Source organism: Harpia harpyja, chromosome 10 (genome assembly GCF_026419915.1).
Source record: "Harpia harpyja isolate bHarHar1 chromosome 10, bHarHar1 primary haplotype, whole genome shotgun sequence".
In the NCBI taxonomy this organism is placed as follows: Eukaryota; Metazoa; Chordata; class Aves; order Accipitriformes; family Accipitridae; genus Harpia; species Harpia harpyja.
The window spans coordinates 25,155,319-25,290,437 of record NC_068949.1 but is presented as its reverse complement, the minus strand read 5'-3'; the positions used below and the strand labels follow the sequence as shown (position 1 = coordinate 25,290,437).

The 135,119-nt window shown below is 41.0% G+C and overlaps 6 protein-coding genes across 16 annotated transcripts; 3 read left to right on the top strand and 3 right to left on the bottom strand.

The window, feature by feature from the left end:
- Positions 1-10,501: 10,501 nt before the first annotated feature.
- On the bottom strand, positions 10,502-19,242 carry NPY4R2 (neuropeptide Y receptor Y4-2). Its single transcript, XM_052799431.1, has 2 exons — positions 19,067-19,242; positions 10,502-12,246 (listed from the first exon to the last, which is right to left on the bottom strand). The coding sequence occupies exon 2, from the start codon at positions 12,127-12,129 to the stop codon at positions 10,996-10,998; it is 1,134 nt and encodes a 377-aa protein (XP_052655391.1). The 5' UTR covers positions 12,130-12,246; positions 19,067-19,242; the 3' UTR covers positions 10,502-10,995.
- Positions 19,243-32,268: 13,026 nt separating this feature from the next.
- On the top strand, positions 32,269-32,637 carry ELOB (elongin B). The gene has a single exon (XM_052798459.1). It carries the CDS (start codon positions 32,269-32,271, stop codon positions 32,635-32,637), a length of 369 nt encoding a protein of 122 aa, XP_052654419.1.
- A 6,203-nt stretch (positions 32,638-38,840) lies between these two features.
- LOC128146751 (beta-microseminoprotein-like) lies at positions 38,841-41,532 on the bottom strand. Its single transcript, XM_052798458.1, has 4 exons — positions 41,524-41,532; positions 41,042-41,189; positions 39,676-39,781; positions 38,841-38,970 (listed from the first exon to the last, which is right to left on the bottom strand). Exons 1-4 carry the CDS (start codon positions 41,530-41,532, stop codon positions 38,841-38,843), a joined length of 393 nt encoding a protein of 130 aa, XP_052654418.1.
- A 9,962-nt stretch (positions 41,533-51,494) lies between these two features.
- Positions 51,495-56,616, bottom strand: LOC128147482 (beta-microseminoprotein-like). Its single transcript, XM_052800091.1, has 4 exons — positions 56,505-56,616; positions 53,377-53,476; positions 52,740-52,842; positions 51,495-51,858 (listed from the first exon to the last, which is right to left on the bottom strand). The coding sequence occupies exons 1-4, from the start codon at positions 56,505-56,507 to the stop codon at positions 51,729-51,731; spliced, it is 336 nt and encodes a 111-aa protein (XP_052656051.1). The 5' UTR covers positions 56,508-56,616; the 3' UTR covers positions 51,495-51,728.
- Positions 56,617-65,844: 9,228 nt separating this feature from the next.
- On the top strand, positions 65,845-104,168 carry LOC128147370 (WASH complex subunit 2A-like). 6 transcript variants are annotated; one of them, XM_052799867.1, is made up of 31 exons: positions 65,845-65,940; positions 66,019-66,132; positions 66,638-66,802; positions 68,449-68,514; positions 69,173-69,346; positions 70,023-70,116; positions 71,112-71,170; positions 71,980-72,027; positions 73,379-73,483; positions 74,016-74,103; positions 75,338-75,406; positions 75,782-75,894; positions 78,049-78,118; positions 78,928-78,984; positions 81,035-81,196; positions 81,820-81,953; positions 83,420-83,512; positions 84,022-84,126; positions 85,500-85,616; positions 87,095-87,258; positions 87,712-87,823; positions 88,754-88,939; positions 90,009-90,191; positions 92,548-92,676; positions 92,894-92,989; positions 94,062-94,181; positions 95,813-95,875; positions 96,552-96,764; positions 99,100-99,705; positions 100,302-100,476; positions 103,684-104,168. In XM_052799867.1, the coding sequence occupies exons 1-31, from the start codon at positions 65,896-65,898 to the stop codon at positions 103,818-103,820; spliced, it is 4,062 nt and encodes a 1,353-aa protein (XP_052655827.1). In that variant the 5' UTR covers positions 65,845-65,895; the 3' UTR covers positions 103,821-104,168. The 6 variants fall into 6 exon arrangements, with proteins under 6 accessions (XP_052655827.1, XP_052655828.1, XP_052655829.1 ...); XM_052799868.1 differs by lacking the exon at positions 71,980-72,027; XM_052799869.1 differs by lacking the exon at positions 78,928-78,984.
- ZFAND4 (zinc finger AN1-type containing 4) lies at positions 103,825-129,605 on the top strand. 6 transcript variants are annotated; one of them, XM_052799875.1, is made up of 10 exons: positions 106,727-106,920; positions 107,928-108,230; positions 115,529-115,604; positions 115,700-115,767; positions 116,899-117,085; positions 121,287-121,434; positions 122,243-123,424; positions 124,064-124,118; positions 126,482-126,599; positions 128,696-129,605. In XM_052799875.1, exons 2-10 carry the CDS (start codon positions 108,047-108,049, stop codon positions 128,829-128,831), a joined length of 2,154 nt encoding a protein of 717 aa, XP_052655835.1. In that variant the 5' UTR covers positions 106,727-106,920; positions 107,928-108,046; the 3' UTR covers positions 128,832-129,605. The 6 variants fall into 6 exon arrangements, with proteins under 6 accessions (XP_052655838.1, XP_052655835.1, XP_052655836.1 ...); XM_052799876.1 differs by lacking the exon at positions 106,727-106,920 and adding an exon at positions 106,946-107,126 and having other exon boundaries at positions 126,485-126,599; XM_052799873.1 differs by lacking the exon at positions 106,727-106,920 and adding an exon at positions 106,946-107,126.
- The last annotated feature ends 5,514 nt before the right edge of the window (positions 129,606-135,119 follow it).

The following is a 135,119-nucleotide window of genomic DNA, read 5'->3' as shown; positions in this document are numbered from 1 at the left end:
TAACCTTTGTGTTAGAAGCTTCCATAAAACGCACTTTTGGGTGCACTTGTGATCATTTGCAGCAATTGTAAATACTGCAGTGATTCTGCTATGAGCAGTCAAAATATTTCATCTAAATTACATGCTAAGTACCTTCTGCCTTATCATAACATTGTCTGCATTGTCACTACGGTGCAGAATTTTTCATTTCCTGCTCTGAAAGACTGTTTAGTTCTACTGAACATTGTTAAACAAATGTAGCATTTCACCGAAGAGCTGGTTGTGTTTCTATTCTGGATAAAGTGGTTCCTGTAAATAAGGCTTGCAAAACACTTTCTGTCTGAACAAAACTATGGGCCAGTTTTTATTACATGCTATTATTATAATTATAGGATCTTCTGCTTAATCAGGATGTGCTTAATTAGGATAGCCATTTAATTGGGACATGTCCCAAGGAACCAATTTAGCTTAATGTTATTAATACTATCTAATCAGGCCAGCTTAGGGAAAAATTTGCTTTTAAAAAATAAGACCCCAGCAGAGGAAAAGATAAGCTGACGTTTTGCTGATCTGATGCATCCAGTCCATTCCCCAAAGGTTCAGATTGCAGCACTGCTCAAGCAACCTCAGGGATGATCTCCTTAAAGTAAGAGAAGACAAGCACGATCCTTCTCCTTGTGAAAGTACCAGACATGACCTTCACTCCTGCTGTTGGCTGCCCTGCCCTTACACCAGAATACCCTGGCAAATGAGACCTGCGAACTTCATATAGTACCCAACAGGAAAAGCCTCTGACAAAAACAAATGGCAAAGTGAAAAATACCACCACATTTTAATCATGAAGGTATTTGCGAGGATATGAAATAAAGCAACAAGTAACAGGCCTTAAAAGGAGAGTTGTTCAAACAGAGATTCCCAATGAAACTGTTTATCATTGAGCTTTTGTTCATATTTTAGTAAAAAAAATCTATTTGTTCTATTTTGGGTTTTGAAGTAAATGTCACTGCGGTTATATGTTCAGCATTGCCCAATGAGATACCACCACCAAACAAAAGCTGCTGTTGTAAGGAGACATAGAATCAGGCAAGTTAGGCCTAAATTTCAATAAGAAGTTCAAAGGCACTACCTTCTGTGATTAAACTTAAGACTCCATCTTGGCCTGTGAGCTAACATGACCCCAGATGGCAATATGAGCCTGCAGCTGAACTAGGGCTGAATTTGCAATTTCAAATACAGGTGAGAAACTTGGACTGAAAGGGAAACAAAGTAGGGGACAGATTTCCAGTTGATGTAAATCAGTGACATCTCATCACAATGTGATGAAGACTGAGGCTTAAGACAGTGAGATGAAGCAGTGATACATTTGCTTGTGCAAGGTGGCAGCAAAGTAACAAGATGGCTCGGAGAGGTTGTAGAATTTCCATCCACGGAGATACTCAAAACCCATCTGGACATGGTCCTGGGTAACTTACTTATGGTGACCCTGCTTGAGCTCAGGGGTTGGACAAGATGACCTCAAGAGGTCCCTTCCAACATCAGCTGCTCTGTGATTCTGTGAAGGTTCTGAACATACTCCCCTCGGTATGGGTAAAGAACAAATTCAGAGACTGAGGGTTTAGTTAGGCACAATGTTGACTTTGGTGGTGAAGCTGGCTTAAGAAATCCCAGTCCCAAATATTCCCCCTCTGCTTTTTTCCATGCTGTAAGGTCATTGTCTCTTTACTTGTGGCTATATAACTATTTATAGGGCCACAGCATTAACTGTATCAATGACAAGACAAGTTTTAAAATGTTTTCTTTTTTTTAGAATGTTTATTTTTTTTAGTGTTATTTTTAAATGCATGTCGGTTCAGCTATCCAGTTCCCAGCTCTGCTGGGATGTACTGTCACAGCACATGTGATGATGAACAAGTGGATGGGGAGAAAGCTGGGAAGAGACCAGCACAATGCCTGGATCCAAAATATTGTATAATTGCACACTGACTTAAGCTGTCTCTTGCTGAAAGCAGGAATATGTGTTCTCTGATGTTAATTAATTAAAAAAATCAGGCCTCTGTCTTCAGCTGACTGTACCTCTTGGGTACTCTTCTTATGGGGATAGGCAGAACATACAAAACCAGGTATGCTTTCTTTAGATGGAGTTGGAGGTCTAATAGTTAACCAAATAAGAATCAAAATTGCATGAAAGTATATCCAGCAAGTTCTGCACAGGTACATGTTCCTCAGGGGCTGGATGGCTCATTAGTGCTACAGAGCCTGCAAGACATGAACTCATTCAAACTAAGTTAATTATAAAATCAAGTGACTCCCCAAGAAGAATTGTTCTAATTGTGTGACTGCCCATCCTTATACAGGTCACCTTGTGCAGCTCCATCTCCTTTTCAGTGCTCTTACTCCCTGAGTCTATTCTGGATTGAAGATGCTAGTTGCTGCAGTTTTCAGAGATTCAGGTATGGTTAAGGTGGAAGTGGATTATTGATTAGTGTGCTGGTGTAGGACTGGGTTAACACTTGCTTATGTACAAACTCCCTATATGACTTAGGCATGTCACCTTGGAGCTGAATTTACTATTAGGTTTAGATGGAGCTTAGGCACTTATATTCCAGAATGGGATCCTCAAAGCTCTTCCTAACCTTAGACCTCTGCTTTATGCCGCTTCCCTGGTCCACCTGAAATCCTGCTGTGGCCATGTCCAGAATCGCCTTGGTCTTGTCACCACCAATAAGCCGTTCACCTTCCTAGTTCCTGCTGCTCCATTAGATGTGCATCAGGGGCTTGGGCAAGGCAATGCCCTTACCCTACACTCTTGTATGACTGCTGAGTATAGGCAGTGCATGCAAGACCCTTTTTCACTTCCCTGCACAGCTTCTGCAGTAGCAGAGCGCTGTATTTGTAGCACAGGTAGGTAAGCAAAATTATCTACCTGTGTCTTCAGGGCTCTGAAAAGAGAAAGGTAAGGTGTAAACCTATTTAATTTGTTGGTGTATTCTGTTCCCAGGAGTTAATTATCTGCACATCATTGCTGTTTCATGTGGCAAAGAGCAGGTGCTCTGTGACTGTGTGTCTGCAGCCCTGAATGTGTGTGTGTATCCATGCATGTGCTTGTGGCATGTAGGAAAACATCCAGTGGTGTCCAAGTCGGTGTGCTCCTGCAGCTGGAAATTGAGTTCTCTGAGCTGCCTACACTTTATTTCTGTGTACCATGATGGCACTGGAAGGCCTGGAACTCATAGGAAATGCTGCTGGTAGTTAATCACAATTAATGCATGTTAACAGAGGATGCAACATAGATATTCTTTCCCAACAGGGCAGTGATTCGTAAACCTCCATTAAAACACTTGACAGTGTTTTCCTGAATAGATATTATAAATGCTATTTTAAAAAAGTTTGATAATTAATAGACGTTCCTGGAAACTAGTACTACTTATTGGCCTCATACCTCTTATAAATTTGTATTTAGCTATTAAAGGAAATATTAAACATAATTTGCCTTTATTATACAATGGGAGATTGCCACTGATAAGCACGCTTAAAATAAGCATCACAGTGATTATTTTCAATCCCTAACTGTAATAACAGGCTATGGAGACAAAATGAATGCAGCCAGTCCAGCTGATGGCTGAATCATAGCAACAGCATCAGTTGATTTGTTTCCAGGTCTAAAAAAACTAATAAAGACTTTACGTAATCTCCTAGATACAAGAGGATTAAGGTTAATGTCTTAAATTTGTTCCTTATGCTCAAATATTCTCTCTGTATGCACAGAAGCCTGCTACTACCTCTTTCCTGTAGATTGTATTTGTAAAATGATACTGAGTTAAGCTGACTGAAATGAAGGCACATTCCTTGTTATACTTAAGAGAAACTATTAGCTGTTCTGTACTGCACCAAATCATACTATTTACTTACAGTCCAGTCACAATAGTGCGTTCATGGGTGCTTTACAGTTTATCATTATTGTACAGTTTCTTGTGTTCTTTCTAGTGAAGCTGATGTGTTAACCTAGGAAGTACTGCATAGTAGGAAGTCTAAAATCAAGCTACTTCTATTTCTGACAATTTCAAGTAAACAAATTTTTTTTTACTGCATTCAACCTGTTTGCAGAATGAGGGACTGGTTTTTGTTGTTGTTGTTGCTTGGAAATTGTCAAAATACAGTGGATTTTCTTAATGAATTATTTTTAAAACATATAGTGTACACTTGTTCCATGGCCCAGATCCTGAGAAATTGTATGGGTTTGTGACTCATCTTTTATATATATATATATATTTTTAATCCTGGAATGCTTTGCACATTGTTGTTCTAACTGATTGTGGTTTGTGGAAAAGTGATCAGTGAAAATGTTTTGAAGCATAAAGCCTCGTATTGTCCTCACTTAAAGTTCAACCTTTGCAAATCTGGAATGTAATATATTCATTTTGCAGTGCAAAGAATTGAGCATGTCGTGGATCAGGGTTTTGTTTGCAAATATATTGCCTGTTGCTCTGAGTACAGGTAGAACACTTCCTTTTGTTTCATCCAAGTAATTCTCTGCTTCCTTCCCACAAATAGTAAGGTGCTCCTTATTTAGGAGCTCTCTGCACTGCTGTCTGTAAGCAACTCATCCAGACACAGAATGCAACCAAACTGCCATGAAGCTTTCCCTTGCAATGCATGGGGAATATATTCATCCTATTAAGACCCATGTTTTGTAGACTATTTCTGAGGGAGAGGAACTGTATTAGTTTGTAGGTTTAATAGCAGACCTTTCGGTCTGGTAGTGAAGATTAGCTTGCTTGGTGTGAAGTTGTGCATGCCTCTGTGTGTTGTCATGTGCCATGTGGGACTTCTGTGGTGGCTTGTGGAAATGTGGGTTGTTATGAAATGACACTTCACAATTTGCAACAGTATAGCTGTATTTCAGTGTTGAGTACACACTGAATTTTAAACGGAACTGGTGTCGCTAGATGTTTTCATCAGCTTTAAAAATCTTAACCACAGTGCCAGCCAGTTTCTGCTATCTTTGAATCCTGTGAGCCCTCCCAAAACATAGTCCCAGGGGGTACATCATGCTCCTGAAGCAGCCTGTGTATTTGCCATTAGTTTAAACAAAACTCCCTGCTTGACTGTACTATTCCTGTGAGTTTAATGTATGTGCTGAAGAGACCAGAACTTTCCAGTATTTTTCAGCTGTCTCTCTGCTGTGAATGCAGTGTGTTTCAGAAAGTGGTTATGCTGGTCTTTAGGACATCAGGAACTCTTCTACAATCTGCCTTGAAATTCAAGGAATATATGGTATATGTAATTAGTCTTAGTCATTAAGTCAGCCTATCAACTAGATGAATTAATGCTCTTTACTACAGGCATAGCACAGGACAAGTGCATTCTACATGCAGTCATGTTGTAATAAAATGGAATCAAGGCAAATACTTATGAATGATGAAGTAGTATTTGCCTACTAGCTGCCAACAGGGAGACTTTGTATTCCTATAGTCTGGATGAGGGACACAGTAATTCACGAGCTAAAATTATTATATTCAAAGCACAGAAACTTTTACCTGGGACTTCAGGGACAAAACTTAGCCCTATTTTTAAAAGTTAAAGTGCAAGTTTCATGTTCTGTATGTTGTCATAGCTTTTGACTGACAAAGTCTTTCTGCTGCCAGAGGTTTCATCTTGAGCCTAACAAAATTAGGCTGTATTTGCATTTGTGATATTCTACAAAAAATACTTATTATTATGTCACCATGTTTAACATAACCCATTGTATTTTGCCAATAGGTAGACAAAATGTGCAGTGCTGTATTTGCCATGTACCGTAACTAAATTTTTTTTTAGTATTATGGCTGGTAATCTGTATTATCGTTGCTGTTGAACAAAGTATTTTCTATCATATGGGGTGAATACTATAGCACTGTTTAATTGAGCATTATTTATAAATGGGTGATAGGTCTCATCAATTTAAGTTCTAAAAAAAAAAACCAAACTCTGGAATTAAATTTCCTCTCAGGCTTCCATCATATAATCTCTGTGCTGCTACTGGGCTTCATGTTTACTAAGCATTTATTGGAAGGACAACAAAACAACTCCGACTTAGGCCTAATGAGCGTTGTCTGGCAGGAAAAGGCATTATACGAAAGTATACTCAGGCTTATTCTACTTTGAACTCAGGAAGTCATAAGAAGTGACTTTGTAAAGCAAACTGAGAAAGTGAGGGAAGATCATAAAAGCTATGTGGATGTTGATGCTCATAAAATGTAAACCCAGATTACCCATGGAGCTAAGCAACAACAATTTCTAATTAAATCAATACTGGCCTGAAAATCAGGCCAGTATTTAACAAATTAGAAATTTGAAGACAATGGCCTGTAAAAGAATTCTCAGGTGATCTTGCGAGAAGACACACAGGTCAAAGTAAAAGAATCCTATAAGGGGCCCTTAGGATGTGATGTCTTAATTTACAATAAGCTTTCTTACACTGTCATGCTTCATATGTGTGTGTACACTGCATTTGCAAATAGCAAACCTATGGTGCAGACCGTGACTAACTGCTGTCATAACATCATTACCAACTGCTTTTGATCACATCACACTTATGACATACAACAACATGCCAGGCAGGTAGCAGTCACTCCTATTGCACTCTTTGCTTGTGTGTGTAAATGTAATAAACATAACCTGGTTATAGCACAACATATGTTATCTCTAGCACCTTGGTTTACTTTCTTTTGAGGCAGGTAACCCAGGTCAGAGAAATTTGCCAATTCTTTTAACCCAGTCAAAGCATTTCTGAGGTTCAATAAAGTTTTGATAAATGTCCCACATCGGTTTTCATCTCAACAGTCTCGGGTTACTTTCTGCTTGGGGTTCTGGTCAGGGTTCAGGACAGTATGCTGTGTAGGATGCAGTTTCCTGTGCAATCTGGGAAGTCTGTGGAGATGAGCTGAGTCCTGCATTGGAATATTGCAATGTCCCATGCTGAATTTTTGATACTTAGCCTGTCCTCTCCTCCTCAGTTGGCTGTGCTGCACCATTGTCTGTCCTTAGGAATAATGCATCAAGCTATTAATCCTTCATGTATCAATGCCTCTTATCATACAGTATAACTTGTTTTCTCTTGATAAACACTAGTTGAGAACTAAATCTTATGTACTTTATACTATGAATAGTATTATGCCATTTTACAGAAGCAGGCACAGAAAAGTGAAGTAATACAGACAATATTTTATTTGTTGTTATTAGACTCCCCATAGTGTGCCACTTATATCACAGTAATAAGTTGTTTTCTTGCTCTGAAGACCTTACTATCTTCTTACAGCATGTCACAAAAGGCAGGATTATAAAAAGCTTTTTAAAAAAAAAAGAAAGCAGGGTAAGGTCTTAGGATTGTATGAACTCATGATGTGCACAACTCCTGCATATTTCCCCAACATTGCTTTTGTAACTCAGTAGCAGAACTTTGTAAAGAATGTACTCAGAAGCATCACTGTATACAATGAAGACAAAAATGCTTGAGCCTTCCTAGATATCAACCATATTTATAATTTACAAATGGATAAGATGTATGTAAGCTATTTCTGTTCTGTTACCCTCTGCTGGGACCAAAGAGACATAGGCCCCCTTGGTTGCATTAAAGGCTCAAAGCAACAAATAAAATGCCTCTTTCAACCATGCAAGCATAATTGCATCCAGTCTTGTGCCTTTGCCTTCAAAGGGAACAGGGAAGAGCTGCTAGAGCAGTTCTTAAAAACTAGCAGCATAACATCCTCTACTGCGTTTGTGCATAGCTGCATAAGTCTTGATGGCCACACAGAATGAAGAAGTGGTGATAAAGGCACCTTTCCTGTTACAGCTATTTGTGCCAGCAGGATGACTAGTGTGTAAATAAAGATGGGACTTACACATGGCATAACTATTTAGTCCTTTGGAACTTAGATATATATTTTTTTTTCTGGGTTTACTCTAAATTTTATTTCATTAGCTAGGGAATGTTAGACCTTGAAAAACATGTACCTCAGGATGGTGTGTAAGTAGATGGATAGGCAGCAGCTGGTTGGGAATTTTCAGGATCTGCATTTTTGCAGTTAGATGTATGGGTGCATTTTGGTGTCTTTTAGTGTTTAAATCTTTTAGTTTATCCAGTCCGAAGTCTGTTAGCAATAAACAGTACTTGACTCCAAACTTGACACTTCCCTTAATCACTAGAGGAAGATACATCTGTTTGTGTCTGTCTGGGTTACTGTAAAGTTGGAGCTGCTTGCTTTACGTATTTACTTGTGATCACGGATACAAATGGCCACATGAATTACAGTTAAACAGAGTCAGACCCTGCTGATTTTTCTACCCTTTGCAGGAAGAACTGGGACCTGATGCACAAAGCAAATGCCTAGCTCTAGTGGCAGGTCTCTAACATGTTGTAAGTGCTCTATCAAAAAGTTTTCACTTAGAACTAGTGACAAAGACACGTTCACGGAAGTACAAATTCTGAAGGTAATTGTGTTTCCATTTAGGACACTGCTGCTTGAAAACTTGTATACTTAAGATCATAAATCAGTATCTATGTTCATATTTAGCAGAGTGTTCTTACGATAGCTTGACACACATCTTAGTTAATGAAATATTGGAATTATAACAAGTGCAGGAAACAGGCAGAATTACTCAAGGCTAATTGGGTGAACTTGATCCTAAATACAAAATCACTACAAAGTTTAAGCAGTATTTTAAGCCCTCAAATAATACAGCTCAGTTTTGATATAAATCAAGCTGATGAGGAGGAGTTACTCTGGTTTGTACTACTCAGCATTGTATGGTTGCATCGGCTCTGGTTTCAGCTACAGTAGCAAATTTCAAGCTGCATATAAGATAAAGTGAGAGTTGTCTTGTTCTGTGTTTCTAATAGACTCAATGTCCAGTCTAAAAATGACATTGCATACAAACAAATCAAGAGAAACAACTTCTCATCATACTGTGGCAAGTAACAAAGAAAATAAGAAAGCAGAAGTCCATTTGAAAGAAGCAAAAATGCCTTGCCAGATAATTGAGGAAGATATAAAAGGTAGTTGCATGTGAGCTATCTTACTGAGATATACAGGTTCTGCCCAGAATTAGAAGGGTGGCTGCATCAAAACAGCTTCTGCTTTAAGTCTCTGCACATAAGAATTCAAGTCCAAACTTGGAGATTTGCCACAGATTTCTGTATACCCAGCTCATGGCAAGGGATTAACTCCCGTTTCTGCCACCTGAGGATATGATCTCGTACTTATTGATAGCTCTTGCTACCTTATAAAGTGAAGTTTTGCTCTTGTCTTCAGATACTCTGTCCGACATCCATATTGCCTGTCAGACCCCACCGTATGGGAAGAACTTTTTCCTCCCTTAACTATTTACCAATTTGTCTAATCAGATAGCTTCCAGCTAAGAGATTTCTCGCTGTCTGCATAACTATACATTGGCTATCTTCAACTCAATGCAAACCCATTGACTACAATGAGTAACAACTGCTTATCATAGCAAAATTCAGGTTGGAAATTACCTCAGGTGGTCACCTAGTCCAGTCTTCTGCTAAGGGTAGTTTAACAGCTCAGGACAGAATATGCTTCCATATTTCTTCAGCATTGACCTGGTTGGTCTCCTTTTTACACTTGCTGCCTTTTTTTTAATCCGTTCCTCAGTATGGGCTTCTTGGGCATACCTACTTCTTGGTTTCTCAGTAGTCACTGAGCAATGTCTCTGGCTCCAGAGGTTAAAATGAGTTTGTGGTTGGTAGGTTTTGTGGACAAAGACTAAAAATACCACAGATGTGAAAAAGCATGACCCTCACTTTAGCAGAACAATTGACAGTACTGCCTATTTACATGTAGCTTGGCTTCAACCTGACCCAGATTCCACTTGTGTATTTTCATTGACCTTCTACTGATTAGCTGGAATTTCAGCTCCATCTCTGTTGCTGATGCCAGCGGGTGGGACTGGTACCTGACATCTGGTTTTATTTTAATAGGAAACTGAAAGCCTCCATGCATATGCTTATTTCTTTGGGAGCGTACCCACTCTGAAAAGACACGGTTTCTACAAACAAGTTTTCATGCTCGTTTGGACCTCCTGAATGAGATACTTTGCAATTAAAGTACCAAGGAGCTGCTGAAGCAGAAGTGACATCTTGCCACCACGACCTGGAACAACTCCAGTAATCCAGCCACTTTGTATTGTCATCGCATGCAGTTTTAGCATTGCGGAGCTTTGTAACTGGCAGCAGCAGGAATTGCAAAGTCAACCAGACTAATTTCCATGTAGATCTACAACTATTTTTCATTTGCTTAAAAATAGTGCTCAGCGTCATCTCAATGTTTTAAGAGTGTAATCCATTGAGTAACATTTTCATTTGCTGCCATCCCTCAATAAGTAAATTCTTTACATACCAGGGTCATTGTTCTGTGTCCTTACTTGCAGAAGCAATGGTTAGTCCCAAGCTTACATGACAGAGAGAGAAGTTTCATACAAACATCCAGTTGTTTGATGTGAACTAGATCTGCTGAAAGATTGCTGTTACCTAATGGGCTGTGGAAGTTGTAAAGCACAAAAAATTATGTATTTACATATCTCTGTTCCACTGGTGTGTCAGCTGTGCATAAAAATCCTACTAATACTGAGAAACTGAGAGAGTCTTCTCTGATGCAACTTTTGGTAGCCTGCAGTGCTGAAACTGGAAGTCTGGGTTTCAACCGCAGCCATGGTAGAGATGTGAACTTAGCTGATGAACCCTGTGTCAGTCTATGTGCAGCCACAGCTTAGTTACTGATCTGTTAGAGCAGCCACTTATACATCAGCCCAGTCTCCTCAATGTCTGTATCATCTCAATGACATGAACAACTTGTGTACCATACGAGCTATTATATACATTTACGACCTTCTTTTGCCTGTTCTTCCAAAAATCAGGCAGTAATGGGTTCCTGTTCACATCCCAGCTATAGCATCACTAGTTGCTTTTTATACCTATAGGTGTGTGGTGTCAGTGCACCCCTCTGAAATGTCTTCTACTAGCTAGATAGAATTATGTCTGCAGTTCAACATCAGTGAGCCCTTGGAAATTTCAGTCTGCATGGTGGATAAAGGCAAATGATCATATTCTTCCATCGATGCAGTTACTGAATTATGCTGGCAACTCAGAATCAGTGACTTCACTTCTTTTTTGAAGTTGCTATTTAGGAAACCATAGATAACAGGGTTGACACAGGTGGAAGCCATAGCTACCAGGTGGCACAATGAGAAGATCAAATTGTGGTGGCAAGGCGAAATGATTTTGTAATTCCAGTCCACGATGGTGTTGAAAACATGCAATGGTAGCCAGCAAACAGCAAAAGCAGCAACCATGGATGCTAACAAAATATTTATCCTTCTCAGCTGAACTGCTCGGTTGCTATATTCACTCTTCTCAAACATGTCCTTTCTCTTCTGTAGACGTAAGTAGATACGCAGGTAGCAAAGTATAATGAAGAACAGCGGGATGCAATATTGCAAGAGCAGTAAAGTGGTAGTGTAGATAAGTCTGTGTTGCTCAGAAGGCCACGAGTCGATGCATATGGCCTTGTCAGTGGAAAAATTCATGATGTGTGAGAGCTGCTTATACAAATCATTAGACAAGATGGATGTGGTCAAAAAGGGCAGGGACATGAGACATGCTAAAGTCCAAATTACTCCAATTCCTAGATAGGCTTGGGAGATACTTGGCCTCCAACCAGTCGGGTTTATGATGAGCTGGTGTCTTTCCAGAGCAATAAGGACAAGGGAAAGAATTGACACTGTCACAGATGTGCACTGAGTGAAAGAGGTCATTTTGCACATGACTTCCCCAAACATCCAGTAGTCCATCATGGTGTAAACAACGGTGAAAGGCAGACAGACAACACACATAAACAAGTCTGAAATTATTAAGTTGGAAATTAGGATGTTGGTGACGTTGGACTTTTCCTTCTGCCTGGCAATGACAGCAATCAGACAGATGTTTCCCACAATGCCTAGGACAGTCTCCAAGCTGTAAGAGGTGGCTAGAAAGACAGTAAGGTCAGTGATGTTCCTGCACTGATTAGAAATGTGCATGGGGAAGCTTCGGTTTGAGCTCCAGTTCTTACTATTCAGGAAAGGAAAACCATCATTAACAGCCCTTGTCTTATTCATCCTGAACCCCAAAATATTTATCCAAAAAGGTAGTAGTCAAACAGAATCTGGGTCTTCTGGAGCCAGCCTAAAAGAGGTTTTATCTGTTCTCTTTGGCTGTGGAAGATCTGGGGATTTCTGCAAAGGAAATGAAAAAAGATTGCTTAGTTATGCTACAAGAAATCAGACAAAAGGGTAGCAGGGGAGACAGGGAAGCAAACGCCAGGGATTCTGTGTATGTTCTGCAGCTCTCTTTTATATAGTTTATTAGATCATAAAATGGAACACTTTGCTAAACTGTGGTATGGAAATCTGTGCAACTCTATTGAATTATGACTGTGTTTATTCATTGTGAGGTTGTCCCATGGATTTAAGAACATCCTAACTTCATCATTTAACTATCTGTTCAGTATCTGAACATCACTAATGCAGTAGAGTGGTGGTTCAAGAAAGCTGCATCAAAACACACTTGGGGGTAAAAATTGTGTGTAATTCTGGTTTTGCAAAGTCCTGTTTGAAAACTGAGCAGAAGACACGTTGTGGGGCTGCATTTACCTTCAGTTGAGTTAAACATCAATGTGAAAATTAAGGCATATTAGGTGCATAAAGCCAAGACTAAAATATCTTATGTGAGTTGCATTTGTGATTGCAGTTGGAACCCACATTTGCTTGAGACAATCACCATGCAAAAATTCAGGCTCATGTCCTCAGGAAGAATAATGTGGGACAATTTTGAAAAAGTCTAAAATAATTCAAAATCATTTCAACATTTTTCAGCTTCTACACAGCTGTGATAGGTCATGGGAACTGCAGTCCAAATTTCCTGCTTCCCCATTCTGGATGAACTCCAGTGCCCATGAAGCACTGATGTCTCCCTCTGGGTAGCTAATGCAGCCATCACAGGGTTTATCAGAAATATAGCCCAGTCTCCTGATTTTGGCTTTAAGATGGGGTGATTTTGACAACGTCTATTAATTCCTTTTGAAAAGCTTCTTATTGATTCTCCCTCAGCATAATTTTGCTTTTTTTAACCAAGAGAATTCAAGTGTTGTAATAGCATGTGCTATCTCCTGGATACTGTTCCTGCATAGTCAGATGGGTCTGCTTCTTAACCACTGCTGCAAGCCCTGAGCTGGGATTTTCAATGGGGTCTCAGGGAGCTGAACCCACAGAGTTAATTGAGGCTGCACACTTTTGGAAGTCTCAGCCATAGGACTGCCTGGACTCTACCAGATGGCTCCTGGGAGGCTGTTACGATCTGTCATAGCAGAGCCTGCTTGATAATCCTGACCCTGGAGTCCAAATCCTCTATGTCCAGGAATCAAATTAAAAAAATCTGACTCTGCTGGGAGTTCTCCTCAGGCCAGAGGCAGTTGCATGCTGTACAAAGGCTTGTAACATGAAACGTAAATAAATACTCAGGGAATGACACTTTTTACCCATTGCATGACCCTTTCCTCAGCAATAAAATGCCACTCAAACAAGTTTGTGGGGTTGTGAAAAATTTCTAAGCTTCAAAAAACAAGTGGTCAACATACGAACACATACGTGAAACGGTATAGAGAGCTTATCGTTTTGTTTGAGTACCATTTACTGCTGAGCAACTGCATGCATAAAGGTAACCAGTACTGTACAAAAAAGTGCTCACCATCCTACAATTTTTTGTTTGCCTTGTCTTTCTCTTTATGAATTGTGTTGTATGCTTCTAGAGATGTTGCCTCTCAGGAACTAACGAAAGCAATAGCATACAGTAATTAAAAAGATGTTTTGGGATCATTGTTCTGCTTGATCAGAAAAAATTAGTGCAGTCAATTCTTTTGTTGCTTTGCTAGACCTGTTGATTTACCTATCTGTATCTATCTGTCATCTATCTGTATCTATCTGTCTGAGACAGTCAAGACAGTTACACGAGTAAAATATAGTAATCTTTTCTTCCTCTTTTTCTTTCATTTCCTCAGTAGTTTAAATCTTAATTAAAGAGGGCAAAGGAAATTTTCCTAATTGTGGATGTAGGTATGACTCTTTCTGTCCACTCACTTTTATGTTGTTACTCAACCCATGTGAACAGATGGATTTATTTTCTGGAACTAAAAGAAGAGGCAATGATGATGTATGGATTGCATGGTTACATATGGGGAGGGTATGGTGGTCTGTTTCAGTGTGAAAATGGCTATAGAATGAAAAACCATCAATCACCCCCTTAGCTTTTAATGACTCCTGGCCAGTGGAGATGCTGCAAATGAAACAGAGCAAAGGGATCAGCAGCCTGCATTATTTGGTACCAGTCAAAGAAGCTCAGTCTTGGCATTTGGACAGGACAAACAGACTCTGCTGTAAACAAACACATGAGCTTTTTACTACAGTCCCAGCCCAGTGTCCTTAGCTACAGTGTCCTTGACAACAAACACATGGTTCTCTTTTGTTGCTTGAAAAAATATGTGCTGAATTATTACAAACATCTGTGCCCCACAGAGTAAGCCCTCTCAAGGGTCCCAGACACTTCTGGACATGCTGAGGTGTCGGTGAGGAGAACTAATAATGTTGAAGCAAAAAAAGAATGTAGTGGAGCCACCTGAAAAGCAGAAGCCAGATCCCACAGCTTTAAGGGGCACGTTCCCAAGAGGAATGCCAAAGGCTGAGCGCGGCTGTGCGTTTGTCACAGGCAGCAAACTTGGTGGGGATAAATAGCATCTCTGAAGGCTCTGCAATGCATTTTGTCGGGTTAGGAGCTCCCTCTCTTTTAACACCTTGCATTCCGTGGTGTCTCCCACAAGATGACTGTCAAGCACTTCCTGGGCATTCATTCCCCTGGTACTGCCCAGTGGTAAATAAGGAATTATCACCCTCTTGTCACACGTAAGGGGGCTGAGAGAGGGAGGTGAGACATGAGCTGTCCAGTGTCTCAAGGGAACCTGTGGTGCAAGGTGCAGGACTTCAAACTGCCTGCCAACCTGATGTCTTGGGAAAAGGCAGACCCTAGATCACCTAGGTCCATAGTTCTCCTTATCTCTTATTCTGGCAACCATAATGTAAAAAACAGTTCTAGAAAAATAGAAAAATAAATGTTGCCATGACCTTCTACTTATGTATCCTATTATGGTTTCCTTGGATGGCAGATTCTCGAGGTCAGTCACTGCCAAATGCTGTGTTATCTCAGTGTTTGACTGTCATTCAGTTTGGTCTAAATTAAGAGCCAGTAATAAGCAATGTGTACTTTGTTTAGATATTTGAATCAAATGCTAGCTAATATACTGAATCACCAATGCAGTGGGAAAAAAAGGGTGTTAGACCCCTCACTGTATCAAAAGGTTTGTTGATTGCCCAGTAAAACATAGCAAAAACTTTATGGGCTTAAGAAACAGCTTTTGTCTCCAGAAAGTGAACCAATACTTACTTGGCTTGTAGGAGCAAGAAGCATGCCTCCTAAATCAGTTTGCAGAGGGAGTGGGGGGAAAAGTTGGACTGGTTTTGTTTGTTTGTTTCTTTTTAAAGATGAAAGAGTAATCCTCTTCAGAACCTTAATGAATTTCAGGGAAGAGGTTAGTAACAAAAGCTAACATGCTCAAAAAGCAAGGGTTTTCTTCTCTAATTGACGCAGTGTGAGATATTTTCTCTTAAAAAAAGGTGTCACAAAAGTCTGCAGCAAGTTAACAGGATGCAGAAGGAAAAAGACAAGGAGCTTTCAGATTTAATCTTAGTGTAAGGTAAATTCCCCATGTGTATCTTTTATAGACATTTATCACTGTGCTGTCTGTGTTGGAAGCAAGGAAAAAGAGCAGGTAAGGTTTGAAGGGTTTGTCCTGCTGAACAACAGTCTTCTAAACTAACAAATGTCACTCAGGTTGTCTCAAAACAAGGAAAGCAACTATTACTAGTCAGCTTGAAAGCCTTGCCCCAGAGGGCTATTCTGCATTTCCCAGAAAAATTCCTCAAAGGAAAGGGATTTCTGCAGAGATGGATCAGGGAAGAAACTGAAACCCCCACTGGGTTTCAAGGAGACTGCTAGACAAAAACTGGCCCCAAGCAGTTAATGCATGACTGTCTTTTTGAGAGACCTCTGGACTTGAAGACATCCCATGAAAACCTCTATAAAAACTATATTCCTGGACGTAGGATAAAGCAAGGAACTACTACGGATATTGTGCTCTATATGTTTACATGCAAAGGGTGGGTCATTCTTGCAAAGCTAATCATGATCATCTCCCTGTAATCAAAAACCAGGCTCCATAGTTGAGATGGACAGTGTGGATTGAATTCCACATGAGACATAAGTCAAAGAAAATGTTTGCAGTGTTTGGCTTCATTATCTGGTGCTTAGAAGCAATTGCTTATGTAGCTCAGAACTTAACTAGTTGCTCAAGTCACGTTTGCTGCTTTCAGTCCATAAGACTTCCTGAGATAAGAGATTCCTAAAGACATGAAGTGGTTGTATTACTTATTTAAAAAGTTACAGCAATTATCTGGAGCAGAGCAGCTACCGTCTGCCTCTTATAAACTAGAAACAAAGGAGCAGTGGAAAGGTTTAACAGAACTCTGAATTTCATATTGCAGATATTAACTGAGGTGGTGGTGACTAACAGTGGTATCCCCTTTTTGCTGGCAGTGACTTTATCTCAGTAAAATAGATTTGCCCTGTTTAGCTTTACATCTTACAGAAAGGTTAAAAACCATTTGACTACCATTACACATTCCCAGGAAGGCAACACTTAACTAGAAGAGGAAACCTGCCACTGGCTATGCACAAATATCCCACAGCAATGTTAAATCCATAAGGGATTTGGTACAATGAAATTTAATGGTGGACTCTTCATCTTTGTTTAACTCTGTGTTGCAAAAATATTGGGAGCAACTATCTCAGGTCATTGAAAAAGCTATATATGTTAAAAATTTCTAAACCCTGAATAATTAGGGTATAGAACGAGTTGTGTGTATTAATATGTTACAAGTTTGTAATGTTGGGAGGTGGTATAAATACCCAGGAAAATGAATATTTTTTTTCCCCCTCTCACATCTGCATGTTTTGGGAAGGAAACCTTTTAGGGGTTATGAACTTATGTTACAAGTTAACCTTCTCTGATCCTGCAGAAATCAGGGAAGTTTTACAAAAGCACCTACTCCAAATTTTTATTTTCTGCTTAAATTCATAACAACCTTACCAAAGGCATGGAGCCAGCTCACAAAGATAAAATGGGACTAGCAAGTCAGCAGTCTGGAGAATGGTAGTTAGTCCCTGATTCCTTAAGAGTAAAGGCCATTGTGACTTGTCCTGTACCCAAGAGAAAAAAATATATTTTTACAAAGGTCATCTCTACCAAAGGAGGTGGGGAATCCATAAATCACTGTAATGGGCACCTTAGCAGGCAGCCAGTTAGGATATCTGGAGAGTGACATGATATGTACTGCCAGAAACTGTGTGGGTTGGGTGAGGAACAAGAAGTCTCAGGGACTAGGAGATAAGAAGTGTTTCAGTGACCAGTGGTAACCAGGAAGGCTTTCTGTCACACCGCAAGGTGGCAGGGAGCACACCCGAACCCCAGAGATCCCCCCAAAATATCCCATCTCCCTCTTGCATCCTGGAAGGTTGCAAAGCTCTGCTCAGTAGGTACAAGGGTTGGGCCTTTCATGACAAGTCAGACTGGATCCATTTGTCAAACATAGTCACCTGCTTTGGTGGAAAATGCTGGATCAGTGTACCCATACTCTGTGAACTTTTTCTGAAGCTGAAAGAGGTCCCTTCAAATGCTTTTTCTGAATCCAATGGAGGAGGGAGAACCCAGGTAATCATTGGGGTCCATTAGGTTAAACACCAGGTTTGGTATCATGATCTCCTGCACAGTGGTTCAAGCCCTTTGGTTTACTAAAAAAAGCTCAGAAATTGATCATGATTATTTTGTTTCCAATGAAACAAAATATTGCATTCATGCCAAGATCACTTTTTTTGCACCTGCAAATGCCTTCTTTCCCTCAAAAACATCCAGTCTTTCAAAACTATACATCTAATATTTTGGTTCAGGCACTGACTGATAAAAGCAATTGTTTGCACAGCCTTAATCAAAGCTGAATGGTAAACGGCAAAGGCCTCCCTTGTTTTTATAACCCTTCTTGCTAAATTATTACCATTAATAATTACTAATGTTTATTATGGTGATATTAAAAAACTAATTGAAAATAGGTCCTTTTGTGCTTGGTGCTGTACAGGTCTAGAGGAGCAGACAAGTCTCTCTCGACAGAGATGGACAAGAGCTTAAAAGGCATATAAAGAAAACAAAGTATTTATTACTGTTTTCCTTGCCTTGTGACTGGATTCAGAGCACGTTGGTTATAGTGGACTTTGGATCAAGTTCACTTAAGATCTCTGCCCTTGTTTCTGTATTGTTCTAAAACCATAAAGAAATCTACAACATTTTTGTGGAACTGAAGGATGGTGCAAGAATTCTTTGCTTTTAGGAATTGAATATGCACAAAGCCTTTCAATCCATGGCTTCTCTCAAATTTAAATTTTACGTCCCTGTCAATATCAATGGATCAATTTTAGAATTTAAATCCTAATTGAATGCTTTTCATTATTTCCTGTTTACCCTAATAGTTAAATGATTGAAGGATCATAACCAAACTGTTTGTAATCGATATTCTTATCTTCTTCTAAAACTTGTTTCTTTAAATTATATTAATGTAGCAACTGCTCAGTAACTCTCCCTTAAAAGTTTCTGATATATAACTCTTGACGTGGATCTTAGGTTAAGTTCCAGGTGAACCCTTAGTCAACATTTTCTGATCAGAAATCAGTCATTATCCAAAGCAGAGGAAGATTTGAGCAGAAAGGGAATTAGCAATGATGGCATCAGCTGTCAGTCACTCAAGTGAAAGTTGAATAAATTTTTACAATCAAAAGTGATACCCTGAGAAAAGAGATCTGAGCTCTTATCAGTCTAAAATAGATAATTTAGAAAATTCTTACCTGTTACTGAGTGAGAAAATCACTGCTGTTGCTGCACACTTCTATCTTGGAAGAAAGAAGGAATGTTGTAGCAGCAAAGTAAGGTCTTCTGTGTCCTAGCAATCGAGAAGAGAAGCTCTCCTCACTGTTTCTGTAGGTAATTTGGATGGCATCTCTCTCCCTCTCCCCCTCTCTCTCCCCAACTCCTTCCTCCCCTCCCTTCAGTTTAGCCAATGAATTCTGCTTTATGATTATGGTCTGACTTTGAAGTTCTGGCTCCCTCTGCTGTTATATAAATATAGAAATTCTACAGATACTTGAGAGGAATAGCAACTTCAGCAAAGAGCTAAGAAGTTATCTGAAGCACGGCACGCACCCATGCTGCACACTAAAGCAAAGGGACAAAATACAGAAACAGAGCCTAATCCTATTCTCCTTGCTGAGGCAAGATTTCTGTAGGGCTCAAAGAGAATTTTGCCTCATACGTATGAAAACGTTGCCAGTATCAGTTTTCTCAATTTTTTCATTCCATCACAGAGTGATATTGAAATTTTATCTTAGAAGGAACCAGGGTACAAGTCCTTAAATTGTGAAAGGCAAGGAAGTACACTGTTACTCAGGCAAAGAATGTAGAAATGTAAGAACACTCAGTAAGTTGGAAATAGAGGAAAAGAAGGATTTTCAGATGTGCCAGTTTGATTTTTCCCAAGTCTTTCTCATGAAAAACAAAGGCAGAAATCAGAGCTGCAAATTTTTCTCTTGCATTGGGAAAATACACAAAGAGAATATTTCCAAGGGCTATACCAGAATAACCTAATTTCAGTCTTTACTTAAAGTGGTTTTTAAGCTATGGTCAACTACTTAACTAGTCCAGTGGCTAATGCTATTCTGGGGCCCTTCTAGAGGTGCAATAAGTAGTTGTAGCAAATATGTGTTTTCATTTGTAGGCAGGTAGTATGTCAACAGAAATCAAACATTTCAATATCAAAATAAGTCTAAGCTCTTATCAACTAAACTAATTGTGAAAATAATTTTTTTGTTTGTACTGTATTCTTTAATTTTTTCTGGTACCAGCTATTACAGATGTGCTCATCTACTTCAAGAGCTTAGCTGACGTCTTTCATCATTAGAGAAATAATCGAAGCAGAAGCACGAATATTTAAGGTCTTTCTAGGGTATTTTGGCATTTCTCCTGTCTTACAATCCTGAGAAGCATAAAACTGGAATCTGTGTAATGAATGGTGTAAGCTGGAGAGCTGTCCTTAGTTACTGATTCTTTCTTCAGGGCACGCTTGAGCTGCTTCTTATTTTATATTACTTATTTTTCCCAGCCTCCTTTCAGGAGCTTTATTTACCAGCTAGTTTGAACAGTACCCCATAGCCCAGCATTTCCCTTTTACCCAGGTGCCTCAGAAGAGGATGATCTTTCTAATCTGTTTAGGGAAGAGGACATGAAATCTGTGCTCCAGCTGAAAAGGCATGAGCCCACACAGATCTTGAGCCTCTTGCCAGCTCCTTAGGAAGTAGAAGCTTCCTATCTTACTGGAGCCAGAAAAGCTGAAATGATTTATTTAGCTGGCCTGTTTACTTCTGTATCTTCCTTAATTTATTTATCACATGTTTATTTGTTCTGCTGTTCAAAGCATTAAAGAAAGGGGAGGAAAACCCCTAAGAAACAGACAGTCCTTTTACTGAGGGGTATTTTAATGTGTGAAGCTGTTCTTCTTGTCCCCCTCACCTTGCAGGATTCTTCAGCCAGCCTTACTGCCACACCTTCCAAACATTTAAAGAAATGCTGTGTCACTTTTATTCTCTCGATTCAGACATCTGGGCAGAGCCTGCAAACTAGTAAATTAGCATCTGCTCTCTTCTTAAAGTCAACAGAGAACAGCTGCAGCACTGTTCCTGAAAGACTGCTCAGGGCTCTGCCACCCAGGGATCAGGAAATGACCTAACCACCAATATTTTGCTATGGCAACTGGGACTTTCTTCTTGACAGGTTTTTAGGATGAACTGCTGTAGCAAGGTTCTGGCCATTTTTTGATGAGATGAGTGGGGCTGCATTAGAGTCCTGTTACACGCATATTCTTTCAACGTTGTGTCCAAACTGCAGGGTGAAAATGCTCACTGTTAACAAGCTAATGTGGGAGCAGCGCTTGGGTCATTCAAACCCTGCACTAGTTCGTGTAGCTGGGACTTACATGCACACAGGAGCTACTGAGTGTAAGCCAAGAGATGTGGTGGGGCCGGAGCTGCCGTGCAGTAGCTGTCCGGCCTGTAGCATAGAGGAGAAAATACCTGAGCTAGCTTGGAGTGAGAACAGCAGCAGCAAGACAAAGATACAGATGCCTGTTTCCTCATCGAGGTGGGTCTTGTAGGCATGGTTCAGCACCTTGCTGAAAGGGATGCTGGTACCCGAGCTGGCTGGTTTGAATCTGGTCATGTTTAATTTCACTATACAATGGGGACTGCTGAACATGTATCTGTGGAGAGCCTCTGTGAGGATCCTGACCCATTAAGGCTTTTGCAAAATGTGCAAGCAGTACTTGTGTGAGGGTGCATAAGGGTGGAAATTCCTCTATACGCAGGACACTGGCTGCTAGGAAGCAACGTGGAAGTACTGTAGTCTCAGCTATTGCTAGTCATGTGCTGGTCAGACTGGCTGTTTCTGTTCATATCAGTAGGTTTGCATTGATTCTAGCAACCAATGGACCAGCCCCTGTTTGCTGTTGATAGGGAATGGAGTTAAGAAACTGTAGCTAGCAAGGTATGGGGCTGTCCTACTACCCACAGAGCAGTAAGAAGGCTTGCTCCCGTTCTCTGTCCACAGCATGTGCTCCTGTTACAGGAAGGCACTGGGAACTGTCCTGTTTTCTCTGCAGTTTATTACATAAGACAGTTGGACTCCATGGAGACAACACGTTTCAAGGGGGTACAGGTGCATGGGGAAATAGTCCTCTCTGTTCTGGCCAAACAACTCCTTCCTGCAAGTGGCTATGGTGACAGCAAGGCCTCTACCAACAAACATTCATTGGGTGCAATTAAGCATTTTCCTGGCAGTGACAGGATTGTCACACCAGTGGGATTACAGCTGCACTCTGGATGCTTTGAGGGCCTCCTCCAGTGTTTTTATGTCACATCTTCAGCCATATCAGCCCTCATTGATGAAGCCCTGATGCTCTGTCTCTTTCTTTCCTCTGAGCATGGAATTTCAGAGGCCAATTCTCCTACAGTACATTTAGCAAATCTAATTGTGGTCCAGCATCTGGAGTCCTGCTCTCTCTGGCACAGTTAAACAGTGAGTAAACAGTGTCTACAAAGAATAGTACTAGGTACTTGATGACGAAAGCATAAGGAGAAAATGTACCATGGAACAGTACATAGTCCATGTGTATGCTAAGCTTATCAGGTCTACATGGCATCCTTGTAGGTATTTTGCACAAGTTTGGTTTGGCTTTATTTTGTCAGAATCTCTACATCTCTTTGAAGCAGAATTGATATTTTAACCATTTTCAGCCTTCTCCAATTGATTCATAACCTTCCTTCCATGGGGGGAGCTATGAAACTGATGTATCTTCCCAGGGATTTTTCTGAACTGCTTAAATGATGTTCAAGCCTTCAGGAAACTAACCCTGTTACTCAGGGCCCCCTAGGCAGGCCCTTATAAGTGCATCTAGCATTTAGGAAGCTGATAGCATGATCCCTTTATATCTATATCTGTATCTATCTCCATATATATATATATATATATATATATATATATATATAAAACTGGGTGAAATCCTCTGATCCACCCTCAGCAAATAGAAAAGTGAGGGCCCCTCCAGTGTCTGCTACTCACAGATTGGAAGGTTCATAACCAGCTCCAGTGATGTCCACCCCATTACTCCCAAGAAGGCACAGGGGGATATCGTCAAAGGGAGTTGCTACTAGTCAGCTCTAACTAATCCTGAGGGCCAAAAATTTAAGAAGGTACAATTGTATTTCTCATTTTACCTGCTTCTTGGAATCACCTTAATGACTTTCTGGTAGTACCTGGAGCCATGGATGGGTTTTCTTCTAACCATTGGTAAGCTGTTTTCCTTCATATGTGCAGGTTTTCTACATGTATACTCTCAGCACCGCACTTGAAAATAGACAATGAGACTGTGGTTTTCCACAACAGGTATTAAAAAGAAGTTGTTGTTTCCATCAGCTGAAATATTTCATTGTAATACACTTCAGCAAGGTAGAGGAAAGGCAAATGAAGAAAACGCCTATGATGTCAACGTTGAATAAACTGAACACACTCAAATGATTTATCTGGGTATTTTAAGCTGTACAGCACTCTTGTTATAATTGCTCTTAATATTGTCTAAGTATGTTTTATAGGATATTTCTCATATAAACCACTTTCATGGACTTTGTACCAGGCACAGTGTAGTGCCTGAAGTCTACTGGCTAAAAACATTTCATAACCTCAACATAGTCAGGTTTTCTGTACAAACAGCTTTCATGGGGTTGTTTGTCAGTGGACTTTGATCCAAACAAGATTATTGCAGGAAATTCTACCCCAGTATGGAAGGCTACAGAGCTATTTATATGGCATTTCTTTGCAGCAGGTTGGACTCTCAGGCATGGGCTTGCCTTTTTTGTAATATAGCAGTTATCTCCTGGGGAATACGTTCCCTTGTGCATCTGCACTAATGGATTGACCTACACAAGGTACTGGGGTGGGAGGGGGGGGAGGCTTTCAAAGGGCTGTTTTCTGCTTTGTTTCATCCTATTCTTCTAGTATGCATGTCCTTGGGGAATGTCAATGAGCATAATAGCTTAATGAATCCGTTTGTCTGGCAACAATTTATATCATACCTGTTAGTCTAAAAGCTAGATTATTTCCAAATCAATAATTAGATTTACAAACATTTACAGACACCATAAATTCTTCTGTTTTCACAAGACCAATCAGTGACTACTTAGAATGAAAAGCAGTGATCTGATGTATGTGAAAATTTATTTAACTCTGGATCCCAACAGGAAAAAAGTCACAAGTTATCTGTGGTAAAGCTTGGTTACAAATGTGTATGTTATAACACAATCCACCTAGTGTCAGAAATGAGATAGATGTGGCACAGTTAGAGCTGTGAAAGGTATGAGGCAAACCCATTCCTCCTGAAACCACGCTGCTTTGCTGCTTTCCTCTAAAGGAGAGATCCAGAGCATGTTCATCTTCTGGGGTAGGTGCAGAAGAGGAGAAATACATCATGTGGTCTTAACCAACTCCATTGTAGACTTTGCAGCTTATGTCAGGATTAGTCTTCTTCACCACTCGGATGGAACAGCTTTTCTTGTGGAATAGGCCAACACAGTTCACCCTGTCATAGTTCTTGGGGATTAAAACCCTGTCATTGAGAAAGGCAAAGAGAAAATCAGCAGCCACAACATGGACTGAGAAGGATGCTTACTGAACTACAGCCATCCTGGAGCAAGCTACATCATGGATCGATTTGGCTCATGGATTCCATTAATACAAGCACTATGGATTATCATAGAGGAATACAGAGCCCTGATCATGGCTGTTAACAGATGATTTCCCAATGTTTGTTCTAGTTTAAATGCAGTTCTCACTGGTTGTTCTGTTAGGGATTGGTATAAATTCCCACACAGAGACAAAACAGGGATTAATTCTGTCTTCCCCATTCAAACTAAGACTTTTTTGATAATAACAAACCATTTAAAGAGTGCTGAATCACCCCAGCATGAATACCTCCCAGCCAAGCCTCTTCTCAGCACAGGCTGACTCCCTCCCTTCTATGGCTGAGGACCACCAGCAGTATTTCCCACCAAGAGTTGCTTGGATTGTATCATTCCTCACAGACCCTTTATGGGACTCTGTCTTCCTCACCTCAAGAAGAACTTTTCCAGCCTTCTGGGGACCTAATCAGTTCACACCACTATATTCAGGAAGACACAGCTCTCTGATGTGTCGCCTGCCATTCATGAGGCAGGAACATGCGAGAAGATTTAGAAAGCAAATTATCAGAGCAGGGCATGTGTGTTTGTTTCGATAAGCAGGAAGGGTGGGCACTTGGCAGCATGGGAAGGATGTGGAGCAGCTCTGGCCTGATTAGGTGCTTGCAGGCAGGCCACTGGTCTGGTGCAGAGCTGCAGAAGCCCACATGTATGTGTGTTGTGGGGTCTTTAGGTATCTGGAGACAAGCTGCTGAATAGAAGGAGGAAGAAAACAGAGGCTAAAGGCAACCATACAAGCAGTTAGTGTCAGAATCAAAAGAAGGACTAGGTGATGAGGAAGAGCTGTGTGCTGGAAAGACCCTAACTGTGTTTCATTTTGTTTCTTCCTAAAAGAAGTCTATGCGATTGCCAGATCATTCTGCTTGGTCACGATTAGAGCTAACTGCGAAACAGGAAGAGGAATTTTGCTTATGCAAGTATAAATTCCAACGCACGCTTTCACTGAGGTTTTTTAAGTCTGAACATTTCCACCAGTTCCTGAATAAGCAAACAATAATTTGGGTGAACTTACAAGCTGCAGCAAATCATTGCGGTCATCTTACACCTGCAGTGGTAACAATCTTCAGTCTTCCACACCGCACCAAAAACATAGAGGTTTCTGTTTGAAAGGCACCCTGCATGTACACACCAGAAAATGAGAGTCAGTAGATCATATGAACATGTATCAATAGACATAGACCACAGTCTTATGTTTGTGGACTATCAATCAAAGAACTGATTTCCACAGAGTCACACCAGGGAAGAATCTAACCCAGTGCTCTGCAAAAAAGATGCCTTCTCTTTGCTCCTGAAGTGTGCATGAGTGTATGACATGGCATGATAAAGTCGTAGCAACCACATAACAGAGAAGGATTTTTCCGCTACTGCAATGGATCTGAGAAATGCCTTAGCTCATGGCTACAGTAGGATCTTTCTGCCCTTTCTCATATTCAACATACAGGTCTAGACTAATTTCTTCCTCCTCCCCAATTCTTATTAGACTTCAACTTGCTCTGCTAAACTGAATTTAAACACCAGCTGTGTTGTCTTTGCTTTGATTTTAGTGTCAGGTACCCCCCTCAGGTTAGTCAATGTTGCTTAAGAGTACATGGTTTTTGCCACATGGGCAAAGACTTCAGTTATACATCAGCCCAGAGGGTAACTCTTGAACAGAATAGAGTCTCTCCCTGTGTGACCAGTGATGCCTCCAGGTGGGCTGATTCCTGGGTACACAGCTGTTTGGATCATTCTTCAGCAAAAAACATATTATACTATTGCAACATTTCTAAGAAAAAAAGGCTTTGAATCTCTGAATTAATGCTTCAGGGATATCTAATATATTTGCCATCCTTACCATATTTGCTGGCTGGTCTAAAGTAACAGCGAGCATCACACAGAGTCCTTGAGAAGAGAAGGATCAAGCAAAAGAACAGGAAGAATTTCTAGAAAAGAAACAAGAATCTTTCTTTCAAATTAGGTGTTTATTTCAAAGATCTAGCAGACTAACTTGCACAGAATTAAGGATAAGTCCTACTATTCCCAACAAACTCAGATTAAAAAACACTTCCAGTATACATGCACATACACACACACACACACACATTCTCGGAGCTGCTAACTTACCATAGTTGCATGGGCTGCTCACATTTTGTAATGAGGAGTAGTGTGTATTTATATACAGTGAGGAAACAATGGTCAGTGCAAAGGGAGGTGATGTAAATGTGAGCACCCGGGTGCCAATGGACACTCTAACCTGTTCCGATCATCGAGCAGAAGGTGGCACCTCAAAAAGTCTTACAAAGACTTGTTTTGTGCGCTGACGTACACTGGCATCTTGATCTCCATTGTGCTGGTGTCAATCTGAAGAAACTCCAGCAGACAGACTAGTTACTCCACATCAGCATTGGTGTCAGTGGAAGGGTCTGACCCCCAGAAAGCTATGCCTCCAAAACTGGCAGGCCATCAAGGAACAGTGGGGAAAGGGCACATGCTAAGCAGGGCAGCAGGACACTATTGTTCAGCTGACCTGCTACAAAGAGATCGCCCCCAGGTATGGAACAGGCCATTCATACAGTGCAGTGGTGTGGAGAGTCCACTGTTCTCAGACTGATTTATTATAATTTCAATTATTTTATATGAGGCACATTATTCTGTCCCTATTTAGCAACCTGCAGGGACTAGCTGTAGTTTTGTATCTCTCAGTTGCTGAAGCAAAACCAGGCCTGGGGAATAGAGGCAGATCACCACAACCAGATAACACCATTTTAGCAGCAAAAGGGAGAGGAGCTGTGCATTATCTCAGCCCAGAAACGAATGTAACAGTCAGAATGATTGTCACTCATGGCTCCCTTTCTGACAGCAACAGTAGTGATGATAAGGATTGAGGGAGGCAAAGAAAGAAAAAGTTCCAGTTTTCTTTCACCTTATGCATGCCCTGCCTCTAACACAGCTGGAATCGGACACCAATGGGAGTATTGTTTCTGCCACACTAAAAAGAGGACATTTCTTTCAATACGCATCTTACCATAGGTGTCCAGGTCTTTGTGCCATTAGACTGTTGCAACACACAGTATGTGAGGCTGCATCTCAAAACCAGCCAGAAAAACTAGCACAGATCCCTGTGGCTGTGTCAGAGGCTGTAGGGATTCAATGCTTTACTGAATTAGAGCATAGGCGTAACAAGTTTTAAAAGTTACTGGAGGATTCCTAGCATAATGAGTTGCATTAATTCCATTAGCTTGGCTCTTTCAGCATACCTGGGTTTAATTAGACACCTTGATTGGTATGGCTGAACTCATTAGCTTCCACTGATTGACAAATAGCTAGCGGAAGCAAAGCTGCACTGGAAGTGGTTTGGGGATAAAAGGGGTAGTGGCAGAATGAGTGTGGTCTCTTGAGGGATCTGGAGTAAAAGGATAGTTGTAGAGGAGGTGTCTGCTGTTTGTTGTGACAGAAGATCTGATTTATGTAAGTTCTTTTTGTTTATTTGTTTGTGTGTACTTAGCAAGAGACTTTAGAGCTTCTGTTGTACTTTGTTTTTAGCCTTGTGGTGCAGCTGTCAAGTTTTGTGTTAACCTTGTGATTTTGGTAGAATATGCTCTCTGTGTGGTTCTACTGCAGGAAACCGTGATGGTATCTAATGAAGTGCCTTGAGAAAATATTCCTCCTCTGGTAATCCTTCAATGAATGAATTTCTCTTTGAAGGGAATGATTTGCTCAAAATGACTTTGTTAGCAATTAGAGGCAACAAAGTGAAAACACAACATATCTCTTGCACTATAAAGTATGTGATGTGAACTTGGTTTTATTTTAATTGAAACCATTTGATTAGGGTATAGTGTAACCAGAGGCCAGACCCATTTCTGCCCTGTCCCTACTATAACTCTTGACAAATCTTGTGCTGTTTCTTGAGGACAGGTAAGTGTTACAGCATATAATATCTCTAATAAGAGTATGGTTGCAAGGAAATGTAACAAGCAACTTGTGACTTGAAGGGCATGGTGGATTCTAAATTATTGTCTTAAGATGATTAGTTTACTTAATTGGTTAATTATCCTTTCTTCCTTGGAAAGAAATAACTATATTAATAACTTTCTTATAATTCTTGCTGTTTCTCAGGTAGACAAATGTATAAAATATACATATAAAATAGGAAACTGAAGTGTGGTGTGACCAAGGCTGTTGCTGCCAGAAATGCCTGGTAGCTCTACTTCCTTAACGTGAAGCGTATGTTGAAGTATGCTGTGCGCTTTTTTTTTTCCTTTAAAAAAAAAAAAAAGGCAGCTTAAAACATCTTGGATTGCAGACTTGAGAATGAAGAAACCAAGTAAGTGCTTATGAAAGCCTGTAATATTAAGTGAGTTGCCTATGGGATCTGTAGTAGAGCAGAGCCTGTCTCTGTTCATGTTCCTGCCGACTTGCTTGGAACTTTCCTCTTGAGACAAAGTTTTCCAAGTGAAATATGTAACAAAGGAGTAGAGAGGATTCCCTGTTGTGCAGATGTAAATGAAGTCACCTTCTGGGGCTGCAGTGTTAAGCAAGTGTCCTCTGGGCATTCTTCTGTTAGGGGAAGGTTAAGTCGTCCTAGCCTAGCTGATGGCTGTGATAGGTGAGAAGGTTGAGTGCCTCCGAGACATGGAGATTACGGCAGCTTGCTGCTTTCCCTTTATACCTTCTGCCTTGGGGTCTGTTGTGCTGCTACTGATGTAAATCAAACAACTTCCTTCAGTGGCTGTGGGGGTATGGCAACAGTTAATGTATGGGCTTCCTCAGCTTGAGGCCTGTGAAGTGATGAGAGGAACTCCAGCACTGCCTTTCCCTGTTTATCTCTCTCCTGTGTCTGTCAGGGAAGGTGCTGAACTAAACTGGTCAAATAATGTAGTGGCTTGGCTTAAATAGTGACTCTGTGCCAAGCCAAGGAGGCAATCCTGCCCTGGGAAGCTTTTGCCAGTTAGAAGGATTCTGAGTTTTTCTGGGGAGATGCCTGGAGTTGGAGGGTCTGGGCTGAACCAGAGGGGTGCCTGGATGGTGGCTCCAGATCACCAAGGCTCTGACCAGGGAATCATATTCCATAATTTGATTAAAACTTGCTCACACTGAAAACATTTCTTCAGTAACCTTTAGTGTCTTCAGACATGATCTGCTGGATGCCTATTGCTTCACCTTGTGTTTCCTGATTCAAAACTACATCAACATACTACTTAATTACTAAACACCATAGTAGGCTTCAAAACTGGATTCAAGCACATGAATAAATCTGAACTGACTTCAAAACGGTTCATGTTAACTGTTTTAGACAAGTTAGTAAGGGAAAATGATGTTCCTTCTGGCTCAGACAACTGATTGCCTCCATTTTTAGCTGAACTCATGGGAGTAAGCCATTAGGTAGGACCCTACCTAAAGTGTGTGCAACTCTTGGGAAATCAAATGGACTTCATGAAACTTGATATTTTCCCCAAAAGCACCACCTGTGTGACCTGGCCCTTGTCAGTGAGAATATAGTTTGCTACTTATCAGGGTGCAGCAGCATCCCCACTTGTGGTGGGTGGTACTGTCTTGCCTCTGCAGGAAGGATTCAAGATTGAATTCCTGATGCTTTTAGGTTATGCAAATGCACCCTGCCTAAATCCTCTTCCTAATGTAAGCTTTAAAAAGATATTTCTCTATTAACTCTCCCTTTTTCCCCATCAGTTCTCACCTTTACCAGTCTGGGGTAGATGACAGTTGGGTCTTGGGGGGGGGGGGTTTATTTAAACTTGAACTACTTCAAGTTGTTTAGCCTATGTGCATGTTTCCCCATTGTCCAGCTTGGCTGTGTCTCTGAACAGTCTCCCTTTGAAGGAAAAATTGAGTTCTCTAGCTGCTGCTCATGGAGAAGGCCTGACTTTTTTCTTTAAACTGTTCAGCAAAATGACATAACACAAAGGCAGTGTAACACCTCTACTACCCTGAAGAGAGGTAAACGTTGCTTTTTCCTTCCTTCAGTACTAGGATTATGGAGTGGGTAGTTTTGGTCTCAATCCACAAACTTATTTAGATCCCAAGGTCCCACTTGCCTTCAGCAGGAATTAGCCCTTTCATAAACCCTGTGTCTGAGTCCAGAGCAGCTCCCTTTTGTTTTGTTGGCTATGCTGCACTTGTGACATCTCTCTGCTCCTTTCTTCCCATCTCCTGGAGAACACACTGCAAAGCACAGGGAACCTCAGCTGGAACAGGCACACATGCATGTCTGAGCTGGCATGACATGAAGAGACAGTTAAGGGCCATACTTAGATGGCAGGGTACCTGGGTCACTGCTCAGGGATGGATAAATGGGGCTCTGCCAGGCTGAAATAGGAGTGTCTGTCTTTCTGTTGGACAGGAAAAAAAATGCTGGAAGAACAGAGTTAATGCATCTGTTACTATCTCTGGTGTAATCTAGCTTGAATGACCATACAAGGGATCAACTCTAGCCTAAGTTTGTCATGGAAAGCTTGCATGTGCCAGTGATATCAAAGTGCAGATGGCAGAGAAAATCAAGGTTAAATACTTTTTTTTCTTTCTCTCTGACCTAGTGAGAGAGAGTTTTGCCTTCAGCAGTGCAGGCCTGCAGGTAGGTGACTACTGCCACTGCTTGCCTTTGTCCAGAGGAGTGTCTTGCTCCACTGCTTGAGGGGGTTCCAAATGGGGGGTGGGGGAGCAGTAACTGCCCATGAACCTCTGGACCTTACCCCTCTCATCCTGAAGACAAGAGCAGCCCAAACCCCTGAAGTGCAGCTATTCTTCTAGGGGCTGGGAGTAGGGTTTGGTGTCTGTGGGTACAGATGGAGCCATCCCCGTGCTGGCCCTGAACTTCTCTGTGGGAACTCGTAATGGAGGCTCTGGAAGATGCCCTTCACTCTCTTGAGCATTTCACAGCTGAAGCGAGCCTTTAGCCTCTTGGGTGTGACTTGCTCTGCATGTGACAAGCAACTATGCTGGCACTGCCATAAAGTACTCCTAAAATGGCTGGGCTTTGAAGAGCTCCCTTTTAAGCTAATGCTACCAGCCCTGATTTCCCCTCCTGCTCTGCTCCTATGTGAGTTTCTTCCACCTTAACCAAACTGTGAGGGAGAAGAGTTACTCCTAAGCTAAGACTCTGCCATCAGCATTGGTGCTAAGCAATGAGCTATTTTGATGACTAACTTCCTGGAACTGCAGTAGAAGGCTAAAATATCTCAACACTGTCCATTAGTTTGACAACTCTCAATGCTACTGTATTTATCAGCTTTCCTGTCTTTACTGAACACGTGAAGGAGCCAGGGAAATCCTTGTCTCTTGCCTGACTAGAAACCAAAAAAACACAACCATTTTGTGTGCTACATTGTCCTGAGCTGAGTGCAGTCAAGTCTGCATGCTTGGCTCTTCCTGGGATCTCGGGTAGATGCATGTGGCTCAAAGCAAACTGAGGATGAAACCCTTTCAGGCAAGAAGCTAAAGTAATACAAATGCTCATTAACAGCGTTAAAAGCTCTCTGCTAGATGATGTTTAGCTAGGAACACAAGAGTTGTTAAGTACTTAATAGCTCTGCTTGTGTAGAGCATGAGGGTCTTGGTCTGTCTAGCAGAGCAGCTAAGGTCCCTGTAGCTTTTTTGTTTTTCCTGTCCTTGTCCTCATTGGATCCATTTCTCTAATGACGGTTCTGTCTTGACTTCAGTTATTCTGAAAAATACAGGTTTCTCACTAAGAGGGCGGAAATCTGTTTCCCAGTGTAATGATAGATGTCTACCTGATGGTTCACCATCACAGGACTACAATCTTCACTGAGGCCAAAGAGACAACAACTGTGCATGAGTTGAAAAAGGTGGTAGAGGGAATACTGAAAAGGCCACTGGAGGAGCAGCGGCTCTACAAAGATGACCAGCTGCTGGATGATGATCATAGGACTTTACTAGACTGTGGCTTAAGCAGCCGAAGCTGCCATCCTCATGTTCCTGCCACAGTAGGCTTGGCTTTATTCAGACCTAGCAATGGCACCTTTGAACCATTGTGTATTGACCCCTTCTCAAGCACCTCAGAGCTACCTGATGTTAAGAAGTCACAGGTGTGTGGTAGCAGCTCTAGGGAGCAAACCTTGTGTTAAAAGCAGCATCTCCTGTCTTGCCTCTTGCTGACAGGGTGCTGGTCTTGTCTATGTATCCTGTGTCCAACCACACCCTTCCAAATGTGTCTATCTGCCCAATAAAGAATTGCAATTCAATTACATGATGTCAGTGTGCTGTAGTGTCCAGGCAGCCAACAGAACTGTTTCCTGGGATCCTTCTCCAAAATTATTGTTGGAGGAGAAAGGTGGCAGCAGCTGGTTATGTGTGTACACCCTGAATTGTAAGTGGCATGTTCTGCCATTTGTGTTTCTTCCAGCCAATGCCCAGCTCTGAGCTGCTGGTTTTTTTTGGGGGGGAAGAATTGTTGCACAGACTAACTTGGTATGTGAGCATTTGTTTCTATGTCTTTATCTTGACTCCTGACAGTAGTGTCTCTGAGGAGTTTGGCTGGAAATCTTGGGGGACAGGAGTGCAGAAGGAACATCTAGTCCTGCCTGTAGCAAAATCTTTAGGAAGACTATAACCTTAAGACCTGAGCAGAGGTAAGGTTAGCAAATGGAGCTTATTACCTTCAAAGTTAAGGGACGTTGCACTAATACAACACACATCGATGAATTTCCAAAGCTGACATTAAGTATGGTTACTGGTACGGACTGTTGAAAACCTCTATCACTGGGCAAAGATTTTTTTTTTTTTCTTCAAAGGATTAGGAATCTATTTTCTTGCATCTGCCTTTGCCATTCTTGAAAGGCAAGAAAAATACAGTGGAAAAAGGGCAGTATAGCCAGAAACTGATATAATAAAACTGCAGTTTGAGAGTTCTTTAAAGCTTGTGGTAACCAATTTCCTTCTTAAAGCATGAGATTGGTCCTATCAATGCTTCTACTGTTAAGAAAGCTTATGAAGTCACTTCTCTTCCCAAACAGCATTGATGCCAGCACTAATATTTTTTTCTAGGAACCAGCCTATTTCAGAATTAATATTAGACTTTCCCTTTTATCCCTAGTGATGTTTTCACAAGCCATCACATCTGACTTGACTCACACTGCTGTGCTGCAATGGGAAACTCCTGGTTTTCTTCTCTGTTAACAATCAATATCAGAGGTGTCAATGCATCTGTTCCCTAAATGAAACTCTGAAGTAGTGTTATTGCTAAGTTTTCCTTTTCCTGTATCAAGGGTAATTCAGGCAGGCCAGTCTATGTCCAAGTTCATAAAACACTCTTAAAACTACTCAGTCCTGTCCATGATACCTCCTTGGATATTGACTAAATATATAGACACTTCTAAAATGCCACTTATATTCTTAAACCTCACTGGAGCAAACAGAAATGGAGCTCAAGTCTGCTAGCTGAATCAGCATCTAGGTTTTTGTGTTCTTTGTAGCTCTGACTTGTCCATCCACTCCTTCCAGCACAGAAGCGCTGTGACAGAACTAGGATGTTATCACTAGTGACTGGTGAATTTATAGGAGAGAAAAAAGAACAAACCAAACAAAAACTTCAGCAATAACAGAAAAAGAAAGTTCCAGAGCTGTCATATCTGTACATAAATAAGCTGTACTAATGTAGCTAGGCTGTGGTTACAGCAATCTGCTCAATCAAGCTCCTGATACTTCCCACTAGGCTTGCTGAAAAACTTAGTTCCTTGCTGAAATTCTTGACTGGCAGTAAGCACCAAGCAAGGAATACTGGCATGCACTCTCCATTTCTGATACAATTTTAGTCGTTCTGACTTTTGAACCCCTTCTTACTGAAGAGAGATGGAAGAGTCCCCCATTTAAAAGAGATACTTGGAAGAAAGTGAAGGGAGGTGTTAATGAGGGATATTGGCTGCTCAACAGTAATTATATCCTAAAAACATAGGCCTGAGGCCAGCTGTGTAGCCAAACCAAATGTTGAACTTCTGGGTGTTATGCTCACAAATGTCTCTGCCAGGATTCAGAATAATGTTACAGAGTTGATCTCTTATCTAACCCATTTGTATATTTTGCTGTTAATATTGGAGGACAATGCTCTATGCTTTGAATGAACTTGTTCAATAGTCCGCCTTACACAGCCAAATACAACAAATAGGAACAAACAACTGAGCTGGAAAAAGACTTTTGTTAAATAACCCAGTCTATGACTTCAGGATTCTAAAGAATTTTGAATGAATACCGCACCAAGCCAGACCCCTGCTCATGTCTCCTTGACCATCATCTTTGTTGTGTGGGACAGCATGCCTTTGTTCTGGAGCAGGGCAAGAGCAGGAGCGCACCCCAATAAAATATGCTCTTGCAGCCCTGGGGAAGTTCCTCCATGTGCAGGACATGAAAAGGCTAAGGGATGGTGCTGTTAGGAGAGATCAAGCAAGTCCCAAACTAGGAAATGAAAAGGGGAATCGAAGTGCCTCAGGAGGCTGTGGTACTCTAATGACACTGTAACTTGTCTCAGGATAGCACGTTAGGGAAGCTACACAGTCCCAAGCTGGCGTTTCAGCCCAGGCTAGCTACCCTGTCCTTCATACAATGGACCGGAATGACTTCTGTGTTATATAGCTTAGGGAATGAATTCTTTCACAGTCTGTGAAAGAGCTGTTATAGTCAAAACTGCTTGCTGCTGTCTCTGTAGATTTGCCCCATCTTTGGCAGGCCAGGGCAGAAATGGGAGAAGCCCCTGGAATTACAGTGGAGAAAATACTGGGATATTTTGAAGGAGGTTATAATCTTGTGGTGGCAAAGGACTGCAGTTTATCAGTGCTCCTTAATGAAGATCTACTTGAAGCGTTGACTATGCAAAAACACTGAAGCCCCGGAGAAGTGTAAAAAGCATGGGTCAGTGGTTGAGACTTACATGCTGAAAGGAATGTAATGTGAAAACAGAATTTTGCGGGGTGGAGAAGAGTGTTAAAGTAACCTAGTCTTGCTGAGTGTTTTAGATTTGTCCTGTGACCTACATGTTCTGGAGTTTCACATGAGTACCTGTTATAAAGCCAATCTAGTTTGTCCTAAAATAAACCACAGCTTGGCCCGGGGAAACATGCACACAACAATAGATTTGAACAGAAACTTTCAGGCTTTCAAAAGGCACCAATGCAAACTTTCCTGCATACCAACAGAAGAGTTAGCTAAGAGCAAAATGAACAAGCAAAATTGTCATGAATTGAATTTATCTAAGTTTTTAAAATTGGCACAAAGCAGAATGTGAAGTGCAAATCTCTAGCTTCTTTGGTATGCATAATGTAAATGAGATCTGCACTTTTTTATAATTGTTTAAGTTGGATTTTATTTTTAAGATCGGGGCAAAAATTCTTAATGGAAACAAAACATGAATTGGTATAAAGCCATTAAGTTTTAGGTGATAAACACTATTTAATAGGAAAACTTCAATCAGATTTATATGTGTGTTGTGATGTTTGATTTAAAAGACTTGGTAGTTGATAGGCTAACCACTAGATTTCATTTTTAGGGCAAGAACACCTTTCCAGTACTCAAAAGATTTGCCTTGGAAAGAATTACTGGGAGTAGATGGCCAGTTATCCAAAACAGCCTCTCTTTCTAGGAGGGTTAGCAGGAGCTCTGTGTGCTACCAGGTAGAGAGAGGGAAACTGGGGGGAAGAGAGCATGCAACTTCTGCTCTGCCTGGGCTGTGTTGCCTCCCAAGGTTCTGCAGAGTCTCTTAAACCTTTAATGTGCCAGGATAATCGAGGAAACTTCTGTGAATGTTTCCTTTCCACTATGTGGAGCTAGTGGTGTTATGATGTAAAGCTTTGAGGGTGGAGGGGTGTATTCTTTATATGGGACTGTAGCTGTGCGTGTTGAAGTAGTGAAACGCCAAGACAAAATATCACTTCACAAAGTGGGGAGAGCAAAGCAGAGCTTTGTACGCTCTGTCTCTGCTTTCTTGATTTTGAGAGTTTTGTCATCCTCCCATAGTTAGACTCCTTGCTACAGACGGAATCCAAGTCCCTGCTGTGCTTCTGGTGTTCCCAAACTAGATGCGACAGGTAACATCATCTGTTTCCATGTTGAAACTTGGAGCAGTCAAGAGTCAAGTCTGCTCTCACAGACTGCTCCCTGGAGGCTTTTTGGATTAGACATGAAATGAATCTTTCCTACTTCTGCATAGCAGACAGGGTAGATCCACATATCATAACAAGACTTGGCAGATGGTGGAGAAAGGTGCTTGGGTGTTTAAACACATTTAAAATGTGTTTAAATAGGTCATGTAGGAGTCCTGGTTCAGGCTGGCTTTTCTGGAATTTGGGTGCATATGTCTACTCAGCCTTAAAAAGGAAAGTAAGTCTTTGGTCACAGCTTACTTGACATTTGGTGTTCTCTATGGACTTGCCTTGCAACTGGGCCTGGAAGTCTCTTGCAGACAGAAAGACATCCATAGAATGGTTTGGGTTGGAAGGGAACTTTAAAGATCATCTAGTTCTGCCCCCCCTGCCATGGGCAGGGACACCTTCCACTAGACCAGGTTGCTCAAAGCCCCATCCAACCTGGCCTTGAACACTTCCACGGATGGGGCATCCATAACTTCTTTGGGCAACCTGTTCCAGTGTCTCACCACCCTCATAGTAAAGAATTTCTTCCTTGTACCTAATCAGAATGTACCCTCTTTTAGTTTAAAATCTTTACCCCTTGTCCTGTCACTACAGGCCCTCGTAAAAATTCTGTCTCCATCCATGCTGCTGCCCTTCCTGTGTCACCTCCTTTGGCGGAGACTAGAAATAGCAACCCTACAATTTGGATGCACCATGGTGCAGTATTTTCTCAGAAAGTATTTCCAAGTCCTCTAGCCTCAACTCAGAAGTGTTGGAGTCTGTGCTAGGCACGGTGTCATTAGAAGATGCCTTCAAATATGCTTTCTCTTAGCATAGGCTTGCAAACGGACATAAAGAGGCTCATGGCCCAGCTGCTAATGGGGATGGTGTCTCCCAAGCAACGTCACTGAATGTGGATAGATTGTTTTGTGAATGGTAAGTCTTGAGCTTTCCAAGCAGGTGAGAGTGGGAAACAGAAGCAGAAGAGGCAAGCTAGTATTTCTGCTTGCAGTCATGCTGTCAGACAGTTTTCCCAAGAAACACATGCGCTTCGTGGTAGGTGAATTGTGATTGTATGTGGGTGCAGTTCCAAAATGGTTCTAACCTAACTTGAGCATCCTTGGTAGGTGCTGAAGGGGCTGGGCCTGGTCATCCAGAACAATGAGCACATGTGGTCAAGACTGACACAAGCCGAGGTTTGTCTTGCCCCTGCAGACAGCAGAACTGGGCCCTGCTGACAAGGTATATGCTCATTCCATAATCTGAAATGAGGAACTATGGAAGCTCTGACATGCCCTTTATGTTACGGGGAAATAGAGCATGGAGACATAGGATGTTCATAGTCACTTGTGGAAAGAGGCAACTGAACAAATGTACCCATAAAGATTATGAAGCAGTGCTCCTAGGGAGAGCTTATACTGGCAAGTGTATCCCTCTCAGTTATTGTCTGTGGATTTGCCAAACTCTTCCTTGTTTGAGCCCAGTCCAGATCAGTCTCTCCTTCCAGCCAGAATCCTGCCTATTGGCTAATTTAATAACTTGAAGTTCTTAAGGACCTTTTATTTTACCCAAACCCCAGGTTGAGGACTGGGTCTGCAGTGATGTGGGTGCAATGGAAGTATAGTGCTGGGTTAGGCTGGGTAGCTGGTGGCTCTTGTAGTCCATAGTTTGGGCAGGCTTCAGTGAGCCATACAGGATGAAAGATCATCAAATAAGACATTGTCCTAGAAAAGAGAGTGTTCAGAAAGATTTTTTTTTTTTTAAGTTGCTTTTCATTTCTTTCCCATATTTTTTTGGAATCTTAATTCTTTAAGTTTCCATCCTCAAAGAAGAAAATCAGTCACGTGAATTTCTGATGTTTCATCTGATTTTATTTTAGCTTTAAGATACAGCTGTGCACAGATAACAGAATATACTCCCTGGCACTGAAGCGTGACCAGAGAAGAATTAACAGCTATTGAGGATGCTAAAAAATGTCAGCTTTAATTTCTGATCTCAAGGAAGGAACAAGTCAGTTCTTTCTTCGTGGGGAAGCAGAAGGCAGAGAAAACAAGGGAGTCTTTTGTGAGTAGATATTCAGTTTTATTATGTGTTAGGTTTTATGAGTAGATTTCACTCAACAGCTGCATTTTTCAGTGTTTTTGAATTTGTGAGAGAGAGAACCCTTAAAACAAAAAAAAGGAAATATCGCCCAAATCCACAATCCTGCTCTGTTAGCCCACCCAGTTATGGACTGGGCATTCTTTTGAGTGATCATCTTTCTCCACTACTTTGTAAGTGCAGGTCTCCTTGTTGAAAATGCTTACACACTTCTCTTCATCATAGCCAGCTGGTGTTGCAAAGCTGTCATTGGGAAAAGAAAGACAGAGGTGATGACACCAAGAAGTGAACAGCTTCCATTTCAGATGGCATCTGCACTTTTAATATGAAGAGGCTATACTGAGGAAGTGTTCAGGAGCAGAAAAGGGAGCTCACACAAAGCTCCCAGCTCAAATGTCATTTAGTCTCTGCTTAAGCAGGATGAGGGGACAGTTGTAGTTTACTGATCTGATTTACATTCAGGGGATGTTTGTTGTGTTTATTTGCTACACCAATGTCATTGCTTTTTCTTTTCAGCCACAGTATGGAACAAGAATTGCACGAGTGGTTTGGTGTCACTATAGGAAAAATTACAGGCAGGCCAGTGTACCTTGAGCTGCTTCTCAGAGAAAAGAGGTGCAGTGTGTGGCTTTGGGAAGATCTGGATTAGGACCAGTAGAAATTTCTTACGTAACTGCGTGTTCTCTCTTGAATCAGTATCTTGCCTGCAATTTTAGCCCCAAGAAGAATTAAGTCTTCTTTTTTTTAATTAAGAATAATTTGTTAAATATGAGCTATATTAGTCAGAGGAACTTCTTGCATGCACAGTGACGACAGTGTTGGGTTTTGTGATATGAAGCGAGTGAGAGAAGGGTCAGGGTTGTTTCTCAGGGACCCCTGTGTGAAGGGAAGTGGTTTGTGCTGTATCATGGCAGTGGAGGAAAACCCCCACTGCTGCTCTGAACTCACCTGGAGCAGCAGTCAATTCCATCCCTGGAACAGGAGCAATCATGGCAGTCGTCGGTCCTCCAGTGGGAATCGAATTCATGCAGCTCTCCTTTTGAGTCACGGCAGCCTGAAAACGTAGTGCGCAAATAGCCTTCAGTGTCAGACCTATTGCACTAACAAGGCTATTGCTTGTACAAAATGGGTGGGATCTTTGTTGGCTCTTTACATTAACATCCCTGTCTGGCAAACACGGAGGTTCCCAAACAGAGCAGCACAGCTACCATTCTAACGCATGGAGAAGGGTATCCTGAATCGTTCTGTTTCCTGTGGTCCTCAGCAGCATCGGGTTTCCTTGAGTAGCTCATCTTTAATTACAGGAATCAGAGCACCCAGCAGAAAGACAACTAGGCACAGACCTGGTCAGAATTAAGAAAAGGCTTTGACTTCCGCTGTCATTAACACCAGCTATTGTTGACTCATCATTTAGAGCAAGACTAGATCTGCCTGGAAAACTTTTCCTAATCCTCAGCTGCAGGAAGAAAGCACATATTGTATATAAAGTTCCTGTCCAACAGTCACAGAGTAGACTTCCTAAATAAGTGAACTGGAAAGCAGGATTTTTATGAGGATGAGACAAGATGGGATGGAGGATTTGGGGGTTCTAGGCTGCGTCTTTGCCTGTAAATATGTTCTGTTTCTTTGGCAATGCTAACTCATTTTTCTAGTAGTAGCACTAGCTTTCCCAGAAAAAGCTGTATTTTGGGGCACTTGGTTTATTTTGCATGCTGGCACACATCAGCTCTTCTTGTATACAAATAATTGCATGTTTCTTTTTTGAGCACTTATTTTCCTGCAGCTCCATTCATCTGTAGACTCATAGACTAGCTGTGTTCAGGAAGAGCAGTCCCAGAGTCAAGGGGAGCAGCCATTCTGTTCTTAAGAATTTGCCTTGGGATAGGGAAACAACTAATGAGTAAATCGATCAGTGTGCTGAACACTTGCCAATCAGTTTCCTGCTTTATACTGACTACACACATACATAGAGAAAGGCCCTTCTCCTCCCTTTTCTGTATTTCTAAATACACTGCCATAATGAAACTATGAATTATTACTTCATGCAGATGGATAAACTAAGCCTATGCTACTTCCCTGGACAAAATTCATTTGTAATTTGGTCTCTGTGATGCTCCTCAGATAAACTCTTCTTTTTTTATAACATATTATAAATTCCCTGCTCTCCAAACCCCCTTTCCCCCCCATTTCCTAGTGGTTTCTCTCCACTGTTTCCACTTATTTCTAAACTGTGATAAATTGCACAGAATGGACAAATCAAATCAGGCAGTGCTTGTGGTGATGTCTGTCAAGTTGAGGACAGTTGACTTCTTACCTGCATGCTCACCATCAGACATCTCTGGCTTCAATGGCTGAAAGAAGCAATAAGCATTGGACAGTGGCACGCTAATGGCCAGAACAAGAAGGCAGGCCAAGATGGTTTTCTGAACAAGAAAGCAGAATTCAAACAAATACTTAAGTAACTATTAAGATGTCTTGATGATAAATACTACCATTAGAAATAGGAAAATACATTGTGGTTTCAAATCAAAACCCAATTGTCTTTTACAGTTTAGATACTTTAACATGCAATCAGGAATACTGAACTATTTCGAAGAAGCAGAGGCAGAGCATCATTTGGGAGGGAAAAAAAAAAGTCTTTCCAAGCTGTTAAAATCAAGCATTGCCTGCTACAGGACTGGTAGACCCAGATACTGTTTGTGAAAGAAGTATGTTCTATTCCTTTCCCCTCCCCATTCATTTTTCTTGTCGTTATTTTCTTCGCAGGATTGGTCACCAGCTGTCTCTGCCACTAACCTCACTCATAATTGTAAAAACTTCTTCACTGGAGTCTGAAGAACCCACTGGATGTTTTACCCTAATATTGAAGGATTAGGAACAAGCTGAAGAACTTAGCTAAGGTTGAACACTCAAGACTTGGTCCTCCTTTGAGCAGGATGTTGGACCAAACGACTTGCAGGTGTCCCTTCCAACCTAGATAATTCTATATTCTCTGACCTTTGTCAGCAGCTTTTTCTGAAAGTTCAGCTTAAATTCCTCAGCTAGTCTCTTATCATTCAATATTAGCTTGAAATGTTTGAAGGGCTTTCATTGGGGATATGGAGGAAATAAGTGCAAGAACTCCAGAATGGAATTAGCTGTGATGAATTTAAAATCTTGGTAATAGAGGAAAGGTAGACCAGGAGTGAACAATGACACACACACACACACACATTGTATATATGTGTGTTTGCTTTGGACAGAGTAGAACTGGTGACTTAAAAAAAGAAGTTATACCTGAGAGATGAGAGGAGGAAAAACTGGCATTTTATTTTGCAGAAGAGGTTAAAACCCACAGAGCTGCAAATGAGTAAAAATCAAGATCATGTTTTTGAGTTTAACTAAATGTTCAGATGTTATCCAGACTTTTCACAAATATGAAGGCCAGTTCTAGGTTGAGACACAACAGAGCTGCTTTCTGCCAGAAAAGAGATTATCTCCAAACATTACATGTAAGTGAAAACAGGTTATAATACAAAGCCTTAGCTGGAGTCCTATTAGACATCTCCTGCCATATACACGCTGATATATTTTACCCAAGGTTCTTACCTGCCTGTGCCTATCTGTCTGACTTTTGCTCTCAAAACACAGAATTTACACTTTCTCCGAGTTGCTTAGATCTGTGAGTACTGAGATAAAACCAACAGAACCTCCTTTAAAATCTATAGCAACATACTGTGGTCTTTTACAGTATAAGATGTAAGGACTCACCATTCTTGCAGAATTATGAGGCTTCCAGTAAGGAGATGGCCTGTAGGAAGCACATCTTCTCGGAGAACTTATATAGAGAGGGAATGTATGATACCAGTCCTTGAGCACACTGAACATGCATGAATAACTCCAATGAGGTTTCTGCAAAATGACCTCATGGGGTGGATGTTATTAAAATAAGCCAATTATATACAGGAAGGTTTGGTTCTAAGAGGCACTGAAGAAATAGGTGTGGCTTTTGTGCCACATTGGATCTGGAAGGCAGTTATGGGAGGTACTTTGAAAGAAATTTCAAGCCCGGAAGGAATATTTAGCACTCGCCCTGAGAAACCCATTAGAGACATTGTGGTTGTCACTCACAACAAAATTTGCACGCTTAGTTTGAACCATCTAGGTTTTAAAAGAGAGGAACTTTGAATAATCATTCAGCTTTCTTGTTTACCAGCTGAAGATGGAAGGAGGCTCTTGTGGAAAAGCAGTGGTGGTTGGAAGGGTTACGTGTAAAGCAGAGTTTCTGTGGAGAGTGGCTGGCGTCTGTAGGCCCTTAGAAAAGGGACCTAGATAACCATTTTCCTCCTTGTTCGGTTTTCCATCATGTAGAAGACCCATATGCTCAGGTCGTCTGTGAAAAAATAGACATTGTATATTTTCTTCCTTAATCCTTGTAGCCAGGGAGAAATGCCTCCTTTTGTGCAGAGGCTGTACATGTCGGGCAGACACTTTCCAAGTGCTTAGGACAGTAATTTGATAGCAAAGGAGTCGAGTACAGTCCCCTTTTGCTTAACTTTGATCTAATTGGTTCAAATATTTCAAACTGTGTAGCCCTGGTAGGTGAAGAAGTCTTCCCCTTATTACCAGGGCTGCACAGTTTGCAATACCCGAACTAACTACTCTGACTGCCTAATTGTGTTGCCTTATCATGTGGGTTTGGGAGTAGAGTTTGAAGTCCAAGCTGGGGTGGCTACTCCACATCTTCTACCAAAACTCCAGAGTTGAGAGCTAGCTCAGGAAGTCCATGTGAGAAAGCCAGCATTATTGCAATGCAGGTAACAGTGAGACCACTACTCACAGGAACATCTTAGCTGGCTTTCAACTCAGTAGATTGGGTAAATCGTTTTTTCTTCAGTTACCAGAACTTTCTTCAGGATGGCAGAAAAGAGCTGAAGTGTTTGCAGGTGTGCATAGGTTTGATAAAGGTGCCCACAGTCAGCCCATTACTAATAAGTTAGATTTGGCAATGCTGATGTATACACTGCCCTGAAACAGGAGATGACTAACACCACAGCCACATGGCTCATGCCCTTGACTCCTAATCACTGGTAAACCAACAAAACATGTCAGCCCATGAGTACAGGGACTGGGAATTTCTTACTGGCATCAACAGAGTCCACATATCCCCTTTGGATCTCTCACAAACATGCATGAAGCCAATTTAACAGCATTATTGTGATTTGGGATACTGTCAGTGTTTCAGAGGAGGTATTTCAGAGCATGTGCATTTTTCTATTAAAGGGGGAAAAAAGGCTCAGTAGGATAACAAAGTAATACACTGTGATCCTAGGCCAAAGCTGCCTTTCGTGTTGGTTGCAGTGGAGATGGGGAGAGTTCACTCTCTCCCTTCCGACGTCCTGTTCCTATGCTGCCTGACCTAACTGATTTACGTCTGTGGGATGGCTAAGGATGGGCCCTAGCTTTGCATGCCTGCTCTTTGTAACATTTATGTGCTGAGAAGTAACCATTTCACCTTGGCTGATGATACTGGGGGAAATACCAGAGAGTCCTGTACAAGGTATTAGCTCCTCAGTGTCCTCAAAGGTAATCTGGAGCAAGTATTCCAAGATTGTTTGAAAGAAAAGGACCATCAAATCACATTGCCTTAATTCTGTTAATATTACTGAGCTATTTAATTTTTTTCATCTTGCATGTTTTGGAGTTTACATGCAATACTTTGCTTGACAAGCATCCTGAAGAAGTTCTTGTATGTGAACAAAAGTCAGCAGACACATAGTGATTTGTGATGCTGGTGTACTGGAGTGAAACTTGTGGAATTTGTTACAGCCAAAACCCAGTCAACTTGCTTGTTTGGTGCTGAGTGACAGAGAATGCATTTGTTGCACAACTCCAAAACCCCAAAATCCAACCAATGCACATGTGTGTGTTCTCTCTCTCAACTTTTCAGAGAAGCAGTGACTGCCCAGCTGTTCCCATTGCAGAACCCTCCCTGTTTTCTAGGTGCAAGCTATGCCAGGTATGGAAAGAAGTTTTTGCAAGCAGCTTTCTTTGGAATGCAGCAGGGAGCTACCTGTCTAAGCCTGGACAGTGTCTAGGGACAGTAAAGAAGCTCTTTGCATGATCTGTGATCTCAGGGGACCCTAACAAGATGCTGTGGTGCTGAAACCACTCAGAGCAGCAAACTCTATGTAGATAGTCCGTTCATATATTGATTATTGAGGTCAGTTGTGGCCCATATTATGTTGCGTTTCTTCATGTTGTTCATGTACAGGATGATAGGTGCCTTGCTTGTGTGGGGAACAGATATCTCCAACAGATACTGCTCTGTTGAAATGTCATGTTGTCTTCCCAACAGGTTTACTTCTTACTAACAACATTCTAAGAGTATCAGTGCTCTGCCCAATTCTGTGCTCTCTTTCCACTTATGCTGATGAACAAAGTATCCTGTTTCTTCCTAAGGCGGGGAAAAATCTTAGGGACTTTCCTGAAGGTTTACCTCACTATTTTACTTAGTCATTCTTCAGCTTGGATTTTTGGTTACATCTCACTGAGGACCACAGAGATAATGAGAGTAAGACAAGATTATCAGCCTTGGTTCTTCTGTATTTTTCAGTGCTAGGCAATCAACAGAGAGAAATACAGCATGATTTCAGAGCAGTAGTGTTATTTAAAAACCCCAATAAACTGGCTAATATCTATGAAAAGCATTACTCTATGAACAACTTAAAGCTAGAAGAGATGCACCAGAATGAAAGCAGTCCAGGAACTTTGTTTCTTAACCCAGAATTTCAGTACTACCCTCACATTCTTGAGAGGGACCAGCTTTCTGCAGGAGAGAGTAAGTGCAGGACTCCTTATAGAAGATAAGTTCATATATCCAGTCATTAAAACCAGTAGGTTGACTACCACTGCCATTGAGAGGGGGAAAGCAAGAGGAAGCATGAGGCATATCAGCTCGCAGATCGTAAGTAAACACAATTTTACAAATAAATTCATCTTGACCTTAAACTGACAATGCTGTGTGTAATATACTTTGGTTTTACCATTGTTAAACAAAGTCTGCCACATTTGCATGTGAGAAAGGAGAACTGTTTTAAGGAAAAGCACAAGCAAACAGCACTAAAAAATACAGTGCACTGTTGACACAGAAACATATTGTAAATGTGGCAGAAGGAAGTTTTACCTTGGTGGGAACATTTTTGTTAACTCTGAGGTTCATATACCCACAACCCTCAAAGCCTATGCCCTCAGATCTCTCCTGGCACAGGAATTAGCAAAGACTTTTATTAATTTTACAGGCAAGGGGCATGGATGGTGTGAGCCACTTGTCCCAGGTAACGTGGCATAGCAGAAATTTGAATTGACATCTCAATTCAAGCTGGGAGGCCCAAGCTGGAGACAACAATGTCATTTCTCCCCTGATCTGAACACCCCTGTCTCCTTCCATATGTAGCAGAGTCTCCATCCCTGGGCCAAATTTCAGTTTTAATTCAATGCAATTTCAGTGGGATGAGAAACACTTCATTTTTTTCCCCATTTAGTTCTGTGGGTAAGCAAAGATCCTTCTTGCTAAGGTGCAAATGCATTTTTTAAAAACACATGGTAATTCCTCAGCTGATCTGGAAAATCCTGTCAGGTCATGATCCCCAGATGAAGGATTAGTGCTAAGCAAGGGACACAGAGACAGACAAGAAGATCTAAAGAACCAACTGCAAATGCCAGGCTGTGTTTGCAAGGACGAGACTTCCATCTCTGCAGTGTGGGTAATACTAAGGAAAAGAGCCACAGATACTATAGCAGTGAGGACAAAAGTCCAGAGGCAGTAAAACAAAATGGATAAGGACTGACAGAGCTAGCCAAAAAAGAGATCTCCAATTCATGGGAAATGCAGTATTTCCTACACTTGTATCAACTCAAGCCATGTGGTAACAAAAAGATCTTAGAAATCTTCAGTGAACCAGAAGATGACAAAAAAGTTTATTCCAGAAATGAAAAAACACAGTGATTCCAAACACAGCTTGTTATCCCAACCCTGCAGCTGATTAGGCAAATGAAGATCGTAAGTCTATGAAAAAGTAAAGACTTCTTGATGGAGGTGTGACTTAGGGATTTAGCTATAGGAAGGGTGGCTGGTGGGAGTGTTGCTGTAGTTCTTGCCACCGGTGCCTCTGGCTTTGTGGAACTTACATGGCGCAATAGTGGACCCTGCTCTGGCCACACTGGCATTGGAAGCACGCCTTTGGTCCTCCAGGTGGTACTAAATTTGTGCAGTCTTCCATCTTTAACACAACCTGCACATGCATGCACAAAATGAAAGGGGGCTTAACTTCAGTTTTATACTCTCAGTTACCTAGTTCAGTGACCTCTGAGCTTTTTGGGGGGAAAGTCAGTTAATTCTGTGTATACCTCATCTACACTGTATTTCAGCTCTATTTAGAGCACATGAGCTTTTTTCCATTCATGTTAGTCACTGATTCCATGAAGATAAAATGCAGTGGATATTGGATATTATTGCTGCATGGACTCAGAATAGACTAGGGTGGGGAGGGCAGCCACAGAATGCTTCAGCCAAATCCATGGGATATCTGGGCTGTTGGGATCTTCTCTCTTTTTTTCTTCTCTGCTGTTTTCCATTGTAATGTATAAAATCCTGCTTCCTCCCATCTGTTGTCCTACACCCTTCCTGTCTGTTCCTGATGGGCAGCAACTAGAACAGAACAACATCAAGACAGCTCTTATGGCTCTTATCTCTGGCATGTTTCACCAGAACTGTGCCCGGCCTGTTTAGTTCATAGTAATAGTATGCATTACGTAGTGGTGTCAAGAAGGAAGCCCAGGAAACACTGCTGTAAAAAGCCTGCAATGTCCGGGACTACTTTTTGAAAGTATTTTAACAGTTACTGAGAGCATGCTAGGAGAATTGCTTTCCCCCTTTGAGAAAGCAAACAGGAATCACAGCACCTGAAAGGGTAGAACATTTAACAGGCTTCTTGTAATTTTTTTCACAAAATGGCAGCTAATATTTTATTTTTGTTATTCCTTCAAATGTGAAATAGGTTGCAGCTCAAATGCATATATGGTATTGCCATGGTGCTCTGATCACATACTTGTCAACAGATTGACTCCAAGTGCTATGAAATCTTAAGAATCTGAAATTTGGACTTATTGTGATAACAATGTGTTGTTTCTAAGGAGTTCTTGTATGGCCTGTCTGGTGTTTCCTGCAGGGTTGAATATAAAAGTGGTAACAACTTATTCTTCAGTGAAACAAGAAACGTTTCAAATGAAACACAAAAATATTTCAGATTTGGACAGGTTCTGTTGGGATTTCTGAGGAAGTTACTGAGATTTGTCTAGTAATCAACAAGCAGTTTCATTGCTGTGAAGGATGGAAAACTGAACTGGTACCTCTCTCTGTTTCTGCCCTACACATTTCCCTCATCTTTGGTGGTACACAAATAATTAAAAGGATTCAGAACAGAGGGTGAGTGATACATCATCCTGCTTTCCTGCAGCTGGATCATCTCATGAATGAAAAAAAATTATATCTATCTTACTTGCGGCAATGTTGTTAAGCATTTTCCCTCTCAGTAGACAGGCTTTCTGGTCTATAGCAAGAAAGATTCAAGATTCCTGAGCTTCATTGCTAAAACTGTTTTATTTAGGGCAAAAAGTAGTTTCAGTAGTGCCAGCTACTCTGGCAATAGAAAACCCAATACAGTTGCATGTTGAAACTAAAAGACCTCTTTTTTAAAACATCTGGAGGGAATTTCTGGCTCTCAGTGAAGCCAGACTATTCTCTGGAGCCTCTAGATCAGTGCTCTCTACATTTCCTTGTCTGGTAAACTCACCAGAATTCATTTTCTTGCTTCTCCAGTGTCAGCTCTTGTTTGTGCTGGGCTGTTCAGATTCTGCTTCAAGTACATGTGTGTGGTAGGGGAGGTGCCCTTGCAGTGGAAGATGGGCTTCCCCACCCACAGATAACTTCTGGAAGGATGGGCTAACCACATTGGTCAAAAGTGCTGGTTCTTTCCAGTCCCACAACAAATATATTAAGCATGAGATCCAGAGCCTGTGTCAGATTTCTGGTTTCAGTCACTCATGCTTTTACTGGTGCTGCCAGCAAATCAGAAATCTTCTTGCACTGAGAAAGTCGTCTTCATCTGTAAGAAAATTGGCACCTAGATTCTACAGAAACTCTTGGGGCTCTAGGAGGTAATAAGGCTCCAAATAATAAACAAACAAATAAATAAATAAATGTCCAAATAAGGTATTAAGTAGAGTGAAATTCTATTTAATTTAAAAGTGAACTAATTATCTGTAAATCACTGAAAATATGAAGTCTTACTGAGGAACTACTAATATTAAGAACATGAATGTGACATTATGAGATAATAAACTAATTTTCATAAGTTTTAGAAGAAAAATGTAGCCTTAATTTATAAGACTCTGGTAGGGAAAATCTTGGAATACTGAAATAATTCCAGTATCACTTGACACAGTTCCAGACTACAACAAACTGGATGTTAATCTTGATGTGTGCACTCCTCAGTGGTTTGAATTAAAAAATAATCCATGAGGAACCTCCAAGTCACTTTTGTTAGCCATGAAAATGTTTATTTTTAAAATTAGGATTTAAAATAAAATGAAACATGATTTTTCTCAAGAAACAGTTTTGTGAGCTATTTAGGTAGGAAGTCTTTTGATCTCCATGCTCAAAATTTTACTTCCCCTAAAAAGCTGCAGTTGTTTGTTCTGTAAGCAAGAACATTCCTTCAGGTACCAGTGGAGGCTGTGTTCTGTGTAATTTTGACATGAGCTGGCAGAAAAGGGGAAAAGTCATTCAGGACAAGTTTCAAAACTGTTCCTCTCCTGCAGGATATGAAAACTCTTTGGAGAAAACTTACCTTAGGACCTTAAGCAATGTGAGAACATTCATTTCCACATGCTGCTGTTTAGAGGAATGACATGATTATATCAGTGAATGGAAGTCAGACTTTAAAAACACATATGCAAATTTCTATACTGGAAAAAGCTGAATTGACCCTAATTCTGGCCCCTCATATTTTTTCAGCCTTGCAAGAACCAATTGTACAGAAACACAGAGTTATTGACTGATATCCAGCCTGCAGTGCAAAGAACTTTAAAAGGCGAAATATGTAATACCAGTGCTTGCAAAATGCTTGAATATTTTCCCAAAAGGAAGTATCTCAAGTGAAGCCATAAGAAAGTTTAAAACAATGTTCAGAGGCAAGTTGCCAAAAACAAAGCCAGAGAAAACATACCACGTTAAACCCTTCTGATTTTACTGATGGTTCACAGAGCTTGAGACGGGTTGTCTTGAGAAGCAAGTACCCCCGCTGAATAAACACAGGCTGACAATTATTTTGGGCCAAGTGAGGATCCCTGCCCTAAGAGTGCTCAGCTGTATGTAACCTCATACTTTTACAAGAAAACAGACTTGTCGTGATTATGGAGCATCGTTAAACAGTCCACTTGTCCTGAAAGATGTGTTTCTTTTCAAACCATACAACTATTAACTGCAGACTGTTGTGGTTTTTTAATACTCAATTCTGGAGCAAAGAGGCCATGTAGAAGGAGCATTTTATAGGGTATTGTTGCCTGGTCTCCTGCCTGTGGGCAGATTTAGGATATTACCAATTGCCACATGGGAGATTCTATTCTGAAGCCCATCACTGGCTAGACTTCTCTCCCCAGGGAATGTGGGGAATTTTTATACTGAAGAGACAGAAGGCATCTGCTTTTTATTAGTACCTCATCTCTGCAGCCATGAGGAAGCATGTGGACACATATTTAGCTAACGGTTGCAAGAGCATTCCAGATGCCTTTAGAAGGCCTTGAACAGAATAAACAAGAAGACAAAAGAAGAAAGATACCAATTAGAAGAACACGGGTGCGCATTCCACAATAAAGGGAACTTGGCACAAAGAACCTCAATTCGGCAGTTTATCTTGACCAATTAGACTGAGACAGGTTTCGTATGTTTTAGTTAGTATAACCAATTCTGTCTTATGTTTATGCGCGTGTACAGTGTTGATATAACCAATCATTAAGTGTAACTAGGTGCGTGGACAACACGTGAATAATGTGTGTAACCAACAGTAAAATAGCTAAACGCATGTACAGATGTAACCAATGTATAAAAATGATGTCTGATGCTCTAGTAAAGGGTCTTCAACTATGATCATATTGATCTGTCATTGAGTCCATTATTATGCTCCTGCAGAAGCATGTCTCCAGGGGGTGATCTAGATCTCTTTTTCAGTTTGGGCAAGAACCACTAATGCAGCGCTGTGTGTGCAGACTCTCAGGAGTGGGGCTTGGAAGAGGACACCTGGCAGCAGGTCAGAGTGGTCAATGGAGAGGAACAGTCACTGCTATTGCGTGATGACACTGCTGAAAAGAAGGGGGAGAAAAATGATGATGGTCTTCCATCCTCACTGTTTTTTTCAGATGTCATAGTTGTTAGCAGCACGGGTCTTGCCAAAATTCCTGCAGCATTTCAAGTGTGCCCTGAGTAGAAGCCATTGTACAGCATGTCCCAGACAGTGCATCCCTTCCAAATGATAATGGATTTCGACACCTGGTGAGCTAAAATGTCTGCTCTGACCCTTGGCTAGAACAGAACCTGCAAAGCATGAGAGCGGCTTGTGCCAGGGTACTGGTGCACAGCATGTAGGAGTAGTGAGGTGAATGCATTCCTTTCTCAAAGAAGGTGACATTGCCCCATGTTATTACATAGAAAGAACCATCATTATAAAGTGTTCCTGGATGTTTCATTTGCATTTATTGTATTCAAAAAAGCTCAGTGATACCAATGCAAGTAATGACAGAAATGAGACACTGTATCTGATTATGCATCTTGTATACTGAATTAGAACAATTAGGAGAAGTGAGCTGCTGAAGTACTCTCTCTTACAAGATCTCCCATGTCTTCAAGCTTCTCTGTGATGGCAAAGCAATTCCACTGTGCAGAGAGGTTCAGAGCAGGTGGGTTGTTAGCCCACACGAGAATAGACGGGACACTCTTTTGAGGGGTCACTCTTCTGCACCACGTCGTAGTCACAGGTTTTCTTGTTGAAAACAACTTTACAGTTCTCTTTGTCATAACCAATAGGAGTATGAAAGCTGTTATTGGCAAAGAGAAAGCTAATGTTAGATTGAGAGCAATAAAAGATTCAATACTTCAGGGGTTCAGTGATTGTAGCTTGAACTAATGCTGAGAGACATCTCTGAAACTATGGCTAAGACCAGTCTAGCTAGCTTGAGTGCCACACAGCTACAGCTCCCAGGGCCTCAAATGATGCCTTGCTGCACTGCGCCGTGTAGATGCACCAGTATGCACAGCACTAGCATAGGGATTTCTAGCACAGCACTCGGCAGTGTCATTTGGCATGTTTTGTCTCTTTTCCATTAATTTTTCATTATTGCCAATTTGCTTAGAATGTAGTAGCTGTTTCCTGATAGATTGAGCGTCACCCGAGCAAAGGCGATGATCATAATCAAGCCATTTTGGCCCTTTGAGAAGGTAGGATTAGAGAAAAGGAGGATGTTGGAGATAGATGCTTCAGAGCAGAGCCCTGTTACTCTAGAGCCAGCATATTCACTGGAGAAAAGCACCTCCGGAAAGGGATTCAGATTGTCATAAGCCCTTTAGAGGAGCTTCATTTAACTCCCTTGTGGAATGAATTCCTTCCTACCCCCACTTTTGCTGCTAAGGAAAGACTTAATTGCCGTGTAAGAGGCATTCCCAAGTTCTTCAAAATTAAAGGCAAGCACCAACTGGATGTGTCTGGAAGGGCCTGTGTCCACTCCCAGTCAGCAGAAAGTGAGCTAAGGTAAATACAGCCAAGGATCCGAATGATCAAGAGCTGTATGTGGCTTGCCCTAGCTCTGTGACATGAGTGAGGAAAAACTCTCTTGTGCCCTTAGAAACTCATTTATCCCCAGCAAATGGAAAGCTGTGGTCTTCCTATGGGCAATGATGCTACCAAAAAGTTCGAACTTACAGGGAGCAGCAACGCATTGCATCTCGGCTGCAGCTGCATCTGAAGCAATTTTCTGTTCTCGCAATCTCTCCAAGGGGGTATAGTTTTCCATCCAGCATACAGCCTGCATAAGACAGCAGCAAAACAAAATATGTTCTTTAAGCTTCCACATAAAGGCTGAAAAGTTTAAAAATTATTTCAAGTTTTCTGAAAATGTTTTTCTTGACAATAGTAAAGTAGAAGTCATTTTGTTCTCCGGGTTATTACCCAGACTATTTTGAGAGCCTGAACTTGTTTCTTCTTCACTTGTTAGAGACAGTTTCAGTGTGACAGATCTGTGATGAAAGAGAGCAACTAACCAGACAGGTCTGCCACTTGGCACCAGACTTTATTCAGAATTACTCTTAACTCCTGCATCAGCTCCAGGTGCTGGAATAGCAATAGCAACCTACTACCAATAGCAATAATATTGCTGCAACCATACTTAGTCCAGGGGAAGACTGGTTTTTCCTACTTTTGGCAACTTGGTGCTGGAACCTCCTATTCATGTCTTTCTGATATCTCCCCCCTCCCTTGTATTTTGAGCCTTTCCTGGCAGCTCCACATAGAGACAAGCTACCACAGAACAATCAAGTGAGAGGACCTTCCCTATTCTTACCTTTGTCGGCCTCCCCTGGCTTGTTGAGTTTAGAAAAGCAGTATGCATCACCCAGGGTCACTATGATGCCCATTGCAACAAGGAAAGCCAGAAAACTCTTCTGTAAAAGAGAACACAGAGCAATGGCATGAATTTAATTCCACTTTGATTATCTTTGTTTTCAAAAGCTAAGTCACTGAACCTGAAGAAAAAAAAAAATAGAAATAATCTTATACGTATATGAAAATGCTGGGAAAGGGCACTCAAGATATTTCACTGCATTGATGACTTTTTCCTTTAGGTGGGAAGAGACAAAATTATATGACATAAATGTGTCAGCAGCATCACTCCCTGCTGAAGTCCAATTTCTAGAAAACACAAAAAGCTTCAATAGTATTATATACTTGAAAGCCCTGTCAGACTCTTATTAGTGCTTCATTTATTGCCTTTGAGTCAGATTTAGCTATTTCTCCAGCAAATCACTCTCTGTAGCATCCCATTTCTTCACTTTTGGGTACAGCAGTTTCTCCAAATTTGGCAGAAGAGTGGAGATCTCAGACCTAATTATATTCCAATATTTTGAAACAGGTGGCTGGGTAGAGAAGAGAGACACAAATTAGTATCTTAGGGCAAAATTCCAGTGCTGTACACTCTGCTTAGCTGCATGTCAGCCATCTTGTCAAACCATGCACACACAGGTCTGGACATGTCACTGTACACCTTTCCTTTTGCCTAGTGGTGGCAACAGCTAAACATCTGTAAGAGCTCTTTAGAGATGTCTGCTGTGACCTGACAAACAATCAGGACTTTTTGGAAAAAACCTACATAACTTTGTAATGGCTGTTATACTGGGGTAGAGGGACGGAGAAGCATGAGAGAGCACAGGGTTGTTTTGATGGGTTGCTCAAGCTGGGTAACTTAAGGCAAAAGTTTAGGAATGGCCAGAGACTGAGAAGCAATGGGGGAAGTTATTTAAATTTTCTTGATAGCACTTGCAAATTAACATGAAAGAATTGTAAAATGAGTAGATCTTTCCAAGTTACTGTTCTGAACTCCAGAGGCTGTTGCTGCTTGAAACTGGGGTTTAAAATAGCAGTGAGAGACTTTGTTTTCAGGAAGCTCTGCTGTCTACCTTGGGTTACTTGAATCATGACTGTCAAAAACACTGAAAGGTCCTGAACCTTAGGCAGATGGGGAGGCAAGTAGAATCTCCTCTGTCTGCTGTGGAAAAAAACTTGCCATTTTAATACTTGATGTGCTGCTTTCTTACAGGGCTGAAGGACATTTATGGTTTAGTGAAAGGGAGGAGGAGGGTCTATGGAGTGATCTAGGAAGGGTGTAATGCTTAATTTCCATAGTGGTTCTGTGATTTGGAGTTCCTGATGCTTTGGGGTAGAATAGAGCCAGTTGCCATGCTGAGCACCATAGCCAGAATGAGGGAAGTTAAGAAGAAAGACTGAAGCTCTTAAACTGTGCTATTCTGTGGTGCTTGGCCAAAGGAAAATTGTCTAAGCAACTCCTGTTCTGTGAAGTTGTAGGATGTAACATTGCAGCTGGTCTCTGCTGAGGCTCCACTTGCATTCGGCATGGATCTGTGGGGCTATCTGTGCTATGCAGCGATTCAGGGCTTTGTGAGCTCAGAGCATCATGGCTTTCCACAGAGGATCGCAACATGCTTGGGATACTGCTTGCTGTATATTAGTCATCCATCTTGAGTTTGGTGGTGGCTTTCCTCCAAACTGGTTCAGCTGTTTGCAACAGCACAGGCCAGTTCTACCAGAGGTCTTGCTGCTGTTTCTCATGTTGTTATAGAAGAGACTAAAATCCTTCTATTGCTGTGCGGGGCTGTCTTCTGTGAATGTTTTATCCTTTGTTTGCTCCAACATTTGTACTTATCTTGCTATTCCCAGAAATGCCAGTCAGATGAACTTTGGCATGCTCCTCTCTCTAAAGACCAAAGTTCTGGACCTCCCACTGAATCTAAACAGAAACAGAAGGGGAAGTCTGTGGTGTCTAATCGCTGTCTGAACTGGCTTTATACTGGAACAACCAAAGGATACATCAGCTAAGCAACAGATAGTTAGCAGTAAAGGGCCCACATGAAAGTAGGCTGAGCACAGAGCCTATCAAACAGGTAAGAAAGCACTGGCAGAAACAGTATCCTTTATTAGAAATGGCAGAGATTATTACTGTTACACTGATGCCAAGGGCTCTTAGTTAAACATCAGCCTTGTATTGTTCTGGGTGGTCTGTGAGCAAGGCACTTCAAGGACTTTTTTTTTTTTTTTTTCTTCTTGTGTGCTCTCTTAAAAAGGGGATGCCACCAGTCATCTTGGAGAACAGAATCTTCCAGACTGGGTTTAATGGCCTTTGAAAATGGGTGAATTAATGTGGAATGAGGTACCAGATCATTTTGTTCAACTAAGTCTTGTCTGAGTATAGACAAGCCCTCAGGAAAGCTTAGGCAGAGAAAGAAGTAGATGATAATTTCTCCCTTTATTTATGAATCTACATATATTACAGAAAATACAGCCTCTTCCGTAAAACTTATGCCATTCCTGAGATTCTCATCAAAGGTAGTAATTGATGTCTGTACCTTTGGGGATTATGTGAGCATAAATTAGAGGAAAACCGGGCCATAGGGCTTTGTCTATCTATTTAGCATTACCTAACTGTTGATTCGGATTCTGCAAACACATCTGGAGGCTTGAAGAGCCAAAATAGGACACAACTTGATAGATCAAAAGAGAAATGCAGACAAAATACACTGTGTATGATACTTTTCATTGTAAAGGGACTATATTTTAAACTGTATTTCACATCCATAGGTTTTTAAAGCATGGTCCTAAATGTTGACAAAATTCTGAATATTTTCACAAACATTTCTGAGAAAAGGATAACAGCAAGTGAAAGATCAAGAGATAAATGTGTACAGTTTCTTGCAAAGAATTACAAAACAAAGAACAAAATTCACAGTAATCTTCACAAAGGTGTCTTTGCATCTTGCAGTTTTTTAATAGAATATATTCACATTTAAAAATGTGTAACTAGGTGATTCTTTTAAATATCCTTCTTTTGCAGTTTTAAAGCAAATAGCTATCTGTAGCCTCATTAAAAAAAAAAAAAAAAAATCTAAACATTTGACTTACCATTGTGGAATACTTGGCTTCCAAAGAGCTCCAAGTCTCCAGAAGAACTCTGCAATGCTTTATGTGGAATCTGAGAGCAAATATGTTATGGTGCCTTTATATTGAGCAACTCAAATCGGGGGGGGGGGGAGCTTATTCAACTCAAATGTGGTTATGTTGAAATTTCTGAAGAAATCGTTGAAATTTTACCAGCTGGCAATGAGAAAATGTTTGATCCTGTAGAGCACTGACCTGGGTAAAATGTTGAACCCAGAACTTTGTGTTCCTTGGAAAAATTATGATTAGAAGTGCCTTTCTCATGAAATACAAGTATTGATAGCTAAGCTGTAGGCAGTATTGTATGGTTAGGTGATTTATAGCTGTGGCAGGAATGTATGCTGACCATTTCTGCTATCAGTGGGCTGGAATATGCTTAGAGTAGGGAACTAGGTATTAATAGCTTAGGAAGTTTTTGCCAGATCTTTGCATACTCGTTTAATGCTGCGGTGTGCACTGCAAGATAGCTCAAGGTATTTGGCCATTACCAGTATCAAAACCTCTTAACATTCAGATCTTAGTCAGCGCTGGATCACATTACAACATTTCTCTTTCTTCTCAACTAAAATAAGGATTTCCTCTCAAATCAAAAGCCTGCTGTTGCTCCTGTGGGACTGTTCAGGCTTTGACGTGAATAACTGTGACAGAGTATATGATCACTTTCATATGTGCAAAATACTTTCACAAGCAGTGATAATTTTCAGAGTGCTAATCGAATACTCTGCTTTCTCTTGCTCCTGCAACCTCTTTTTAGAATGAGTAACTGCGGCCCTACCTATGTTTCAAAAAGAAATACTTTGTTACAGATGCTGGCAAGCAATTTGAAACCTGTTCCTGTGGGAGATTTATCACCAGCTACAGGAAATTTGGCATATGGTTTTAAGATTACATTTAGAAACTTTGGACAAATAAATCAAATAAAATTTGGCTGTACTACAAGCTAAATAATTTTGGCCTTTTTTTTTTTTTTTAGATTAAACTAAACACAGAGTTGTAAATACTGTGGAATGGTGGCAAGAAAAATTATCATTCATTTCCTCCTATGCACTATGTATTTCTGAGTACTACTAATAATTAATTTGGGATTTGGGTGTATTGAATCCAAAGAATTCATCAGGAGCAAAAAAATATAAGTACATCGCATGACATAATTCCATGACCTTCTTGGAGGAAATGCTGAAGTTGAAGTCTGTGCAGGTTTGATAATCCTTTAGTAAGAAATACATAATTCATGAAAAGTTACTAAGCATTCAGTTTTACAGACTATACACCTGACTTTTTTTTGTTGTTGTTATTGTTCTGATATAATCACTGAATGTTTTAAAACTTTCATTTAATGAAAATCATGTTTATGTCATTGAGAAATTTCATTACATTTCCTTTCTTATCCTTTGCTTTTGGCATAATAGATAATAGTACTTTATCATCAAAATCTTCCTCTTGTCTGTGCCTACAGAGTTTCAAGTCAGCTTGTAACTTCTCTCAGGTGAATACAGTGGTTTGGTCTTCAGTTGTATAGCACAGATTTCCTTTCATTCTTGTAACCCATTTCTGAGCAGTCTCCAATCTGACAGTATCTCATTTCAAACCTGAGGATAGAACAAGGTATAAAAGCTTGTAAGTGTTGTTGAAGTGACCTCAGATACTATGAAGCACGTAACACCTTTCCTGTATATACATCCAGGGATCACATCTGCTGTCTTAAGCACCATATTGTTCTAGAAACAAAATATTTGCTTTCCCTCCCTAAATTCTTCTCAGAGGCACTGCTGTTAATATAGGTTTTATGTTTTACAGAGTTTTAAAAAATTTCTATTCCTACAAAACTAAAAAAAAAATCTCTAAAGCATGAATTAAGTAAGTATAGTTTATTTCACCGTCAAGACGACTGGACTTTGTCATTATTTGTCACATTAAGCATTGTTTGCAAAGTCTGTCAGCAATGATTTTGTATTTTCTCCCAGATCACTTGATATAAGGGTTTCATACAAGTGTAGAGAAACTGTAGATTATGTGCACCAACCTATGGCTTGCACCAGTTTTACAGCATTTCCTTCCCTTCACCTACCATGTCCAGGCTTTGCTATCCCCAGGTCACCCTGAGCTTGACAGGAAATTTTATGCCAGTCCTTTTGTGGTTTTTGATAGAGAGCTCAAAGCAAGCCTGGTTTTGCTTTCAAAGCACTTGTTAGGCAGAACACCTTATTCTTCTGCCAATGAGTTCTTTATAAAGATGCTGGAGCCGTGCCAGCTGCACTGCTGATTGTCTGCTGGTAAGCTGACACCCCTCTGAGTGCCTTTGAACCTCCTGCCTCAGGATATGCAGATCTTGCTTTAAAAGAATTTAGTCTCTTCCTAAAGTCTTAGATCTGGTTACATCTCCAGTGAGTTGCTTTTTTAATACACTTTTTTTCAAGAATTATTTCTTCCATAGCACTGCACTAATTCGCTTTCCACCAGTTGTCATACAGCACAAGGAGAGACAAAACTGCCTGACAAACCCTCCCATGAAAAGTGTATCACCCTTGTGATCAGCTCAGCCATTTCTGATCATTTTCAATATTCCTATGAAGTTGATAGGTGGGTTATGAAAACACACAGCATTGAAGGTCTGCCTTTTCTGAATGCAAGACTACTAAAAAGCAGAAACTATTTTTAGGGCTTTGTTAGTGGGACAGCTGCTAAGGATTTCATATTTAGACCTTTCCTAGTTTCCCAGCTGAATGCTGCTAAACATGTCTGGTCTCTTTCAGCTGCTCAGGAATAGTCTCCTCTGATGTGTTGACACCTGGAGAAATCTCTGAAAAGGTTATCCTGTCCAGCTATTATGGTATTATTTTTGTAGTAGTTAGAAATACTTTTCTAGGACCTTCTAAAAGGCAGGTTGATTTGGGATGATGGAAAGGAAGGTGATGCCATTTACCCTTGTCCTGTCCCCACAATCCTGCTTCATGACCCACCAGCAATTTGCAGCTCAAGGTAATCTATTGTTACCAGGCCATTTGTCGAGTGTGTTTTTAGAGCTGGAGAGAGAAAGAAAAGTCTCATTCTTCTGGTTTCATTTCCAAGCTATTTAAAAATCTTCTAGTTAAATTGATGTAAAACCTAGCCGATGCTCTTCCTTTATTTTAAGCATAGTAAACTTTATGCCAATTTATACCTAGCAATAGGTTTAAGTAATTTGGTAATAGTAGTTTAAGTAAATTCCCTCTCAGCTAAATATAAACTGCTAGAGAGATTCATTTTAAATGCAACTAAATGTTTTTGCACTGGCTTAAATAAACTAATTTAAATTCATTACTGTTAAGGAACTCAAGTATAAGCAAGAGTTTAGAATAATCTTCTTGGAGGCAAATGCCATATTATAATCTGCTAGACCAGATTTGCCACTGTTGTGATCAGGAGAGGCCACTTCTGTGTATCAGGATTGATGTATACTCTGCAGCAGCAGTCCATCAGCAGCAATTAAAGTCATGATCCTTAATAGCTTTAGAGGCAATGTTGCTCTTATGGGAATGAATTCTCCGAGCATGAACAAGTATACATAGGACCTAGCAAGAATTCTTTGGTACACCTCTACAACTCCCCTGCAGCTTTATTCCCTTTGTAGCTGCCTTCAGCTTTTCATCTAAGTATGTATGATTCTGATGTACTCAGTTTCACATAAAAAGGAATATGCTTTTCCTTCCTTTTAAAATGTGAGGTTCATTTCAACCACACCAAGCTGAGTGGTGTGGTTGATACTCTAGAGGGAAGGGATGCCATCCAGAGGGACCTTGACAGTCTTGAGAGGTGGGCCCGTGCAAACGTCATGAAGTTCAACAAGGCCAAGTGTAAGGTCCTGCACATGGGTCAGGGCAATCCCAAGCATGGATACAGGCTGGGTGATGAATGGATTGACAGCAGCCCTGCAGAAAAGTACTTAGGGGTATTTGTGGATAAAAAACTGAATATGAGCCAGCAATGTGCACTAGCAACCCAGAAAGCCAGTTGCATCCTGGGCTGCACCAAAAAAAGTGTGGCCAGCAGGTCAAGGGAGGTGATTCTCCTCCTCTGCTCCGCTTTTGTGAGACTCTACCTGGAGTACTGTGTTCAGCTCTGGGGCTCCCAGCAAAAGAAAGACATGGACCTGCTCAAGCAGGTCCAGAGGAGGGCCACGAAGATGATCAGGGGACTGGAGCACCTCCTTTATGCCGATAGGCTGAGAGACTTGAGGTTGTTTAGCCTGAAGAAGAGAAGGCTCCAGGGAGACATTAGAGCAGCCTTCCAGTACTTAAAGGGGGCCTACAGGAAAGATAGGGAGGGACTCTTTATCAGGGAGTGAAGTGATAGGATGAGGGGTAATGGTTTTAAACTGAGAGAGGGTAGATTTAGATTAGATATTAGGAAGAAATTCTTTACTGTGAGTGTGGTGAGACACTGGAACAGGCTGCCCAGAGAGGTTGTGGATGCCCCATTCCTGGAAGTGTTCAAGGCCAGGTTGGATAGGGCTTTGAGCAACCTGGTCTAGTGGAAGGTGTCCCTGCCCATGGCAGGGGGTTCGAACTAGATGATCTTTAAGGTGCCTTCCAACCCAAACCATTCTATGATTGTATCTTCTTTCTTTCCATCAAAAAAGCTTTCCCTTTCAGATCCTGCACAGCCGGAGGGCAGATGTCCTCATGGTGGATTAGTATTTGATGAGAGAACAAGTGTTTTGCAAAGTTCACTGCCTATTCCATAGAACACGCATATATCAGGCAGATAAATATTTGCACATAAGTCACACAGATAACTAAAGCTCATATATGTTGGAAATATAATTTTTAGCTTAAATAAGTTTGAAGCCTACTGAGGAATGTTGGAAAACTGTTAACTTCCGCAGTCTTCAGATTAGATCTTAGGGCTTGGGTCAAGCAAAGCACTTAAGTATATCCTTAGCTTTAGCCATGCAGGTAGTTCCATTGTCTCCAGTGGAGCCACTCCTTGATCTCAAGCACACACTTGGTGAAAGGCTTTGCTGGATCTAACCTGGAACATAAGTTCACTGTCATCCTGGCTCTGTGTTGCTTTATCAACTATGATATATATCAATCGATATGAGTTTAATTTCTTGACCTGTTTACAAAAGTGGGAGGGTAGCACTATTTCACTAATCCTGTGAGTTTCATGTTTCAAGGTTTTGCTAAAGACTGAAGTAGAAAACCATGGGACTGTGATTCAGGAGCTTTTTTATTTTTTCATTCGATACTGACTTGATGCATGACTTCAGATGGCTCCCTTAAGTGTGTCAGAGATTTCAAGTTTCAGAGCTTAGCCCTTAAGTGTGTCAGAGATTTCAAGTTTCAGAGCTTAGCCCTTAAGTGTGTCAGAGATTTCAAGTTTCAGAGCTTAGTACCTACCTGTAGAAGACTGCAGAACCCAGAGATAGAATGCAAAAGTCAACTTCCCCAGTTCCTCACACACTAGGCATTCCTACCCCACACCAAGGGAACTCCAGGGTAACAGCCGTCCTCCAAGAACATGATTTTACCACGAGACATGAACTTTGGGGGTCAAAGAAGGATCAAACCCACATGGGGAAACCATAAGCCAACAAAGTCATGTGTTTCCAAGTCCAGGTTCCTTTAGAGGATTAGTAGTTCCACTCTGGATTTTTTTTCCTCCTTTAGGATTTCTAATTACTTGAACTTAGTTTACCAGCCTGGTTATTTTTTTCCTGCTTGCACAACAACTTATTGCGGTAAGTCATTTGACTCAATACATGGCAGCAAGGTCTTTTAGGTGATGTGGGTGATCACAGTCTGTTTATTTCTGACACACAGGTTATAATTAATTATTTTAAAGGAAAGCTGATTTTGAGTTCCCTGAAATGAATAAATACACTGGTAGGCAAGTGGTGTGTTCTGTCATTGCATTAATGAGCAATGAATCCCAAGCAGGAGGGGAAGTACCTCTGGGGGCTTCAGGCTCCTGTGCTGATCCAGTGACAGCACATGTGTACTTACTTTTAGCTGCAGACACCCCTTTCTACACTGTGCACCAGAGACTGAGGTGTCTTCAAGGCCTGACTTCACTCATCGCCCCCAAATCCTTCTGGAGCTTGCAGATGGCACAGGTTCTGGGACTATCTCTTGGAGGCTGGGGAGTTCTGGCAATTGCAGGGCTCAGACAACCACATCTCTCCATATCTGTACCAAGCCATACAACACAACCTGGGCTTGAGAGTGAGGAGTGGCAGGGAAAATGAAGAACAATGCACAAACTGTGTTGGGGTTCCTTCTTGCGTGATACAGATGATCTTTTTATTGTGACTTGACTTTTTATTTTGTTTGCATCCTGGTCTAAAGTTATAAAAATATATTTACTTTCTGTCAGCTATTGGGAGAGCTGGCTGTGGTATTCTCTTTCAATTTTTACCTTGTAAATATTTGTGAGTTTAACCAAGTGCTGTGTCTGTTTAAGCTTTTGTTAGCACTTCCAGTGTGAGGCAACAGAAAGCAGTACTTCTGCCAAGGTTTTTACCCACAGGAAAAAAAATTACCCAGGCTAGCTGTATGGCATATCATTACCCAGATTATCAAGAAGAGATAATTATATTTAAATTTATACTGAATGTCATGTCAAGACTAAGTCTTTGTCCACTGTAACTGTAATTTCTTCGCAGACAAATACTAATGGGAATTTAGTAGCCACTTCACACAGTTTAAAAAAAAATAAGTAAAAGAGAAAAATCAGATCCCCCTAATAATCCTGTATGAATAAAAAATATTTCTTGTTATTTCATACTCTGTGATGTGTGTTAGAAATCATTCTGTCTTTAATAGAGTTGCATATGACCTAGCAGTGAATGGGTATAGCATACACAATACCTCCCTTAAAGCTGGCCATGTTGCTTATAGGGATATTTTCTGGACAAAACGATCTACTACTTGTTTTGAGAGTAGTCAGGATCCACTCCAAATTAATATGTTTGCTTTCAGCTATGCAAAAGTTGTGAAGAGACAGTAAGCTGTGATCATACATAACAGGCATGCAATACTGGCTTCCAAATTACTTCCAAGGTTGCATCATCTTTCCTGTAGCCTTCTACAGCCATTCTATAGCTGCTAAAAGTTCTATGCAGTCCTATGGGCCTGTGGAAATTATTGTGGGTACCCACTGGGGACCAGGTCCATGGGAAGGAATAGGTGCCAGCTTGTGCAAGAGTGTAAATACTGGATTTCCTCCTTTGCTTTGCAATTGCTTCTTGTGCTGGTGTTCACAGATGTTTCTTTGTGGATATAAAGAACAAGCTTTGAGGCTAACACAACCTATGCTTAAACTGATGGATTAAGGAGTCCTAGTGTGCTCTTTGGTCTGGTTAACTCCAACTGTTTGTAGTAACCCTCCCGGCCAATTTTGTCCCCATTCCACGCCTTGGTTTCACAGGAAGGAAGCTTAGGGATCTAAGCCAGGAGAAAGCCATCCAGATTGCTATAGCACAGAATCCCTAAGTGTGCCAGGATCAGCCCCCACTGCTCAATCCAAACTCTGCTAATTTCATTACTACTCTGAAGAGGCAAAATACAGACACATATTTACGTCTGTATCCCCAACTCAGTTGGGAAACCCCAGAGCCAGCTGTAATTTCAGGCACATCCCCGATGCCAAGTCTGTATGTAAGGAAGTTTTCACACTTTCATCACTATTGTCTCCAGTTTTAAGTGTTGGCTTATCAGAACTAACCAGAGTATTTATGGTTTTATTCTGCATTTCGGTGAATATGGAAAGTAACTAAAGGCAAATTTTTCTGGGTTTTGTAATGTTGCAGGGGAAGGAACTATGGCAAAACACAAAAAGCCTTGGAGAATAATTTTAGATTAATCCCATCTGTGTGTTTTTTAACAATCTTGCTCAAGACATTGTTGTAAAACTCACTTAGACTAATATTTTTCTACTTGTACTTTATTAGTTTCTGCTTTATTATCAGTACATTAAAATTCTTTAAATTCCACTAGGATTGAAGGTCTGAGGCAGTTCAGTAATGGTATCTTGTTATAGAATCATAGAAAAATAGAATCGAAAGGAATAAGATGATACTTTGCTTTTAGAAGTTCCTGTGTCCCTAATCTAGCAATATCCTTCAGGTATCTGGATGTAGCCATTAAAATCAATATACGAGAACTTGGCGATCTTGGGCGTTTTTTCTTATTTAAATTGAGAACCCAAGTAAGAAGTAAATCACCCAGTGCCCTGGTTCCTCACAAGGTCTTCTGTGGTATCAGTGTAGTCAAGTGCAATAAATAAATAAACTCCATGTGCTATTATCAAGGGCTGATCTAAGCTGACTATTTCCAATGAATTATTTAGTTACCAGCTGGAAGAACAGATGATTTTATTGTCATTTCCTTTCTGGTTAATTCACTTGTAACAAACAGCGTATGAAATACAGTGGTATGACAAGGTTTTTTAATCCATCGGACAAAAATTACTTAGTGAGAAAGCGGGAAGTTAGAGTGGGTGTTTGACCTGTAAAGGCCCAGGGATAACTGGCTGTGAATCCCAGTTTGGCAATTTGCACTGTATATTTATTTATGTTAGCGTATGTAGTGTTTTCTTCCAGCAGATCCTGGAGTTCCAGTGCAGGTTTATTAAGACCAATCCAGTTTAAATCAAAGGAGATTTTGCCTGACTTGTAAGGTAAGTCTTGCACTTACTTCTGTAAGAAAAATAGGAGGAAGGGGTCCCTCTCTACTCCCAAGACTGGGCATCGGCCTACAGGGAACGCTGCTGCGCTGCGGACGTGTTGCCACGACCTGCTGCTCCCGCCACCCCCCATTTTGTTCCCGCTGTAGAGTAGGGCCCCTCTGTGCACGCGTCCGGTACAAGCCACGAACGGTCTCTCGGCCAAGGGCATCAGACCCTGGAAGCAGTCGCAGCGGTCGAAGGCTCCTCCGCCGGGGAGGTACGGTCCTCACAACCCGCGGACAGGACAGCGGGAGCGCCCCTGACCCGGCTGGGAGCACGCTCGGCCACCTTAGCTCGGCCACCCTCCCGCGGCTGTACGCTGTGACCGCTGACCTAGGAGCCGGCGGGTGCCCAGGTGAGTCCTCCCGGTCCGCCGGGCTGGGCCGTTCCCAGCCGGGGTCGGCCTCGGGCCGCCACGGCCCCCTACGGCGGAGAGGGCTCCTCAGTGCCTCCACCCGCCCAGCCGCGGGGCTGGGGCTCCCCTGAGGCGGGGGAACGCGCCGGTCTCCGCGCGAGCGCGCGGCGGCATCGCCGCGCCCCCTGCCGCCCTGCCCGTAGGCGCGCGGGGCGGGGCCGGACCGGGCCGGGCGGCGGGTCACGTGAGGGCGCTCAGCTGACTGCCGGGCGGCGCGGCGCGGGGCGGCGGATGGCGCCGGCGGGCGCGGGGGGAGCGGCGCGGCCTGCGGTCACGGTGAGTGCCGGGGCGGGCGCGCCCGGGCCGGGTACGGCTGCGGCACCGGCTTCTCGGCTCACTGTCCTTCTCCCGCAGATGAACGGGGCCCCGCGGGACGCGGCGGAGCCGGCGCCGGTATGGGAGCGGCCCTGGTCGCTGGAGGAGATCCGAAAGGGCAGCCAGAGCTGGTCCTTGGCCTCGGACGCCGGGGTGAGCGGTGCGGCCGGGCTCGGGCCCGGGCCCGGGCCCGGGCCCGAGGGTGAGCCTGGGACCGGAGGGGTGCGCGGGCCGCGGCTACCCCGGCCGCGGCCTGCCCCGGGGCCTGGGAGGTGTCGGTCAGGGCGGTGCTGCCGCCCGCTGGCCCGGGCAGTGGCCGGGGGTCGGCCTGCCCGCCCGTCCGCCTGCCTCGGGAAGGCCGCTCTTGTGGCGGCCCCCGGGGGGCAGCCCCGGTCAGGGTCCGGCGGTCGACGGGCTCTCCCGTTGCTTTAACCCTCCGGTCCGGGTGAGAACACCAGCATGAGGAGTTGGCCCGAAAGGAAATGCAGAATGAAGCAGGGTGAGACGTGGTCCTGGGTGTACGTGGGGGTGCTCTAGTCTAGACTGTGTTTAGTTTGATGCTCAGTTGAAGTGTGTGATCAACTCTGCCTGTGTCACAAACGGTGCCAAAAGAAAAAGGAGTTGGATGCTGACTATTGCTTTTCTCTGTTGTAAACAGCTTCTGCATTTTCTACAAGAGTTCTCGCAGCAAACCATTTCCAGGACTCATGAAATCAAAAAGCAAGTAGATGGATTGATTAGTGAAACAAAAGCCACAGACTGTCGCCTTCATAACGTCTTCAATGACTTTCTTATGTTGTCCAATACACAGTTCATAGAGAATGTGAGTATGTTCTTGTACAGCATCAAGCTTATACTTCAAACATTGGTGTTGTCCCTCGCTGTAGTGTGGAGAAGTGATTTGACTTTTTGGCAAGTCTAATGTTAATTTAGAGGTGAAGTGGCTTTTCATTGCTTTCTGTTAAAGGGTGTCGCAGTTCCTTCGTGAGTGATGCACTAGCCAATATTGGCAGATTCCCTTTTGCCTCTTCTGAGGTACCTTCCTTCTTCCTTCCTTATATGTGACATGGAGATCAGGGTTTTGTTTTTAGGACTATGAATGAGTTGGGATCTCTGGGATGTCTTGGTATATCTTTACAGGTAGTGTGAATGTAGCATTTGTCTGCACTTGGCTGTCTAAATATGACGAATGTTATATGATGCTGTAAATTTGCCCAGTGGTGCTATTTTACACTAAAAGCAGTTGGTACTAAAGGTGTTGGACTGCAGGCAGTTGTCTGTTACATTTGGTCATGATGAGCATATTTGTTGGTTAATGTTCCCACTTCATGAATATTGCTATTTTAGAAAGGTAAAAGCTAGACTTGAAAGCCTGTTACAACATTGTATCACTAGGAGCATGTGTATAATTACGATGTACAGCTTTAATAGTCTTTCAGATTTGTGGAGGGTTTTTTAGCACTGTGAGTTTTATTGGCTATTTTGTTTTGGCCAGCATTGTACTCAGGCCACGCATGTCTCATCTGAAGTCATGATGCTATTATTGGAAAGATGCTGGCAGAGGACAAGACGATGAAAATCTGGATTTCTGTTGTGGAGTTTTGTGGTGGTGGTGCTAGTTGTTTGGGGTTTTTTTCAGAGCTGCAATGTCTTTTCTGGCATACCTTTGCTGTTCAGCATAATGATTCTGGTGAGAACAGTTTGTGCCAAATGTCTTAAATCCTGGGTGCTTGAAGCTGTTTGTTCCCAAATTTAAGTGCACAGAAATAGGTCCTCATTTCTAGTTCTCAGTTTCGTTAATGTGAGAGATCTGTCTGTTCCCAGGGGATAACTGCATCTGTGTTTGAGAGATTTGGATTTAGGTTTTCAGGTTCAAGGGAGACTTTTTATTCCCCTGTGTCTCCTTGTAGCTGATCCTACAAAAGAGTGCTAAAAGAGCTGGATGGGAGGGATCATCAGAACAAACTGAAGGCTGAGGGAGGATGTGAACCTTCTCTGTAAGTACAGGAGAAGGGTAAACACTAAGGAAGGAAAGCTACTAAATGACAGAAAACAAAAGTAAAATAGACAGCCTATAAGTAAACTTAGATTTGACTTTGAAGGTTTCTAGAATAGCTTTATGTTAGGGGGGTTAAAACAGTGCTTTTCTTAACATATTCAAGTCAATCTGTGAACAGGGTTAAATGGTCAATTTGTCTTCTACTACTGCAGTGACATTTGCAGTCTTGAATTAAGTCAGTTGGATTGAGAGGCTGCCTGATGGTAACCTCAGGGTGATGACTCCAGTGCATGAAGGAGGCTATGAAGATGCTTGGCATCATCCATGGCTTCTTTTTTTAAATGTGTAATGAATTAATGTGTAATTAATTACACATTAACAGTGTATTTTATTTTGGTGGTGGTGCCTGTGGTTTAGCCCCTGCAGCAGTACGTTGTTCTTACTTGAATTAATTTTGCTTGACTTTTTAGAGGGTATATGATGAAGAAGTGGAAGAGCCTATTCCCAAAGCTGACGCCGGAGACAAAACAGAGCAGGTAGTTAACTTAAGCTGCCTTGAGTGTTGGCAGTATGTTTGCAGCATTTGTCTACCTTCTCATTTTCAAACTTACTTTGTGGACATTTACAGCTTACAAACCAAACTGTTTCCTTTCTCCTTGAAGTCTCTCTCTTGGACAGCGTGTGTCATTCAAACATAAAGTTGACGGTAACATTGGAGGCTACTACACTGTATGATAATCTCTTAGGGCCTCCCCAAGCTCAATGCTGTGTCCAGTAGACAAGGCTTATGTGTTTATTTTCAAATGGCTATGCATGTTTTTTCAGCAAGCGAACTGAAGCCTTGGGCCTTCTTACTGGATTCAGAGGTAGTGAATTGGGGAAGCAGAATCTGACTGCAATTCCTAGGGATAAAAACTCAGGTAGCTTTTTATGTATCTTACAGTCTAGATGTATTATACCATAAATGTTCCCTTGATGGGCTGGGAGCTAGTGTGGATGTTTAGAACACCTCTGTTTCTGGGAGTGATAAAGGTGAATTAAATCAAGCAAAAAAAGGTTCTGAAGGTCTTTCTCTTACATATAATGAAAAAGCTTTCATTGTACTAATTTGAAGTTAAAATTTTGCATCCATGTTGCAGTGAGATTGGGTCTTGAGTAAAATGCAATGAGAATGTGTTGTTCCTGTTACTAAAGGAAAAGACACGGGAACAGAAAGAAGCTGATCTGATCCCCAAAATCCAAGCAGCAGTGAATTATGGGTTGCAAGTTCTGGACAGTGCATTTGAACAGCTAGACATCAAAGCAGGCAACTCTGACTCAGAAGAGGAAGAAAGTAACGAAAGGGTGGAACTGATACTTGAGCCAAAGGTACAGAGACCTGTTCTTGCTGGGAGCATGGGTTTGTGTTTCGCTTTGTTGGACTCGCTCTTTGTTTCTGTCAGCAGTGTCACTGCATTGGTATAAAATTGATATTCGTTACCTAAAAAGAGCATCTGATGACTATATCTGAAGGAGAAGTGCTCCTTGCTGAGCTATTCTTTGTGTAGCCTGCTTGTCTTGCAATTGGGTTAGCCTTAAGGTATGGCACCCTAAAGGGAGTTAGTTTAACGGCAGTGAACTTGGAAAGGGAAGCCTCAATTCTGGGTGGAGTGGGACCTTTAAATTTCATGCTTTTTAGGTACAAACCATATCTTAAGAGGTGGTTTTTAGTCTCCCAGTAATTAAGAACCCTAGGTGCAGGATTTGGGATAAAACTGATGCCTGCAAGTCTTTGCAAGGATATTCTTCTGTTAGATGGCACCTAGAAAACAAGTTGGGACCACGCAAATGAAATTAGCCCCCTTCTTTGACTGTGTTAAAAAGGAGTAAACGTCAGCTGGCCCACCCAGTTGCATGCTGACTTGAAGCATGTACCTGGTGGGACTCACTTTATACAAGCTTGTATCTTCCATGAGTTAAAACAAGGGGTGTAAGACTTCTGTCTTCATCAGCAATGTAGAGCTGTTCCTAGATGTCAGAAAGACCTGATGTTGTCTTTTTCCAGGATCTCTATATTGACAGGCCTTTACCTTACTTGATTGGCTCTCAGCAGTTTATGGAACAAGATGATGTTGGCCTCGGAGATATCTCTAGTGAAGGTATGTGCTGGCATGATCTTCTATTCCTATGCGAGTAACTAGTTCCTAATCTAAGACTTTGGTCTGTTTTAACTCACAGCTTGGGTTATACTGCGTAGTGTTCTTGCATGTTTAGATGCACACTGTAATTAGCTGAGGAAAAAAAACAGTGCATCATGCCGTAACAACTACTTTTCCAGTATGCAAAGCAGTAACTTCTCAGTAACTTGTCCTGGTTTTGTCTGGGATAGAGTTAATTTTCTTCATAGTAGCTGGTATAGTGTTATGTTTTGGATTTAGTATGAGAAGAATGTTGATAACACACTGATGTTTTCAGTTGTTGCTAAGTAGTGTTTATACTAAGTCAAGGATTTTTCAGCTTCTCATGGCCAGCCAGCGAGAAGGCTGGAGGGGCACAAGAAGTTGGGAGGGGACACAGCCAGGGCACCTGACCCAAATTGCCCAAAGGGATATTTCATACCATGTGATGTCATGCTCAGTATATAAAATAGGGGGAGTTGGCTGGGGGTGGGTGAATCACTGCTCAGGAGCTAACTGGGCATCGGTCTGAGTGGTGAGTAGTTGTATTGTGCATTACTGGTTTTGTATTTTCCAATTCTTTTATTATTATTATTATCATTATCATTATTATTTTCTTCCTTTCTGTTCTATTAAACTGTCTTTATCTCAACCCAAGAGTTTTACTTTTTTTTTTTTTTCCTGATTCTCTCCCCCATCCCACTGGGGGGGGGGGGAAGTGAGTGAGCAGCTGCATGGTGCTTAGTTGCTGGCTGGAGTTAAACCATGACACCAGGACATGTGCTCTGTGTATTAGAAATGCAAAGTTCTATAATTTTAGCAGCCTTCAAAGCTCTTCTAAACCACTCTCTTTTCCACCTGATTTTTAATTCTCATCACAAAGCCTTTAAAGTTGCTGTTGATATGTCTGGTGACCACCTTGCTCTGTGTACAGATGTCATGTCTCATCTTAAATTTTCTGTTTTCATTTAAAATAGAAGGATCAGTAGATAGCGATCGTGGAAGTGTAATTGACAGTGAAGAGAAGGATGAAGAGGTAAGTGACAAGTGACAGAGCACCAGCTACTTTGGGCATTCATGAGTCCTTGGTGTGTGTGAGGCCATTAGCTACCACCTCTCTTTTTCATGTGCGGTCTCAAGATAATATTGCACAATGTCTGTTCCCTATGTCAGTTATGGTTAATGTGCTTTTCGTTATTATTCTTATGCAGTAGTTTCCTCTGCAACTTTTCAGAGGAGCAATGAAGTGGTATTGGCTCTAACTGCTATTATAGTAGAATACTTCAAACTGAAGTGTTTTATTCCAGTCTAATTTCACTTTGTGAAGCAAATTGGCTTCTTATCAAGAATTGCATTTATGGAGAACAAATCTGTTGTAAATTACAGTTACAAAGAATGGGATGGAGACTAACAGGAGCAAGTTTAAAGGTTAAGTAGGTGTCAGTAATGTACCTTCAGGCTTTGCATCATAAATCTGCTGCATTGGGCTATCAATTTCTGATATGTTTTGCCTGCCTTGGCTGGGATGTCTCTGCTTTGTAACTGTGCTATGGAAGCACTCCCTTTTTCCTGAGGAGTTTGATTTTGGTGTCTTTGCTCAATTAAAGTTAAATCCCTTTTGAGTTACTCAAATGCAATGTCAGATGGAGCTTGCTGTCTTTGCTAAATTAATGACTTCCTAGTGAGCTCCATTCATAAAGATGGTCAGCGGTGGGGAAAAAATTCCTTGGTCAGGTCATGGTGAGGAGATCTGAATGTCCAATCCTAAGCAAGTCCAGAGTTTCTGGGCCCTCTCCCTTAACACTGGACAAAGTAATACTTGTCTTTGGGTCTCTTGTGTTCCAGGAATCAGATGATGAATTTGGAAACCCTAGTGAAGATGACCAAAAGACGGTACGGTTATACACCCTGGTACATACCTGAAAGACTTTCCACTTGTGACACAGTGAGGATGCAAGAAAGAGGAGATAAGAGCTCCAGACAATTAACTGTTAAAAACTCTGATTAAGCCTGATTTGTATAACTTTGTATGGGAAGGTTGTCCTGGCCAGATGGCACTGTGTTGTGAAATTGAACCTGGCTTGGGCTTAAAGACATGCTTGTAAGCCATCATTAGATGCAAAGTGTATGTGGGATGGCATTACCTGATGTGTGTTTTCCTCAGGAATTACTTTGGAGCCATGAGAATTCAGAGAATCTACCCCAGGAAAACTAGGCTTCTCTGGGATTATTGGGTCTATAAATAAAATTCTAAACTTGCTATGCAGGAAGTAAGAAACAGTGCAGTTTGGGTATGACATGAAATCAAAGATGTGAACAGTATTAAATGTTTGAAAAGTATGTCCATTTGGATAATGAATGAAAAGGGAAAATAAATGTTTAGATTGAAAAATTCAAGCCTGACTTTAGTTGTTTGCAGTAGGTGGTAGTAGGAGAAGGCATCTTACCCATGTTTAGATGTGCCACTGCAAAAGACTTTTATGTGAGGATCCTCAATCTGAAATGATTTAGTACCAAAAGAACAATGTTTCAAAAAGCAACCCTTTTTTAATCTAGTATTAATAAAACAATGTTACAAAAGCACTCAGATATTACATTAAGCTGTATTGACCTTTATATGGTAACTTTGTATGCGTGATGTATTTTAAGATGAGCGAGTATCTTTGGGTTGTTCGTGATTTATTTCACTTCTGGGCCCCTGTCCATGCCGGCCCCCAGCTCACAATTCACTTAATCTTTTTCATCCTCTTTTTCTTATTGACATGACTGAAGCCAAGATGCGGGCATGTATTGTCTGTCATTCTGCTATCCACCTTATGAATAGCTCAAGATGATACAATTTTTTACTAGCCGATCACAATGTTCCTGAGTTAAAGCTAAATACTAGGTCATTAGTGGAGAGGAGTTTGTAAACTAAGGGAAGCAGCACAGCCAAAGCAGTTCAGGCTTGTGTAGAGTAGCGCTATGCTCCTTGTGAGCAGAGCCTTAGTGTCCTCAGTTGCGTCTCTGGTCCAGAAATGTTTGGTGACGCAGCACAGGGGGTGTGCTAGAGAATGCAGCAACTTTTATGGAGCTAGAGGCACTCCTTCCTTACCTCTTAAAAGCTGTGAAGTACCCCAAACTGGCTGAATGTTTCCCTCTTTCAGTAAGTTTGCTTTGAATATTTAATCTAAGCAGATGTAGTTTTGTGCTTGTTTTGTATGCCAACTTCAGGGGAACACAACAGGCTATTATTTTTTTTTAGAGGACAGCACAGATGAGTGATGAAGATGATTTTGATGGCTGTGACCTCTTTGACTCTGAAAAAGAGGAAGATGAAGATGGAGACTTAGATGAAAGCACAAGGCCTGTAAGTAATCGTTGCCTTCCTGGAGGGAGAGATTTGACTTCCCTCATGAAAAATCTGTCCTTAGAGGGATTATAATGGTAGCCCTCAGTTACCTGGGATGGGATCCTGTGGAGATGGCCTGTAAAAATTGTGAATGGTCTTTCAACATGGTTGTTCAGGCTTTAGCCCTTTAAACTAGGGGACTCCTGCACCCTAAGCTGGCATCAAAGCTGTCTTTAAAGTTCATTAAGAAATCCCTTGTTGCATTTGTGTGTGGTAAATGCTTCTTCCTTGTCATGCCCTCAAAATGAAGTGACATTAAAAATTATGTGATCATAAGGGACTAGAAATAGCTTTTTTTTTTTTCTCTTGATGCACGCATAATCCCTTAATTGCTTTCTTCATAGAAAGCTGTATTGCCTCTTCTGAGGACTTCAATCAAAGTCTAGACAGGATATTGCACAAGTGAGGCTATAGAATAAAGTATTTATAATTGCAATTGCATCAAATTGGTAACATAAGGAATAGGCTGTTATTTGTCCCTACTCCTTAGAAAAAGAAGAGGCCAACATCATTTGCAGATGAGCTAGCAGCCCGAATCAAAGGAGAAGTACCAGTCAAACAGGATGAAGAGCATTCGTGTAAGTTAACTCTTTAGTTTTGATAACTGCTTGTGAGATAGTGGGGACTTGTGAGAGTTGGACAGGAGATTCTGTGTAACAGTATGTGAAGTTACACTGATCTGTTATATGAATATGTATTAGGTGAAAGCCCAACAAGAGGAATTAAAGACACTATCTTGTGTTCTGAAAAACTTTTTGGCCATAACTTACAGGATTGAATTGGAATTCATTGAGTGTTATAGTGGAAAGCACATTGCTTTCAGGTGAGACAGGTCACTCCCCAAGCACACATGTTATTGGAAAGGTTTCCTCTCCAATCTGATTCTCCCTCTGCATGCAAAACTGCCTGTTTGACCACAGGTACTTCCTCCTGTTTCAAGTAAGTATGTGGAAACCACTGGTCACTGTAGTCTTTCCATGAGCTCTATGGTGGAAAACCCCTCAAGCAGTAGAGGTGCTTTCATGTGGTGTGCATTGTTTGTTTTTTCCTCTTTGTGGCTTAAATATACTGAGTTTTGAGGAACTTTTCCTTGCTACTGTTTCCAGTGATATTTTAGACTAAATACTGCATTTACTTTTGTGTCCCTTTCAAAGGGAGAGACCTCGCTCAAGTAGTCATTCTTGCAGCAAAGCAGGAGTTGAAAATAGCTGACTGAAACTAGGTTGGCAACTGCTTGTGAGCCTGCTTTTGACTGATAATTTTGAAAGCATGAACAGGCAAGAACAGTGTGTGTATGTGTTCTTGCATGGTTCAAACAATCAAGCTAGGTCTGTGGATATCAGTATAAAACCTACCAGCTTACCTTGTTCAGTTACTGGGAAATCTTCCATTCATTGAAATAACCTTGTGATTGTAGGGCCAGAGGAAATAAAACTGTGGCTTTGCTTTTGGTAGCTGAATCAAGCTACCATGGTCTGGAGCCATTTGAGATGCTCCAAGGTTCTGCATGCTCTATGTGGGATCTGTACCATCTGGAATGCTGTGTTGCTCTCTGGCATCTCAGGTGACTTTAGTCTGTGTGTGGGCAACTGTGTTGAACCCACAGTGCCTGACGGAATGATGCTACTACAATTTTAAGTGCTAATTTTAGAACCTGTACTTTGTAGAGTTGCTTCAGTGGGCTGATTCACATGAAAACATATAGGTCAGCTTGGTTAGATTATTTTTTAGGTTCTTTTTACCATAGCTTGATCACAGCCTACAAGTAAAGGTAGACTATTTTATTTTTGCCTTGAAATTTTTTTCTTAAAGCCCTGTCATCGGAGACCAAAACAAGGAAAACCCTGAAAGAGAAGAAGGAAGTTAGAGTTCCATCGGATGGTAGGGTATCCTCCTCTCTTGTTTTTGAATTGTGGGTTGGATTGTAAGACACTGCTTAAGAAATTGTGGCATCTACTCTAGAAACTGGGTAGGATATCAGTGAGCATCCTTCAAGGTGAGTGTGTAAACAAATTAGGTTGTGATGTGCATGTAAAACAAGGCTAGAAACAGGCTTAGTGAGAGTTCCTCCTTCAATGTGGTCCTGTGGAGCAACCACATACAACCCAATCTGTCTACAGCAGCTTCTCAGTATGTGTCATGTTTATAAGAGAGTGGGGATGGGATCAAACTAGTTTTTATTTTGGTTGTCTCTTTAATTCTCTTTCCTGAAACTTGGTCAGTCCCACCACAGCTCTTGGCTGTTGTGCTTTCTAGATGAAGATGATGACATCTTCAAGCCTCCTAAGCTGACTGATGAAGACTTCACACCATTTGGTTCTAGGGGTGGCCTCTTCAGTGGTGGAACAGGTCTCTTTGACGATGAAGAGGTGAGAATGAGAGGATAGAAATTGAGTGTGTGCCCCTGTTAAAAACAACAAAAAAGTTCCCCACAAATTCCCACCTCTGGAGGGCAGGGAGGGGAAACAGCATTTTGTTGCTTGGTAATATTCAAGTGTAGCGTGACAGTATAGCTTTCCAGTGGAGAAACAGAACTACACGAGTGAGGTGCTTATGTTCGCCTTGGCACAAAGCCCTCTCTTGAGCAGTGGTGCTGATGAGAGATGCAAGTGTGGTTCTAGCATTACATTAGACAGGTTCTAATTCTAGCAGAGCTTACTCAGCACCTCACTTTTATCTATGAAGGTAAACCAAATGTTATACAGTTTGTTTATTATAAAATAGCAGATTTCCATTAAAATGCCTGTGAGATTACTGAATTTTGTCATTCTCTCTTTCTCCCTGGGTGTGGGAGAAGTTTGAGAGGAAAGAGAACATGATGCCCTTCCCACTTTATCTTTCACGTACCATGTCCGGACAGTGATGCTGTTAAAAGTTCCCTATTGCAATTATGCTGTGTTCTTTCATCTAGTTATTGTACAATAATTCCTGGGTTACCTGCATTGGCAAGAAAAGTTCACCTTAAGCTTACTCTTGTGCTATGTATCTAGAGTTAACTTGATGAAGGAATGGCACAAATTGCATTTCTGACCTTATTTTAGCATTGTTTGTGCACGTGAAAGGGGATAGAAACTCAATGTCAGGGATACTTAAGAATCTGATAGTACAGCTGTGTAAATTATTGCCTCTGATTTTATCATGCAGCTGATATTGGTAATAGTCAAGGTTAGTCCAGAATAGTAGCCAAACTGTTGCCTTTATGGGATGTTGTGTTCCTCGTTGCAACTAGAACAAAAGTCAGGTGTTCCTTGGAGGTGAGGAGGCTATTAGACTGAAATTTGGAAGGAGGCCACATGTACAGCTGACCTCAAGCTTACTGTGCCAGAATACAGCGAACAAGCACCAAACAGGGGAATTGTGTGAAGGGAAGAGGATAGTTCTATGCAATGCTTTCCACTCAAATACAGCCTTTATTGAAAAAATATTAACGTGCTTTCTTTTTAAGTGGCAGCCAACAGCTTTAAAAAAAAAAAAAATCCACTAGTGCAAGCCAGCTTTGTGTCGGTGCAAATTCAGGTGAAGCTATCATTAGAACCTCTTGGTTGCTTATTGCCAAGACTACTTTCCTCATCCTGTACACACAGGACAGCCAAGTAGGTTTGTCTGTGATTGTTGCCTGCCTGCATATGCTTGATCTTGGTTTTCTGTTACCTGAAAGTTAATCACCTAGGAAAGGTAACTTACTGTCTTTTACCTTGTGCAATGGAGGAGGCCTTGCTGTACCAGAAGGCAGCCACAGTAGATCAACAGGCAAATAGTAACTGATAAATGTGCAATTAATCACTGACATCCCTGGCACAGCCCTGTGCTCCCATATCTGAAGTATTGCTGCCTTCTTTCCACAAAGCTTTATACAAAGACCATGCATTTTGAGCCTCCAGGTAGGCAACCTCTAATACCCAACTTCCCGTAAGAGAAAGGCTTTCAAGAAATTAAGTGGTCAGTACTCATAAGATCTGGAGGTTTCCTGGAAATCTGGACTTTTGTGGGAGTGTCCTGCGATGCTTTTGAGCTATAATGTCGATCTCTGCACCATACAGGTGTCTTAATGTCCCCTTAGCAACAACAATATAAATCATTCATCTTAATCATGTGAAGTTCAGCAGTATTTTTATGCTTGTCCTGACCTGAATTCTTCCTTCAAACCTTACTGTATAAGCTTCAGTAGGAAAGCTTAGAAGGGTGTAATCAGGACCTAAACAGCTGTAGATTAATTACTGTAAGCCCTTGAAGATGTGCAAATAGAAGGTCATTCCTTCTCTGCAATAAACAGACTGACGATCAGTGTAAATTAAATTTTAGAAGACAGAAAGCTATTCTTCTGAATGTATGCACTCAAGTTAATGATTGAGTACCTAGGTTTAAATCTATATGAGCAGACATCTTTTTGAGAAGGGGGTGGTGGTTACCTCCTCTGTCTTGGCTTAGAAGTGGATATTCAATGTGGGAAAATCAGCAGCTGTCTTTTCCTGCAAAAAACAAATTCACCACTTCCACCCCTTTGCATTTTCTTCTACAATCAGAGTGATCTTTTTGCTGAAGCGCCAAAAGAAGAATCAAAAGAGAGGGAGGAGCGAGTCCCAATAAGTGAAGGTAAGAACGAATTATTGCCTCCTGTAGTCCTGTCTATGCTGCGATTTATCACCGCTAGCAGCTAGACTGTTTTGTTTCCAAACTAGAAAGTCTGAAGTAGCAATTGTTGGCAAGTCTCTTCTCCTTCCCAGTCTTAATAGAGAACAGCTGTGTTTTCCTTGAATTTTAAATATGTTTGTTCACTATAATCTCTTACACACACCTACTTTCCTGGAGCTAAAAGGATGTCCTTACTGATGTTGACAGAGCTTTCTGCATGCACTGGGATCCTGCTGCTGAAGAGTACTTTGCAGGATCCAGTTGTGGGTTTGAGTGGAGGAAAGATTTCTTATTGCAGATTAATGCACATCTGAGTTTCCCATTAGCTGCATATCTAGACCCTTAAGGAGTCTGAGCACACATTCTGTACTGCCGCAGCCTTTACTGAAGCATTGTATTTGATGAATTTTCAGATATGGGTTGGGAGACTAAGCCATTTTGTTTTGAGGGTATTGTATTGAAGTGGGTTTGAGTGTGTGAATGTGAACTCTTGTAAATAATGCTATGTGTAAATGTATATCATGTTTATAAGCTTCAGTTTAGTAGAGCTGTTTTGTGGAGTTTTAATGGAGGAAGAATAGCTAGACTGTTATATATATCTGCAAAACCCCAGAAGTTCAAGGAGAATGTCTAAAGAGTTCTGAGCTGTTGAGAAAAAAAAAATGGAGCTTAGAAGACTTCTCAGATTCCTATTTCTAGGGTAGAGTTCTGAAGGCTTTGACAGCATAAAGCAAGTGCATCCATTTGTATTGTACTTCCTATGATTTCAGCGTCCTCTACAAAGTCCTTAAAGAAAGTTCCTGCAGGTGCAGTATCTCTCTTCCCAGGTATGATTCATTCAATAGCAAATTGCTTCATGCACAAAATGTTCTTTTCTTTAAAACCTACTGGGGAGGTTTTAAAGAATAAAACTATCCAAATACAGCAGCACTGCATTGCTTGATCATATGCTTAATGACAAATACAGGTGCTTCTACCATGCTAGGCCTAAACTGCAGCATGCTTTATGGATAATCAAGATTCTGTAGGAGCTCTGAAGGTAGATGATATTGATGGCAGATGTTAGCAGCTGCCAGCTTCCAGTGTTATGCTATGAACTTTTAAGGATGTGTGTTACTTTAACTAATATTATACAGCTTAAGTCTGCAGTGCATGCAGTCACACCTTCCCTCTATACTCTGAGAAGGAAGTGCATTTTGATCTTTCAGATTTGATCATATTCCCCTGGGTTAACAGAAGAACAGTTTAAACATCAAGTTGCTATATTTTTGTGGCACAGGTAAATAAGACCAATCTTGTTTCTCTGGTTTTGGTTAGGAGGATCTGCATATGTGCGGAAGGATCAGATCTATAACTCAGAGCTAAAAAAAAAAAAAAAAAAAAAAAGTATTGTACTAAGGTCCCTGTTCCATATCGGACTTAGCGCTGAGCAATGAAAAGAAATGTTTCACCAGTCTCTTTGAATCAACTGACTTTGATTTCTGTCTCTGTGTAGGGTCATCACCTAACTGAGTTACCTTACTTTTAACTTTTGCCCTTTATTAAGAAAGACCTATTTTAAGACTGTGGCTTCAGTTAACTGAGCCCTCAGTCAGGATGATTTTTAGAATAGGATGTATACAAATACAGCCTTTTTACTCTAGGATCAAAGATATGCATTAGCAATGGTCATTCTACATAATTATAAGATGTGGTAGCAAAGTTTAAGACAGCAGATTGAGGTTTTCTTTATCCTTTGCTCTTTCTTGGAGGTACTGTTGCATAAGCAGTGCATTTCCCATTGTTCTAACAGTGTCCTGTTCTAGTTCATCAGGAATTAAGTTATATGTAGCATTTATTCAAAGTCTTCAGTTGCTCCCTCTCAGTAACTTGTAGACAGGCTAAAGTCACCAGAGAAAAACCAAGATTGAGGCTCCTTTGCTATTCAAAGTCGCTTGATGAACACATTCGCAGTGAACAGTTTGTTTAGGAACTTGAGAATGTTTAATAATTAATCAAACTTTGTTGCTGTATTCCTGTCAATTCTGTGGCACTTTCTAATTGCGTGATATACTTTTTTATAATAAACTGCTGCTGTGCTGGTCAAAATTCATGCAGTCTGCTGACTTTTAACCAAATAGCAGTTGTTCTACTTTCTGTCAAACTTTCAATTAAAGTCTCCCTCTTTCCTCACCGCCCCCCCCCCCCCAGCCCTGTTTTCAAGCATCTGTACATAAGTAGCAAAAAGACAAGCATAGAGCCAGGCTGCCAGTTTTTACCAAAAATGCTAAAAGTGTTTGCAGACAATCTATCAACATGCACGTATCACTGAAGCAGGATTTTTCCACACCAGATGTAGAAGAAACAGTTGTTACCAGATTACTCTAGTTGATCCCTGCCATATCTGAAGTACACAGGAATCTTGGGACCAAACTCAGCCTCATACTGCAGTACTGCTTGAGGTCTTGCATGACAAGTGCAGCTCCTTGGGAGAACTGTCTCCTGTCCTTCCCTCTCCTCAAGCATCTTACCACTTTTATTTGTCCACAATGGTGTGGCTTACTGATTAGTAAAGTAGGACTCTGGTTTGGGAAGTCCATAGGGGCAACAGTGTGGGACTGCTGGGTCTGTTCCTAGAGATGAGCAGGTTTGAGGAAGAAGTGATTGCAGTGAGAGTGAGGGGCCATCTGTCTGTGACTTGGCTTTATCAGGAAGTTTCTAGCTAATGCTTTTGATGTGGCATTGTTGCAGGAGTGCATTAAAAGTTGCTGTGATGGAAGCTGCCTGGCTCCACTTACTGTAGCACAAGTTCAGCTTTTTGGAAACTCTGGCAATGATCTCTGTGTGGCTTTGGATTTTTTTTGTTGTTGGTTTTTTTTTTTCCCATCTGACCTGCAGGAGGAAGTGATGTATTTAGTTCCACTGTAACTGTGGAAAAAGACAAGAAATCTGCAGCACAGAGCATAGAGAAAACTCCTAAACAGCCTGGGAAAGTTGTTCTGTTTGATGATGATGATGATGACTTCTTTGTGGGAGCAACCAAAAAACCTCCAGATTCAGGTACCTCTATACATGCACAGTGGAAGATTAAACGTTAAAGGTCATCAAAATTCCAACTGATGAGAACCAATGAGTTACAAAATTCAAACCTGCATCATTGCTACTTCTGCTTGGGTTTTTTTGATTTGGTTTTTTTTGTGGCAGGGAGGGTCTGTTATTGGCATTTCTTTTCCTCAGAGTGGTGTGGGACTGGTTTATTTTTACATGCTCTCCACTGACTTTCCTCTCTTAGGATGCTCCTACAGCTAGGGCACTGTCTAGACTTGAATCAGGGAAATGGTACAGACTTTATTCACACAGCTCTGAGTCCCTGTGCCCAACATGCCGTATTGGCAGGGTCTAGGCCTTTAGAGATGCCAAGCCAATGCAAAACACTGCCTTTAGAGGTGCCAACTGACTCTACCCCAATGCTTGTTGACTGCACTCTCTGTCACCAGTGCTCTCAGGTAAGTGGAGTGGTGTTTCACTTTGAGAGCTTGTCTAGCTTTTTCTCTTAAAGACTCCTGATGTTTGTAATCTTTAAAAAGGGAGCATGGTATCTCTTGAGACTCTGGTATCTTCTCTTGTTCAGTAGTGGCTGTTCTGTTCTCGTCATTCCCTGTTTGTTTTGTCTCTTAACACAGTCAAGTCCACAGCTGACTTATTTGATGATGATGAAGAAGGTGACTTATTCAAGGAAAAACCTGCCATTCCTGCTGTGGTTGCTGGCACAACTAAAGAAACAGAAAGTCATAGGGAGACAGTCATGGAAAAAAAGGTAATGGCATATAAATGGATCGTATGGCTAAGGTTTTAGGAAGAAGTTACTGCCGCAGCTGAAGTAGTCTTTCTGTGTACAACACTATGGAAGCGCCATATTTGTGAAACAGCACTAGGTTCATGGGGTCTTGCTTTGGGGGTCCTTAAATGCCTTTTGCCTCTCAAACTTTGGGTGTATTTGAGGTTTTTCTTGTGTGGGCAGCGATGGGAAGAATCTTATTAAGGCAGGATTGAAATGAGAGCAAAATGAGAAGCCTCTAATAATAAAAAATGTTTATGAAGTTCATGCCTGAAATGAAACCAGCCTGACTTAAGAACCTTTGGTGTCATAGTTCTGTGTTGCAGAGACTGTGTCTGTGCTTATACCAACCACTGATAGCAACTTAACTGGTAACTGCTTGTATGTATTGTGGCAATGGAAGGTGGATGTCAGAGTTCTGCCTAAGCATATACAATACTTGGAGTGTTTAAAAGGCTGTTTTTTCAGCTGAAAACTCTTAAGGTGTAGAAAGCTCTAAATGCTGTCCTGAGGACACGTGTACAGAGTTATGGGAGCGTCCTAATGCCCAGTCCACTTTCATTTTCAGAGCAACGTTTTGAGGAAAGTAGTAATGCTCTTTGTTCTATGGCAGAGGTTGTATATACTCATTTTATACATATTTGCTGTCCAAGGAGTATTTGAACAACATAATGACCAACAATGACTCTTTTCCCCTCTGGACTGAGAAGCAATACAGCACTGGGGATGTCTAATGCAAATTGCTGTAGGGTTTTCTCCGTGTTGCCTTATGAGAAGCACCTGAGCACAAGAGCCAAAACCAGCTTCTATTTCTGGTGCAGTGCAAGAGTATCCATGGTCAATGGAGTGGGACTGATGGTAGGAGGTCATCCAGTGCCATTGCTCTGATCTCATAGCACTTGGCATTCCTGGAGGAGAGGATGAGAACTGCTTCAGTAGCACCACTCCTGCTGTCAGGAAGTGAGGGCTTTTTTATACTCCAAGCTTGCTGACAGTTGTACTTGGGTCTGGAATCATTCTGAGTTTAATGGCAATATAGCTGGTGGCAGGCTGGGGCTGTGCTGTGCTAGTGCAGGAAATGATGGCTGGCACAATCTGCCCTCTTCCTTTACAAAACACTGCTTGTTAAAAGAAACATTTTTGTTTAACTCACAAGGTGGGGCTGCGTGAGTTGCTGCATACATTTTTCTGCTAAGAAGGATGGTGGTGGGAGGGGAGGCATATGGTAAGATCTGCAAGTCACTCATGCATAGCTCTGGCTGCATGTGAGGAACTCACTCAGCACATGAGTTTTGGACTTCAGCCCATGGGTGACAAGCTTGTGTTCTGTCCCTTCAACTGGTGGGATGCTGCCAGCAGCCTGCCTCTTAGAAAGGGTCATATGATGTGCCTGCCCTTACTGAATCTAAATGGGTGCTGATGTAGTGTCTTTATTTGTCCTAAAGAGTCAACCATCTTCAGGTGAGGACTTCAAACCTTTACCTGAAATGCCTCCAAGAAAACAGAGGGGCCTCTTCTCTGATGAGGAGGATTCTGAAGTGAGTATCAATTTAATAAATCCCTACAGAAATCTGAGTAATTCTGACTTCAGTCCACTCATATCTGGGGACTCCTTATTTATCTGTAGGATTGGGAACTCTGACATCCATGCATCTACTACCAGCCATCCTGAAAGTTCCTTCTTGCTCCAAGAGTGAAATCTCTGGGAATGTTTTCCCTCTCTTCAGAGAGTTAAACTTGTGTGGTGTACACAGGCATAAATTGAAAGCCTGAGGAGAAGAAAGATCAGCAAATCAAGAGCAAGAATCATGAAAGACTGCATATATTTAATCTTGTGTCCTTGGCTTCCAGCTAGCAATTAATCTGCAAAACTGAGGGAAATCCCTGTGGTGTTGCAGGTGATTGGTACATCTAAGTAAAACAATCTTTCCCTACTCCACAGGCACACTAAACACTTTTTTTACAAGTTAAAAAAATGAATGTCCCATTTAGAGTTCTTAAACATATAGCATTGCTTTGCAGAGTGACATTTCTTTGGTTTGTACAGGACTTGTTTTCATCAAGTAAAACTGTGAGGTCCAAAGCTACATCTCTCCCCACCAGCAAGTCCATGACAAAAGCTCCGCTGTCTTTGTTTGATGATGATGAAGAGGTAAGTACCACTTCTTCATACTGCCTGTGTATGGGAATCTTCCTGCACAGCCTGTTGCAAACACAGCAGGAAACATTGAGAAGTTTACAACACGAAGCTTGTAAATGGAACGCTAAATTAGAGCACTAAATCGATCTTGTATTGTGTTGCTGTTCACATGCTCAGAACTGCTTTATGGAGAATGGTAGCAGGGACTCTTGTGAGTTCTTGGTGTCTTTTTAGTATTTTGCAGTCGGTGCGTATCATCTCTAGACCTAAACATGAAGGGTGTTATCCCTCTGATTGATAGGACTAGAGAACACTGAGCAATAGAACAGATATGAGCTTCGATAAGCTGTTTTATCCTGGCCTGTGGTACCTAGCCACATGGACGACTTCTTGCTTCTCTTGTGTCATGGCTGGTGAATTCCTTTTTTCTTGCTTTTCACTGTGTAAGAATTGTGGCTGCTAGTGTAGAAACTGAGATCAGAGCACAGTTTGTGCAAGAAACTTAACAAAATTGAATTAGTGTGTGCTTTTATCTCTTTTACCCTCTTCTCCCTCCCACACACCCTCCAAAGAGCTTTCAACTCTGGGCCTGCAGCCTTCATGGTGAGTTAACTTACCCCATAGTCTTAACCTGAGGGAAATAGGAGGCCTGCTCAGAGCTGTAAGATAAGGGACTTGTGCAAACTCAAGATAAAGGTTTCCTGTTCAAGAGGGGGCTGCTTCCAGCTCAGCTTTCTGAATAGGGGCTGTTCAGAAGCACCTGTCAGGATAGTGAAACATTTGGTAATGTGGTAAGGTCTCTGGTATCTGCCATGAAGGTTGTGTTATGGAACTGAAGTTCAAGTTGAGTGGAGAAAAGCATAAATAATTGTTAGGTGGTGAAGTCAACATATGCTTTTGTATATTCTGATGCCTATATAATAATCTGCATGAGTGTCTTCAGGTGAAAAGTCTTGGTTCTTCCCCAGTGGTAGTGGTTCAGCTTGCCTATTGCCTGTCCTCTCAGAATAGGATTCATTCTCTATTTCATTACGTAGATTAAAAACAGTGCCCCATTGTGTTAGCTGCTGTGTAACGGAATTGCTGTGTGGTGCGCTTTGTCTGCTGGTCAAGCCTTATGGTGGAGAATCTGTGGGCCAAAACTATGCTGCGTGCTTACAAGTTTCTGGTCTATCAAAAGCTGTGTGCATAGAATTCCCTGTACCAGAATACCGTATCACACTTGAAAATGTCTTCAAAAAGGGTTCATAAAACACCATTTCTCTCTCCTACTCATCTGAGAAGTGGATGGCAACAGTGTCTTGCATGCTGATGACTTCTCAGTGAGCTTTTCATTGTGGCTTTGGCTTTTGATTTTTTTTAAATATATATTTTTTTATTTTAAGGATCTCTTTGGTGTGGTACCTGCCAAGAAGCAACAGGAAAACCCCCCAGAAGAGAAAGCAAAACAGTCAGAGCCACTCAAGAAAGCCTCCAGCTTATTGTTCAGCAGTGATGAGGAGGTACTGAGGAGTAAGATTTGGTTGAAAGGGGTTACTGGGCTTTAGGCTGAGCAAAGCATAATAAAACTGTTGAGATGGGAACCACAGTCAAACTCTATGTCCACATGCCATGCCTACCCCAGTCCTGTGACTTGTTTGCAGCTGAGGAAGCTGGCTGATTCTTGGCCTAAATTATCTCAGGATCTAGGTAACAGAAGTCATGTGGAAGAGAAAAATCAGTATTTTCCATGTAATTTATAGAAAGATCGATAGTAAATGGAGGCTGCTGCCAACAAATCTGACTTAAAAATACTGAAAGGGAAAAATAAGTTTGCTCTTACTGCTTTAATTTCTGTAAGGAAAGTTTAGCAGTTCTAGATAGATATGTGGTGCGTTTCTCTTTGTTTTGGGTTTTTGGGGTGGGGTTTTTTGTGTGTGGTGGTGTTTGGGTTTTTTTGTTTGCTTGGGTTTTGGTGGAGTTTTTTTGTTTGTTTTTGTTTTGTTTTTTTAAAATCTAGGGATGGGAAAAATGAAACATAAATAACTAGGCTTCCCAGAGAGCAGCCCCCTTCTAGGCATGGATTAGGTGTTGTCCTGCATCTTAAAAGAAAGCCAGAGACACTAAGTAAATTAAACTTGTCTGGAAAGTCTCTGAATTAACTCATATGAATAGGATCCAGACTCTTCTTAGCCCTCCCACCCTCCAGAATTACTCTTTTAGGTAGACTTGATGTTTATTACCTGTCCTGTAATTGCTTTTTTAGTGAATACTAGTAATATCTTTAGATGCATTTTTATCTTAATGTAGAATAAACAAAGTTCATACTTCTACATGCCTGTAGTCCCTTTCAGAAGGGGGACAGAGGTGGGGAACGGGGCAAACCACTTGAAATGCTGGGAATGAGAAAACACACAAGCCAGAAAACTCTCCCAACCCCAGAAATGTTTCCTTCTAATGTAGATTTTTGACTTGTTCAGTGGGTAGGCTTGATTAAATGCTAGCTCCAGGGGAGGCGGGGCAGAAAGTACTGTAGTTGAAAGTTGAGGAAATAATAAGAAGAAAAAAGTGCAGCATCATGCACTCTAGTAATGAGGTGTCTTGGGTGTGGATGTTGTGTTTTTTCTCAGGGTTTTGTTTTGTTTTGTTTTTTCCCTGTACATCAAACTTGCTAATTATTTAAGTAGCTCAAATCGGTTTCTACTGGGTGACCTTACTCCTGTGACTGCAGTTGACACTGACCTCAGTTGTTCAAGAGCAACTATAATAGTAAAGTGTGTGTACCCTGTTTTGCTGGGCAAATACCGTATGCCAAAAGGTGGCCAGGCCCTCAGCAAAGCCTGAGCAATGTCATATTACAGTGGCTAACACAAAGGCAGGAAAATAAACTAGTAGAGAGATGCAAAGACTGCCAAGATGCTGAGTGTTTCTGCTTATGCAGAAGATGGGAAAGTGGCTTTGACCAAGACAAAAGAAAACTTAAGGGTTCCTTATTTTTAAGGAACACTGGAATGTCTCCAAGCCAGCTAAACTTCCTTCTGAAGATGACCGAAAAGACGACCCTACAAAACCAGCTAGCGCTGTCAGTCAGGCTAAAGCTGTGAAGAAGACGAGCCTCTTTGAGGAAGAAGATGAGGAGGATTTATTTGCAATCACTAAAGAGAGGTGATGGTTGCGGGAGGTGGGGCAGTGCATTTTTTCAGAACAGCCCAGCAGCGCCCTCAAAACCGGACGCACCCAAGCATATTGCAAGTGTTGTCCCTTGCTACTGCTGCTGAGGAGGAAGTAGAGGTGTGTGAGTGGGAAGGGGCAGGGCTGGGCTTTTTTACCACTTTTGTATCTGTGGTGGATCATTCTCCTTGCCACCACTGAACTGGGCTATTTCCATGCCTGCAATATAAAATCCTCTTGACCTCTTTTTATCTTCACTTCTGCAGAAAGCTATGCAGACAAGAAGGGAGGGTCGTAGAACTGTTGAGACAGTGAGGAAGCTGAGTCCTGTGTCTGGGACCACTCGCTGCAAATGATGGTCCTAAGTGATACTTTTAAACGGATGCAGTGCATGGCCTCTGAAGCTTTTGCACTGAATCTTCCACTTTCTCCTCTCTCTCATTGCAGCCAAAGAAAACCACAGAAAGTATCGTTGTTGTTTGAAGATGATGCTATTAATGGAGAATCGCTCTTCAGCTCTCAATCAACGCTACTTCCTTCAGCTGCTAAGGCTGCAGTGGTACCACCCCTTTCTTTTAAAACTAATGTGGAACACTTAGTCTTTTTATAGTTTATCTTCCTTGTTAGGTACTGGATGTAAGTCTGACTTGGTTTAGACAATGGTAGTTCTAGCAAAGTGGGAATGGGAACAGGGCGGACTCAACTCCTAAATGTAAAACTTCTTACTACCATCAGCCTAATAGAGATTTCAAAATTTTCTTGACCACTAACCCTGAATTTGTTTGCTTTATGCTAAAAGCCCTTCCTGAGGATGTTTTGAGAGCTCTCAACCATAAAATACTATTAAAAGGAACAAACGGCTTACTGCTGACTGTGAAGCTAGGGCCTTCACCCTTCGTGTCAGCTCAACCCAAGCTGATTCAAATGTGTCTACAGGCTTCTTACTGGCCTTCTGTTGAGGGTGCTTATGCTATCCTCTGTCTTACGAGCTTAGCCCATAGTGTGCTGCCTGTCTGGTGGTGCTTTGGAATTGAGAGTGGGAGTTGCAAAAGCTTAATGCACCTGTATCTGTATCCTGTACATGTGTGTGTGCCGCCCCTGCTCCCAGCCTTGCCTTTCTGCTTACCAGGAAAATAGTTGTCAGGGCCCATAAAGATATTAGGCTTGGGAATAGAAGAAGAAAAGCAAGCCACATTCTAGCTGCTGGCAGTCACAGGAAATGGTGCACCAACCAGACCATATTCCTAGGGCATCCGCTCTAAGCTTGCAATTGCTTCCCAGCACTCTTCAAGCAGTCTCAAGAGCCTATAATACTAGAAGTCAAAAGTCACAAACTAGAATGTCCCAAGGGAGGGAAGTAGAAGTCAAGCATGTTGCCATTGTCCTAGATTTCTGTAGAAGGCAAACTGAGACTATGCTATCCCACGGCAGCATGTGCTTCTTATATACCCACCAATTCTGTGTCATTGGTGTTCTCTTAATTTTGCAGGAGAAAGTAAAACCAGCACAAGTACCACCTTTCTTTAATGAAGAAGAAAAGGAGGAAAAGGAAGGTCTGCCAGATAGAGCAGTGAAGTCTAACCAGGTAGAAGATACATTGCAGTGTTTAAAAGAGCCTGGAGCAGTTCCTGTGCCTAGAGGAGCAGATGTTGCAGGGCAGCAAACAAAGGAAAAAGTGAGAGATTTTCCTACGTTAGTCTGAAGTTTGGTAAAGATTCAGTTTAAAAAAACCCCCACAATCTAACACTGCTGCTCTGGGACAGAATTCTTTTTCTGGATTGCCTCTTCTATTGCCAAGGAGAGAACAACTCTGTCTCCATTTAGCAAAATCACTTGTCAGTCAAACAGCAAATTGATTAAATGCCATTTAAAAGTTGTTTCCCAACTGATGTACATGAGAGAATTGTTTGGGGTTTTTTTGTGGGTTGGAATCTGTTTTGTTTCTCCTCCAAAGTGGGTTGGGTAATCTTTAGTCATATGAACAAAGCTTTCCTTTAAAAGATAGCCTATACTCATGTGTAGGCTTTGCGCCAAGCTCAGTAACTTTGTTTCGGCATACTGTCTGATGATTTATAAATGGCGTTGGCAGCTGTGGCTTTCAGGATTGTGAATTTCTCCTGGGCAATACTGTTACAGAACAGTATTGATGGTATTATTGAGTGTATTATTGAAGAAACTTAAGCAGAACTTAATCTTGGGCATGGTCTTACAGAGGGATTGTTGGGGAGTTACCAGCTGTTGAATTTCCAGAGTAGTTACCATGCTTTGCACTTTCCTGAGTGCATTCAAGGTTCAGGTAGCGCTGCCCACTCCAAAGAATCCCAGGTTGCGTGAACTAGGTACCTCAGAGAAAATGGCAAAGCTGCTTAATGCACCATTGTGGTGCAGGTGCAACCTGACATATGGATGAGGAGGAAACCTTATGCAGGAGCTGCTTATCAACAGTGCTACAGCGTAGGGTACAGGAGGAAACTTTTGTTCCTTTCAGAGCCATGAAGTGTGTTCTCTTCTTTATCTACTGTCTCTTGCTAATCTGCATGTTGCTGTTCTGTCTGCTTAGGAAAAATGAGTTGAATATAGTTGTCTGCTTGGTAATGGATTGCAGAACTCTGACAACTGCTGGCATTTAACCAAGAAAGCTTAGTGGTTTTTTGGACAAACCTGAAAAATAACAGGCTGATGTGTTAATGTTTTTTGGGGGGTTTTTTTGTGTGGTTTTTTTTTTTTTTTTTTTTTTTGTGGAGCCTTTTGCAGCAACATCCCCAGAGCCAGCCAGCAGCTCAGATCTGTTTGCGACATCACCACCAGCTCTGGAGAAAGTCGTCAAGTCCCAAGCTAAGAAAGTGTTAAGCTTGTTTGAGGAGGAGGAAGAGGAGAGACTGGAAGATGATAACGGCATTAAAAATGCACAGAAAGAAATTGGTGTGGTGAGTCTAGGGAAGTTCTTGAACACTAGGAAATAGTATTTCTACCTCTACTATTCTATACAAGGTTTTGTTTTTACCTTTCCCTCTCTTCGTGTCATGGAGGCTAATCTTTCTATATTTCTAAAATTCCAGGTTCTTGGGTGAGAAATTATTCCTGCTTTTCCTCATGATCCTGAATCCCTTTGTAAATTTGTCCATCCCACTAACTCGAAAGCATTTTGCTGCATGCTAGTATGAAAAGAAATTCTGTACAGATGTTTTGGTGCAGCTACTTGATGTCTGCTGTACAGAACTGTTTGCCCAGTTACCCCTCAAGGTCAGAGATACTAGGAAGTAGAAGGATGTGGAATTTGAAGCCTTGTGGTTTATCCCTTTATATTCTTTATATTGTTGCAGTTTTCTTGGTGGATATATGCCTGCAGGCTTAGCTTCAGCAAGAATCATCTTAATTCTATGCTTACTTCCGTTTTTCAAGTATGTGTGTTCACTTTTTTAAAAAGCCTCCAATTGCCATATTCTTGCTGTCTGGCTTTCCTGATATAGTGTATACCATCAAGACGTAGATTTTGAATCTTCAGCAGCTATATCCTGAATCCATGGCAATGTTCTTGTTTCTACTTGATGCAGGTGTACCAAATTTTTTTCTGTAAACTTGAAGTCATGTCAAAAAGTACATACCGTATACTACAGTATACCACAAGGTTTCGTCATCTTAGTGTGACCATGTAAAGTTGTTAACCCTAAATGCTATACACACTTTATTCAGAAGTCCCTGGAGCTGAATGAAATAGGTGGCTCTTTGAGAAAAATCCCTGTTTATAGCTGCTTCTAAGTAAAAATGGACTGTAAGCTTGAGTGCTTATTTACTTGTTGTGAATGTATGCTGTGTCTGGGTTTTTTGGGGGAGGAGGCACATTGCAAGATGGTTGCAAGAAGCCACATCTGTCCTATGAATTTAGGAAGATACAAATCCCTTCAAATCTTTCCTTCAAAGCACTCAGCTGTAAGCATGTAACAGTCATGAAGTGATTAAGGTGCTGAAATGCATTTTCATGCAAAAATCAGAATAGGTAATTTAGGAACTTAATCTTTTTGGTAGGCAAATCTGAAAGGTGCTACTATTTTCCTTGCTTATCTCAGTGTAATAGGAGTTTCATGTATGGATGCTTTGAGATGTGCATTAGGTTTTCATGTATCTGGGCATAAACAGCAGTTCCAGTGCTCTAAAAATGTGACCTGGCTTTTGATATAAAGTTAAAGCTGGTGCACAGAGAGGCTGAGAATGGAGCAGTAATAAAAATCATAGGACAGGGTGTATGGACCAAAAATGGCATACTGGAAACTAGCTTTAGTAGGCAGCCCTTTGGGACTCCTGGATACCTGGACTGGAAAGGGGAGAATCGGGCTTTATTCTTATGACTGCTGCACCTGCTGCTTGGATTTGAAGTCTGATGTTATGCTACTGGACATTCAGTCATGCTCTTAAGAGACATCATTTCATTTGTGTAGGTGCGGAAGAGACAGCTGGGTGGTGAAACATGGATACTGGCCTTTACCTAGACATTCAGTGGGGCCTTTGCCTTTTGAAAGTCAGACCTTGGTGCATACAGTGACCATGATCACAGAAAGGCATTGTTTTTGATGTTCAAGCAGCTGATATTGGTTGGTTTGCCAGATAGTGGAGGGCTGATAAGGTGATATGTTTGACTGTCAACCGTCCCCCCACCAGCAAATTTGAAAATACAAGTTCTTGGCAAAGGCAGACAATGTGTTCTGTTCTTCATTGTGGGGGTGTGTTTGCTTTAACAGGAGGAGAACAGGGAATCTAGCAACAATAATAGCTTTACAGGCCTTCAACTTTGGTGGTTTATTTTATTTTATTTTATTCTTTAAAAAAGTAGCTTAGGAAGATGATTAACCAGATTCTCTTTCTCTCACTTCTCTGTCCTGCAGCCTCAGCTGAAAAATTCAAGGCATAAAAGGCTTATCTTCCTGAAATAGAAACCTTACTGTACACTCATGATAACATACTGAATTTTTTTTTTTTTCTTTTCTTTCCCCTTCCTTCTAAAGAAGCTTTGCAGGTAAATAGTAGCAGCTGGATCTCAGGTCAGCAGACACAGATGCATTTTGGTTAATGTCTTCTCATCAAATTGAACTGTGAATACAAATATTTACATTGTCAGTTTTGCAAATTTCGTCAAAGTAAAATATATAACTTGCAGTTAAAATTGTATTTTTGTTACCAGGGTCATAGTGTAGCCTCAGGTGAATTGTAATCTGCCTTATCACTAGGCAAATAACCTCCTTAAGGAGGGAGTTTCTCACTGTGTGGACCTTTCTTCTCTCCTTCCAGGCTTCCGAGAAAAGTACTCGGCCCAAAAGCACTGGAGTCTTTCAAGACGAAGAGCTCCTCTTCAGTCACAAACTTCAGAAGGACAATGATCCAGACGTCGACCTCTTTGCCAGCCCCAAGAAGTCAATGGTGAGTTCAAAGTCCTTCTCTGAACCTGCTATTTAAAAACAGTCTTTGAAGAAGTCTTTGAACTGTGCAGCCTACTGGTGTTCCTTGTTTGAACACAGCTTAGAAGTCACTGATTTCCAGGGAGGACCAAGTGCTAATATCAGTTCAAGCATCATGGGCCGAAGGAGATGTGCTTTTGATCTGTGATGCATCTTTTCTTTATCCTTTCTCTCTTTAGTCTGCAAACCGTATCCTGAAGCCATCATCTGGAGGAGGCCTTTTTGGGGATGACGATGAGGATGATCTCTTCAGTGCTGCTAAAACAAACATTCCGGTATCTGTTCCTTTGCTGTAAATGGCTTATATAAAAGACATTGGGAAGAAGTGTATGGAAGGGATTTTTTTCGATACGTATTCCCACAAGAAATTAAGTGACTTCTCAGATCTTTTTGAGAGAATAGAAATGGCCATTGTGACCTTGAAGACACAGGGAACAAACAGATGCATTAGGTCTCCCAAAGCTGGGATGAGAGGATTGGATTCTTTTTCTTTTTGTGTACCACTGGGACTGGCTGAGGTGTAAGAGAACACACCTGAGCAGAAATCAGAGTAGTAGAGTTTGTATTGTTTTATTAACTTACTAATATTACTTCCCTGTAGTTCATGCATGACTGCTGAGTCTTGCTCTATGACTTATGTAATTAAAGTCTCTGCAGGTTGGTTTGATTTAAGGTATTGAATGCAGTATTAAAATCCTTGTGATCGCTGAGTTGTTTTTAGAGGGCAAGCAGCTGCAGTAATGAACTAGACTGCATTACAGGTGGTCTGAGGTCAAAGTCCTAATGTGCATTCTAAACTGTTACTCTAAATGTATTTAGCTTAATTAAATTGAAGCCAATTTTTACTTTAGTCTATTTTCATGTTGTCATGTCTATAGCTGGAAGTTAGGCTAGAAAACTGGCAATAGATCCTGGAAACAGTTTCTCTGAGGACTGTGGAAGGGGTGGTCTTAAGTAATTAGCTGCTTGGCAGCTATATATGGAGCCTGTTTGCTTGAAAACATAAAAATAGCAGTGTTCCTTAGCTAGCTTTGTGCTTTTGTTTTCCCTGCTGTCCTGTGCATGAGGAAATACGTATGCATTTGGAAGTTTATTGAAACTCTCATTATTTATCATTAGCATAGACAGCAAAGGTTGAGGTAGGCTAAAGGAATGGAGGAGTGGAAGGCCCTTGGCATTGCAGAGCCAAAAGGCAATGCCTGCTATGCATTGCAGAGTCAAAAGATGTGGCTAGTTTTCTTTTCAGATAGACGCAAGATTTTTAAAAAGCTTTGCGCTTTTTTTTTTTAATCTACAGACCATGCTTTTAACCCCATTCGTGTTGACTTGTGTTCTTAATGCTTTCAGAAAATAGCTGAGAAGAAAACACTTAAGGCCAGTACTGGCCCTTCCTTGGAGAGCAGTAACCTTCTACAAAATGCTTTAAGTGCCAAACAAGATGAAGCTCTGAAGGCAGTAACTACAGAGGCAAGTACTTAAATCTTGTGCCTTGAACAGCATGCAGAGAAAAAGGGGATGTATCGTTTTGTTTTAAATAAGTCTCTTGAAAAGATCAAAACTAATGGCTGGATTCACTGGCTGCAAAGTGGCAATGCATGGCCAAACTTGTCTCTGGTTATTAGCAGGTGCACTGTTACTAGCAAGAAGTTTAAATGCTATTGGTACAGTGTTTTATTCATTGCCCACACACTTACAAGGGCAAAGTACAAGGCAGTGAAGAAGTACACCTCAGGTCCTGTTGGACTGAAAATGGGTTGTTATTCATTCTACTCTGAAGTGCCAGTGTCTACTGGAGTGAATGTGATCTTTAAAGTATAGGGTAGGCTTTCTCACAAAGGAGATCGGGGCATGCAGCACAAATCTGTGGCTATTAAGAATCTTATCATGGAGACTTTGATGAGCAAACAAGACTCCTACTCCTGTCCATAATCTTGTAGAACCAAGGGAGTCTGGGTCTGAATTCAGGCTTATGCCTCGCCAGAGCTGCTTGTTGGATTTCAATCTGTAGGAGATTAGCTTTTCATTGTGGGAGGTGGGTGTTGTTTTTTCTCCCCTGGGCTGAGGAACACAGAGCAAGTCTGTAGGGCTAGTAATTAGCCTGTCTTCCCTTATGGTGAAGTATTCCTTGAAGTGTAGCACCAGGCTTGTCTTCCCCCTTTTATTTTTTTTTTTTTTTTTTTTTAAAGCTACTGACAGTGTGGTACAGGAATGATCTCAGCCTGTCTGAGGTTCAGCTGAACATCACATGCATTTAAGCGAGGAACAATCTCCTCAGACACTAGGATTCCTCTGTCATGCTATCAAGATGCCCAAACCAGTGTCCTAACCCTTGCAAACCCCTCAGTTCCTTCAGCCTGGCTGAAGGAGCTCTGACTACCCAGCCACACCAACAGCAGTAGAGCCTAGCTCAGAGAACGATGTAGACTACAAACTTGTGGAGAGCAAGCTCTGGGAAGAGCACCTTAGCTGATTTGGTTCATCCCTGAGCCCTAGAGTTGATGCAAGTCTTCAGACCAAACAGCTGCTCTTGCTCTATTAATCTAGTCTTATTTCTGGCACTGATGGCCTGCTTTCTAGAGAGGAACACTCACTTCTCTGAAGCTTTTTTCCTTGCAGCCTAAGAGGTACAATTCTGTAGCCCTCTCGGTGTCCATGTGGGCTTCACTGAAATTCGTGGCCCTATTATAGCCAGTCACAAAGAGAAAAGTTAGTTACATAATGATCTGGCAACATGGCTTCAGAGAGTCTTAAGGGAGGGAATAAGCAAGGAGGTAGGGTAGCTGTCACAGTGTGATTTGTCTGGTGGTGTGTGTGACCTGGAGAAGATGGTAGTTGTTGGGTTACTATGGCAAAATATAATAATGGGTAGAAGGAAGGTGGAATGAAATGTGATAATGAAGACGGGGCTATGGCATGTGGGGAATTGAAGCTGAAAATTGAGTGACTGTAGTTCTGACGGTAGAATGTGATGATAACAAGGTGTCTTCAGAAGAAATTGGTAAGCAGTGAGCTGCTTTGTATAGATGTATTAAAATGCAAACTACAGTCTGCTTGATAACAGCTTGTCCACTTGTTTAATCCAGTGTAATTTTGCGCAGAAATCTACAGGTCCTGTTCCTATTAAAACCAAAGAGCCCTCATCTCGGATTGGAGAGCTACAAGTAATTAACTTTACTGGCATTTTGACTTTCAAAAAAAAAAATTTTCCTTGCCTCACTGATGGCTTTCCCTGAAACAAAATCTTTTTACTTCCTTACCTTACTCTTGCAATTATTTTTTTTTTTAAGATGGCGTATTTCCTATTACTTTTTCTGTATTGCATGTTTAATATTATTTCCCCCTCCCATTTCAGACCTGACTCTGAGCAGCACTATTTACTCTATTTGGGGGGCAGAGGGTGGGCTCCTCTTTGACCTGCTATTCTTCTCAGCACTATTTTAGGTATGTTCAGAGACTCTTAGGGGTTTGGGATTTTGGTTATGTCCCTCTTCTGCCATGAAATGACTAATAACTGTCTATATCACAGTGTCATCGTAAGGTCAGAACCATTGTTATCCTCAGACAGGATACTGAGCTACATAGATGTTTGGTCCAACATGTGGCCATGCTGTTCCTGAAGCTTTTATATAGAATAATAGTGTTGAGCACTCCACAGACTTAGTGAGACAGAGGATGTGGGAGACACAGAAGTGCATAGGTGTGAGAAAGGCCAGGCACTTGTAGAACTTGAATGCCTACATACACTAGTTCTTGCTGCTTCTCTGGAGCCATGCTTGCTCTTGAGCAGTATTAACATGATCTCTTTTTGTGTGTGTATTTTTGTTTTCTGTTTTGTAGGCTAACTTAGCTATTAACCCTGCAGCCTTACTACCTGGTGCAATGCCTAAGGTCTCTAGTATAAAGTCCCCCTTACCAGTTCTGGACACTCCATTGCATGAGCCCAAGGATGTACAAAACAGCGAAGCCTTCTCTGCTGCAGGAAACAATGAAGAACTAGGCGTAAGCTTTGATCAGCCTATGCAAGCGGATACCTTGCACAGCGCCAATAAGGTAACCTCAGTATTTAGGAAGATATAAAGGGGGATTAAAAACACAGTCTGTCCTCATGCAGGAATTTGTGTTTTGGTATGCAAGTGCTGCTAACAGTGTGGTCTATCTGAATCTAAATGGAGGTGTGGAAATCTAATCTCCTGTCACTTCTGTGGACCACTGAAGAAAAGGTCAAGCCTCCTACATTCGTAGCTCTGTAAGGGTCTTATGCATATGCCTAATTCTGTGCCTTTTTAAGCTACATGTGTACGTTCCCCAAATACAGTGGTTTTCCCTATAGGTTAAAGGTATTTTAGCATAACATCTTGTCCTGTCCCAGGAGACACCATCCAGAAAACCATAAAAAAGGCATCTCTCTATATAACATATAAAATATGTTATGGACAGCTGCTGTGGCAAGATACCAAGAACACATCACTGCTGTAGGTTGACCTTTACCTCCTCTGTGGATAAAAATGTCATGTTGTCCTGAACTGTCAGTCGCAATTCTTTTTCACACAAAAACTTTGTTTTTAAAGAAAAAACCCACACAAAACCAAAACAAAAACGGGTTACAGCTTTTGACATGGCAGATCTCTGCCTCCTGACTCATGTGGTTTTTATTCATACCTTTTACTTTATGGACTGCGAAAGGCATATTCTAATTAAAGATTTAGTGATTCTTTAAAAAAAAAATAAAGCTTGAACCAAGTAGTTAAGATTTGGTCTGTGTGCTTATGACTTTATAAATCTCTTGGGTTTTCTGAGAGCAGCAATTTGAATAAGATAACTTAGGTTCTTAACTTTGATTCTTTCTTTCCTTAACACTGCTGGGGCTGTTCGTTACTAGATGAGCAGTAGAGATGACTTGGGAAGATGCAGCACCTGTCACCACAATGGCTGACATGACCCCTTAGTGTCAAATGGGTTTGAAGCTTGTACATCAGACTAATGCATTATCATGTAGGCGTAGTTGTTTCCAATAGCAGCATGTCCTGCACAACAGACAAACCCCTCTATCATGACACTTTTAAATAGATAGGCTTGCAAAAGAATAAATAGAGCTCCTGTAGCTGCATATGGTCAACCTTGAATGTTCATTTTAGCATAGTGATGATGCATGTTTGTTTACAGAATTAATCTAAGAAGCATCTCTAACTATATAGTGAATGTTTTTTGTGGCTCAGGTTACATGTTTTAATTTTGGCATGTCATTGCTTCTTGAACCTTTCAAGTTTGAGTTTAAGCTGTAAATATATGCAGCCAAATGCACTTTTTACCAAAGGCTGGAACAAAGCAACCTACCCAGTATTCTGGCTGTCCTTTCAAAGAACAGTGCATGGAGCAGGGATCAGGTTTTGGGGGTTTTTTTCCAAGTGCATCTCCCTTCCATCATGATCTTCCTGTTTTTCAGCCATGCTCTGATCAGTACAGCCCCACACTCTGAAGGCAGATGTGCTTCTACAATGATTCTGACAAAAGCACATGGTCCCTTTAACCTGTGTTGCAGCATATCCATCCAGATTGTCCTTCTACTCCAACAGAACAATTAACAACAGGGAAGAGGAGGTTGCACTGATCTGTTTCCTACCTGTGTGAATACTCCTGTCCATGTGGGATATGGTAGAGGCTATAATGAAAACTTGCAGGGGGGCTTCTTTAAAAGCAGCAGAGGAATGAACTGCAGCGGGCTATGCATAAAATGAAATTAAATGGAAAATATAATTAGTCATGGCTTGGACAGACTAAGCGCACTGCAGAAGCCCCTGGATTAGCAAGATGTCAGACTGACTAAGGTATTACCTAAAGCCAAGGGGCTAGAGTGGCTTGCTGACCTGTGTTGTGACTCTCTACTTGCAAGTGCTATTGCTTTTGTACCCCAATTCCACCTGCTGTGGAATGACCATAGGGCAGCAAATCAAAAGTCCTGGGTTATTTTTCTGAACCTTGCTGCAAACTATTCCAGGCTTGAATGTCCTGCTGTCCATCTTTCCCCTTTCTGAAATATGGGGAGAATGGATGATGCTGAGCTGATGATGAATGGTTCCTGCTGCTTCTCCCTATAACCTAAATCTGTGTCTGCTCAGCATTCCTTGCTCAAGACTCCCAACTGAGCATTTGTTTAAATGTACATGCAGCTGTTTAAGTTACTTAAACCAGAGCTCTGAGGAGAACTTGTAGTTAATTCAGTTTTAGTGTGCTAGTACGAAATGGGTAATGCATTTAATTGAAGTGTTGTGAAGATGGACAAAGTGCTACAAGGAAACATAACAGGAATCCTAACTTGTCGTCTTTGAAGTGTGGGGGTTTTTTTCCTTCTGTATAACCCTGCTCTGCTTTTATTCCTTTCTCGCAGACCAGGATCAAGGTTACAGGAAAACGAAGACCTCCTAGCAGAATGGCCCGCCGTCTAGCTGCCCAAGAGTCTGAAGAGAGTGAGGAGGTGGACAGTGCTAAAGAAACACAATTCTCTCTACCAAAACAGATGTCAGCAGTAGTGAACATAAAGGAGCCTCTTGCTACTGAAGCAGAGTCCAAGGAAGACGGCTTGCTTTCTGGCTTGTCACTACCAGCTCATGGCAGTGTTTTGTCTGCTGGGACAAACAAACTCCTTCCTTCAGAATCCACAGACCAAGGGAATGATCTGTTTGAATCAGAAGACCTTTTTGCAAGCAGCTCAACATCCAGACCAGTTGCACAATCAAACTTAAAGGAGGGAATGCCAGACAGTGTGGCTAAGAAACCCATCAAGGGCAGGGAGAAGAAGCCTGATCTGTCTGTTCTGGGTGTTCAGGACAGCAATGATCTCTTCCAGCCTGTACAGCAAAAATCTTCAACAAAAAGCAGCCCTATACCTTTTTTGGAGGAAGACTCTCTTTTCACCTGTCAGAAAACTGGAAGAAAGGAGTTGAAATCTGCTGTCTGGCAAGCTGTTGACCCTACTGCCCAAGATATCTTTGAGGTAATGGTTGAGCCTGCCACCTTGGCCTTTGTGATCCCCAGGGCCTTTATGCAGACCCCTCTACTTAGACACAGGCTTAATGGAGACTGCTGAGTAGGATGGGGTGTGCAGGATAGGTAGTGAAGTAAACTGTCAATCATGCTCTGCTTCTGGGCAATAGAAACCCTTTCCTTGGCTGTTCACCCCCTTATTGTCAAGAGTGGATTAAAAGGTGCAGCCTTAACACAGAGCAGGCATGTCACTGAATGTGTTGCTGTGACAACATACCTATGCTTATGATCTTTTTCAGAGTAATAAAGTATTTGGTTCTTATCTGTTAGCTGTCTGTTCAACGCACAGCAGCTCAAGTAACCCTTTTAAAAAAGGAATAAAGTTGGCAGGCTGGGCAGCCTCTGTGTGCTGTACTTGACCTGTGCACAGTCCCACACTAAGGTGCTTCTGCTGAGTCCTCTGTGGGGAGAAGGAATGCAAACCCCTCAGGTTTGAGAAGGCCAAGGCTGTCAGTCTTCTAAACATCTCAGCTGCTGTGTACAGATAATTTGATTATTCTCTTGAATGTGTTGTGTATTGATGATCTCTCTATGCTTTGCTCCAAGGATGATATATTTGCTACTGAGGCAGTTAAACCAATGAACAAAGCAAAAGAGAAAATGCCAGAGACTAACCTGTTTGATGATAACATTGATATTTTTGCGGATCTCACCATAAAACCAAAAGAAAAGAAGACTAAGAAAAAGGTGGAACAAAAATCCATATTTGATGATGATATGGGTAAGTGTTTACCATCTGGCTGCTAATCTCATAATATTGTCCTGAGTTGCACTCCTCGGAGATGTTTTAGAACCCTTTGCTTTCTTTCAACTTTTCAACTGCTCTGAAATCTCTGGTCATCTTTGGATTTTAACCTCGGATGAGAACATCCTAGATTTGTAGAACTAGCATGGCATTTAAATGATTTAGGAGAGTGTATAAAATTCTTCCGAGAGAAGGAATAGTTTAATTCCTGTAGGGATTTTCTCACCTGTGGGAATTAGAAAATTTCTCTTGTCTGGAGATCTCATGTTGACATGAGATACATTCTCTGTTGCCATTTGCACAGCTTTTTGTATTGCACTTTCAGATGAATCACCGATACGAAGAAATTGGCATCTCTTCCCGCCCCATCTTCACTATTGTGTTGACTACCTTGGAGCCCAAAATATTTTGTTTACATCCATGTATACCCAGAACAATTTACAAATAGTACACCTGACAGCAAAAGTTTGCCCTGTATAATTTGTTGAAAAAGCAGCATATAGTGATGTGAAATGATGCAAAGCATGCTCCTTTCTTATTTCCCATCAGCAGAGGTATTGAAAGTCATTTGATCTGCAACTATGTCTGTTTGTTCTCAGGCTCTTCATGTTTATAGCTCTACTTTGGGATTGCTTATATTTCTTTTCCTCTAAGACAAAAAATTCCCTTCTCCTCTAGCTTTGATTCTTGTCAGTCTTCATTCTTTCTAAACTATTCAAATTGAATGTGACTTATCTTTGTTTTGCTTGGACTGCTGTTAAGCATTCCAGCCTGATGGAATGACCTGGTTGAAGTCTGTAAATGTGTTAGAAAACTTGCCAGAGAATGAACGAACATCTTGAGATTTCAAAACCTTCTCAATTGGTGTTAAAAATAAGACTTAAACAATTGCGGGCAAGGTATTTGAAATATGTATTGGATGATTAAAATACCTGATTGTAATCATTTACATTTTTGCATGTAGCCTATAGCAAATGAAAAAATTTCCCAAACAGTTACCCCTTTCAAATATTTCAGCACAAAAATCCAGACCTCATGTTGAAAAAAACAGTTGTAGAGTGCCACTTGAAAGTATCTTGGAAAATTAGCCACAACAGAACCTGTCGTTTGTACTTCCACTTTTGACATCTACTCTGGTGCTAGAGCTTGTTGTTTCATGTCACATCTGATCATGATACCCAGAGCATCTACAGCACCCTGTATCTAATAGACTCATCTTCCTCTAGAATGTTGACTGTTTTGTAGTGCAGCCATAGGTATGCAGCTTTGTAGTGCCTAAAGCTATGGAGCTCCAGAACACCAACAGGAGTGTAGGGAAGATGCCTGAAGGTGAGGATGCCCGGCTGGCAGTAGAGTAGTAGAACTGGCACTTGCCTACACTTCAGGTTAAGGGTTGGCTTAAGTGATCATGGTAGCATTTTATCAGGGCTGTATGTTGTTGTCTTAGGAGGTCCTTTCTGCTGCAAATAAAACACTAAGTGGGTGCAGCTTGGGGAAGCAAGCTGCCTTCCTTTGTCCTACCACAGCTTCTAGTCACTATTTACTACATTTGTGTTAGGCTTGTAGTGGCAGTATTAGAAAAACTCTTTCTCAGGTCTTTATCCTCCTAGCCTCCTCAGTGACCTTATGGCTGATGACACAAACATCTTGATGTCACCTCTGCCTGTCTGCAAAATGGTGACTGAGCTTTCTTGTGCATTGACAAATACTGTTTTCCACGGCCAAAACTTTCCTATTCCTTAAGCCTTGTTATAAAATGGGAGTGATACCTCTACTGCTTACGGCACTCACTGTACTTCCCCTCTGCTGTGAAGCCAATCCATGTGATAGCTTCTTGCTTTGGAGTGATGCCAGTAGGGGATTACTCTGTTTTACTGCCTTTCTAAACTGCTCTTGTGCTGAAATTCTGTCCTGGATTATTCCTGTGTAATCCCTATGATCAGCACAGTAGCTGACACGTGCTGGAGTGGAAGAAGTAGCGAGAAGAGAAAGGCAAGCACATTGTGCTAGGCCACTTTGTGCTTGGCCTCTGCTCAGGGTTAGGAGACATGCTGAAGGCTGAAATACTAGTTTTTATATTCTGGACTAGTCTTTGTATAAGACCTGTGTTTTCTTAATAGGGACTCAAGACCAGTTACGTGCTACTTACACTGGCCTTGTGAATCACTAGTGATCCATGTCTCTTAGTCTTGTAATTTGATTTTTTTTTTTTTTATCCCCTCATAATCCAACTGCATAATCTGAGTATCCTAAATTTAAAACCTTAGCATATAGGAAGAGATATGCTGTTGTGTGTGCCCAGGAAACCTCAGGGCAACACTTCAGTGTGTGTATGGTAGCAGCTCCATCTCTTTCCATGAGCACAGTCCTAAACACAACCAGCACTAGCCACAGCAAGAACTGCAGGTCTGTGAGCTCTGCTGCTGGCACAGGGTATCCAGGTTGGAGGGTTTCATTTATACCTATTGTTATCCTTCAGAAGAGAACTCTGTCTTAATAGCAACATGATATTTTCCACTTTGTGGTCCTACTTATTCGTAACAGAAATGCTTGTATTGAGGAAGGTGGTGGGAGATCTTGATTCAGGACTGTAGACAGACTTTTTGAATATATAGTAGGATGGCGGTTGTAGCTGTCTGCCTCCTTGCATCTTAGCTGTGCTCTGTTCTCAAGTGATTTATGCTGCGTTCTTATTGTGCTGTAGATCAAAGACACTTGTATGGCTAGTGGATGTCACAACAGTAGTCGCTAGCAAGTACCATCTTTTCTGATTTTCTTTGGCAACAGCCTCACAGCTCTTGGACCTCTCTGGTTCCTCACACGCTAATGCTCTAGATAAGAGGGATGTTATGTGGCACTTGCATGATGGAATTTATTGTGGAAATTTAATTTATTAGTACTTCTCAAATGCTTATGAGAGCTTCAACATGTTATAAAATACAAGTATTATGCTGCTATACTGAGAAGAAAAAATATTCTTAATTTGACTTACAGCTAACAGCTCCCACGTATGTCCTTACAAATGCATCTAGAATTGCAAGCAGCAGGAAAACATTTGTTTATCACAGAATGTCCTTGGCAGTCACTGCTGTGTGCTGTAGACTCTTACGTACAACGTACTTCTGTTTGGCAGTCACTTCACATTAAAATCTCTATTATTTTTTTTTTTTCCTTCCCCTTTAGATGATATCTTTTCTAGCAGCCAAGTCAAGATACCCACTCCCAAAAGCAGATCTTCCCAAGCAGCCTCAGAAGCAAAATCTGAAAGCAAGACACTGAGCACATTTGATGACCCACTAAATGCCTTTGGAGGCCAGTAGCCAAGGGGAGTGTGTTGCAGAGAGGAAGCCTTCCTTATGTCCTGTCCAGTACTAACGCTCTGGATCCTCTAATCCAGTAGAGCTGAAATGAGATCGCTGTGGATATTAAATGAGATTATCCATTTGAAATGGTTAGTATTCTCTTGTGCTGGGTATAATTGTGCTAAATGATTTATTTTTTAAAAAAAAACAGTAACCTCCTGCTATCTTGTTTCCATGGTGCCCAGATGAATATAGCCTGTGCAATACCTGCAATGAAGTAATCTATTATACAAAGTATAGTTTGTTTTATTGAACAGATCTATAGAGAAAATAATTGGTAAACAGTAAATGGAGTCTGCTAAACCAGATCTGTCTGTATGTCTTACTTTCCTCTTTACCACTTGCTAAGGATGTCTGCATCATGACTTGAAAACAACCAAAACCACTACCATGCCTTGTCTGAGTTAGCTGCCAATCTACTGAGCTAATGTTAGGGTAAGGCTGGGTTCTGTTATCAGGTACAGCTTCTCCTCTTATGCAGTCAAGCAGTTAACAAATCTTAGTGCAGGACTTGGCACCAGACAGAGATAAGGTATTTAATATTGGCAGCTAATGTGGTCTATAAAAATGACAATAGTTAAAACTTCTCTGCCAGAAACAGTGTGTTACAGATGAGCACCTAGTGCTCCATGAAAACAACAGAAACCTAACATTGTCTTCCATTCAAGTTGTAAGCCACTAAATGAGATTTTTCACCTGCCTGGATTTCCCAAAGTTTTGAAAATAACACTTTCCAAGAAGTCCATCTGTACTGAGCATGCTTGGTCATTTCCAGGTTAACAAGGCTATGGGCATACCTTAGTGCAGAGACTCACTTGTGCCCAGAGGCTTGTTGTCTGCTTTGCTTTCTCATCTGTAACACATTGTAGGCTGTTTACAGGAGGTTGCTATTTTGTGGAATCCCTTTAACTGTCCGATGGATTTGGCTTAACCTACTTGCTTCCTGTATTTTCTAGATTGCCCTTCTGGAACCGATGCCATTAACCATACTTGATGCCTAATAGTAGACACTTGCTCTCCTGCATGCATACAAGCAGAGCAAATGCACAAATGCAGAAGGATCAAATGTTCCTCTTATTTTACCAGTGACTGCCTGCAATTCTGACTTTAAAACTAGATGTGCTGGTTTTTAGATAGCGATGTACTACTTATCTGTTCTGCTCTCTGTGAATTTAAAGTATGTGCTCAGAGGACTTCTTTGAGAGCAATTCCCACTTTCACTGAAGCCCTTGTTCTGAGACATCTGCTTGAGTCTCTTCTTTCTCAAGTTGGATTCACTTTATCAGGCATGGTAAATACTACAGCTGAAGCATCTAGCGCTAATGAGGGTAAAGCAGAAGGAAAGGTTGGAAGGGATAAAGGAGAAACATTGTGTATTGATTTGCACCATAGGTGGGTCTGGCAATGATTCATGTTAAGTGGGGGCTAAGTTGAGAGTAGCAGCTTGGAAAAGAATGTGGGAGCTATTTGCAAATGGGTGTCTACAGTAAGAGCACTTGCGCTTTATTTATAGGCATTACATCTGCTGCATATGCCTCATACATGATTTGGACTGCTGCTTTACTCCTTTCTTCTGTGCTTAGAAGGGCTTCAAAGACATACTGGGGGAAAGAGGAAAAAGATGGTGAATTTTTCTTTCTTTTCTGCATCCTCCTTTCTTCTTGGCCCTTCACATTAATAACTTCTATTAGCATTGCAAAGAGTGTTGTTCACAAGCCAAGAACCCTGGGGGCCAAAAGCTGTTGGAGTAAAACAAGAAAAAGCTCTTGCCGTAAAGCCTTTCTTAAACTTTAATGTGAAAGCTCAGTACAGAAAAGCTCTTGACAGAAGCTTGCACCATGACGTAGATCAAAGCCTTTCTTCCACCCCAAGTCTTTCTAAACTGGCATGGGGACAGTCTCTTCTCCCTATGAAAATGTGTGGTCCTCAGTTAACTCCCAGTAACACACCGTGAATCCTGGTCTAGGCACTTCACTTTTGGGAGGGCTTGGTCTGAGTGGTGGCTTTTTAAACAGTTTTGGCTTGGTGTGTCTTTTTTTGCAAATGTGATAACCCATGGCTGCATTTTCTGGGAAGGGCAGAGCTGGAGGCCCAGTGTTACAGCACCCAGAACTTGCTCAGCATTCTTTGTCAGAGGGCTCCCATACCTGCTACGTGCGTGTGAAAAACCACAGTATTTGTTCTGAGTGTTTTAACTGGGCCTGAAAGCTAACAGCTTGAATCAGGGTAGGCCTTGCATAATTTAAAACCTAAAGAGAAAGTAAAGTGGTTAATGTAATCAGCACCTCCTAATCAGCTAAGCTTGTTTTCTCTAGTATTTTGCCAGAAGACTGATCCTCTGAGGGAAGCACTGCTCCTGGACACCTTAGACTGAAGCAGGATTAGAGTCGAGTGCTGACCTTGAGTACAGGTGCATGAGAGCAGAGCTCCTCTCCCTGCCAACAGCCGGAGCTGCCCCGGGGCCTCTGAGGAGACCGGGGAGGCCTGCACAGGCTGGGAGTCATCGTCATCCCGCTCGTGCTCTGACTGGGCCCAGCGCTGCGCTAGTAGGCATGAGGAAGCCCCGGGTGCCTCTCAGGTTGCGTTTGAGGTATAAATGCTGGTTTTACACGTTTTCCCTGAGAAAAGGCCAACGGTGCGCACGCAGCGTTAGGGCAGGGGCGAGCCCCTGGAGCCGCAGCCCCCTCGGCCTTGCCCTTCCCCGCCAGCCCCGCCACCCCGTGCGGCGGGCGGGAGGCCACCGGGCCGCCGGCAGCCCCGCCCCGTTAGACTACATGTCCCAGGAGCCACCGCAGGCCCCCCGCGCGGGCGGCTGTCACGTGACCGCCGTCGTTAGCGGTGGGGACGTTGCATCCGGGTCCTTCCGTGCGCACGCTCCGCCACTCCGCGTCTTAACGACCACAACAAGCGAGAGCAGCGCGCCGCGGCCCGGCGGACACCCGCCCCGGACGGCGCCAGGAGCACCGCCCCTCGAGGGAGCTGATTGGGCGACCTGCCTGAGAACGGGTGTCGCATTGGCCCGTAGGAGGACGCCTGGCGGGGATGTCATAAAGGCTAGGTAGGCGCGGAGGCTGCCGGGGAGCGAGTGGCGGCGTCGGTGGCGGTGCGGGCGCCTCCCGGGTCCTGCCCCTCTCCCGCGGCGGCTCCCGCTCCATGAGGCCCGCCGGGGCTGGCGCGCTCCTGTGAGGGGCGGCGGGCAGGGCTGCACGGGGGGGGAGGAGCCGCGTCTCCCCTCGAGCGGGCCCGGCGGCGGCGGCGAGTGAGGTGAGACCCCACCCTCCCTCTTCCCGTCGCGGACCGGCTCGGCGGACGCCGGGTCCTCGCGGGTGCTGCTCCCTCAGGGGCCCTGAGGCGGGGGCGCCGGCCGCGGCGGGGGGAAGAGGGGCAGTGCCGTTACCCCTTCCCTTCCCTGGCCCTGCCGCCGTGAAGTGCGTCCCTGGGGGGAAGGGGGTTGGTTCTCCCCCGAGGGCGGGCTGGGGGCACGGACGGCGGGGCCTCGCGTCCTCGCCGGGGTGTGAGGCCGCCCCGAGGCGCGGTGGCGGCGGGGGTGGTGGGGGGTGGGCAGCTGCTCTCGCTCCTTTGTTTGCGGGCGCTCCGCTCTGCGGCCTGGGTCCGGCCTGCCGCCCCGGGGTGGGGGCTGGAGCGGGCCGGCGGGAGCGCGACGCTGCCGAGGGGGCAAAGCTGCCGTCTCCTCTGCCTTCCCCGAGCCTGGACGAGTCCCTGGTTTTATGTTTTTTTCTGGAGTTTTTCTCCAGCTCTGACCCTGCTGAGGACTCAGCCCTTATCAGGAGGCTTTGGGTGTTAACATCGCAGGTCGGGTTGTCGCGTCGCTTGTGAAAACAAAACAAAAATAATAAAAGTAGTAGGTAGGACCTGGGATGCTGGCTGAAACTAGGGTCCTAAACCTACCATGTTACTAATATCGTTTGCAGTTATCTGTTGCACGACCTAGATGGTAATTTACTGCTTCTTAATAGCTATTTTATTGTTCATCAAGAATAAATTGAAACTCTCTTTAACTGCTATGTTCAGATGTTGTTAGAACTATGTATGTTTGCTTTATAGGTGAAAAATCCGAAACATGAACAGCAATGCACCACACCTGTCCTCAAAGCTGACTTGGCTAGAAGTGGAATGTAGTTTCCTGACGGATCTTCTTACAAGAAAGTTGTAAATCCTTTGTAATGGCCAACAAGAAAGAGCCTCCTTTTTTCAATGAAGATAATATGGGACCGTTTCACTACAAGCTTCCTTTTTATGAAACTATGGAGCTCTTCATTGAAACGCTCACAGGAACATGCTTTGAACTGCGAGTTTCCCGCTTCGAAACAGTTATTTCTGTGAAAGCCAAAATTCAAAGACTAGAAGGTACTATTCTCTCTTATTTCAGCATAAATTTTACCGCTTTAGAGGAAGTCTTGTTTTACAAATTATAATTGCTAAAAGCAAACCAGATGATGTAGATGACTTGTTCAGTAATGCCTGTATAAACTAGGTGCTCAGTTTATGGCTTAGGTTTAATTGGAATTGAGTTGTTTTTCTGTTCTTTCCTTTTCCTATCAGTTCATGTCTTAGGCTTCACTGGAACTGGTATTTTTGCTCTTCTTTTATTTTCTTGGGTTTTTTGTATATCGTTATTAAGATAAATCTTAAAAGGTCTATAGTAAATCATTAACTGTTTTGGTACTACATGGAATATAGTATTTTTGGTGTTGAAAGGATTCTCTGACATAAGTCAGAGCATTGCATTATGTCTATATTGCAACTGCCTGAGCATACTTTAAACTAGGTGCTATTGTTGTTGCTTCTTAGGTTAGTCAGTTTATGGTTTCTTTATGATACTGCAGTCACAAGAGCAACTGCAGTGCAGGCAAATCCCAAAGGCAGCTTGAAGTTACCGATTTGAATTTTGTTTAGGTGAGTGATCTTTTGTTGGTAGAGGTCTGGCTGAGCAATGCTTTGTCTTAAAGCGATGAACTTGGCACATCTTGCAAGTGAAAACCTCCTTTAAGTTGTGAGGACAATCCTGGTGCTAATGCAGGGAGAAAGGTGTAGGTTAGTCCTCTCTCACCCCTTTCCCTCTATGATGGGAGTGATCCTGCATAAAAGAATGGGATTTAAAAGATGTATGTATACTTCGAACCATTGCATGCTCTTTCTCACTTTGCAGGAGTTAAAGAACTGTGTTGCTGCACAGGCTGAGAGTACCAGAGTTGCTAATTTTAAGAAAAGGGATCTTCTCTTTCCCCAGTATACCTGTCCATGTTTTTCATGCTTCTGTCTGTGTGGAACTCGCCCTCTGGGAGATGTAATATGATGCTTTAGACTTGAATCTAAGATACTCTCCTCGTCTTACGGAAATCTGTGCTAATGGACAGAAAAAAAAGTAGCTGGCACAAGTCTTAAAACACAGAAGCATTGCAACAATAGGGGTGACTTTTTGCTAGTAAGGTCACATAGTAGAAGCTCCACCATGCAGATAACTAGAGTTTACATCAGTGTAGCTACATTAGTGCAGCTATGTGGATATGCTTTTGTTTCCTGTGGACAGGGGCATAATTAATCACAAGTCAGAGAACGTGTTGAGATGCTCCTGGAGGCTAGAGGTGAAACAAGAAAAGGGTTTTTCTTTTCCATGATTGAATACAGGCGTAGGAGAGATGCAAGCAGATATGTGATAGAATGCTAACTAAGAGTAAATTAAAAGGGAGCATAGGCAATAGAGTACAGGAGAAGGCAGGCTATCTGGATAGTATAGATGAAGGAGTGAGCTTTAAAGGATGCATGAAGAGACCAAAGGGAGATGTGAGGAAGAAAAATTTGAATTTCTTGTAATCCAAAATGGAAGACTGCGAATAGACGTATTGAATTATACCTGCAGTTTATTTTTGTCAGATGGGTGTGCCTAGCTTACAAAAGTATCATAATTTCTTATTAGAAGAACAGCTTAGTAATAAAGTTATGGTTTTGCTTATTCAGAATTTTTTTCACATATTGTAGTTCATAGGATGATAAGGTAATTAATGGCTTAGGTGCCTGCTGTATAGATTTAATTATTAATAGGTAAATTTTATAAAACCTGGAAGATAAGAGTTCACTGGTGCTTATCATTGAATTGTTAGAAATCAGTTGAAATACTTTGATGCTCCAGAACAGAGTTAAAATACCTGTAATGTCCTGACTAATATAATTTATGGGAGGCAGAGTGAAAACAGATTGATTGGCTGTGTGTGAAGGAGACAGATACACAATGACAAATTAATTTGATGTTGCATTTGGGGTTGCTATTGCATGTAAAAAAATAATTAACAACTTTTCAGTGGTGAAGTTGCTATTACAGTGCACAAGTTCAAGCAATGAGTTGCTCAGGTGGAATGAAAATCCTAAAGTAATTTTGCTGTTGTGATTCAACATGGGAAGCAGAAAGCTTACATCTGTTCCTGTTTCTGCTGCTGTTTTTCACTTTTTGTTACTGTATCGTGTCAACTTTCACGGGGTGTGAACGGCTTCTACACTGCTGGGATACTATATAGGGTCCCTAGCACGCATATTGTCTGCATGGACATCCTTCATTGAGGATGGATGGTATGTAAGAATACAAAAAGACAAGTTTTGGGAGAATGATCTGAGACCTGAGATCTCCAAGAACAAAATCCAGAATCGTATCGGAATTTAACAAATTTGTTCAAATGACCCCAAAGCCTCTAATTGTGAGAGACTAATAATAAAACTAAATCAAGACAAACTGATCTTTGTCAACAACTGGAATATCAGTAGCTGTAGACTGTCTGCACTGTAACAAGAAAGGATAATATGGATGGCATGTTAGGAATTTTGTGTACTTCTGATACTGTTTGTCATTCTTGGTGCCTGTTTAATGATCTGATATGGAAAGGGTTTGTTTAGACAGCTGTAACAGACATTGGTACCTTACTAAGAAAGATCTCCAGCTTTCTGTTTCCAGTTGGTTTTAGTCAGTAAAAAATAAGGGTAAGAATTTATTAATGGGTTCTAATGGGTTAAATCTCATTGCAAGTCTACTCGTAAACTGAAGTTAAAGCAGATCTGATGTGTGTTTGGATCAGATCCAGGCATTTGTCCTTAAATATGCCCCATGTGAAATAAGCACTTGGTATCCAAAAATTTAGATTTGTTTTAATCCTGACTTTGGAGCCACCTAGGGTAAATTGCTCCTAGTCTCAGATTCACTGAATGAGCCTTTTAAACTGGTACACTGGAGAAGAAATAACTCCCTTTGTCTCTACTGGTGGCATAAATGTTAGAATACACCCAGCCAGCAGCTTGGCTTAGTGTTGTCAGCAGTGCTACCTACTCCATTGGTTTTACTTGTTGTTGATTATTTGTATTTGAAAGCAGGATCGCGTGTTGATGGACATGGATAGGATGGTACCTGAGTTTCAAGGTGACATGAAAGACTGAGCTTTAACACATGAATGGTACTTAAAAATAGCAGGATTTAATGGAAATAGCAGGATTTAATTGAAAAAGGAAACAGCTTTGTTTTCTGGGTTTTGTTGTTTTTTTTTTTTTTTTTTTTTTAACTGACAAGATCTCTTCTTGCTTCCTCCATTGCACAAGTCTTTGTAGCTGCTGGGCTGGACAAAGTTTAGTATTCTTCATTCAGAAAGACCAATTATTATATTGAATTTTATAGAAGGAACATTTGGATAGTGTATTCCTAGTAGTGGTTAATTCTTTCATCTGTTAAAGAACCATAGATAATACCTGCAAACATGTTTGTTCAGTAAGATAGGATTGAGTCTCAAGGGAGGAGGTGGGGTTTGGGATTTGGTGTTGGTGGCATTATTATTGTTATTGTTATTATTAACTTGCAGGAATTAATTTTCATTCTACAGTATGGAGTGTTAAGACTTTCATTTACGTAGCTACCTTTGAAATAAGAAAAACCCACACAGTCATGGTTTGTTCAGTGACTGCTTGCAACTGAATTTTATGATCTGTGTATGTGGAAACATCTACTGTTTTAGATGAAAATTTAGGTGTTCTCTTGTTCCTGTGTTATTGTAAAGGGGAAAAACAGAACTAACTTTCAGACTACATCTTAATTTGGAATGCTTGTGTTCAGCAGGGAACGACAGGTGCAGCAATAATTTTGTTGTACGTGTGTGTACTTTCAACTCATCATGAGAGTTATTTTTCTTGGTCTTTTTGCTGTCATTATTTTGCTGCCTATACACAGCAGCTTCACCTTAAGCGAAAGGAACTGGATGAATGTCAAGCAGACTTCTTTTGGATTTTGTAATTTCTTTCAATATTCTGTGAATTCAGAGTATGTCATAATGATATTCATTACTACTTGCATTAGAGAAAATAGCTATGCTTCTGTCAGGACTGGAGTAGGTGGATTGCACAAGTGTAACGAGTCTTTAACAATCTTGCTTTTCTTCTGTCTACTACTTTTCCTCTGTTTCCTGCTTGGTCCCTGGCTTGTTTACTGTGCTGATAGAGACTAGAAGTTCATGAAGCTTTTTTTAGGCTTATCCCTTGTCTGAGCTGGGAAAACTTTCCTGCAAATGCAAGCCTGTGCCAGATCAGGCTAGAGCAGCATCTGGAAGGTGTAAATATGGTCATCTTTGTCAGGAAACTTTATGGGCCTGTATTCAGTTACTAGTGACTCGCTGTTGTTACAGTCTCTGCTTTGTCAGTCCCTACGATAAAGAGCAGGTCAGCACTGACCACCGTTTACAATGATGTAGTTTACTATCATGCAAATGAAAGCTGGGGGGGTTGACTGTTATGAAAACGGTCCTGCTGCTGGAAGTTGTGAACCTTTGCACCTCTTCCCTAGTGTAGCTAGTTTGTGGGGGAAAATAAGACTGTGAGCCCAGCCTCTCTGTAAGCAGGAACAAAAAGTAAATGTTTAAGAACCTCTCCAGCATTTTCAACATTGGATGAAAGATTAGTACACTGTTTGAGCTTTGACTTTGAAATGTTTGTGGTGGCTTTAAACATAGTAACCTTCTACCCACAACATAAAATCAAGTTTGTTCTGAAAAAATCTATGGTTTTTTTTTTTTTCTGGGTCAGACTTGACTACATCAGTTTCTCTGGTGAGCCTACTTAGCATGCCAGAAAGAAGAGTAAAGGAGTGAAACTTAAGGGTGTATCTGATACACTGACTCAGAGACAGGATGGAGTACCTACTTCTCTCCTTTCCTCCCCCCATTTTAGTAGGTCAGACTGTCAGCACAACTGCCGCCATTTCAATAGACAGTTTGCAGACTCTTCTGTCCTCCTATAGCATCACCTGGCTAGCCCACTTCCATTTGAGCATTGAGATGTAGCTTATTGCCCTACTTTCCTCTCTTCTCTGTACTAATTTAGAGCAGGCCAGTGGATGGCTATCTCACAGTTCACATTATTGTTGCCAGTTTTACATGCTGATCTCGTGCAAATGTCTCCTCAAAAAAGCCTTACTATAATCCAGAAAACAGACAGCTGATGCATATTTTCCTGCACCTGAACCTATAAAGCATGTACCATTTCCTTTATGTATAAATACAGAATTCTTAGAAAGCAAGATAAAAGGGAATTAGTAATAAAGACTTGTCTGTTTCCCATTACAGCAGAGTATAGTCTTTTCATCTGTTCATTTCATCAAAAATACGTTGTCATTGTTGAATGAACAAAAACATGTTTCATTGCAGTACTGCCAGTTGCAAGCCAGCCTTTTTAACAAATACTTTCTCGGTTTATCAAAGTAATTGGAAATTGCTCCTTGGAGGCTGCTGAAACCATAACAAATGCAGACAGTAATGACTGTAATCAGGAGAGTGCAAAACAACGCAGAAAAGAACTTCACTGTAGACTCACTGGCTGTTGCCGGCTTGTTCTTGTTTTGCTTACACTGCAGACTTGAAACATAACCAATAACCAGTTATTAAATAGCTGGCAGTGTAGTGTAGTAGCAATTATGTTAGTCTACTATATGAACATATTCCCCTCATACATGTCTTGTGGACTTCAGAGGATATAAGATTCATGTTAAATGCCATCCAAGTGAAGTAAAGTTGTGTTGGTCATTCATAAAAGAGGAGATCTAGATGTGAGCTGTGGTGAGAAAAGGAAATTGTCATCCTCTCTAAAACTTAAATAATAACAGTGACAGTTCCTCCAAAGTGCACTCTCTCTTCTGTATGGGGATGTCCACTTAGCATGTGTCCTACTTGCCTGTTGAATCTGCTTGGACTTTCACCAGAATGTGGTCCCCTTTTCTTCCTTGCTGATGATGGGTGTTGGAAGCTTTGTGCCATTCCTTGAGCTACGAAGGGGCTACTTAACTGACCTTTTGCCACAGCTTGCTAAGCACTCTTGCAGGCCTTGGGAAGCTGAGATGTTTTTGGAAGCTACCTGGAAGATGCTGATCTTTGTGTTCCCCTCTTGCTAGATGTATTTTGGGAAGTCCTACTGTGTAGCATTGCTACTTGCATCTCCTTTTAAGTGTCTGAACATGCAATGTATAAAAGTATAAGATAGGTTATTTTAATGGAACCTTTTGCACAGTGAGATCTTAATTACCTGGAATTCACTATTGAACAACAGTACTTCTTTTTGATGCTGAAGGGAAGATTTTTTTTTTTCCAAAGGCAAAAAAGACAGCTATTCATCTTCCTGTTAGCCTTAATTTTTTTTTTTTTTTTCTTTTTTGTGATCCAACATGTCTCATCCTTTCATAACTGTCCTGGTTTCTATTCTATCCAAAATTTGGAAAGTGGCAGCATTCTAGTAAAAATGTCTGAAGACCTCAAGTTGTATCAGCTTATTCTTATTACCTTTAACGTGTATTACATCTGTATCTCTATGAGTTGACTACGCAGACAAAAAGCAACGAAGTTAATCATTATGTAGAATATGGATTTTTAATAAGGAACAAATATTCAGTATGCTTACTTTCTTTTAACTAAAAATAGTTAGCCAAATCTGTCCCAGAACTTGAGCTGACAATGAGTATTACTGAATATAAGTAATAAAATGTTGTGATGGCCTAAAAGAACACCCACAACAAAATAAAAGTGTTTGTAGTATGAAGTTTGACTGACTGCTGTGGTACTATATTGTACATGTGAACTTTCAGGTTCCAAACCAAGTAGTGATAAAAACACATTTACAGCTGTCGCCACTGTAATAGAGCTGCCACCAGTTACCTTAATGCGACCTTGTCTTTACTGTGAGTAATACAGAATATCAGTCTGTGATTAAATTATTTGGCAGTTCTATAGTTAGAAGTTTTTTCCTGTTTTTCCTGTCAGTAGACATAAAGCTCTGAGGTACAGATAACAGGAAAAAACCTCCTTCATCTGATGACTGGAAAAGAACAAGTATTCAATAAGCCTGAAGCAGTTTAATACTTCTCCAGACCCCTTGTTGAGCCAAAAGATTGAACTCTGTGTGTGAGCACCAGCCTGCTGAAAATCTTAACTTTGTTCTTAATAACTATTTGAGAGGTTGGATATCATGACAGAAGGCTGCTCAAGTGCCTGTCCTTGTCCTGCTTCCTCTCTTCTTTCCCGTGACCCACTTTCTTGCCTCTCCTCCATTACCCCCACATTCTTCAAAAAGTAAAATTCCCCAAAAGCCCACTCACCAAGCTCCAATTTTAATAGTCTTTTGTTTGTTTTGTTTAGGTATTCCTGTCTCTCAGCAGCACTTAATTTGGAATAATACAGAACTGAAGGATGACTATTGTTTGAATGATTATAAGTAAGTATAGAATAAAATTGCAATTAATGTTTCTAAATCATTGTTAGCGTAAGCAATAGAAAATGCTACAAAAATTTATTTATTGTTATTTACAGCATTTCAGAAGGCTGCACTCTGAAGTTAGTTCTGGCTATGCGAGGTGGACCTATTAACACTAGAAGAGGTAGGTGTTAACTCAGTTAAAGATAGTGGTTTTCATGCAACCACTTATAACTGCAATGCATCTTATAACTGTAAACAGATTCTCTTAGCTAAGCATTTTAGACAAGCAGACTTCAGTTCCAAATTAGTTGGAAAAGTACTTTATAAACAGAGGGATTTTTTTCCTTCTTTTCTTTATTAGCATATGTCCTGGTTTCAGCTGGGATAGAGTTAACTGTCTTCCTAGTAGCTGGTACAGTGCTATGTTTTGAGTTCAGAGCGAAGAATGTTGATAACACTGATGTTTTCAGTTGTTGCTCAGTAGTGTTTAGACTAATGTCAAGGATTTTTCAGCTTCTCATGCCCAGCCAGTGAGAAAGCTGGAGGGGCACAAGAAGTTGGCACAGGACACAGCCAGGGCACCTGACCCAAACTGGCCAACGGGGTATTCCATACCATGTGACGTCCCATCCAGTACAGAAACGGGGAAGTGGGGGGCAGGGATTCGCCGCTCGGGGGACTGGCTGGGTGTCGGTCGGCGGGTGGTGAGCAATTGCACTGCGTATCATTTGTACATTCCAATCCTTTCATTATTGCTGTTGTCATTTTATTAGTGTTATCATTATCATTATTAGTTTCTTCTTTTCTGTTCTATTAAACCGTTCTTATCTCAACCCACGGGTTTTGCTTCTTCTCCCGATTTTCTCCCCCATCCCACTGGGTGGGGGGGAGTGAGTGAGCGGCTGCGTGGTGTTTAGTTGCTGGCTGGGGTTAAACCACGACAGCATACCAAGTGCACCATCCTTTTCATTTTGTTTACCCCTAGTTTAACAAGTATCTTTGTACGTATAGAATCAAATCTTAAAATCAGGAATTCTTCACCTGCAGAAAAAACAATACTGTAATGTCATTATACATATAGTTTTTAAAATCTTGTTAGTAAGAATCAGGTATTGGTTTAATCTGATTATAAACTTGGTTATTTGGATCATCTATAGAAGAATGAAAATGGAGAAATCCCCTTGATAATTTTAACTTGGAAAAAACTCAGCATATCTTCTAGATTGGGAATTCCCATTGTAAACTGAGGCGAGCTCTCAAAGGTGATCAAAACAATAATAATTTGGTTTTATTCTGTTTTTTCTCTTTGTAGTTCCTGTGGAAGACCCTATCAGGGAAATGGCTGAATACATGGATCCCACTAGAGATGAGATCTGGGAGAAAGGGCCATCCAACAAACAAGTTACCTTCTTAGTATATCGAGAAGGAGATCAGTTGAATTTCTTCCGTGTAGTAGACCGGGGAGATGGCACTTTAACACCATTATCTGAATCTTTGAGGTAAAGTTGGTTCTAATTTTTATATTATTGTTACGGGAACGCTGTGTAATTTTCAGCTTTATTTGTCGACATTATGAAGAGAATATCTGGAATATATCTGGAATATTGCAAGAATTGTGCCCTAAGGGCTGCTAAAATGCTGTAACCGGGTGGCCTAACAACACAGTAGTACTTGCGGTCAGTGGTCATGCTGTCGGTCGTCTATCATTGTGTGTCTATTGAGTGAGATAAAGCTGACCTCGTGCTTAAGGCAATTCTCAACATTCCAGCCCTTTCTAAAAGGGAACATTTCACAGGAGAGTCAATTTGGCAATAAAGATATTAAAAACTTTGGTTAAGTACTTTCTCTTCCATCTTAAGGCATTTGTCTAGTTTTATAAACATTTCTCTGTTCACAGCATAAACTTTCTTTTTCATATGGATATGACTTGAACCAAATGATTAGTCAGGAAGATAGCAGATTGGCAGTGCAAAATCCTGAGAGGGTTTGTCTGAAGTTTCAGAGAAACTGGGGGGGCTGGGGGGGAGGGAGTTGTTTTGTTTGGGGGGAGGATTGTTTTGTTGGGAGGGGGGGACGACTGGTTTAGTTTGGGGTTTTTTTGGTTGGGGGGGGTGTTGTGTGTTGTTGTTTTGGTTTTTTTAAATACACTGAAATAATTACCAATAGAGCTAGCCTTTGGACATAATTAGGTCTCAGATTAGCTACTGTTGAGGTACCAAACTTGTCTCAATCACTGTCACAGAATCAAAATACTGTTATCAGAAAAGCAGGTATGTCACTTAAGCTACTATGTTGTAGTAAACAGATTAGTAGGCTTTTTCCTAAAGCTATCAAAATTGATAATATCTACTAAAAAATATTAGATTCTGTCTTTATACTGCAGCTTTTGGGTAGTTTTTTTTTATCCCCTGAAGGATTTAGTATTTGTACAACTGTAAAGAAAAGGAGTCCCTATAGCTGCATTTTCTCTAAGGCTAAGTCTTGCACTGTTTTAAGTAACTATTCTTGTTCCTGTTTGCAAAGTTGAAAGCAAGAGCTTTGTATTGGGTTTATATTCAGTGTGATTCAGTGTGCTTATATTCAGAGTGATATTACTCTTACAAAAGTTTATAAGAGATCTGTACTTAAGAACTACAGGCTGAATGAAGTACCTAGGTTGAATTCCCACATCATTACACAGAGTAGAAAGAGCTAGTGTTTGGTATACAATTACTAGAGAGAAGGAAGAGGAAAGATACAAATATTTTAGATCTGTGATCTTATCTTTCAGCCCCTGCACTCTTTTTCAGTAAATAGCCACATATGGTATTGTCTGTAGATTTGAAATAGCTAAAAACCACCATCATCAAGTAAGAACTGAGAACCTTACTGCTTCATTGGGCTAGTACACTTCTGGAAAGAGGAGCAGACACCTGTAGTTCCTGTTCTTACTGATACCCTGCCTATTACCAAATTGTTCCCTTTTACCTTTTCACTCCAAAGAACATGCAAACCAATCCAAAGAGCTAGGACTGTGGATGCTATACTGTGAGTTGATGCAACAAGTTGTCAGAAGGAGCTTGAACTTTCATTTTTCAGTATAATAGGCTCCCTGGTACCTCTCTACATGTTCAAATTTGTGTATGTGTGTGTAATGATGATTTCCCCCCCCCGTTTAAAACTAGCATGGACAATTGTCTGAAACTCCTAGTCCTTTTCAATTAGGTAATCCTAGAGTATAGATTAAATAGTAATTTACTTGAGATTGGCTAAATGTAGCAAACCGGAGGAATAAACCACGCTCTTTTGGCTCTTGCAAGGCATCTTGGTAAGCCTTTCAAAGCACAACAGCATGTATAAGTCAAATACATTATGCGTAATAATGTGCTGTCACTGGTCAAATGATCCAGTTAGGTTGGAAGCCACCTGAGTTGAAAACATTCAGCTTGACTCATTTCTCTTCCTCTGTGCTTTCTACGGGCATCTGTTTATTAGTTTTTCTACTAGGGCAGACAGTAATTGGGGGAGGGTGGGGGGAGGAAATCCTAATTTTTGAATTTGTTATTATGGCTGGGTCAGACTTTGTGGGAAATGGGAAAAGTAGCACAGGGAGGAGAGAATGGAAACAAATCAGACTTTTTCATTTGATCTTTATAGAGGAAGGCTGCGAATCATCCTGAACACTAGTGTTTTTCACACTGACAGTTAAATGTGTTTATGTGTGTGGGTATACTGGTGACTGAGGATTTTGAGGCACTTGTTTATCAGCTTTTCTCACATTGCTTGTGTGTGGAGCAGAATTTAGTGACTGCAATTTAGAAATGAGACATTGATTTGGGTTTTGTTTTATAGTTCTCCAGATCATTTTCTTTTATCTGTGGTTAAGTTAATGGTTAAAACTTGACAAGATGTAAACACATACAATGATTATTGTCTCTGGATTAAAAGGAAGTTGTTGAAGTTGTGGTATAAGACTCCAGGCACCAGTGTCAGAAGAGTTTCAGCGAGCTACTAATCATTTTTGAGGCACGCATTGTACGAGCAAGTTCTCGGGAATGTTGACACCTATGGGCAAAGTAAATCTGAAATTTACTCATTGGAAAATGGGCTAAAAGTATCATCAAGAACAAAGCTCTCTGTCCAACTTTTATAATTTTACAATCACATTAAAGCAAAAAATCCTTTTGTTACTCTTTTGTGTGTGTGTGTGTGTTTTTGGCTCCTGGTTAGCCAGAAAATGCAAGAAAAAGGATAAAAATTCTTTTTGCATTAAAAAAAAGCCAAACAAAAAAACAACCAAACATGTGAGACATACTGCTTTTCTTCCTATCCTTGCCTTGAAGGAAGGAAAGCTCAAAGAATTATTTTGAGTTGGTGACTTAAGTCTTTGCAGAGTTAAAATTCTGAAATGATTCTTTAGTGTTGAATCTTTACCAGGAGAAGTATGTGATATGCATGCTGACTGTCCCCATATGGAGCTGTTCAGTTTTGGGTAAAAAGTGACTGGACTATTTTGCTGACTCTTGCTTTAAATTTGCTGCCATCTTGCTCTTAAAGATCTGTCTCCCAGCTGTGCTGCCTTTGGAATTTTGCTACATTTTAGGAAATGGATTTGGAGAGTCAGTGCAAAAATACTGGCTCTTGAGTAAGGGCAGCAGAGTATTTCCACGAATCAGGTAAGATGCCAGCTCGAATTAGTGAAAATTTTTTTTTTTTTTTGGTACTGACTTTCTCATGATCTTTAGTTCTTCCTTGGTCTCTTTTGGAGAGTAGAAACTTTAGTTAAATCTACTAAGACATTTGTATGAACACAAGGGAATTGCCTGATTGTCACAATTTCTAGATGCTGACAGCCTAATGTAAGAATTAAAACACTCTTTAAAATGTACTATATGCAGTGTTGAAAATGCATCAATTTGTAAAGAATTGGACACTCCTAATGGTTCTTTCATTTCACTGTCAAATGTTGGATTTGTGTTAGTGATTAATGCTTTATTGCTTCATAGGAAAAACAAGTCAGATACTGACTTTAAAACATTGAGTTTTTGCATTCTGTTAGAATACAGAATGGAAAAAGGCAATGTGATGCTATAAATTTCCAGTGACTACTGAGTTAAAATATTTTGTCTTGAGACTAGCAATTCTGATCTGTTTATTTTTTTCCAAATGTGACACTCTTTGGAAACCTAAACTGATCCTTTTTTATTTTTTTTTTTTTTTTGAAAAGGAGAAATAGAATATCACATCCACATGGGTGACCCCTCCATTTCCATTTATGGTGAGAACACCCCTCAGGATGGATAGAAATTTGGACTTTCCTTCCATGCCAGTGTCTGGTTAATTGGAAAACTGATCAGCTTGTTGTCTGAGTCACACAGTTAACAGCTTTGGCCATACCTTCAGGAGACATTTGTGGAACTGGATATCCCCTCTGTGGGGGAAATATATAGTGAGTGTGAACCAACTGTATATGGCATAACAACTTCCCAGAAGCGTGGCTATGTTCTGATTTCAGCATCCTCACTTTGTGTGAGCATCTCATAAGGAATGCTTATGTGCTAAAATAAACGGATTTGAAATGTCTTTGCATACAGTTTTACATAATGCTTTGTCAACAGATCAACTACGGATATGACTTTCTAGTTGTGAGAATAGTCTACATTGAAAACGTAATTAAATTACTTGATTAGAGGGTGAACACAAACTTTCTTTTATTTTCAGCGGTGGTTCAGTTTATAATTTATATGCTGATGATGAAGATGAGACAGAGGCATCACCTTCTGGCCAACAGATTATTGAGAATTCAATTACTATGAATAAAATGAAACTGCTCAAGGCAAAGATGGAGAACATGAATCTGAGTAAAAAGGTGAAGTTATGATTTCAGTCTATCATAAAATGGCTTGCACTTTCCTAGTGCTGGCTTTCCTAAAAAGCAGGTCAGATACTTTGCTGTCTTGGGAAGTGAAGTGGTGAAGGGTAGATGATTTCTTTGTTGTTTAAGTAAATGCTATTGTATAAATGTTCTGCTGTGGGGCGTTGGCTTTACTTGCATCTACCTGTCCGTATTCAAAGAATTCACTACTGGTCCTGGGTTTATTTGTGTGGGTGGTTTGGGGTGTGGGGGTTTTTTGTTTTTTTTTTTTGTTTTTCCTTCTGATACTTTAAGTAGCATTGTTTTGCAGTACTGCTCCGGTAAAAATCAATGTTTCTCTTAAATGAAACTTCATTAGAAATGCTGTAACTGAAAAGACTATACAGTTAAATATGAGAATGAGATTACCTAGAAGAGAAAACATTATGTTGGTGTTCATGTCTATCTAGGTTACCTAGATGTAAAATGAAGATAGTATACTGTCTTTCATTGTTCGTCTTGTTTGAGACCCTAAGCTCTTCTGGATAACTTTGGTGGCATTCTGGCTTCCTTTTTCTAGTCCTCTGACATGTGGCCTATTTACTAAAAATTCTTATCAGTTATAATCTTTGATTTTATTAGTCAGATGTTGGGGTGAAATCGTGATGGCTAGTAACAGATGAGGGATTAGAAAGAATGGTTTGGTCCTTTTTGGCCTTACACTGTCTGAATTCCTGGGAATATGATCTCAGTCAGGTCTTTGAATGCAACTGTAATTCAGATACTAATTGTTGTTGTATGTGGCTTTTGGTTTTTTTAATAGCCTAAAAAAACTGTCAAGGTGAAACCTCGTCCTCCAATGGCTCCTCGACCATCTAGTGGCTCAGTGGCTGCTGCTCGTCATCGTTTTTTAAGAGTGCTCCCCCATATGGGACAGTCCTGCCTACCTCCTCCTGGGAATTCGTATCACTCAGAGTCTTCCCAAAACGCACTTTCAGCATTGGCTACTTTGGCCACTGCTGGTAGAACAATGCCATCCACAACTAATGACTTTCTTCAGGAAGATGACACTTGGCAGAGCAACTCTTGGTCTCAGTCGGTTAGTAGCATCAGGTTACCTCCGAAAATATCTCGTGTCGAACTAGAAAATGCAAAACTACCTACAAATAGTATTCTGACTCCAGTTTCATCTCTGCTTGCAAATTCAGAAAAAGCATCTGAAAATGTGACCTCAACAAGTGAGGAGGATGCTGTTTTGTTTCCCAACCTAACAAATGTGGAACTATATGGAACAGAAGAAAAACTTCTACCTGAAACAGATGCTTTTGCTTTGTTAACAGAAGCAAGCACCACTGAACAGTGTAGTGAGATATATGACATAGGAAGGGTGAACCCAGAACTTGAACTGTCTGATGGAGATGAAGAATCTAAGGTTGTAGAGCAGCATAGAAAACCTATTAGCAAAGTGCTGAGCACTGCAGCAATGGGGGCTGGTCTTCTCAGTACTCGTGAATTAAGTCCTCAGAAAAATCTGCTTTTGTCACCTCTTCGGTATTCAGCGCAAGTGGCACGTCACAGTTCTCTGAAACCACAAGCACAACCCAAATGCTTTGAGGCTGGTAACTTGAGATCTACAGCCTCCCCAAACATGCTTCGATCATTGGAAGTCCGAAGTATAGCAGACTCCTCTTTTTCTAGGACTACTAGATTTCATAGTGTGAAAGTAGAGTCACTTGGCAAAAGACCTGATGTGATTTCTAAAGCAGAGACTAGGGACATCACAGATGTGGCTAACAAGGCATCCAGAGAACCTGTGAGTTCTGTAGGTAACTTAGGATTTCTGGCTTCGCTGGCCCGAAGCGCAAACAGGGAAAGTTTACAGAGTTCCTGTGGGACAGGCAGGTTTCGGACTTCTGGTATTGCACTGCCTACAAACCTGCAGCATTTTCAGGAAGAAAGCTTTAGGAAAACTGCTCCTCCAAATGAAGCTGCTGAATATATTCTAGTGAGTACTCATGCTTCTAGAGAAACGGAAGTTTTCCTGTCTTTTCTGGTACTGGCATTATGACAATATACTTTCATGTGTGTGTCTGTCTTTTCAGGGAAGGCAGATGTGAAGAGGGAGGTGTACTTAAATCCCTGATAGTCTTAAACTGTTTTCTGAATTCCTGTTGGTATCTTAACTGCCTGTTTATCCAAATACATCCTAGAAGTAATTTTTCATAAAAATTAAAGTGGTTGTTCAGTTCACAACTAAAATTACTAGTTATTGTAATGATAAAATTGTGAATGTCTGTGTCTGAAGTGTCATCTGACTTCTCCTGCTGCTCACTAATTGTCATTTATTCCAAAGTTTGCCCTGTGGCTGGCACCATATGTGCCTAGCTTCAGATCTGTAATGTACTTTGTTGTTTTGGTGTGTTATAAAGTATGGGGAGACTATTAAATAGTCATTTTGAGTAAGGCTTTATATTGCAGAATTTTAATTTTGTGTACAGAAGTTGTCTTGGACTCTTCGTAGGTACATTGATTGATAAAACATTGATTTCAAATAAGCTGATACCAGACTGCTTAACTTTTCATTTAATTGCCATCTGCTAGTAATTTCCTTGTGGAATTTTTTTTTTTTTTTTTTTTTTTTTAGTCTGCGCATGGGCTTGGAGTGAATGGAAGTATTGCAGCTGTAGGGAAAAGAGTAGGTAAGTAATGTGACTTAAATAATAATTGAAGATGACTCTTTAATCTTTCCTGATATATCACATATAGAGGATAATAATAATTGTAATCATTGTATGCCTTATCTTTGTAAGGCATATGGCTTTCAAAGTCCTTGCTGTATAACACTTCTATAGCATGGTATAACTTTTAATATTTTAAGCAATTCTTTAACGTACAGATGTCATCCAGATCTTAGGTAGACATAACTGTGACTCTTTCATAGCTTTTTTAATACTTAATGAATCCTGCATGTCATCTATAGACATAAACATGAGTTTTTGCTCTGAAGTTTCCAAAAGGTCAGTTCTATGAATACTTCTGAGTGTATTAAAATCAGAGCCAAATTTATTGGTAGCATCTTCTTTAGGACTACAGCCTGAGCCAGAAGGATTTGGCAAAAGAAAAGTGGGGAGGAAGCGGTAAGGGCATAGATGCTGAAGATTACTGATGTAGTGCAGATTTTTCTCTGTTTTTTGTGGTGGGCATCATTCTTTCTACTCTAGTCTTGGTAACTGTGGAGTGCTTAATGCTTGACATCTACTGAAAATTGATATGTTGTGCCTAAATATTAATTTCTTATGTGATTAATTCTCTTGGAAGGAATGGAATTGTCTAGATTAGTACTTCTAAAATTCTTAAGACAGTGAGCTAAAGATTCTCAGCACAATTAACTTCTTCATATCTTTGACTTGCAGTTTGCAGGTTTTCTTTTCTTTCTGTATGACCTTAGGTAAAGAGAGGCAGGCATGTATTCCAGGATTTTAAGATCTAGGTATAGAGAATGAGCTAGAAGATAGATCTTCAAATAGCAGCTGCAACAGGAAGAATTATGTAATTGTAATGACATGGGAGCAAAAGCTGCTAAAATAGTGGATTGTACTTTTGTTTCACAACTGGGGGTTCAGCTTTTAATTGGCACTCAATTAATAAACAGGTCTGTCCTTATCTACTCCATGGTAAAAGAGGTGATACCCTAATAGCTACATCTGCATGATGGGGAAGCCTACTATCATCTGTGTCATTTTGGATAGAACTATGAAGACGACAATCCTCTGGTGTATCTTATGTCAGACAAAAGTGTATTTTGCAGAAGGTTCTGGACATGAGAGAGACAAAGTTCATGTCCTCATATCACGCAGGCTCTTGAGAGAGAGGTGGCTGGTAATGATCTGTTCTGTAGCTGGTGAAAGGACAGGTTCAGTTTACATGTAGTTGCTGTAGGGACTGTAAATGTGAGGACAGGTGTATTGTTTTTTCTGTTTAAATGTGGTCCACAGCAGGAGCTGTTTTCAAGCTCTGTCTTTTTCACAAGCTGGGCTAAAGGATGCTTTTGAAATAGTATGCTTTTAGATGATGAAATTGATAGCATGGAAAAACATTGCCTGGAAGTTTTGATGCTGGATAGCGATGGGATAGCACTGGTTGGTAGTAGTGACTGCAATATGTAATGACTGGCTGGTGCTACTATTGAATGTAGCCTGCTGTATCTCAGCTGAGAAATGACTGTTGGGATTAAAGGTGTGCCGGACAAAAAATATTTCTGAACTCATGAGGTCACTTTTGGGGAGCATCCTGACAATATAGCAGTAGAAGCACTGAAAGAATGTTTGAGAGGATGCGTTGCTCACTTTCACTGTCTAAGCATATGGTAAATATGCATAAGCAAGTTGTGGACGAAGAGCTTGCTTCTACAGAGGGAAGGAAGATGCCTTTTCTTTACATGCTCTCCAGTTAGTAAAGCAACAGCCAAGAATTACAGGGCAAAAAGTCAAAGTAAACTTTTAAGTACAGAAATTGTACAAACATCTGCAAAGTGCCTTATGAAACCACGTAGCTAAATAGAGGCCTGTAGTCCGATAATGTACGTTTCTTGCAATTATGGAGTACCAGCAAGATTTTAAAATGTTGCAGTACTTATTTGGCAAACTGAGTTATTAGCTACTGAATATACTAGATGCTTCAATGCCCAATTGATTCTTTGGGAAGCAGTGCTTTCCCAATCACATTATATGTTTTCATTTTGCATTTGGGAAGACCATTAGGAGATGTGTTTCTTGATTTCTTCTGTAACTTCTTGCTTATGTGAACTTTTAACAGGTGTTAAAAATAATGGGTCTAAGTCCCGTATTGTGCTGCCTCTTCCAAAGGTGTTCCTAGGCTTGAGGTGTGTTTTTCTGTTTTGGCTTTTGGGTTTTTTTCCTCTCTGTTTAGGCTTTGGGGTTCCCACCTGAAGTATCCTAAGAAATGCAAAATGAATCTGGGTTTCAAAAGATAACATTTAACTAGTTTGTGATAAGGAATAAGTAAAAATAAAATGTCTTTGCTGTCTTTCTACCTCTGAAAGCAGGTGAAGCAACCCATCTTCCACCTGTGAATGGCTCAATTCAAGCAAAAAAGAAAATTACAAAGCATTGCTTTCTTTGTGGCAAGAAAACTGGATTGGCAACCAGCTATGAGTGCAGGTAGGCTGAGTGTATAATCAGCTGTTGTTTAAAATTGATAGCTGGGTTAACCAAAAGGTTTTCTATGCTGCATGGTATTCCTTAAGTGTAGCAAATCCAAAGACAACCTTTAAAAAAGTTGCAATTCTCAGTTCAGCAAAACTCCAGGAGTTAAAATTCAGGAATGTTGTACCTGTTCCGCTGCTGGAGTGTATGTTCTTCCAGGAAAATCAAGAAATGCAAGGTATCAGAATGCAAGATATCAGGAAATAACATGACTAGAAAAAAAGAATAATGACATTTTATACTGGTGTGGGGAGAACTTGCTACAGATCTATGTTCTGCAGAGTTTCTCAAGAATAATTATATTGTTAACAACTTGAGGAAAAACTGGTTTTATTACAATTTTTCAGAAAATCTCCCTCAGATTTGGCCCTTTTATAACACATCTGCACAGTTTATGAATTTAAACAAATTTATGTTTGACAACTTTTTGATTTTACGGGTGTTCTGTTTCTTGTGAGACTTCAGTCACCTTTGAGCATCTAGAGCATCTCAAAAGCAGAATGCCAGAGTCCCCCAAATCATGACTTGCAGACAACACAAGAGACCTGGCACTAGGTGGTGATCACTGGAAACTTTAAAAAAAAACAGAAAAACCACCCCGCTTTCTCTGTTGATCTTAGTTCTCAAAGTATTGTTTCCCACAAGATATTCTTTTCTCAGTATCATTTCCCGTGAGCTAGTGAGGTTTGGGAACTGCTGCACTGTGAGGGCTACATTTGAAGCAGGTCTTGGTTCATGCCAATCAACAGCAAAATGAACAAGACTTCTGCCATTGGGGAATTGTGTTGGAGAGTTTCAGGGTGAGGAACTGCCTCCTTACTGACTCTTCAGTCTTTGATTTTGAAACAGTTTTGGACACTGCACGCTTTCCTGCTGAGCAAATAGCTGCAAGCTCTTCTAGAAGTAACTAAGCAGCTTGCTTAAGGTTTAAAATGAAGCACAGAAAAAGGTGGGAATCACACATCTCCAAAAATAGCATTTGTTCTAGTTTTAAAAGGAGCAATCATATGTCCTTTTACTAGAATGGAACATGAACCAGATAGAGAATACTGTCATATGAGAGAACTGGTGGTTATGGGACCAAGGACCAAAGAAAAGCAAATTTATTACCAGGCACAGAAAGCCTCAGAACAGCTGCAGAGTTCATTATGAACCCAGATGGATAGATAGATAAATAGAGGACTATAGTCTAATAGTGAGACAGTAAGTTGGATGAGTAATGTTTAATCCATTTCAAGAGAATTTTGATTTTGAATTATGTCATTGTTTTACTGTCAAGAAGCAACTTCATCAAATAATCAGGCAACAGAACACTAATATTAGTCTCCACTTAAAGCACTTGTCCAGATCAGATACAACATCCAGAGTATGCTTTTCTCCTGTTACGAGTCTTAGCTGCCAAGCTGTCAAGTCCGAAGGCAAAAATCATAATCTTAACTCATTGAAATTGCAACTGATATTGGAAAGATGCACCTTTATCCAGTCATATAGGAAGTCATGTTCCCTATAGTTAGTCTGTCTGATGTCTTTACAGCTGATTAAATCTGTATTTATTAATCTCAAATGACTAATTTGAGTTTATGCCAGGCAGAAGTTGTGCTGAACTAAACATCTATTTTGGTGGTCTGAATGATGTGGTGGTTTTGAATTGAAATGTATTATGTGGATTTCACCTGATGCCATTATTTTAGTTCCATGGGTTTGTCCTCTGAATTCTACCAACTGATGTTGTGTGAGGTCTTTAAAATGAAATAAAATAAATCAAAGCCCATCATTCTTAATTTATAAGTGTGTTTGATCCTTGCTAGCTGATTCCAGGAGTACTGATCTTAACTTCCCAGCTGAAGAGACTGTTGGGTCAAAACTGCAATGTTCAGTTACAAAAATGTCATTTTGATTACCCCAACAGTTAATGTTATCAGTCAAGGATGATTAGAATCTAAGCAGTTATGTCAAATAAACAAGACATGATTAAGCCAAAGGGCTCCCAGCGTGTCAGAGAGTTAAAAGCTTCTAAAAGCTTGTAACTTCTAATATTCTTGATTCTTCAGATGTGGAAACAACTTCTGTGCAACACACCGTTATGCAGAGACTCACACCTGTACCTACGACTATAAGAGTGCAGGGCGAAGGTATTTGCAGGAGACCAATCCCGTCGTTAGTGCACCAAAGCTTCCCAAAATCTAACATGATTGTGCTGCATGTGGCCATTCTGCCATTGAAGAATTGTATTACGTTGAGAGAAGCACTTGCTTAAACTGCATAATTTTGCCATGCTCCATATTTAAAGGTTTGCCAAGTAACAAAAGCACATGAGGATGCATCCTATCGAAGAATAATGTGAACACTACTGCAGTTAAAACTTTTCTTCTTTAGTGAACGAAAAGTTAAAGATTAGTTTTTAAAAACTTACACTATGATTTAACTGTTACTGCACGTCTTGTGTTGTGTTTTATATTTGGAAAAGCTATTTCACTAGACAAGTCTTTAAAAGATGCACTTTACTAACTTTATTTACTGCATAACCAGACTTGAGGGGGTGTTGTAATGAGGGTGTCATGTAATGTCTTCTGTACTCTTGCGTTTTTTGTCCACTGCGTGGTATCTTCTAAGTTATTTCACTAGAAAGATCCTCCTTCCTCCCCTTTCTTCAAACAGCCTATTTTGAGATTTTTAAGGGGGTAGTGTGTTCTGCCCCTCTGTTCCATTCAGATTGGTATTCATACACTGTGTATCCATTCTGAAAATGACATATCATGTTAATCACATTTTCTTAAAATAATACTGTTTATATGACAAGTTTGTTTTTAAATAGGAAATTCCCCCTTTGTTGCCATTAAATATAAGGAACAACTTATTTTAACTTTTTTTGTATCGTAGTTTTTTTAAGACTTCACAACTTGGTTTGTTAAGATGTTGAATGCTGTTACTGGAAGAAATTCTAATAAATATTAAATTTTATTCTGGTTTATGCTCTTATAAATGCACAAAATAACTTTTCCTATCTTACAGCATGCTCCTAAATTAAAAGTTGGGCTTTGTTGGGGGGATTTTTTTAATTTTTTTTTTTTTTTAGCACTGGTTCATATCTGTTCCTACTGAAGTTGGTGGGAAAATTCCCACCAACTTCATAACTTCATTAGGAATAGTGTGACCAGCACTGTGTGCTTTAAGTAAACTTCCTGAAGTCTTACAGATGTACTAGCAAAGGCAAAATGGGTGTTCAACAAATGGCATGTATTAACCTGCAGCCTTTCTCCCCTCCAGCTGATACTGTACAAAGGCAGTTCAGTAATTGCATGAGACACCTCTGATGAGCATGCAGCTACTGCAGAAAGTGATGTTGGAGGAATATACCTACTGAAAGCCTTTCCTCTTTCATTCCCTTAATGTGTCTGAGATCGTCTTATAAGCTTATGTTGCTTGAGGTGTTCTAGTATAAACAGATTAATAAAAAACCTACAGAAAAGCACCAAAACAACAGAAATCCCTCCATATTGCATCTAGGCAATTGAATGTCATGGTCCCTTTCTTGCCAGAGACCTCAGCTACTTGGTTGTGGTATTAAAATGATCTATGCTGCATTCCAGTCAAACAGCAGCAGCTGATGAGCATGGCAATGAAAAGTTGGGCCAAAAAAAGAAAGAGGATCACTGAAAGGGAGAGAAGTAACTTGAAGAATTCTTATTCTTGGAGGAAATCCATTTCATGTAGTCCATCTGCAACTTCTTAAACCTTCTGGAGTTTTCAGAGAATGATGACCTCAGGAAAAAAATTTCAAAATCATTCTTCTGGGCAGTGATAAGGTAAAAAGGTAGTTCTGTGTGTGTGACCCTTAGGCTTATTCTTGCTGGACAAAGTTGCACCTAGTATGAAGAACATGTCGTTACTGAGCAGTGCTAGGTACTGTGAACATGTCTGTAGTTTTTATTTCATCTCCAGCATGGGACAATATTTGATTCTGAAGGAAAAGAATAAGGAACGGGGCAAATGTACTAGTGTTTTCCCAACAGTTACTTATTTTCAGCTCAGCAACTTTCTTAAGACAGAGGTCTTGGTCTTTTTTTAGGTACAATAGAGATTTGGTAAGAAGTGGAATTAAAATAATGTCAGCTGTCTTCACATAATCTGATTTTGCATAAGTGTAATTGTCAGGAAATTATTTTTGCAGTGCATTAGAATGGCCATACTCAAATTTTAGTAAGACTATGTAACAGATATGTAGCAGGAAGTCTCAGAGTCAAATCTCGATTGTGACTCTCCCTTTCTGTATATGCATAATGAAGTGCACAAACAATATTTTTCAGAAAATGTAATGTAGTAATACTCTTAATTTCCATGTGTATAGGTTCTCATAATTTTTTTTTATACCTCATTTTGATTATACCTAATACAGACTGTATTAGTCTGTACAGATTAGGTATAATCTGTACCTTGTGCAGAACTCTTCTGATTTTGTGCTCATCCCTAGTACTGTGTTACAGGCACTCTAATTTTCAACCAGTAGTACAGCCCTAAGAGCACTTAAATTTGTAATTAACTGGTTTAGTTGCTAATTTATATGCTGTTGGGTTTTACCAAATCCTGTGTTAGACTGTTCTATGGATTGATTACTGTTTACTGTGTAAACTTACCTGAATGGTTTGGTTTTCTGAGTATTAGTCAGTGCACTGTGGTGCCATGCATCTGCTGTAGACAAATGTTTAGCTTTTGTGTATTTGTTCATGTAATCAGATTGTATCATAAAGTATTTACATAACGGAAGCTTAACAGCGACTTTGGTGCGTGCTTCTCTACCTTCTTGTCAAATATTTTTTGCATGCTGCTTTTATGCTTGAGGACCTGTGAGGCATAAGCAGGCTGGTCTCTTATTGAATGACCTCCAGGATTCTTGTGTCAAATTGATAAGCGCCACAGAGGTGTCAGAAATGTTTTGGGATTCTTAATGAAATATTTCCTTTCTTTGAAATCTCTAGAAGGCCATGGTGATAAAAATCTGTCTGGTTGCAGTTCCCATCTCTATTCAGTTTGCAGTCCCCTGGGAAGTAATGGCACTGTTGCCTTCTGCTAACAGTCTTCAGTTGTAGACAAGGCTAGAATTGCTTTATATTACAAAAATGAAATCTTTCTAGCTTTTTTACGTATCATGAATTAGACGCTTTGGTTTCTTTTCAAGTACTTCCAATGTTTATAATGGGGCACCATCTTGTGGGTGTAAACTGTGGGTTTGGAGTTGCTTGTGCCCATTAGGAGTTGCTTCCACCTGCAGCTTTTGTGTTGGGTCATGTTTTTCCCATTTTTATATAAATCGGGTTCATCTTGAAATGCATTTGACACTTTCTCTGGTATCTATGTGAGCACTGAGCCACAGTTGCTCACCTGAGGACATTCATGTCACTAAGAAAGCCATGTGAATCTATCGGACAGTTGTATGAGCCTGTGCTGCTTCTCATTACTGTAGTTCTTACTTTGATTTTAGTTTGGGGTAGTTTTGCAATGTTTGTAATGGTTGGAGTGTTGGGTGGAAAACAATGAAAAAAGATAATTTCCTTCCTGTAGTTATTGTCCTTTTTAAAGATGATTGCCCAAAAACATCAGATGTGCTCAACAGAAAGATGAACTTAAGCTGTTTCTTGTGAAGCAGGTGTGTTTAGAGCCATTGGGATATTGTGGACAGTAACTTTTGATTTTTAAGATGTAGAACTGTAATCATTCACTTTCTCAGCAGAAGTTTGCTAAAACAGTCTCCTGTTCTCTTTAGCTGGTTTCAATTCCTAGTTTATATTTGATGTTTCTAAGGTTACTTATGTGTACCACTGAATGTTACAATCGTATCTGTGCACAGGTAAAGGGACATTCCTTTTCACAATATTGCTTTTTATCCTCCTTTTCCCTACACACACTGAGCAAATATATAAATCAAAGGTTTTGCAAGCAAAACGCTTTAATTAATCAGAAATGCTTTTCTACCCCTTTTGCCAGAAAAGAGCAATTGCTTGAAAAGATAAGGAGGGTTGTGTTTCAACCATGATATGTTACACAAAGGCCACGAGGTGTCAGTGGAGACCCCAGTCTGAGAGCGGATTTGGGATAAACCAGTCAAACGTACAAAATGGGGACATAACTATGTGTTTCTAATGATGCTTAGGCTGTTGCTGGGTTTGACCTATTTTATATTCCTAGCCTGTCTTTATTTCCTAATCAGTGAGATGTGGATTCCTTTATTTATCAGGTAGCCTTCTTGAGCAAAGTATTTCAGCAAGCTGGTCTTTGTCCTCCTCCTTTGCTTTGTTTACAGTAGGGTGGATGCTTACCTTATTTTTCCTCTTGAGGGAAATCCACCACTCCCTTTTTACTAAAATTTATAGGCATAGGTTAAAGCAGGGGTCTTCTACTTCAGCTCTTCAGACTTTGAGATCCCATAGGATTTTTCCTGATGAATCCTTCCATCTGATGAGAGTTTCACTAAGACAGTTGTGTGGTTAAAGAACAAGTTGTACTTCAAAACCTTTCCGGTCTTTCAAGAATGATGTGCCAGATATTCTGTATATTTCTCTCTCAAAAGATGAAACCATGTAATCTAACCACATGTGGATCAACTCCTTGAGCGAAGTTCTTTCCTGCAGCTAACTAATTCCACGAATAAAAACCCCAATTGTAGCTAGTGGTCCCAAGAGAAACTGGTTACATCTTATTAGAAAGACTCAAAGGCAGTTGTTTCAAAGCCATCAAATGTGTCAACAGGAATGCACTATTTAAGAAAACTGCAGAATCCAATGTGCATCTTGCCTTACCAGTTTGTGAATCTCTGTCTGTAGCTTAGGTTCTGCTTATTCCAGCCATTCTTTCTCCCTACCGCACACAGACACATTCAGTGTCTGGGAGACTTTGCGTTTTCAGCTCTTTTGTGTGTCAGTCTTGGTCTCATTAATCTTTTTTATCAGTAAGTCCATATATAAGCCAGTATGTTTGGGTTTCTTGTCAGTGCAACTATGTAATTTTTTGCTCTATGTTCTTTTATGGCCATTGCGTATGGCATTTCTTGGAAAGTATTTAGCTCAGGTCATTGTTTTGCCTTTCCTATTAACAGTTCTTTAGAAAAAAAAGAAAAAAAAAACACCTTGTATAAATAGCAATTTAATAGCATATCTACAGAAGTTTGCATAAAAGAGGAATACAGCTGTTTCTCAGCTTACTGTAAGTCTTCAGTGCAGTCCATCGGTACTCTGGCTAATTTGGAGCAATTTCTGCTGGCAGTGTTCAGTGTAAGAGAGAGGTTTTGTTTGTTCTGCAGTATCTTGCTGGAATGAGGCTTGCTTAGTAATCAGATCCTTTTAAGAAATTGTTGTAAGCTTCAGTCCGCAGAAGAACTGCATCTAGAAGTGTGGTCCAATAGTTTGTGTGTAACTTTTCTCTTACATAGGGACTTTGTGGCAGAGAATTTGTTGAGGTATTAGCCTTCTGTGTGTGAAGCTGCAGAGAAGAGGCACCAGGGGGCAGCGGAGGCATTTAAGAATGGCAAAAGTTCTGGTTTTGTCAAATAATGAGATTTGCAAAGAAAACCATAGATAAGAAAAACTCTGGTTATTTCTTTATGAACCTTATTCAGCCCATGCTGAACACATCTGAGGAGGTCAGCAATAGAGTATGTTCATTCCCTTTTCCTAATTCTGAAGTTTTTCAAAAAACTTTGAAAGGAACGGAAGAGTGCTTCAAAAAGATACGATTGTTTACATCATAAAACCCAGCATACTATTAGGTAATCTTAACATATTGCAGAATAAAGAGCCCTCCTCTATTCCTCCCCACTAACCCTTCAAGTATGAGTTTCAGAGGTGTCTGCTAGCTAAGTCATGCTGGATGCTATATATGCAGTAAAAATATTACCTGTCCCTATAATTTCATACTGTAGAATGACAAATATTGCTTTCTTTTTCTTATGGATACAGGGTGAGGATATGAAAGAATAAATTCAGTGGTGTGTGAGGTGTGTACACCAGTAACTGCTCAAACAAACTGACCACTACTTACTACTTGTCCTTTCTGACCTCGCAATTCAAGAAGCTTTACTGGTCTTCAGCAACTGAAATTTATTCCTAACCGACACTTTAAGGCTGCTTTCAATCCTTTTTAATCCAATCTTCAGTAGGGCTGATTACTATATATCATATATATAGTGTCTGTATATATAGCTACATAAGGATTATGTATTCTAATCGCATCTGGATGGTGAATTATTGCTGAAATTAGGTGTTCTGCCCAGCATCAGAAATTCAAAACAATACCTAATCACAAAAATATTATGATTTACATGGCATATGATTAAGAGGGTTAATGAGTTGGAAATAAAAACACTGAAATTTTCCGAAAGGAAAAATCAGGGATTTCAAAACACTCTCTCTTCTTTCTCTGTGGTTTTGTTTGGTTTTTTAACAAATGAATATGACTTTTTAAAAATTTGAACAATTATGTTTT

What these genes read in the sequence shown, in the direction of transcription:
- NPY4R2 (XM_052799431.1), bottom strand. Translation starts at nt 12,129, where the DNA reads ATGAATAAGACAAGGGCTGTTAATGATGGTTTTCCTTTCCTGAATAGT.
- ELOB (XM_052798459.1), top strand. Translation starts at nt 32,269, where the DNA reads ATGATAGATGTCTACCTGATGGTTCACCATCACAGGACTACAATCTTC.
- LOC128146751 (XM_052798458.1), bottom strand. An exon ending in GTCTGATGGTGAGCATGCAG is followed by an intron (nt 39,782 to 41,041) that starts GTAAGAAGTCAA and finishes CTACGTTTTCAG; the next exon opens with GCTGCCGTGACTCAAAAGGA. An exon ending in GGAATTGACTGCTGCTCCAG is followed by an intron (nt 38,971 to 39,675) that starts GTGAGTTCAGAG and finishes TCCCAATGACAG; the next exon opens with CTTTGCAACACCAGCTGGCT.
- LOC128147482 (XM_052800091.1), bottom strand. An exon ending in GCCAGGGGAGGCCGACAAAG is followed by an intron (nt 52,843 to 53,376) that starts GTAAGAATAGGG and finishes TGTCTTATGCAG; the next exon opens with GCTGTATGCTGGATGGAAAA. An exon ending in GCAATGCGTTGCTGCTCCCT is followed by an intron (nt 51,859 to 52,739) that starts GTAAGTTCGAAC and finishes TGCCAATAACAG; the next exon opens with CTTTCATACTCCTATTGGTT.
- LOC128147370 (XM_052799867.1), top strand. Translation starts at nt 65,896, where the DNA reads ATGGCGCCGGCGGGCGCGGGGGGAGCGGCGCGGCCTGCGGTCACG. An exon ending in GCGAGTCCCAATAAGTGAAG is followed by an intron (nt 78,119 to 78,927) that starts GTAAGAACGAAT and finishes CTATGATTTCAG; the next exon opens with CGTCCTCTACAAAGTCCTTA. An exon ending in GGCAGCAAACAAAGGAAAAA is followed by an intron (nt 88,940 to 90,008) that starts GTGAGAGATTTT and finishes TTTTTTGTGGAG; the next exon opens with CCTTTTGCAGCAACATCCCC.
- ZFAND4 (XM_052799875.1), top strand. Translation starts at nt 108,047, where the DNA reads ATGGCCAACAAGAAAGAGCCTCCTTTTTTCAATGAAGATAATATGGGA. An exon ending in TATTGTTTGAATGATTATAA is followed by an intron (nt 115,605 to 115,699) that starts GTAAGTATAGAA and finishes TGTTATTTACAG; the next exon opens with CATTTCAGAAGGCTGCACTC. An exon ending in CCATTATCTGAATCTTTGAG is followed by an intron (nt 117,086 to 121,286) that starts GTAAAGTTGGTT and finishes TTTTATTTTCAG; the next exon opens with CGGTGGTTCAGTTTATAATT.